Genomic DNA, 144,179 nt, shown 5'->3' with positions numbered 1-144,179 from the left:
GCTCAGGTCATGATCTCACAGTAGGAGTTCAAGCCCCACATCAGGCTCTGCACTGATGGCATGGAGCCTACTTGGGATTCTATCTCTCCTTCTCTCTCTCCCTCTCCCTCTCCCTCTCTCTCTCTCTCTCTCAGTCTCTCTCTCAAAAAATAAATAAGTTAAAAAAAAAAAAGAAGTGTATTTCTCTCTCATAAAACATCCTAACTAAATAGGGGATAATAAAGGTAGCTTCTTAATGTTAAAGCCTGAAGTTCCTTCTGTCTCTGCCATTTAGGATGGTGTTGTTCTCTCCCCATGGTTGAAGATGAACTGCTAATACATATCCTTAGTCAGCATCTGAGCAAAGAGAAAGAGGGCAAGATTCAGCAGAAAGACATGCTTTTTGCTTCTAAAGGTACGACCCAGAGGCTGCAAACATCACTTCTGTTCATATCGCATTGACTACAAGGAAGTTTGAGGAATATCTTTTGTAGCTGGGAGTTCTAGTAAAGCAAAGAGAGTGGATACCAAGGAACTATTAGCAACCATGCAACATAATAGAAATAATCACCTAATCTATCAATGAGTTATAAGGGAGAACCTGTAAGCATTCTTTAGTCAAGTTGTATCATAGGAAACCAAGGTCCAGAGAGGTTGAGTGATTTGCCTAAGGTCACATAGCAAATTATAGAGGGAGCCAGGACACAAATTAGTATCAGTCAACTTTGAATGGTAGACTGTTAATATCATCTTGTGCTGTCTTTCAAAGTGCTTTTTTACATAAAGTTGTGAAGAGGAAAGTAATAGTATAGACATCAATGAGAGTATTTGTAAGAAATGTCAAAAGGCAAAATACTGATTTTTTTTTCATTGCACAGTTGATAGAGCTTATATACATTTTAAAGTGTTTAGTTGTGTTATTTAATGCAAACTAATATGCTGTCGTAAAAATTTAAATACTATACAAGTTGTTAAAAGTGAAAATCTTCCCCTTCCCAGGAGTAACCACTGTTAACAACTAGTACAGCTCTGCTTATAGAGATTTTCAAAGGTTCTTTTGTCTATTCCTAAAGTGAGAGTGTTCCCAACAATTTTTTTTTTTTTTTTTTTTTTTTGTAGAACCAGGAAAACGGAATGGCAAGTAGATCAGCAGAACCATTCTCAGTCACTGAAATTGAGGTGGTTCTTTGGCTGGGAAACTTTGGGGGTCCCTGAGGCCAGGCAGCAGAGAATAAGTTCCAGCACTGGCTATGAGGTGGGGCACATCTATACTTGTCATCTTGCCGACACCAGGACTGGCTACTTAGCACCAATTCTTTCCTCCATCTCCATAACCTAGCTCTCCCTACCCAAGCTGGTATATTCCTAATGACACTACTTTATTTCCCCCAAGAAGACTGACTTCCACAGTCAAGTATACTGGGTGGAAAATATTAAGGTGGCAGTGTGGGGACAGGAAGAGCATGAGTTTTCTGTGTTATTTCCTAACGATTCAGAAGTGACAGCCCCAGGAGTTTCTCTGTATCCCCAGTTTACTCTGTCTCTCTACGAGATAGCATGTGCTAAAAGGCAGGCAATCTTGCACCACCATTTACTATATGTGTGCCTTATAGCAAGTCATTTAGTTCTGAGCCTAAATTTCTTTTTTTTTATTTTTTAATGTTTATTTATTTCTAGGAGAGAGAGAGACAGACAGACAGAGAGAGCATGAGGGAGGAAGGAATAGAGAGAGAGGGAGACACAGAATCCAAAGCAGGCTCCAGGCTCTGATCTATCAGCACAGAGCCTGATGCAGGGCCTGAATCCACAAACCACAAGATCACAACCTGAGCTGGAAGTTGGACACTTAACCAACTGAGATACCCAGGTGCCCCATGAGCCTAAATTTCTTTATGGTGACTAGAGACAATCTCACAGGGTTAAGAAAATTAGTGACATGTTGTGTATGAACAGTACTGCCTTATAAGCCTTTGTGGAAACGAAGCTTCAAGACTCTGCTGTCAATGGGCTAGACTACCTTTCTTTTGATTCAAGTAATTCCTAGTATCAAAAAGAGTAAACAAACTCATATACCATTGACATTAGTGTCAACAGACACATAATTGTGATTTATAAAAAGATTTTGAGAAATGAGGACACAACAACAAAAATTATTAGACCAAAACCTAACATTCTCAATTCTTTAGGGACTTCAGCAGGTGTCAGATTATAGACTTGAATTGCCCTGGGTATTTTTAGCATTAATAATAGGAGTCTTTTTAATGAATAGACAATAATTCTATAATATTATTCCTGATCTCAGAGAGCCTAGTCCTTTTTGTTGTTGTTTTTATTATGACTTCTACTTCTATTATTTTTACTTTTAGTTCTGAAGTTTTATGAAGATTTTCTGGACAAAAAGAGAAATGAGATCGAGGAAGCCTATAGGACTAACAGTCAGCAGGTACCATTAGTTCAGCCTAAAGGTGGTGGTTGAAGGCTGGCCTCTTTTCTGATTAATCAGCACCTATACCAGTGCTAATAGTGAGTTTTGTATTAAAAAAGCAAATGTCAGGGGCGCCTGGGTGGCTCAGTCGGTTAAGCGCCGACTTCGACTCAGGTCATGATCTCGCGGTCAGTGAGTTCAAGCCCCGCGTTGGGCTCTGGGCTGACAGCTCAGAGCCTGGGGCCTGTTTCAGATTCTGTGTCTCCCTCTCTCTGACCCTCCCCTGTTCATGCTCTGTCTCTCTCTGTCTCAAAAATAAATAAACGTTAAAAAAAAATGTTTTATAAAAAAAAAAGCAAATGTCAGTTTGAAAGCCAATTCATTCTGGAGGAGAGTAGTTTAAGTAAACTTAAAACATCTTCATTTTATTTTGGTACAGAGTTTTAAATCAAATGCAGATATGTTTTTCAACTCCCCAAACAAATGTCATTTACAAGCTAACTAAACTGCATAGAATTGTCCTTGAGTCTTGGTGCTCTGTTGTTAATAGTTTGGGGTCGCTTATAAAAGAAACAAATGAATCACCCTCCTCCACTGCTCCTCTCCCTACAAAGAAACCCAACAAACAAAACCAGTGGGTGTCATTAATGTACTAACCCTTGTTCCTTACAGACACAGGGGACATATTTGTCTTCCAAAGAATACAAACATTTAATCCTTTTCATTCCCTGAGAGATATTCCTCAATCTACATTTTCTGTTTAAATTTGAAAAGCTCTAAACAGAGATATGTATATATTGATTGATAAGTATTTGAAAAGAGTGATTTGTGAATCATTATTAGGTTTATTGTTATTGTTGTTTTTGAAACATTTTAAGCCAGTGACTAATAAAACTAAGATTTCTCAGCTTTTTGAGAGAGAGAGAGAGAGATACATGGAGCATGAGCAGGGAAGGGACAGAGATAGAGAGGGAGACACAGAATCCGTAGCAGGCTCCAGGCTCCAAGCTGTCAGCCCAGAGCCTGACACAGGGCTAGAACCCATGAACCGTGAGGTCATGACCTAGGCCGAAGTCAGATGTTTAACCAACTGAGCCACCCAAGCACCCCAGATTTCCCAGCTTTTTCAAGCAAACATTAGAAATTCTTCCCATTTCTTAGCCTCCAATAATTTATCCTCTATTCATAGGACACTAAGAAAAGACAGCATGAGGAATCAGTTAATTTAGAAACTCCTTCTCTGTCATTTATACATATAGAAACCAGATATATAGACATGTAGAAACCAAATTATGAGGAAAACAAGATCAGAGAATTCCATCATATTTCTATAATGACTAATGCAAACAATAAATTATTTAAGTCACTAAATCTTCCAAGTCTAAGCATAGCTTACATAAATGAAGAATAAAGGTCAAGCTTATTTGATTCTATTTTTAAAGTTTATTTTTACTTATTTTGAGAGAGAGAGAGCAAGCATGCATGGGGGAGGGGCAGCCAAGTGGAGAGACAGAATCCCAAACTCTGTCAGTGGAGAATCCCTTGCTGTCAGTGGAGAGCCCAACTTGGGGCTCGATCTCACAAACCATGAGGTTATGACCTAAGCCAAAATCAAGAATTGGACGCCCAACCTTGGCACCCCAAGGTCAAGCTTATTTTGAACTATGAGTTATTCTCCTATTGATACTTTTCTACAATACACTGAAATCTTCACTTGTTATGTTTAGATGTGAGATTGTGAATGATCAATTGCTTTGTTTTTACTTCAAACATTTTTTTGACTAATGTATACTACTAAAATTGGAATTTTTAAATTAGAAAAATAAATAAAATATTATAAAGTCACTTCTATCATTGCAATGCCGATGTGTGTACTAAAATGTTGATCCCACTGCTTTGCCAAGCTCCAAAAAAATCTGAAATGTAAGAATGGATGTGTTCATTTTGCCATTGTCCTCTACTGTTCAATTCAATTAATCTTAGAATTTTTTGATGAAATCTATCTGGGTTGGCAAGATATCATAATTCTGAAGTCAGCCTACTTTCACAAAATTGAATATTCCTCTTATGCAGTAAGTCTCAGGAAGGTAACAAGAGCCAAATTATTCAACCTAGAAAGAGTCTGAATCAACTCTAGTGGAAGCTAAAATTCATAATTTGATTTAATTTTGTGTTATACTCATTTTATGAACTTTATTTTATTTTTATTTTAGAGAGAGAGAGAGTGAGAGAGCAGGGGAGGGGCAGAGGGAGAGAGAGAGAGAGAAGGAGGGAGAGAGAGAGGATCTCAAGCAGGCTCTGTGCTCAGTGCAGAGCTCGACATGGGGCTTGATCCCAGGACCCTGGGATCATGACCTGAGACGAAATCAAGCCAGACATTCAACCGACTGAGCTACCCAGACACCCCATCATTTTATGAAGTTTTAGTTAAAGAATTGGGCACCTGATTCTGACCAGGAAATGAAGCAAGGACTTAGGCACATTTTCTTTAAACAAGGAAGGTTCATATTTCTGATAGTGATATAACCATTAAGGCAATTTGTTACTTTTGATATTTAACAACCAGATAATTTCTAAAAAAGATTGACTAATGACTAACATCAGTCAGAGGAACTCTACTAGTTAATTAAAATCCCCAAAAGGAAATATCACAGCAATCTTCTTCAGTATAATTTATGAAATCAGTCAATGAGACTGAAATCAAAATTTGCCCTCATGGTAGAGATGACTGGTTTATTGTGAACTCTGAATATCAGCAGTTAAGTACAGCAAAATTAGACAAGAAATAGTTAAAACATGATAGCTTTCAGGGATTTAATTAATTTCCACCATTAAAATGATTATTTCAAACTTATATTTCAATGCTTATGTTTCAACCTGTTAAGGGAAAAGCCTCTATTGACTGTCTCAACAAATGCAAAATGTTTATGACTTTTTCCCTAAGAATTGAGGCTAGAAGTTATTAGAAACTTATTAGCAGGAGAAATAACAGGGGTAACTGCAATAAAAATCATTTTTTGTGTGTGTTTTGTATATTTTACTGGATACTAATACCACCTATGTAAAGCAGAATAGCCTAATGTTGAAGAATATAGATCTGTGTCAGAATCCTGGAATCAAATCTTGGCTCTGCCAATTATTAGTGATAAAACCTTTAACAAGTTAATATAACCCATCTGAGACTCCGTTTCTTCATCTGTAAAATGGGAATATCTCATTGCATGTTACAATGATTATATAAAATGCAAAACTACAGTTTCTTATTCAAAACCCTAAGGCCAAGTGTGTTTCAAAATTTAGCGAGCATGTTTACAAAAGGAAATATAGTTTATATACTGTATATTATGCGATACCTCCAACAGAGGTTGGGATAGCAGTCCAAAATCAAATACATTGTGTTAGTCAGCTATTGCCTCAGTATTTCCACATTAACAAAACACTCCCAAACTCAAAGGCTTACAAAAGCAATTGTATGTTTTTCTTACTTATAGATCTGTGGGTCAGAAGGGATGACTGCTTCAGGCTGCTGGTCATCTGGGCTCAGCCAGGATTGGCTGTGTCTTTTCCAGATTGCAGTTTGGAGAGGCTATCCTCTCACTACTCTCACTCTTCTCACTCTTCTTGGATCAGCAATTTCCTAGGGCAGGCTTCCTCATGTCAAATCATAGGAACAAGAGACACAGGGACAAGCCAAACTCAAATCCCACAAGTGACTTAGAGCCCTTGCCCTGCTCTCATCACCTCCAGTCATGTTCCCAAAGCAAGTCATATGGCTAAGTCCGAAGTTAGGGTAATATTTTTTAGGAGGAAGCAAGTGAATTATTTCTGTAAAGTACTCAAATCTATTATACATGCTGCCTTGTCTTCAGTAAAACATATAAATATATTCACATTAAGTGGGATAAACACATATTATAAATAACCTCATGATAGTTTGGTTTTCAGAACATTTTGGATTTCACATTCACAGTTAAGACATTGTGGATCAGTAATGTACTTAGTATAGGGCCTGATATTGGTCTTTTTCTGGGCTTTGTGATACCTGGAAACTTAACTATTGGAAGCTTTTCCCCATGTTATGCCAAACAGAATGTATCTGTATTCCCTCTTGAGTATATGAATGAAATTGCATTGCAACTGGTTAAATGACCGCATCTAGATTCTACTGATGCCTAAACATTTCTTAATTTTATTAATGTTTATTTATTTTGAGAGAGAGAGTGAGAGAGATCACAATGGGGGAGCAGCAGAAAGAGAGGGAGAGAGAGAATACCAAGCAAGCTCTTGGCTGTCACTGCAGAACCTGACGTAGGCCTGGATCTCACTAACCTTGAGATCATGACCTGAGATAAAATCAAGAATCCGATGCTTAACCAACTGAGCCACTCTGGTGCCCCTTTTAAACATTTTTAAACTAATATTTATTTATTTATTTTGAGACAGAGAGAGAGAAAGAAAGGGAGAACTTGGTGTTTTGTTTTCTTTTTTTAAAGTTTAGTTATTTTGAGAGAGAGAGAGAGAGAGAGACAGTAAAAGAGAGAGCATGCAAGCACAAGAGAGGCAGAGAGAGACAAAGAGAGAATCTGCACTGTCAGTGCAGAGTCTGATGCGGGCTCAAACTCAAACTGTGAGATCATGACCTGAGCTGAAATCAAGGGTCGGATACTTAACTCAGTGAGTCGCCCAGGTGCCCCTCTTTTGCTTTATTTTTTTTTGAGTTTTATTTATTTAAGTGATCTCTACACCCAACATGGGGCTCAAACTCACGACCCTGAGATCAAGAGTCAGATGCTCTACTGACTGACCTAACCAGGCACCCTAATTGTAATTAATTCACTTTACAGTTTGCTTTTTGAATGTGAAAGCCAATAATATTTCTTTAATTCTGAAATACACAACTGTAAGTATAACATAGTGCTTAAACTTCACATTTATAGCTAATTTAATCCTCTTAATGACTCTGTGAGTTAGGCACTTTTATGATCCTCAGTTTGCTATCCTCAGATAAAGAAACAAGCATAGACACTCTAAAACTTTAATCAAATTCACATACCTAGGAAGGTGCAGAATTGAGGCTCAAATCCAGATGGCTCTCACTCTCTTCTCCTTTCTATTAACCTTGGGCTAAACATTTTTGTAAACACAGAGAAGCTCAGTTTCTCAACAACCTGCTCTGGATTTAAAAAGTCCCTGTTTGCACGTGAATATAGGACTTCTCTAGCTATCTTTAAAAATTTGGAAAACCTAGTCACTACTTTACTATCTGTCAATTCCATTTATCTGTGAGCTCCAGAAAATCTGGAAAACCATGTGATGTATCATTTTCCAAGTATCTGGCATAATGCCTGGTATATAATAGGCACCAAGTATTTGTTGAACAAAAGGAATGAGTACGTTACACATAAGTAACTAATGTTTCCTAAACACGAGCCTTCAAGTTAGTGGTTTTTAAAATTTCAAACCAGTCATGTAGTGTTTCCTCTCTTGTCCATTTACTTTGCGATTTCTACTCCTGAGGCTAGGTGCTGCAGTAAGGATGGCCTCCTTGGTGCTCACGGCAGGCCACAGCTACTGCTAGCACCTGATCCCTAATGTTCTCCACAGCGCCTGGCTGTTTCAGATTTCATATACTTCTTTTGCGGCCCCCACAGGACCTAACAGAAGCTCCAGACCCATAGGAGGCACATAAGAAAAACACTTGTTCATTTGGATTATAACATCCCTGAAGCCGGTTTACCTATGCAAGCCAATTGTGAAAAGGCTTAAGGAGTTAAGCCCCAGGGACATTCCTGCCATTCAGTTAGTACATTTCATCCACTCCTACTCTGTTATCTCTCTGCTTCAAGAACATCTGAACAATTTCAGGTTTGTTAATTAAACTTCAAATTCTCTGTTTATTAACTAATTCATCCTATCATGTTTTTAACCAGAGTGAGACAGTTACTTAGACTTCAATAATATGCTCCCCAAATAAAGAAAAAACAATGTTAGCCTCAAGTTATACTAAGGCCAAATAATAATTAGCGACTATACTATTTTTTGTATTTCCTTAAGTTACCTGAGAAACACGTTTCTAAGGAGATATGAAGTAGAGGCGTGGACTTATGTTTAAAGTAGAATATTGCCCAATAATAGTGCTGTCTACTATATACTTATCCCTAACCCTTCTTGCCTAGATTGTAATTAAAAGAGAGGGTTATTATAACTTCATGGTTATTACTTGTTTCATGTTACAGTAGGTTGGTTGATGTCCTCTTGAAAAAAAAAAACTCAACTTTAAGCTGAGGCATTTTTCTAAATACCCCAATGCAATTCTTATGTGCCAAGATTATGATTTCTCAAGTTTTGGAAGAAGATTAAATAAATCCAGAGATGTATGAAAGAAAAACAATAGAAAACAATACTGCTGAATTACTTGCAATTGAACCAGACAAGATTCAAAGTGAATTGCATTTATTTTTCAAGCTAGATCATGAAGAAATAGTAAGTCAAAAATAAGTAAAACGAGAGAAACTTTTTATGTTCTCAAAGATTTCTTGGCGATTTTCTGGGACTTTAAAAACTGACGCACACACACAATTAACACAAACTTCCCATGGCTTTTAAAAATTGGCTATTTTATTACAATAATAGTACAGGTTCGATATTTTAAAAATTAACAGAATGGAAAGGTACAAGGTCAAGCAAAATTTCCCTGCCTAGTACTTTGTAATCCTACTTTCTGGAGAAAACCACTGGTAACATTTTCTTCCTTTTATAGCCATTGAAAATATTTCACTTTTACTATTTGTATTTGTTTTGCTAGGGCCACCATAACACAATACCACAGACCGGGTGGCTTTAACAACAGAAATTTATTTTCCCACAGTGCTGGGGTCAGAAGCCTGAGACCAAGTGTTCACAGGGTCATGTTCTTCTAAGGCAGCTCTCCTTGGGTTGTGGGTGGCTGTTCTCTCCCTTGGTCTTCATGTGCTCTTTCCTCTCTGTTCTAATCTCTTCTTATTCGCACATCAGTCAGATTGGATTAAGGCCACTTTAAGTGCCTCATCTCAATTTAGCCACTTCTTTAAACATCCTATTTCCAAATACAATCACATTCTGGGGTTCAGGGCTTCAACACATGAATTTGGGGGAGACAGTTTGGCCCATAACACTATTAAAAGCAATACTACAACAAAATTGTAAAATTCCTGTACATACATCTGAAAACTTTTGCAGGTATATGAGAAGGATAAATGTCAAAATGGACATCAAAGGATATGCTCATTAGTAACTTGGAAAGATATTTATAAATTCTCTATAAAAGGTTTGTAATAACTTATACAATTGACAATACATAGAAATACCTATTTCCCTTCAGCCTTGAGCCTACCTAATCTCTTAATTTTTAATTGTACAGAAAATATGACAGTTTATTCTTGTTTTAATTTGTACACTTTAAAACATTAATATGGTTGGGTATCTCTTCTCACATTAATTGTCTAAAATATTTTTTCCATGAACCCCATACCAATTTTTTTCTATTGAGTTACTTATCTTTTGTTTACTTACTTGTGAGAATGTTTTCTTTTTTTTTCAACTTTTTTTTTTTTTTTTTAATTTTGGGACAGAGAGAGACAGAGCATGAACGGGGGAGGGGCAGAGAGAGAGGGAGACACAGAATCAAAGCAGGTTCCAGGCTCTGAGCTGTCAGCACAGAGCCCAATGTGGGACTTGAACCCACGAATTGTGAAATCATGACCTGAGCTGAAGTCAGACACCCAACCGACTCAGCCACCCAGGTGCCCCTTGATGTCTTTGAAAATACTCAGAAAGGTCTTTCCCATGCGAAAATTATTTGTGAACTAATATTATCCTATGTTTTCTTCTATATATTTTATGTTGTTGTTGTTGTTTTCATATTTTAGTATGGAAGGAAAAGAAGAGAATTCAGCTTTATGTTCTTTAAGCATTTGGCCAGTCTTACCAACATTGTTTATTCAACAATTCATATTGCCTCATTTACTAAAGTGCAACTTTTATCATTTATTAAATTCTGATAATGAGGATGATTTATAGATTTTCTCATTTGTCTCATTGATCTGTTTGTCTAGTCCAAGATCAAGGAAACACAGTTTTAAATATTTTATCTATTATTTCCCTCATGAGTCTTCTCTTTTAGAATTTTTTCTGATGTGTATTTTTTTAACGTTTATTTCTGAGAGAGAGAGAGCATGTGCAGGAGGGGTGGAGAGTATCCCAAGCAGGCTCCAAGCTGACAGCAGTGAACCTAACAATGTAGGGCTCAAATTCATGAACCATGAGACCATGACCCAAGCCAAAGTCAGATGCTCAACCAATTGAGCCACCCAGGCACCCCTCTTACATGTATTTTTTTATATGTATTTTAGTATCATTTAGTTTAAGTTTAAAAAAAAGTCCTGGGGTGTCTGGGTGGCTCAGTCAGTTAAACATCCAACTTTGACCCAGATCATGATCTCACAGTTTGTGGGTTCAAGCCCCATGTCGAACTCTCTGCTCACAGCTCAGAGACTGGAGCCCACTTCAAATTCTGTGTCTCCCTCTCTCTTTACTTGTGCTCTCTCTCTCTCTCTCAAAAATAAATAAACATTAAAAAAATTTTTAATAAGAAAAAATCAAAAAGCCTTGTTCATATCTTCGATTGATTCAAAGATAACTGATGTCATTCTAAATATTGAATCCTCTATCCAAATTAAGGATGTCTTTACATTTATTAAATTTATATATATATATACATCAGAGGACTTTTACATTTCTATGCTTTATTATCACATTCATTCCTGGAATTTCACCTCTTCATAGTGATTGTGAATGAAACATTTCTTTCCATTCTATTTTCTGAGAGACAATCATTATTTGAAAGTAAAGTAATTGACTTGGCTTTTATATTAAATTTGTGATTAGCATTTTAATGAATTCTTTTATATCTTGAAATAATTTTTGAGTTGTTTGTATTTTTTTATTTTAATTTTAATGAATTTATTTATTTATTCTGAGCAAGAGAGAGCACACCAGTGGGGGAGAAGGGCAGAGGAAGAGAGAGAAAGAATCTCAAGCAGGCTTCATGCTGAGCGTGGAGTATTTGTATTTTTAAGGTTTACAATTACATCAATTACGAATAATTATAAGTTTGTTTCCTTCTTGCCTTATTTTTATTTTCTTATTCAATTGCATTGGCTAGTATTTCCAAAACAAATACCAAATAATAGGTGGTGACTTTTCAATTCAGCATTGCACTGGAATTAGCCATTATAATAAGACAAGAAAACAAAATAAAAGCTATAAAGTTTGGAGAGCAAGAAGTAAAATTATCATTATATATGACGATTGCTCATGTAAAAAATGAAAAAAATCTACAAATAAATTATAATAAATTAATTTTACAAGGTCACTGGAAAGAAGATCAATATAGAAAAACAAATATATATATATACACACACACACAAACTATACAATCTATATACAATAGATTATATATATATGTGTGTGTGTATAATTATATATGTGTGTGTGTGTGTGTGTGTGTAAATATATAAAACACTACCAAACAAGAACATAAAAATTTTAAATTATCATTACTTATGTGTGACTTACTCATTTGGTCATTCATTTTGTTCAACAAATATTTACTTGGTGCCTATTATATGCCAGGCATTATGCCAGATACTTGGAATATGATATATCACATGGTCTTCCTGATTTTCAGGAGCTCACAGCAAATATTTAGAAATAAATCTAACAAAAGATGTGCAAGACCTGTTCCCTAAAAATTACAAAATATGACTGAAAGAATCTGAAGAAAATTCAAATCAATAGAAGAAATCCTATGCTTATTGATGGGAAAGTTTAATATATGAAGACATCATTTCCTACACGATTGACTCATGCACTCCTGTATTTGTAGATAAAGTCTTAAAAGAGTTGATTAAGTTAAAAGAGACCATTAGGAAGGCACTCTAATCCAATATGACGGATGACCTTACATGAAGACAAGGAGACACCAGGGGTGTAAGCACACAAAGTGAAGACCATGTCAAGAGGAACTGAGAGTGGCTATCTGAAGGCCAGGAGAGAGGCCTCAGAGGAATGCTATCCTGCCAGCACCTTGATGTTGTACTTCCAGCCTCCAGAACTGTGAGAAAATAAATTTCTGTTGCTTACGCCACCCAGTCTGTTCTGTGGTATTTTATTATGGCTTCTGTAGCAAACAAGTATAATATTCATTTATAGGAATTAATCAATGTGTACATGTGTGATTTATATAGTTTACTGTATGTAAGTTACATGTATACCGGTCTAAACAAACAAACAAACAAATAAATAAAGTTTCCTTCTGGCAATCAACCCAACTTATCTCCAGCACAACCTACTTGTCATCAAAACCTGTCTCACAGTTCATCCACCATCTTCTACATGGCTCATCACAATTTCTGATTGTTTTTGAACTCCACCCTAGGCTTTTCAAGCTACAGCACTTTGCTCTACGCTTCCATGACAAGGAGAGAAATGGTTGTGTGTGTGTGAAATTAGTATGATCTTGTTATTTTGGACACTTTGGTGAGCAACAAATTATTGGATCTAGAAATGCACCAATAACTTTCTGAGTAGCCCTTGATTTCTGCTTTCCTCTCCTTGTACTTCTGCTTTCCCATATGAAAAACAGTGATAATTATAATTGGACAGACCTCCAAGGTTGTGAAGATTACTGAGATATTATCTTAAAATTGTACAGAATTGGTGCTACACAAACAGGAGAAGGTGTTATTATTCTCTGTCTAGTAATAAACATGGTTTCAAATGATAGCTTTTAAAGATCTATAGTCATAATAAGAACATCACTTATCCACCCTTGTTATGTTCCTACCTCCCATAGCCATAGGTATCCAAAGCAAAATGCTGAAGACATTCTGACATACCACATCTTCAGCTGGATGTATCAGTTTTAGAAGTTACTGTCCCTTGATTTTAACCTTGCCCACCTATATTTTTCTTTTTTGTCTACCTGGAGAATACCTACTTACCTTCTAAAACTTATCTGAAGTTATGTTTTTCTCTAAAGACTTATCAGAACTCCTTTTTCTCCAATATAAAAAATCAGTCTCTCTTTTTCCAGCTCTCTGTTGCCAACGTACCCTTATGTGTCAATCCCATGACAATGACAACTGCTGCTATTCACTATAGCTGCCCTTCGTGTTACCATGTTCTAGGCACTGATCAGAGTTCTTTATTTACATTAAAACTTAAAGTCTTGGCATCAATCATATGATATAGGTACTATGAAAAAAAATAAAGCACAAATAGTTTAAATAAATTTCCTAAAGTCACGTGGCAAAACTAGGCTTTGAACAAAGTCTGTCTGGGTCTTGAATTTGTTCTTTTAACCTCTGTGCAATCCTACATGTCACACTTCATTTTATTTGTTAGCTTTAATGTCCTTTCTATTTTCTAGATTTTTATTTTCTTGAGAGAAGAAACATTTTTTGAAGTATTTAATGTCTTGCATACAGTAGGTGTTCAATAAATGTTTGCTGAATGGGTGGAAGGTGGAATGAATAAAGAGATCCTCACTTTCATACTGCAAAGTTACCTGTTGTAAGTACCATTTGAAGTACATATTTTTTATTATTGTATTTTAGTTATGTGTTATATTCTATGTATCTCTGCATCTACGTATCAATGTATCCATGTATCTACATATGTATGTATCTATCCATCCATCCATCTCATTTGGAACAGTGCCTGTTACACTATAAATATAAGTGTTTGGTATTATTATGATGATGTATTATTTATGAGGCTGGGCAGATGGTATTCTCAGCATCTGTTGATCATGGTTATAAAAGAGAAGTCTAGGATGATTTCTAGGTTTCCACTTGGGTCTCAGGATAGCCAGCACTTTGGAATAGGTTACATAGGGGAGGAATACCACAGAATCATAGCTTGGTGAAACTACCTTAGGTCAACTGGCCTATTCCAGTGATTATGTTATAAGGAGAAATACATGAGCTAGACTGTGAATTATATACAATAATGTACAGACAAATGTCTTGGTAAGTCCAAGAATAAGAAATAATCTAAAGTAGCAAGATCTTAGAGTATTCAGTTAGATTTTATTATATGTGGACTTTATCCATAGGCTTTATTTGTAGGCAATAGGAAGATATTGCAGAGTTATATTCAGAAAGTGAAGAAAACAGATCTGTATTTTATAATGATCACACTTTGGAGACTGTATGCCGACTGGATTACCTATAGTAAGAAACCAGAGATTGGAGTTGATAGGGAAGGTCTTCAATAAGTCCAAGTTGGAAAGATGATGAGGGTCTGGACTTGCAGAGAGGTGGGAGGGTGGAGAGGAGAGGCTAGCTCATGTATAAAAGAGGTAGAATCTGGTCTGGATAACTGATTGGATATGTGGGTAATGAATCAAGGATGGCCTTGAGGTATGCAATTTGGGTGGTTGGAGAGTTGGGCAGTTAACTGAGATAGGGAAGGCATCTGCTTGATTTGGATGTGAATGTAGTTTGTCTAGGAAGAGATGTCTAGGAAGCATAGGCTCTTTGAGTCTAAAGTTGAGGCAAGAGGTCAGAGCTGAAGATACAGATTTGCTCATAGACCGTCTGGGAAGGGATGAGGTAAAGGAGAGAATGGTGAGGAAAATTAACTTTCAGAGAGTGGGCAGAAGAAATGCAACCAATGAGAGAGAGCAAAGGGGATGTTAGAGAAGTAGGGGAACTGAAAGAGCAGATTTTTTGAAGCTGAGGAGGTGAGATTGTTTCCCAAAGGATGAGTGTTAAATTTCAGAGGCATCAAATAGGATGAACACCAAAGAGGTCACTGGTGATCTTTGTCAGAGCAGAGCCAATGGAATGTTGGGTCTGGAATCTAGATTGTCTGCAGGGGGTCAGGAAGGGAATGGGAGGTGAGTTTATAGAGCCAGCAAATGTGAAGTGTTATTTTCAGAAATTCGATTTACAATTAAAGGAAAGAAGTTTGTGAAGATTATGAATTAAGGAGAATGCAGAGCTGAGAAGGATATTTTTTAGGTTGGAGAAGATTTGAAAGTAAGATTGAGGAAAGATATGAAAGGATGTCATTAAAGAAGCAAGTTATAGAAGCTGATAGAAGATCATTAATAATAATAGCTAACATTTACTGAGTGTGTACCATGTGCTAAGTGCTTTATCTGGTAAGTACTTTTCATGTGCTAACTCATACAATCCCCATTCTTACCCTGGCAGGGGCTAAACAGGACATACGCCCTTAGCTATTAGGCTATGCTGGGCAGCTCTCTAAAATAGCTCTAAGAGCATAAGGACAGGTGGATGTGCTTAAGTAAAGGTATATACTTTGCCCAAGAGGTCGTTCATTGTTTCCTTGGAGATCAGGCATAGGAAAATATTAATCAGGTTGGAGTGTTTATATCTGATGGCTCGTTCTCCTGACCTACCCAGTAAAATAGAACATCTGTTTTGAGAAGAAGGTGAAGAGGCAAAAATCTGGAAGTAGAAAGCTCTAAGAGAATTGCTGCAAAGCCAAGGATTCCACGAGAATTAAATAAAAACACTTCTGAGTACAACAGCCTTTTTATCTTAAAAATTTTGTGACCTACTGGAATAGATAAGACAAATCCCCAAATGACTGAAGTATTGGGGTAGCATGTGTAAAGGGACACAACAGACCTAGCTATATGAGGGTTTACCCAAGGTAGATACTGTATCTGCTTAGGACGAAAAAAGGATCAAAAAAGTATCTCAAAGTATGTGTGATACTTGAAAGAGTTTCAACAGGCAGTCCTGAGGCTTGCCATCCCATTCTTTCTAAGTAACAGCAGGGTTGTTCAAGGAGAGAGAGCTGTCAACAGGATTACAGGAAAGTGGGGTTGAGGACAATACACCATCATGGGAGAAAGAGCCCCTAAACAGAGCAGAACAGGAAAACAAGGACTGAAGGCCTTGAACCTCAGTTTTCTGACTAAATAATGGCAGCCACCGGTAAGATTACCCTCTGCCTCCTCCTCTAGTTCCTCATTATTGAGGGCTTATCAAATTCCTGGCACCTTGATAAGCACTTTATGCAGTGAATGTATTCAATCCTCACCACAGCTTCTGTGAAGATGCCATCATCTCCACATTTACAGGTGGCTTAGCTGAGGCTCAAAGAGGTCAAGCTATGTGACCAAGGTCCCACAGTTCCACCAGGTCTGTTTGATCCTTATCCTTGCTTCTCACACTGCCTCCAATAATCACGCAGCAACACCTAGCACACAGGAGAGGCTCAATAAATTACTAATGAATAATAATAGTAATAATTACTCATATGTAGATAAATTTGGGGGATTTATCAAGATGTGTAATGTGAACAAAACCCACAGTGCCCTTGTGGGAGTGGCAGGAGAGGGGAAAATATATATTTTTAAGTAGGCTTCACATGCAGCGTGGAACCCAATGCGGGGCTTGAACTCATGACCCTGAGATCAAGACCTGAGCTGAGATCAAGGGTTGGATGCTCAACTGAGGCACCCAGGCCCCTCAAGACACTATTTTAAATACTTAACACAAATTATCCCATTTAATATTTATAACAATCACATATGGGGAAAGTATTTTTTTAATTTGTTAATGTTTATTTTTAAAATCTTTTTTAAATGTTTTATTTATTAATTTTGAGACAGAGAGAGAGACAGAGAGAGAGAGAGAGAGCATGAGCAGGGAGGAGGCAGAGAGAGAGGGAGACACAGAATCCAAAACTGGCTCTAGGCTCTGAGCTGTTCAGTGCAGAGCCTGATGTGGGGCTCGAACCCATGAACCATGAGATCATGACCTGAGCTGAAGTCAGATGCTTAAATGACTGAACTGCCCAGGGGCCCCAAATGTTTATATATTTATTTTGAGAGAAAGATACAAGCAGGGGAGGGGCAGAGAGAGAGGGAGAAAGAGAGAATCCCAAGCAGGCTTCACACTGTCAGCACAGAGCCCCATGTGGGGATTGAACTCAAAAACTGTGAGATCACACCCAAGCCAAAATCAAGAGTCAAGCACTCAGGTGCACCTGGGTGGCTCAGTTGGTTGAGCATCCGACTTTGACTCAGGTCATGATCTCGCACTCCATGAGTTTGAGCCCCACATCAGGTTCTGTGCTGACAGCTCGGAACCTAGAGCCTGCTATGGATTGTGTCTCCCTCTCTCCACCCTTCACCTGCTCTCTCTCTCTCTCTCTCTCTCTCAAAAGTAAATAAATATAAAAAAGAAAGGGTCAGACACTCAACTGACTAAACCACCCAGGTGCCCTGGGGAGAGTATTTTTTATTTTTAAAAATTTATTATTATTATTTTTTAAGTAGCTCTATGCCCAACATGGGGCTTGAACTCACCACCCTGAGATCAAGAGTCACTTGCTCTACTGACTGAGCCAGCCAGGCCCCCCTGGGGAGAGTATTATTATTCCCATTTTACAGATGAGGGCACAGAGTGACCAAAAAAAAATTACTCTAGCTAGCCTAGACATACAACTAGTAAGTGGCAAAGTCAGGACTCAGACCACAGGTAGTCTGGCTCCAGAGCCCATGCTTCTCTCTGCCATACTGTGCTGACTCCAGAGTGTGGAGGACCTTGTGCACTAAGCTAAGGAGAGCACCTGCTGTCCTTTCTCTTTCTCCACCTGAGGTCTCCTCCTTGCCTCCTACATCAGGGATTCTTTAGGACCGACTCTCTTGGCTAATACAGCTGTTGCATCATGCACACACACCTGCCATGAGAAGTTTGGTGAGAGTGAGAGCCTATCTGTCTTTTTTGTATTTGTATCCCAGCACTTGCCAGATACCTGGCATATGGCAAACATGTAATAAATATTTATGAAAGAAATGAAAGAAAAATCATCAAGTCATTCAGGCTCCAGAGTTCTTAGAAAAGGAAGACACATATCAGAAATTGGGAATTTTTACCCTCGTATATTTTTACATTAAGATGAATAATATTGATCAAGCAACTTCAAATCCTTGGCCAAGAGGGTCTTTGTTAGGGACTTACATGATGACTACAAAATAAATAACCAAGCAAAAGTACTTTAGGAATCAATTCGCAGGTTAGCTACAGCCAAAACTAATTCTGTACACTGAGTCTTCTGATAACCTGAATGTCTTTTGCTAGCATGTGTTCTTGAAGAATGTCCTCAAAACACTGAAATCATGTTTAATTACTTTCATGAGTCATTTGACTTGAAAATTGATCTTCAGCTTGGAAAAGCCTTAATGGCAAATACTACCAAAGAATGGATTGCAAAGATTAAGGCTTAATTGAGGGAGTTTGATCTGAGTGGGAGTGAGGTGCTGAGGAAGAAAACAGAGCTGGATGTATGAACAAAGGAGCAGCAAAAAACGCTGCAACAGTGCCTGTCTCCAAACTGGCAGGAGAAGGGGCTTCTGAATGAATGTCTCCTGAGGGAAACATGAGGTGAGGCCCTTGTGCACACCAAGGATTCCATTTCTCCTCACTTCCACAAGTCTGTAGGTTTCTTTCCTTTGGTGAGTTCAAAGGGCATAACTGACATAAAAGGAAATAAGAACCAAGGCTCTGAAGTGGGCTTTCTAACATAGGCTGCATGAGCTCAAGGCCTCTGTTGGGCCCACTGCTCTTCCCCAGCCTCTAGATCTGTTTCTGGCACTCAAGGAGGTCAATACATATGTGGTGACTGAATGAATGAATGTTGTGTTGTAGCTACCTTAGAATCTCAGCTTCCCAGTGTAGTAGCCGTGTGGCCAAGGGAATATTCCATAACTTCTCTGAACCAGCTTTCCTCTCTTTAACATGATAAACGTAGTACCTACCTCACAGGATTGTGGTGTAGATTGATAGAGATAACACATGTAAAGCATTTAGCAAAGTGCTTGGGCTGAGATTAAGTCTCAGCCCTTCTTCCTGCCATTGGCCATCTGTGGAGGGCCTTCCTTTCTGAACCCATAGATAGCTGGGGACCATAACGTGTTCCTTCATCATTTACTCATTTAACAAAACTTATGTGCCAACTCTATGCTCTGGGGCTGAGTGTTATCTACACATCACTGGATCATTGTCCAAGGAGGTGTATCTTGGCCTGGCCAGACTCTCCTCCCACTGCCACTCTCCATGGGAAAAAGCAGATGGAGAGGTACTTGTGAGCAGGATGAAGTACGTGGTGAAATGGCGAGGGAGCACAGTCATGAGGGCAAGGTGGGCGGGACAGAAGCATTCAGCACAGACCCCATAAGGCCTACACTATGGAAACTGGCAAAGAGAGAAAGACTTTTCCCTACCTCTTCTCCAGGAACCAAGCATATGTGATCTTGGAGGTTTAAACACTGGCACATCCCAGCCCTCTGCAGCAGTCTCTTTCAAGCCTGGGAAACAACGGGGGCCTGGCTGACTACTTCAAGTTGTCAGCTGCCTCCCACCAGAGGCCTCTGGAAACCTATAAAGTTTTTTTTACTTTGCCCTTCCAAGTTGCCTGGGTTCAAAAAGCAATTTCATAAGAGACAATAATTAAGGGTTTTATAGTTCTTTTTTTTTTTTCTATTTGGGAACAGAAACCTTCTCCCTTATAACATGCAAAATATTCATTGAGTGCCCACTCTGTGTCAGGCTCTGACCTAGGCACTTTGTAACATATGTTTAATGCTTACCACAGCCTATGAAGTTAGTATTAGCATCTTCTTTTGTTTTAAGAAATAAGAAGAGTAAGCCTCAGAAAGGTAAGTAATTCTCTTATTTATTTACACAACCGTAAGATTTAAAGCTGTGATTGAATAAACCTAATGTCTGAAATGTATGCGGAATGTCAAAGAAAAGATGTAAAGCTGGGTGCTGATGTGTAAAAAGGGAGGCAGTGGTGGGGTATTTATTAAGCTATTTCATCAAAAAAGATCACCTTAATGTACTGGTCTTCTAAGCTCTGGGTTCTGAATAGTTCCTAACCAAGATTGGTGTGTGAAAGGAGGTGCTAGAAAAGCTCTTGTATTTACATACAAAATAAGACAATGGGGATCACAGAGAAAGAAGGGAAGGATGGTTGGGGGTGGGGGAAGAAAAGGATTTTAAAAGAAGCTGTGAATATATATATACATATATATATGTATATATGTATATATATATTCATGTATGTATACTGAGTGAAAAGTGACACTGAATAATAGAGTAAGAACCCAAAGTGCCTGCTCACATTCACAGGCACTAACTACAAGAAAATGCCAACAACAGAAGAGCCCCGGGGATGCCATTTATGGGTAAAAGCTATTTATGAGAATGAGAAGACTGGAGTGGGATTATTACTCTTGTTAGGTCCCTCTGGGAAGTAAATTAGGTGTTTGAGTAGATATATGCAATTCTTTTAGATCTCTGCATTACATTTATTTCAATGACAATAATGGAATGCTGCCCTTGGCTTCCAAAGTGGGCTTTCTTAGCTCCAGGAACTGAGTCCTCCTCTGTGCAAGGTGCAGTGCTGGAGCTGTAAGAGAGACAAAGGCTCTGGTCACGCTTTCCTTGTGTTTAAGCAGCTTGCAAACCAGGGTGACAATACAGCACATATATAGATATATGTGAAAACTACAGCCCAGGTTACATATGCCAGATAGGAATTTGTCAGTATATGCTATGTAGGAATTTGGGGGGTGGGGGCAGGGCTGGTGGCAGTTAATTTACCTTCACTTACTCATTTATTCATCCATTTATTCATTCATCCATTCAATAAATATGCCTTGAACATCAGTATATTCTTCCATAAGACAAACCCTTCAAATAAAATGATGGATAAATCAGGATCTCCAACTTAAAGTCTAGTGAAATAGAATTGGAATGATCCAATGTTGTTGGAAAAGTTGGATTGCACTCTTGGATTATCCAGTGTCTGGGACGATCTACCTCAGGACCCACAACAAGTGCTTTACTGGTGATCGAAAGTATTTTTTAGAATAGAATGTTTCTATGTTTCAATTTTACGTACTGTTGTTCAGAGTTCCATACTAGATGTTAACCTTTCTAAAGCCCTTCTCAAGTAGAGTTAATCTCTCACACTGTTCCTAAAATATGCCTCGAAAAATAATGATAATGTGGTAACATTTTAGAGCTGAGGAAGAACCAATTAATGATCAGTTTTACTAGTTTTTAATGCAAGGTTATCGGTTTCCCTTAAGGGTTCTTCAGTATAATCATCATCACCATGTCTTGCAAGAATACCATGAGGCAGATGTTGCCATTATCTGCATTTTATTTATTTACTTTTATTTATTTATTTATTTTTAACGTTTATTTACTTTTTGAGACAGAGAGAGACAGAGCATGAACGCGGGAGGGTCAGAGAGAGGGAGACACAGAATCTGAAACAGGCTCCAGGCTCTGAACTGTCAGCACAGAGCCCGACGCGGGTCTCGAACTCACAGACTGCGAGATCATGACCTGAGCCAAAGTCGGCCGCTTAACGACTGAGCTACCCTGGTGCCCCGATTATCTGCATTTTAGAGACAAAAAAGCTAAGCTTCGGAGTGCTAGGTAACTGTAGTGGCCCATAATCACACATAACAAGCAAGGGGCAGAGCTGGGGTCTAAGCTCCATTCCAAACCCAGACAACTCAAACACTCATGCTCTTTTCAACTTGTGTGTGTGTTATTCCCTTGGGAAATAAGGATCTGACAGTCATTTTAAATTTTTAAAAAGATATCATAGAAATTATAAATTTTTCTTGAAGCAGCTCATGGTGATAAATACTGAAAATGTCTGTTCCACACACAGTTTGGTAATATTGGTCATCTCATGAGAGTTAGAAGCATTGATTAGCAATTAGAAATATTAAAAAAAATTTTAATGTTTGTTTATTTTTGAGAGAGAGAGAGAGAGTGACAGAGTGCGAGCAGGGGAGGGGCAGAGAGAAAGAGAGAGCGAGACACAGAATCCAAAGCAGGCTCCAGGCTCTGAGCTGTCAGCACGGAGCCTGACATAGAGCTCAAACTCATGAGCCATGAGATCATGACCTGAGCTGAAGTCGGACGCTCAACTCACTGAGCCACCCAGGTGCCCCAGAAATATTTCTTTTTAATTAAAATGGTTATCTAATAAGTGCCATTTAAAAATAGGGGACCACCCTTGTGGGGAAACAGTATTTTATTCCAATAATCTCATTTTCAGATGGGAAAACTGGTACAAAAGAAGTGAGACCAGTTACTCTAAAGAGATGCACTTGTGAACCAAGGGAGTAGCTTGTGTTGTAGCAGTTAATAGAAAAATGACTTGAGGAGGGTCACCTGGGTGACTCAGTGGGTTAAGCAGCCGACATTGCCTCAGGTCATGATCTCATGGTTCGTGGGTTTGAGCCCCATGTCAGGCTCTGTGCAGACAGCTCAAAGCCTGGAGCCTGCTTCAGATTCTGTGTGTCTCTCTCTCTCTCTGCCCTCCCCCACTCATGTTCTGTCTCTCTCTCTCTCTCTCTCCCTGTCTCTCAAAAATAAACATTAAAATTTTTTTTAAAAAAAAAAGGAAAAATGACTGAAGGAGCTTGCTAATGTTAAACAAATATAGTACACTCCCTTATCTGTGGGATGTATGTTCCATGATCCCCAGTGGATGCCTGGAATCGCAGATAATACCAAACCCTGTATATACTGTGTCTTATCCTATGTGTATATACCTATGATAAAGTTGGGTACAGTAGGAGATTAACAACAATAACTAATAATAGAATAAAACAATTATAACATACTGTAATTAAAGCTATGTGAATGTAGTCTCTCAAAATACCTTATTGTACTGTACTCAGCCTTCTTGTGATGACATGAGATGATAAAATGCCTTTGTGTTGACAGGAAGTGAGGTGAATGACAAAGGCATTGTGTTGTAGCATTAGGCTACTTATTGACCTTCTGACAATAGGTCAGAAGGATCATCTGCTTTCAGACCATCAGACTGCAGTTGACTGCAGGTAACTGAAACCATAGAAAACTAAATCCTGGATAAGGGGGGATGACGATAAACCAATTCAACATTCTTGTGGCTCCACTTCATATTTGAAGTTCATAGAATACCATTTCTGTCTTCTTAAATAGAGAAACTTAATATCAAATGGAGAGTAAATCTTGATAGTGAATCCTTTCAACCTTAATTAAAAAAAATTCCTTGGTATTAAAAAGAAATTCGAACCCAAAGGCATCATTATTATCCAAATGTGTGGAAGTTGGTAGCTTGCTGAGATAAGAACACAGAATGTGGAGTTAACTAGCAGCAGAGGTGAGAAAGGCATTCCTACTTCTTTTTATGATGTCCTGGGACCTACTCCAGTCAAGGGGAAGAAAAGTGATGTAAGCTCTGAAAAGGTAAAGAAGGAAGGCAAATATCCCACACTGGTCTATCTGTGTTTGGTACCAAACACTTCTGACCACTACTGTTGACAGCAATTCTGTGTGCTGCTTCCCATCTGATCTGGTGTTCTCCAAAGTAAAGGTCATTAATCACTATTCAGTGAATAACAGCTGGATGTGGGCTCCTCCAGGACAGGAGTGTCTTCATATCTTGGTATCCTCAAGGGCTTAAAACACAAAGCCTGGAACAGGTTAAGGGCTCAATATGTGAGCCCTACTGGTTAAAAGGTTGAAGGAATGAATGGATAAATAGCAACTATATCCCCAGAACTCTTAAGAACTGTTAGGCTCAAGGAGATGGGTTTTCAATGCATAAAGTATGGTACCCGTCCTTGAGGAGTGTCTAGTCTAGCTGGAGACTAGAAATGAATACTTCTATTAAGTGTAATCTGCATGGTATCTTCCATAAGGGCAATGCAAGTTCAAAAATAGAGCAGAGAAGAGAGGATTTGGGGTATTCCCTTGGCATAAAGAGGCTGTGGATAGAGGGAAGGGACAAGAAGCCAGGTGTCTAAGGAACGGTGGGTGGTAGAAACCTTGTTTGTGTAGGAGTGGGGGATGACCAAACCAAGGGTCTGTTGGGCAAATGAGTTGTGCTGATCAAGTGACCTATTTATGGAACATGGAAAAACCAGGTCCAGGAATTTAGGCTTGATAGAACAGGAAATCTCTGAAGAGTCTCAGCTTCCTTCTCCTCGAGAAGTTAAGTGTAAATATAAATATATCCTCACAAAGAGACAACAAACATTGCAACTAAATAAGTGTACCATCTAAATCAAATAAGGTCTCTTTCAGGCTTTTGAAATGCAAGCCGTGGGCTTGCTTTCACATTCATTTATTCATTCCACAAAAGTTTATGGAGGACCTACAAGACCTAGAATTTTGTTAGGCACCACGGGGGGTGGGGGTGGGGTTCAAAGATGAATAAAACTCGGTCCCTATCCCCCAGGAGTTTACAGCTCTGTGGAGACAAACATGTACACACAGGTCCTCACAATAGGAGCTAAAAATGTAAACACGAGTTGTAGGGGTTTAGTTCACGGAAATACTACACGGAGGTGATTTGGAAACTTAGGTGACGAGCTGGTTTTTAAATGAGGTTTAAAACTCCGACGGAGTAGAATATATATATTTAAGGGCCAGGGTCAAGGCTCTGGAAACTCTTGGAATGGGGGATAATGAACAGTGGTCTGACTTGGCTGGAGCACAGGATTCCTCCAGGGGTGCAGCGGAGGAAATTTAGCTGTGTATGCGCCCAATAACTAAGGCTGGGACCAGGTCGAAGGAAGCCGAAGACTATTCTGCATCTCTGTGCTTTGACTTAAGCATCTTTGGGTCCCTTTAAAAAATTCTTCTCTTTCCCAAAGAGAGTTCTAGCAGTTGCGGGTGGGGCCCGTTTCCTAAAGTCAACGCGTAAGTTAAAGGTCTGCAAAGCTGTCCATGGGTGATTTAAATCTCGCACCAGAAAAGGAAACGTGAGAGGCGGGGTAGGGGGAACCCACTTAACAACAACATCAACCCCCAAACGACACCAGCCCCAGGCGGGACAAGCTGCCAGACAGACCGGGGTCGGGACGCCAGCACCCTCCGGAGCTCGGAGCCCCGCACAGGCGGGCAACGGGGAGAGGAAGAGAGAGAGGGAGGGAGGGAGGGAGGAAGCGCGAGAGGGAGGGAGGAAGAAAGGGAGGGAGGCAGGCAGCGTCATGTGATCCGCTTCCCTGCTCCTTTAAGCGTCCACAGGCGGCGGAGCGGCCACAATCACAGCTCCGGGCATTGGGGGAGCCCGAGCCGGCTGCGCCGGGGGAATCCGTGCGGGCGCCGTGCGTCCCGGTCCCATCCTCGCCGCGCTCCCGCACCCCTGAAGTTTTGCAGCGCCCAGAGAGGAGGCGAGGGAGGAGGGAGCCTGAGAGGAGAGGGGGCAAATAGCACACCCTAAAACATTTATTTCAAGGAGGAAAGAAAAAGGGGGGCGCAAAAATGGCTGGGGCAATTATAGAAAACATGAGCACCAAGAAGCTGTGCATTGTTGGTGGGATTCTGCTCGTGTTCCAAATCATCGCCTTTCTGGTGGGAGGCTTGATTGGTAAGTGCGAGAGCTGCAAACTTTTCCCCCTTTCTCTCTTTTCGGGCCCCTTCCCTCTTTGCCTCTCGGGCTACTTGTTACAGTATCACTGCCTTGCTTCTATGATCTAATTAGTCCGGCTATTGTGCTTAAGAAAGCAGAGCTCCATGGGGCTCCGTGGGGCACAATCCAGTCTAGTGGCTAAGAGAAAAGGAGGGGAAAAAGTTTTGGCCTAGTTTCAGTATCCACTTGAAAGGAAGGAGGGGGGTGGCGGGGGTGGGAATCTTAAGCATGGCGACGGATCGCGCGAGGAAGCGCTGGGTTACAAAGTTGATTGCTGCTCCCCCCGCTTTTTCCCGCGTTCCCCCCTTTTCCTCTCCGTTCCCTCCCAATCAGCTCCCGGAGGGCAACGTAATCGACTTTATTGGGAACAACAGAAGAGTCAGGGAACTGCGCCCGGCGCTAACCCGGAGTCCTGCTACGGGGCTGTGATCGTTGCCTGTGTAAACCCATTTGGTCGTCTCAGCTAGGGGGTGAGAGTTTGCGTTTTGGGGTCCCAGCCTTCGCGCCCGCTGCTTCCTCACCGCACCCCACCCCCACCCCCCGCCGCGGCCGCGGACGGGTCTGCGAGGTGGGCCCGGAGGCGAGATGCCGTGGGGTGCGGTGGGAGAAAGTCCTTGGCTGGCGCTGCGGGAAGTTGGGGAGGTCGGAAGGGAAAAGCGTATCCGTAAGGTGTTGCTCTTGGCCTCCTGCCCTCTCGCGAATCTCCCCTCCCCCACTTCTCAGAGCCCGCAGAGCTGGGGATTCTGAAGCCCCCAGTCCTCCCAGGGCGCCTAGCAGAGCGCCTCCCGCCTCCCGCCCCCGCCGCGGCTCCCCGCAGGTGACAGCTCTCCGGCCCCCGGCGACGGCGCCTCCCCTGGCGAGCGCGGCCCGGACCTCTGGGAGCCAAACAGGCTTCCGAGTGAAGAAGATGGTCTCACGGATCTTCCACTCGGAAAAACTCCCTCTTGGCTGTCTCTCCGTCTTCATCCATCCTCCAGCCTCGCCGCACACTCGCGTCCCCTTCCCCCTTGGGATTTAGGACATCCCGGTACAAACTTCAGTGCCAACTTTGCAACGGGCGCGGATGGGGTGGTTTTGCTTTCTTCGCGGACCTGCGAAACTTTGCGGAGTGGAGAGTCCGCGGAGGGGCTTTCTCCGCCCGTCCCTTTGCGAGAGTCAGCGCCGCGCGGGCGCCGTCGTCGGCATGGTGGTGAGAGCCGCACAGGCTTGGGCACCTCGAGCCCTGTGTGTGCCGTTTTGTCTCCAGACTTGGGTTTGATGCGAACAAATTAAAGGGAGTCTGGTTCTGTAAATCACTGTAACATCCAAGCTAATTGTTTTAAACAAAGGAGAGTGGGTGAAGCTTCACCGAGGCAGAAATTTCTGGAGGAGATCGTGCCTTTCTCTCTGCGTATGTATCCACAAAGCAGAAAGGGGTTCGGAGTTTTACAAGCCCGTATTCTCCATTTGGGCCAAACAGCTTAATCTTTTTGTTCCTGGAACCCTCACCTCTCAAATACATACACGCGCGCGCACACACACAACGGGGTTTGGCTTTCCTGTTAAGAGCTCCTGTTTGGCTACGTACAATCTCCATGTTTCCCTGTATTGGATTTTTCGAGGCTCTTAATACATTCTCTGCTGGGAGCTGAAGGCAGCCTTCCCTGTGCCCTCACAGTGATTATGCAGCGGTTACAATTACACCTCTTGTCTCCCTTGATGAGCAGTTGCAGTTAGATGCCATTGGATCTTGTGTGATTTCAGTGGCAGACCATAATTAAAATTTCTTGCACCTTGTGCTTTCAGAATTAAATTGGCCTATTATCCCTGTCTGACCTTCATCCTCTTTGAGGTTTTTGCACAAGCAGCGAACCATTACACATAGTTCCCTGGTGTTTGTTGGTGTGGGTTTCTTTTTCTTTTCCTAAGAAGCTGATCTCCTAGCCTCGAAGAGCCCATTATCCACTGTTGTGGGTTTCTTAGGGCTCTTCCGGAACTAGTATAATTTCTGGGATCTTAGTACTGTGGAGCAAAGGTGCAAAGACACTGGTGAGTGGCTGCTGGACATTAACGTTGCTGTAGGATCAGAACAGTTTTATATTCAAAGGGGTTTGCCTAGAGTAAGTGGTGCCAGGAGTTGTTTTGCCCAGAGAATTTGGTTGGTGACCATACTTGATAACCATCGCAAAAAGTTAGTGATAGGTCGTAACTCCAACTAGATTCTTCTCAATAGATAAACTGTTGCAGTTCCAATTTCCTTGGAAAAGAAAAAACATCTATAACACTTCTTGGGGGAGGGAGTTGTGTAAGTTTACTCCTTAGCTCCCCTCCTTCCTCAGTTGCCAAGACATGTCCTCAGCTCTGGCCATAGTAGACTGCAAAGATCAGATTCAGTTCACCTTAAACACTAAATAGTGACTTAGCCTTTGTCTCAACTGTTTAGACAGTGTTTGTTTGTTTGTTTTTGCTGTTAAATCAAGGAACTTGGGTACACTACAAGACCCCCAAATGGGAAATAAATATCAACAAAAGGTAAGTGCAGTGTTTTCCCACCAGACTTCCCTAAAATGAAAAGCAGGTGAAACCGAGCAAAGCCTGGAATTTCAACAAAGTGGCAAGTGGAATCAGTAGTTGAAGCAGTTTGTAGGCTGGAAAGTTGAAGTAAAGTTCAGAAACCTCTTCCTCCACTCTTCTCAGTGAGAAGAGAACTCCACTGATAAGTAGGAAGTCAGGGGTGTGTGTGTGTGTGATGGGGGGGATGACTTCACTTCTTTTTAATGCGTCTGCAGAGGCTAATTGAGAAAGTGATATAAACATAATTTACATTTCTTTTTGATCATTGTTGGTTCCCATGAAAGGAAACATGGCAACCTAGAAAGGGGAGGCTCTGAATGGCAAAGTTCCTGAGTATAAAAGTACTCCATACACGTATATACAAAACAAAAACAACCATCCATCCCCCCCCCAAACAGTCATGACAAACCATGCACCCCAAAGTGACCAGGGAAATCAGTTAACCAACAAGTTTCATTTTCTTCATTGGTAGATCAATGAGTTCAAAGTCTCTAGTTACAAAATGGTATGAATGTTTCAATACTTAGAGAATTTTATATGCTGTTTTTACACTGGCATTTGGTTGCAGCCTTCTAGAATTGGTGGGGGAAATTTAGACATCAGCTAAAAAGCAGATAGGAGGGATTGGGTTTTGGTTTAGCCAGCTTACACACTTCCTACACCAATGGCCTTTCGAGAACCAAGTTTTTGTTTTGTTTGCTGCTTGTTTTGTTTGTTAGTTTTTCTTGTGCCAGTGTCTATATACTGCAAACCTTTAATGGTATTTTGTAAAAAGTCTCTAGAACACAATATCTTATAAGGTGGAATTTGGGGTATTTAAAATTTCGCTGAATTATGCCATGCTTTTATAAAAACTTTGAACCAGTATAAAATGATGCATCTTATTGTTTTCTTATGTGTTGAGAAGGTTTCTTAAGTAGCTAGCTTCTTTAGAATTTAGAATGTCTTTAAAAACTTAAGAACCCCTAAAGGAAAAGAAAATATTTTTAAAGATGTAGCCTAATCTTTATCCTCCTTGAAAATAAGCCTGCAGAAAATGCAAAAAATAATTTCCCTTTGATTTCATGTTTGGTGAATTTAGTTCATGGAGAGGCAGCTGCAGGGGTGGTGGAAGGGGGGAAGGGAAGGAGAACCATGTGCCCTGAAACAAGAGTGCAGCCTACTAAAAATTGTGAACTTGAATCCCTGGCCCATTATGTGCAATTTGCTCAGCTTCAAATTAGTCATGTCTGGGGGATATAATGGTTGAAAAAAGCAGGTCACTGTTCCCACCTGTTCTAAAACTGTTAAGAGTATGAAGATCAGAACTGAATGAATAAAAAATGATTGCATTGTTTTAAGCATAGCATAAATGAGAATATTCCAAACTTAAACTCCAGAGAAGTATCAACAAATTGCCAATATTGTATCTTCAGGGAGAATTGCTTTCTTTCAAAAGCTTACCATACCAGTAGTCTTTTTTGTTTTGTTTTTTAATGCTGAGAATGTTATGTGTATATATAAGCATATATAATCACTTAATTTTTACATGGACTTCTCTACTGCTTTTCAGTGATATAACCTATATTATTGTGCTATTACTATTTAAATGGGAACTATTGATAATCTTGTTTGTGGTCCATTCTTGTGAATTTTTGTTTCTGCTATTCTTATTTGGAAGTTCAAGGATTTTAAAAAATAAAATTACGCAGAATTAATGTGAAGGCTAGGCGGAGCATGTAAAGGTTTGCTTCCCAGTACATTAGGTTTTAAGCTCGTGGTATTTATTATATTTTAGCATATTTTAATAATGTGATGCCAGTAATCCTGCAGTGTTTGGGTGTCTGGTGAAAATCTCAAAAAGAACTAATCACTTGGCTTTTGGTTGATGTTAGCCCACATTACTTTCTGTATTTGATTCTCCTTTTTTATTTTGTAAAATTTCGTATCTGACTGAACCATGTCATTTTTTTTTTCTTTGTTAAACTACCCGAGTGTCTAATGTGGTTTGTAGGAGTACTGTGCAATCTCAAAAATTCGTCTTGTAAAAGGTGGGAAATTTTTTATAGCTGATATTACATTACTTTACTTTTAAACTTAACTACCTACTTGGTTATTACAACAAAATCATGCTTGTTCTAACAATCTCAAACCAAGCTTTCATCTAATCCTTCCATAGAGCCTGTCTGGCCTTCTTTTGGTACTTTCCCTTTTTCTTATTCAAAGTGAGAAACATTTCCTTGAGATAATCATGCAGAGTATGGCTCTGTAAGGTTTTCAAATCTCCTGCCTGGAACTCAGATCTAGACTCAAAGCCTTTCCTAGCTAGTTGACATTTTGCAATAATTTGGCATTAAAAAAAATTTTTTTTAAATCCATATAGACTGAGGAAAGAATCTTACCTTATCTTCCTCATAAAGGTGTTTCTATGGAGATTTGGAATTTGAGATTGTATGAAAGTTCTTAGGTAGGGTTCATACCTAACATGTAAAATATTGATTTGAGCCTGCTCTGTGCCCAGGATAGGGCTGCAATGCTGATTGGGGGTTAGGAAAGAGGGAACTTGAAGTCTGAGTAACCTAGGAGAGCTAGAGGTAGAAGAGAGCCCTTCTTAATCCAAGTCCACCAGCAAAGGATTTCCTGTGATGACGTTTGTAGCATCAAGATAATTCTCACTTACTGGGAATCTGAGAACACATGAAATGAGAAACACTGTTAATTATACTATCAAATAATTTTATTAATATTTCATCTTGAAATAAATTTATTACTAAAATAATTTAACAGATGTTCAACATTAGTTAAGGTCTGGCACACAGTGCACATTTATCTAATTTAATCCATGCAAAGCCTTGCCAGATTGGTGGTGGTGTACCTATTTTACATGTAAGTAATTTGGGATTACCTAGCTAGTCAGGGTCAAAGTTCTGAATGGGCTCCAGTGGATCTGACATCAGAGCCACAGTCCTCCACCATCAGGTTATCCTGCCCCCACCTCTCAAAGCCTTGACTTTTAAGATTGAATAAATGTGGTTTAAAGCCAGAAAGATGATGAGTAACATTACAAATGCAACTGCTTTCTCATTTTAATCATTAGGTAACATAGCAAATGGAAAAAAAATCAAATATGATGAATGAAATGGAGTTCAGCTTTACGTAACTGCCTGGCCAAGGCTATGGGAGGACACCTTTGGAGAAGTCTGCCTATACCCATCTGACCAATTTCTTACAGGTTCTAACTAGTTCCTATAATTGTGTGAATCATCCATTTGGCTGAGCAGCCAAGTTCATTATCCATAAAAGCGTTTGAGTTCTGCCACTTTAAGGAAGATTAGTCGATTTTATTTTCTCAGGTTAGTGGTTTTAACATAGTTATGTAGTTATATATGTCTGGACTTTTCCAAAGGAAGCAGCGAGAAGGAAATCAGCTGTGGTTGGAGAGGATTTTCGAGGGTGTGGATTGGCAGTGATGGTCAAGCAGTTGAAAGAAGAGCCTTTTACTCAGAGTTGAAAATTCTGTTCCCCAAAGGATAATTTCTGTTTGTGTACACACCCATGCATAATAATGAGAGCATTTCAAACTAGAGGTTTCCATGCTGACACCATGAATAGGTACATTTTGTTCTTTGGGAAAACTGCTGATAGACTTTGTCTATTCAAAGATTTACTGCTCTCAATTTTGATAGAGGCTGTAACAGATGATAAGAGACGGGGAACATCAAGACGTGAAATGATCATGTCTGTTTCATTTATGTCTTGTGTCTTCTCTGGGGTGTTGTGATGGTAGCCTAATAGAACACATGGATGTGCCACAGGTGGACATTTCTGAGAGAACGTGTCTGGATAGGGAGGGGGATGGGAGTGGAGAGGAACTTGAGGTGTTGGCATTTTCAAACTGATGATGAAATGTTTTGCAATTACCATTCTCATAATAGGGCTAATCTAAAAGGATTGCTAAATAGCAGAAAAGAGCAACTCATGTTTTAGAACACAAAAATTTTTAGGCTCACCTTTTCACCTTTTACTGCTACCTCTTTTCCCCGCTTCCCCCATGTTCTGCCTCTAATTAAATTTTATATGGGAGCAAAAGTAATAATCAGATTGTCATCAGACCAGTAGTGAGGGATTTGGTTTATTATGATTTGTTGCTTTTTGAGGATTTATTGGGTGGCAGTGGAAAAAGTATTTTACTTGTATTGATTCCTTTAATGATCATAGCAACCTAGAGAAGCAGATGCTTTCTCCGGTTTTCAGATAGATTAGATGCTCATTTAAGGAACTTTTCAGAGGTGACAGAGGTAGTAAAGAAGAGGGCAGGCACTCAAGTGCATGATCTTTGACTGAATTCTAAAAGATACTGTAAGTCTAATGCCACTCTCCTATTGTACCTTTAATTCCTATAGGAAACAAGGTGCGAAGTGTGATAAAATTGACTCTACACAGGTTTGATAGAGGATGGAAGCTTAGTTTCCCCTTTTTCTGTTTCTACCTCTTTCCAAAACCACATACTCCCGTCACTGCACGGGTACTAATAATCATTGTCTTGGTTACTTCCTAAACAGATGATCCTGACTTTGAATACAGCAGCCACTGTAAATGTTGACCAGTGCTTGCAGGCCATGCTGGGGGCGGGGGTGAGGGTGCAGGCCTGAGAAAATAATACCTCAGCTCCCTCCAAAGAGAAACTATTACACATAGCAAAGAGGAACTGAAAATTGTTATTGAAAATGTGTCACAATAACCAACCTCCTGAATGCCCGGAAGGCTGCCTGGACTTAGCCTACAGAAGAGATCCTGAATATAGCTATTGACTACAGGTGAGGGGAAGGAAGATGGGGGTAGAATATGAACTCAGGAAAGAAAACCTAAGGCCTTTATAGACATACAAGGCCATCTCTTTGGGACACAGCTTGTATTTGGATTTCCAAAACCTTTTTCCGATACCACCCACTTCCCGCATACTGAGCTAGTGTTTCTGTCTCCTCTGATTTTTAAAGTCCTGGGCCTCCAAGGGCAATTTTCTGCTCCCTCTTTTTCCTTCCTACTCCATTCTATTAACATTTCCAGGTAAAGAGGTGTTCTTTCTTCACTAGCCCCTAGGAATTATAGGACCTTCTTAAACTTCTGGTTAATTCCCTGGGTTAACTCAGTGGCTTTATCCACAAATACACATTTCCAAGAAAGCAGAGGTAATTGAAAGAAGATGCCAAGTTATTACATTTGTTTTGGCAAAGTGTTATGATTTTTCATTAGAAAGAAGGTAATGGATCTGTAAATGCCTGGCTCAGTTTCTTTGCAAACCCCGGATTAATACGGCTAAGCTCTTGAGAACTGGTTGGGTGGGGGGGCAGTAAACTGCTGCTTTAGCCCTGGCTGAGCCCCTCCCAAAGAGAGAGCTCCTGATCTTAAGGCAGTATCACACGGTGGAGAGAAACCTGACTGGAACTGCAGAACCCACCTGTGGTCTCAATGATCTCAAGTCACAAAAGCCCCTTGGCATCTCCCTCCTCAACCGTGATGTGGGACAGAGCCCTCCTACATCATGGATGATGGCTTGAGGAGCCACCCTGTCCAGGACATGGCACCCCTTGGGGTGTCTCACTGAACCAGGCCCACCAAAAATGTGATTCCCAGAGGACTTTTCATTGAAGCCATCTGCTTAACCCCCATATCCATCTCTCCTACTTTTCTTTGGTTCCTCTCTGTTCCTAGATCTGGGGCAGCTTAACTACAACATTGTTTATATTCTACTCTTTTTCTAGCACCCCCAGATTCAGTAACCCAAAACATACCTGGTTTGGATATGAGAGTGCACAGAGAGGTCATCCTGCTTTCTCACATTAATTCTCCTGTTATCACGGAATGTCTCATAATGAGCCTTCCCCAAAAGGTAGATATTAATAAGTTGTAGATGACTAGTAAATAAGAATGCAAGTCTAAATCATTGTCCTAAAGCACGCACATTTTATTCCAGGAGAACTCCTCATGCTTTGACTCTAGGTCTGTTCATTACTTTTACTTTACTTTATACACAGTTTAAAAAAATATTTAAGTAATCTGTACTCCCAATGTGGAAATGTAGGTCTCATACAAACAACCCCAACACCAAGAGTTGCATGGTCCACCCACTGAGCCAGCCAGCTGTCCCTGCCTTTTTTTTTTCTTTAAGTTTATTTGTTTTGAGAGAGAAAGAGAGAGAGCACTAGAGGGTCAGAAAGAGAGGGAGTGAGAGAGAATCCCAAGCAGGCTCTGCATCACCAGCGCAGAACCTGACGCAGGGCCTGAACTCACAAACCATGTCATAACCTGAGCCAAAATCAGGAGTCAGATGCTTAACCAACTGAGCCATCCAGGTGCCCCTGGTTTATACACAATTTTAGTAGAGATTTAGTAAGCCATTTTCTAAGTGCACAACAGTTGGCACGATTTGTTACCAAAATTCACTGGTAGCAGAGAGATGCAGGAGTGTAGTAGGTAACATCAGGACAAAGGAAGAATGCCCAGGATTCTTGGACTCTGGGATACAGGCGAGGCATTCCATACCTCAGTAGCCCCCCTTGGTGGCATCGTTACTTTATAAGCTGATATGATAATTGGTTCTGCTCTAAAGTTGTGTGCTCTTATTACTTGCCATGAGTGCCACTTGTTGGGTCCACTTTATCTGTATATATTGATGGTATTTGGCCTGAATGGAAGCTGTGGGGCTTTTGCTATTAAATTTTAAAAAGGGTCTTGGAGACCATCTTGTCCTACCTCCTTGGAAGAGGAATCAGAGTCCCAGGAAAAGGAAGGGACTCGGTTTATACAGTTGAAGCTGAGCCATGGCTTGGATTCAGATTCAAATGCTAATCAGCACTGTGCTCCTGAGTTTCAGCGTGAAGATCATGGGAAGGCCATAGAGCTAATGAGCAGAAAATTCCCACCTTGTGGTTCTTACAGTTCTATTGACTTTTCTGTTACTCGAAAGTAAAACAGCAATAACTTTAATGTCTTCTCCCTCTTACTTAATATCTGTATACTTAGTATTCTTAGCAATAGAATTACATGTAGCGTTATGCTGTTCTTTTGTTTTTTAATTTTTTTTAACGTTTATTTTCTTTATTTTCAGAGAGAGAGTTATAGGGTGCGAGTAGGAGAGGCAGGGAGAGAGGGAGAGAGAATCCCAAGCAGGCTCCATGACAACACAGAACCCAACATGGGGCTCTAAGTCAGATCATGACTGGAGCCAAAACCAAGAGTCAGATGCTTCACTGACTGCTACTCGGGCGCCCCAGTGTTACGTTGTTGTGTGTGAATTTTTAAGAACACCACAGAATTTAAAACAACTAAATTCCTTCCTTGCTTGCTGAGTATGCTACATGCCCTAACTCTTACTTGAAAAATGTTGTACATTTGAAACATAAAAACAAAACAAAACAGGGGTGCCTTGGTGGCTCAGTGGGTTAAGCCTCTGGCTCTTGATCAGGTCAAGATCTCATGGTTCGTGAGTTCCAGCCCGGTCTGGCTCTGTGCTGACAGCAAGAAGATTGCTTGTGATTCTCTCTCTCCCTGTTTCTCTGCCCCTCCCCTGCTCCCCACCCCCCCTCTTTCTCTCAAAATAAAGTAAATAAACTTTAAAAAAAAAAAAACAACAATAAAACAAAAGACAACAACAACCCAAGACTATGGCCCTTACTAATCCAATCAAAGTACTGTCCTTGTGTTTAGTTTTAAGACTTAATCAATCTGAGGCTCCCTTGTCTAAATTCTGTGACTAACTTTTGTGCTTTCAGGGAATGTTTGTGGCAGGCATAATTCTGAAGTTGTAGTGAGTTTGGGGGAAGTGGCATGCCCTATTTTTTTGGTCTTTTTGCATACAAAAGAGAACAAAATTGTTCATTCTTCATCTCTGCCACCTCTTGACTCTGAAGGTAATTGCAAGCAGAAAATTCAAATTGGGAAAATACGGTTGAGAGCTCCATGATGTTATAATTGCCATCCATATTTTCGTGATTCTAGGGGTACAAGGGTTATATTGTAAATTCTTACTCCTGCCTTTTTGTTGAAAGTAAGCAGAATCACAAAGCACTGTGTTTTTTCTGCATCCTCTGCGTTAGTGGGAATGAATATGGACTTTTTAATTGAGGTGTATTTAACCCACATCATATTAGTTTCAGGTGTAACATAATGGTTCAATATTTGTATGCCCTGTGAAATAACCACAATAAGTCTGGTTACCACACAAAGTTACAAAATAGTTTTTTCTTGTGATGAGAACTTTAAAAAAAAATTTTTCTTTTTTGAGAGAGAGAGCATTAGTGTGAATAGAAGGAGGGGCAGAGAGAGGGGGAGAGAAAGTATCCCAAGCAGGCTCCATATCATCAGCACACAGCCTGATGTGGGGCTCAAACCCATGAACCATGAGATCATGACCAGAGCCAAAATCAAGAGTTGGACGCTTAACCGGCTGAGCCACCCAGGTGCCCCAGTGATGAGAACTTTTAAAATTTACTCTTTTAGCAACTTTCAAATATGCAATACAATATTATTGACTGTAGTCACCATGCTGCACACTAATTACATCCCCATGCTTCATTTTAGAACTGGGAGTTTGTACCACTTGACCTTTTTCATCAGTTTTGCCTAGCCCCTGTCGCCTTCCCCTCTGGTAACTACCAATCTATTCTCTGTGTCTATTAGTTCTGTTTTGTTTGTTCATTGGTTTTGGAATTTAGATGCCATGTGTATGTATAAATGAAATCATATGGTATTTGTCTTTGACGTATTTTACTTAGCATAATACATTCAAGATCCGCCTGTGTTATTGCAAATGGCAAGACCTCACTCTTTTTTATGGCTCAGCAGTATTCCATCGTGTATATACACCACACCTTCTTTATCCATTCATCTATCAGTGGACACTTAGAATGTTTCCATATCTTGACTATTGTAAATAATGCTGCAATGATTATGGGGGTGAATATATTTTTTTGAATTAGTGTTTTCATTTTCTTTGGATAAATACTCAGAAGTGGAATTACTGGATCATATGGTCATTTAATTTTTAATAGTTTGAGGAACGTTCATAGGTTTTCCACTGTTTTACAGAGTGGCTGCCCTAACTTACATTGTAACAGTGTGCAAGGGTTCTCTTTATTCCACATCTTTGCCAGCACTTGTTATTTCTTGTCTTTTTGATACTAGCCATTCTAACAGGTGTGCAGTGATATCTCACTGTGGTTTTGATTTGCACTTCTGTGATGATTAGTTATGTTGAACATCTTTTCATGTGTCTGTTAGCCATCTGTATGTCTTCTTTAGAAAAGTGCCTATTCAAATGGTTCTCTTCTCATTTTAAAATCAGATTGTTTGTTTTGTGTGTGTATCTGTGTGTGTGTGTGTGTGTGTGTGTGTGTGTGTGTGTGTGTGGTTGCTGATGTTGTTGAGTTGTATGAGTTCTGGGGTTATTTTAAGATTTTTTTTTTAAGTAGGCGCCATTCCCTGCATGGAACCGAATGTGGGGCTCGAACTGACAACTCTGAGATCAAGAGTCATATGCTCTACTGACTAAGTTAGGTGCCCTGAGTTCTTCATGTATTTTGGATATTAACCTCTTTTTGGATATATGTTTTGCAAATAATTCAGTAGATTTCCTTTTCATTTTGTTGATGGTTTCCTTTGCTGCACAGAAGCTTTTTAGTTTGATGTAGCCCCACTTGTTTATTTTTGCTTTTGTTGCCCTTGCCTTTGAAGTCAGATCCAAAAAATCATTGCCAAGATCAATGTCAAGGAGCTTACCAACTATATTTTCTTCTAAGAGTTTTATGGTTTCAGGTCGTACATTCAAGTCTTTAATCCATCTTGAGTTTATTTTTGTGCATGGTGTAGGATAGTAATCTAATTTCATTCTTTTGCACGTGGCTGTCCAGTTTTCCCATTTACTGAAGAGACCGTCCTTCCCCATTGTATATCCTTACTTCAAATCATAACTTTTATGTCTCTGTTTAACATGCTTGCCTTTAGGTGATCACAACCAAAAAGTTGGATTCCACATTTTATTAAATCCAGCCCTTTCTCAAGGCAAATCATGCCTTTTTGAGGCCCTGTTCTTTTTCACTCTGGGTTCTTATAGATTTTATCTGCTCTCATTTAGGTTGTAACTCGCCCGAGAACGGAATGCCTTAAATGTGGAAAAGACACGTCCCCACATTCCTTTCTTTTCTCTGTTCTGTTGAGCTAGTTCTGGCTTGTGTAAAATGGGCTCCAACTTTAGCCCCAGCTTGCCTGGGCCCAGGGAAGTTGTAGATAAGAAGTTTACTGAGGGTTTGAAAAGACTGTGCCATGGGCCTTGCTGTCATTTATAGAACACACCTCTATAAGCTTGGAAGGAATCAGCTTCTTCAGAAGTGGGGGTGGTGTGGGGCGTGGCTGTGACTGGCAACCCTGGGACCTTAGACATCCTTTGAGTCACTCTTCCTCTTCATTTTACAAAGTTTGCAGAGAGCTGGTGTTAAATCCCTGGCACCATTCTTTCAACATGCCCAAACAGAAGAGAGTTTTGTGCTCTGAGAACATGATATTTCTGGATAATAGTTGATGAAAGAGAAAGAAACAGGATAATTTGTAGACACAAGATTTTTAAACTAAAGGGACACTTAAGGTCACCTTTCAGTTGGCATGTTTCTTTTTTTCTAGGTATCAGAAGAATCCCTCCCTTCCCCCTCCTCCCTACCTCACCCACCTGTTAAAAAAGGGAAAGAAAGAAAATATAGTTTGGGAGAAGGATCAGCAGTATGTGTGGGATTTGAACAAAATCCTCATGAGTATATATTTGAGACAATACTTTTTCCTGGGGGACTTGGGTTAGGTACAGATACCAGCTCCATCCAGGGAAGTCCTCTGTCTCATTGTAGAGTAGTCTCCTGGCTAAGCAGAAATGCTGCAATAATTTTGAAAATTTCCTTTGAGGACTTGGGCTTCTTATCGCATTTCTAGGAAACACTATAAACAGCATGGTGTTGGTTCCAGGTTTTCCTGTTTCTGTTTTTGATAAATGTACTGATCCTTCCATTCAAAGTGATCAGATTTCTAACTGATGGCCTGTAGTTTTATGTTTAATCAATGGGTGTGATCTGGTTTATTATCAAACTTGCTTTGTAACTTGGACAAGCCATTTATATGATGTGAGCCTCAATTTCCTCATCTCAAGGACACCTGGCTAGCTCAATCAGTAGAGTGTGTAACTCTTGATCTCAGGATAGTGTGTGTAAGTCCCACACTGGGTGTAGAGCTTACTTAAATAAATAAAACTTTCTCCTTCATAGAAAGGTTGTAGGGTTTAATGAGAGAACATAAGTTACCTATATATATGTGTTAGATCAATCCATATATATTAACTATTTCCCTTATTTACAAGTTGTCACTAATTAACTTCTCAAGATTCTCTTTCTTTCTTTTTCTCTTTTCTTTCTTTCTTTCTTTCTTTCTTTCTTTCTTTCTTTCTTTCTTTCTTTCTTTCTTTCTTTCTTGTCATCCTCTGGTTAGGATCATAGCAGGTCATTTCTGCTTCTTAGTGGATTATATAAAATTAAAACCCAGCAACCCTGCTTGATAGCCTTCTATTAGACACAATGCCTGCTGCCCAACAATTTAAGAAGCATGTCATTTACCCATTTGGTGAATTAGAGCAATTAACTTTTGATCCAGTTAGTGATAGTTTTCACCAAGGTTTAATTTGAATCTTAAATTTTGCTTTTAAAATGCTGGATGAGTTTTCACGACTCTTTACAGCATGGATAAGCCCAGGTAGCAAGACTTTTAAATGGATATTACTCAATACATGGAAGAGATCTGGATTCCATCCATGCTTGCTGCAAAGTGAATCCCAGTTGTTCTGTTTTAAATTATAAAATTGAAGTCGTTATCCGTTGGGAATTTTTTTTGCTTCTAGATATAACGTAAATGACAAAGACCTTTGAAAGTCAAGCTTCAAGGAAAAGTGTTTCTTTTTCTTATAAAATATTAACTACTTCTGACACATTAGCTAGAATTATAATGCTATTTCGTAAGAAATTATGAACAAAAAGTAAAGATAAAAATAGAACCTCTGTAAGACTGTAAGCTGCATGAGAGCAAGGAATATCTAATTTGCTTGCCTTCATCTTTTTTTTCAAAGTTTATTTATTTTGAGAAGAGAAAGAGAGCATGCAGGGGAGGGGCAGAGAAAGAAGGGGAGAGAGAAGCTTAAGCAGGCTCTGCACTGTCAGCCCAGATTCCGAAATGGGGCTTGATCTCATGAACTGTGAGGTCATGACCTGAGCTGATATCAAGAGTCGGACGCTTACCTGACTAAGCCACCCAAGTGCCCCTGCTTACTTTTCTCTTGACTGGTTACAACAGGGTAGTGCAATATAGGTGACCAGAAAAACTTCTAGGAGAAAGAAAGAAATGCCTTGCCTTTGGACTTACTGCAGAAGTAGCTAAAATGCTCCAACTTTAAGGTCTGCCCTAAGACTTTAACATTATAGTCCAAACTACTCTCTTATAATTTAAATGAGAGAAAGGTTTCTTATTATTCACTTGAACTTAAAAGATGGTGCCACCTTCATGGTTTGTATGCTTCCATTTATAAAAGTGTATAATTTTTGGAGTTCTGGAAAGGGACCTTCACCTATTATATTGTGGAAACTAAGGCCTAGAGAAGTCACAGTGACACAATAAGATTTGAATGAAATGTCCTGACCACTAGTGGAGTGTTTCATTGCCCTAGCCTGTGGTTACACTGATTACTATTATGTCTAATCTATGTATTTGGTCTTTACTTGGCCATAAGGGTAGAAAATTGACTGTGACTGCTTGCCCTTACTGGTTGATAAAGTTTGCTGGGAGGAAGGGAACACACACTACTATCTGTATTTCCAGACTTTGAATATTCAAATGAGAATACTGAATGATAGTGGCAGTTTTGCATTTTATTGTCTTTAAGAAGTAAATGTGTTTCTTCTGCTCCATGAGGGCTGGTTTTTAGGGGCTTCTTTCAGAAGACCATGTAGTTTGTTTTATTTTCTATAAATTTTTAGACAGGAAATTCATCTTTCAGAGCTTTCCTCCTAAGAATTTTGTAGAAGTAGGGGCGCCTGGGTGGCTCAGTCGGTTAAGCGTCGGAATTCAGCTCAGGTCATGATCTCAAAGTCCTTGAGTTCGAGCCCTGCGTCAGGCTCTGTGCTGACAGCTCCTGGAGCCTGCTTCGGATTCTGTGTGTCTCTCTCTCCCTGCCCCTCCCTTGCTCATGCTCTGTCTCTGTCTCAAAAATAAATAAAAACATTAAAAAAAATTTTTGCAGGTGTTACTTGCGCCTCTTCGTAGAGATCAGTAATATATTTATTATGTCGGCTTTTCTAACTGACTGCCCTTGACAAGAAAGCCTAATACATTCCAGTAACCACCTCTGCGGGCCATTGTGTTCGGCTGGCTGACTGGTGTGTGGGAATGAATTCCTCCACGAGGTCCTCCAGGCTCCTGAAGGGTACTGAGCGGCCCTGAGCTGAATGTGTGCCTGCAGGCAAAGAGGAACTGAGCCTGTTGACTGGCTAGTGGAGCAGGTGAAGATGGGAAGAGAGATTTAGGGAGCAGATGTAAACTGAGAGGGAAGGAAGCAAAAGCCAAGGAGAAAGCCACGCGGAAATCGGACTTGGACTTCTCTTAGAGGAGGGAGTATTGCGGGGGGGGGGGGGGGGGAGGCTGCTCAGAGCAGCATCGAGTAAGGGGGGGAGGGAGGCGGTGGCTTTGGGAGAATGTTAGGGGCTTGAAAGAAAGGCGGCCAGGAGTGCCTCCTCAGCCTCTTCATGATGTCATCCTGTACTCCCTCTAAAATAATGATAACTTTTTTTTTTCTATGGCCCCATCCGGGACTGTAAAGACTGGGTAAAACCCCACTGGCAACCGGAGTTTATTATTCTAAACATAAGAAAGAACTGTGGGGTTGGGAGCACTGGATGCATATCTCAGCTCTTCCACATGCTGCCTCTGTGGCCCTGAGGAAATTACTGCCTTGTCTCTCAAATTGGTAAAATGGGAGCAGTAATGCTCACCTCTTGACGTTTCTGAGAGTTAAATGACACAGTAAGTGAAAAGATGAAATGAGATAAGAAAGTGAAAAGTGCCCGGCACATGGTAGACACTTACCACGTGCTAGGTACTGTTTATGCTAGGTACTGTTTTACTATCGATGTTATTCTTTTAACCCAGGAGGGAGTTCCTGTTGTTGAATCACCCATGGTCCTTTGGGAGGCTCGCATAGAAGGTTTTCTGCCTGCTCCGAACTTGGCCATCCTGGTTCAGAGAGATGTAGATGCTTCTAGAGTCAGGTTTATGTTGCGTGTGTACATTTAAAATGTACATGTGCTTTTGTTATCTCCCAGTTTATTTATTTTTTTTGAACAAGAATACAATGATGTGAAAGGTATTAAAAACAAAGAAAAAAAACCTCCTGACATCCATCATTTTAATACAGTTCCATGCTAATTTTTTATTCTTTCACTTCCTGTGACTGAACATCGCCAATTTTATATAAAAAAGTATAAAAGCCTACTTAGCAGAGGCTGAAAAGTTTATTGTTTACACCTCCACCAATTGTATGTTTACTTTGGAAATGCAGCAGTCAGCTCCTCCTCTCCTCCTTCTAAACTTTCCTCTGATACTTAACTCAAGATTGCTTGTTGAACCATTGAACCATGGGAAATTCATTTTCAAAATCTGCTTAATTGCTGTGAGACTTTTAATTTGTTCTGGATGATGGTGCTAATGTCTGGGAACTGGGACTGAAGCCCTCCGAAGTTGTTAATTCAATCAGCCGCTGCGCCCTTGCCATGCCTAATGAAGGAGGGGGGGCATCCAGATCCTTCTCACAAAGAGGTTGGGTCCCTCCTGACCACCTTGTCAAAGATGAATAAGAGAGGCCCCACAGTTAGGTCGAACACTTGGGGCAAATTACCAGGGTGTCAGTCCACATTATCCAAAGTCCTGGGTTGTACTTCCCCAAATAATTATTAAGTAGGTTTTATGTAGGACCCCAGAGTTTTAAGGCATGGATGGGTTCCATGTGCCTGTTGCTCACACCTGCTAATCTTCAAAATTCTTTAATGACTGCAATTCTGTTTTGGCTCTGTCTATAATCTGTAAGATCATAAACATCTCCCCCAGACTATTGATATTCCCGTTAACCACTGAAGTTTTCCGTGGCGAGACTGGTGAAAGCTTGCTCTGTCCTCATGATAAATTAGCTTGTTTATTCCTCTTCTGCTTATTTCTATCCTGCTGTTGATTAGTGTAATGAAGCAGAAGTCCATTGTGTATGTTCATTGGGTAGCGATCCTCTGGCACCAAAGGGGGTAATTGAGTAGAAAGGCAGAATGCTGTTGGTGCATGGGAGAAGTTAACACCACATGAGGTCACCAGGCTTCAAGCTTTAATCAATGTGGACACAATGCAATTGAGATTTTGAAAAGGGTTTGTTTATAGTGTGAGAGTAAGGGTCAGTAGTTAATTTGAAATGCTGTAGGTGTGTTTTCCTTGAACCAAGAAGGTACAGAGCATGTGTCATAGAGGATTGTAAATATCCTCAAGGGAGGGATGTAATTGCGGTAGAGGTTTAAAAAGAAGGGCATTTAAGAACTTCAGTGCACTTATTATTGATCCATCCATGCTTTATTTAAAACTTTTACCGTTCTTCAAAATGGGAAAGAGACTGTAGAAGAAACACTATATACGTCTCTAGCACAGAGGCACAGCGCTACCAAGAAACAAGGTTTTTTTTTGTTTTTGTTTTTTTTTTTAAAGCAGTGATTTCCTTTGGGACGATATTTGGAGCGCTATAACATATTGCTAGTATTAGTAGTGTGTGCTAATTCTAAAAGAATTCTCACTCTCAGAAGTTTACATCTTCTGGGATTTTTAATTGCTGTGGCTTGAATGAGATAGTATGAAAACCATTAACCCCTGTACTTGTTCATGTTGCTGCCCTTTTCCATTGCAGGCTCCCATCTATACCAGGCATGCCTGTCTCCTTCTTGGATTATCTTTGGCATTTCTCTCCATTATTTCGTTACCTCAGTTTCAACAGTTAGAAACACTATAGTTTTGTGATCACTCTGGGCGATCTGAAAGTAGAGAAGGCCCTGTCCTTCTGTTGCAGGGAGACTTTGCAGGCCAACATCTGTTTTTCACAGATGACTATGGGAAAAGAACATAAAGTCGGTGGTAGAGCCAGAGGCTTGACATGGACTCTCAGGTGTTTTGCTGAATATATGTCAAATGTAGGTGATGAATTTATACTCTTACAATCTCACATTTGGATGGTGCTTTTATCCATCTTCAAAGCACTTGCATAGACATCATCTCACTTGACCTTACCAGTGGTACTCCAAGATAGGCCGCTGGTTCACCAGGGATATTCACATTTTAAAGTTATGGAAACTTAGAGGGAGAATAGCTGTGTTTGTGGTGAGTTTTGTTTGAGAAAGTTTGACTTGGTGAGATTTGTTTGCAGTGGAATTACTCTGGGGATTTGAAGTTTAATTGCTATATGATGATACGAGGAAGATAGGGGGAAAAGCTTAATTTTTTTTTCAATATATGACGTTTATTGTCAAATTTAATTTTTTTTTACACAGAGAATTATTTGTCATAGAAGTCACTGTATATTAGCCAAGCATTGCTTTTTGAGGTGTCGCCAAGAAAAATCAACGCCATCAGTGGTCCATCTTCTTCACCTTACCTGGTGCAACACTCAGTGGCTCCCATAAACAACTATTAAACAAATATAGAAGGAATCTCTCTTTGAAGGAACAACAAATTTCAGCCTACTCCGAGTATTCAGATGTTTTGATCTTTTTCCTTGGCATAATCAGGGTCGACCCTGTGGTAAATCTTAAGAAGGAGGTACGGAGTGCCTAGATGAGAGTGAAACTAATTTACGAGGTTTAACTAGTGAATGGTGCTATGGTGTGGTCATTCACTGCATTAACACTTCTGTCTGCTTTCCTCCCTTATTTATGTCCTGCTAGTAAATATGCAGCAAAAGGCCATTTTTGATGTTGCTTTGATATCTGTTGGAATGGATGTACCATAATTAAGTTACCCAATTTCCTATTGGTGGACACAGATGGTATTTCCAGTGTGGGGACTGTATATTAGCAATACTGGGGAAGACTTCCTTGTAGTTAAATTCTTATTCATACCCTTAATTATTTCCTTAGAAACTTCACTTCTGTGAATTTATCTTAGGTCAAAAGGCATGGTCATTTTTTAAAATGTTTATTTGTTTATTTTTGAGAGAGAGTGCGCGAGAGAGACCGCACAAGCAGGGGAGGGGCAGAGAGAGAGAGAGAGACAGACAGACAGACAGAGAATCCAAATCAGGCTCCAGGCTCTGAGCTGTCAGCACAGAGCCCAATGCGGGGCTCAAAACCATGAACTGTGAGATCATGACCTGAGCCAAAGTGAGACATTTAACTTACTGAGCCATCCAGGCACCCCAGAAGGCATGCTTATTTTTAAAGATTTTGATTGAGACTGCCAACTTGCCTTTCACAGATCAGTGATAATCACCATATCACCCATTAGTCAAATCTGGAAGTGTCCATCTCCCTGCATCTTAGCCGGTACTGGGCATTGTTTTTATTTAGAAAAAAATTCTAATGTGCCAAGAATGTCTTTTAATTTATGTGTCTTTGAGTATTGGTAAGGATGAATCTCTTTTCATATGCTTTCTGGCTATTCTTTTGTGACCTTCCTTCATGGTTACTTCCTTCATTTATTTCTATCCCTGTAATATAACTTCTTAGAGATTAGAGGAAGGAAGACTTATTGGGGAGGATGGTTCAGCCTAATTCTGTTGATGGAAGGACCCTGAGTTTCCTTGTTGCACTCATTCCTCTCCACTCTGCATCTGTGGTTGAAAAGAATCTTCACCTTATAAACTTCACAGGTGAAGTTTCACTCTCATCTAGGCACTCCGTACCTCCTTCTTAAGATTTAGCACAGGGTTGACCCTGATTATGCCAAGGAAAAAGATCAGTTAACCAAGCCATAATGAACACGTGGCTCAAGTTAGTCTACTCACAGTGAATTCTGAAGCTTGTTGGATGCCACAGAGAGATGTCTTCTCTTTTTCCTTCTGAACTTCAATCCAGATAATATGAGCCTAGAACTGTTGGGAGTCCTTCTAATGAAGCCTGAGAATGAAGCTAATAAAATATAAGGTAGAATTCAGTGACTGTAGAGAAGCGAGATCTGTTCACATAATTTGATTTCTCAAAACAACCACTATCTAAAGACTATTCTATCTCTGGACATTTTCAGCTTCAGCTTGCTAATTGATTGATTAATTTTTGCTAAAGCAACTTTGAGCAAGATTTCCATTTCTCTTACAGCCAAAAGACTCCAGACTGATGTACTTTCTGTGTCTTGGTTTAAAGATAGGTTGATGGAGACTATTACTATATTGCATAAGGTGTATCTTGAGAGTTTGCTCATGTTTCATGGAATAAGTCTTCTGTAACAATAAAAAATAAAATCAGGTATGGAACCAACCTTTGTGAGGCATAGCTCGTCCAACCAGAGTGGTAGAGGAAATGGTGTGTGTGTGTGTGTGTGTGTGTGTGTGTGTGTGTATTGTACCACTGTTGGAGCATCAAGTGGCTGGTGAAGATCATTAGTGACACTTCCTGGAACTTGGCCAGGCTGTTGGCTTTGAAGTGAAGCTCATTGCAACACATGCTCCTGCTGAGCTGGATGTCTGTGTGAAATGTATGGCAACAGGATGTCCCAGCAGATAAAATGAGGTTCTTGAAGGCATAGGAAAAGCTTTAATGACTGCCCAAGCAGAGCAGTATTTCTGGGGATGGTTGGGAAACTTGAGTAGATGTTACAATGGCTTGAGGTTTCTTTAGGACATCCAAGAGTCTGTGAGGCAGAACAAAGAATGAGCCAGCATGTTACTGTAGTCCCTGAACTGGTTTAGTGATGGGCTAACAGAAGGAAGTGCACACGTGGCTCTTGCCTTCGAGCAACATAAATTTGATTGGAGAGACAGGATCAATAACATTAGACAGTTTGTCGTTAAGGTCAAAGTTGGGTGAAATAGAGTGTGTTCTAAGCATTTTTTAAATCAGATAAAAAGGTTTTTTGTTTTGTTTTGTTTTTTGTTTTGTTGTTTTTTTTTTTTTGAAGAACTAGAGAGTTTGACCTGGGCCTTTGAAGTCTGGGTGGTCATTTGAAACACAACTTGATGTGCATAATCCACAACAAGACTCACCTCGTTTAAGGCACTAAATTAAAAATGAGCTTAATAGAAAAAGGTATGAACAGAGTATCAAGAGATCTGACTCTGGCTTCTTTTGCCTTATCACTCAATCCCCATGCTTCTTCTTACCTTTATTATTTGCTAATTGGACATGGTAATGCTTTCCCTTGGCAAATAGAAACATGTCTTTATAAAGCCAAATATGTTGGCCTTTCCACCCATTTCTTTCCTTTTTATTAGAAAATCCTCAGTAAATCCTCAGAATCTTTAGGCTACCTACAGATTAGAAATTTGTTTAGATGGTGATTAAGGTCTATTTTAGTACTTTGCTGAATTCTGAGGAATGTAAGGAGGCACAAAACATGATAATCTGTTCATCTGTGGTGTTATGGAAAGAAATCACTGGATGTGAAATGAACGAGTCTGGGAATTGACCACTCGCCAGCTGTGAGACAAGGTTTGCTTTTAGGATCCCATCTGTAACCGACCATAGATCTGTGGGATCCATGACAGTGATGTAGAAGAAGATGAAGATGGTGCTTATCTTTTGCAATGCACCAAAAACAAAGTGGCAGTGTTTTAGTTGATTTAAGTATGCAGGACATATATATAAGAATATTGTTAATAAAACAGAACAGCATATTACAAGAAGAAATACTAATTGAACATTTACTGTATGCCCGGAATATGCAAAGTGTTTTATACACGTGATCTCAACTACTGAGGTGGTTGAGTTGGAACAAGAACCTTTGTCTCACTTTTGTTTTTATGTTTAAAGATCTTAGAGACCGGAGGATCCTTAAAGCAGTGTTTTGGACTTCCTTAACTTGTTAATTGTATTAAAAAGAACCCAAAACCTTTATTCTAAAAGCAATGGAGTTTGGGGGATAAAACCTGGAGGTGGTTGTAAATTGACCAGAAGGTTTACAAATACCCATAAGGACAGGCATTATGTTAGACATTGTGGGCAGGTCCATTCACCAGGACCTTCCGTCGGTATTTTCCTTTGTGAACTCTTTTGCTGAATGTCCCATCATCCTTTGTTGAGATGAGGTCCTGTTCATCCTGTCTGCTTTCACGACATGAATGTTTTAGGAACTCTCCACAGACTGGCTGGATTGTCTCTCTGGGCTATGAACAGATTGTGTGGGTGATGAGACAAGTAGGTAAAGACTCAGCAGTCAACAAAGCGAGTGGAAAGCTCTTTCTCTGGCTTTCAGAATGGAGCTTGGACACAAAGGAAACTTCGTTAATCATGCCTCCTTTGTAATCAGAATGGTGGAGGCATTTTTTTCAGCCCACTATTATTTTGTCTTCTGTCTCGTCTGAGTTAAACCAATTGTTATAGCTAATTGAGGGGTTAAAAATTTCCCAGACACAGCCAGGCAGAATCAACTTCACTTGATAAAGGAGTGGGGTCAGTTCTGATTGGAAAACCAATTCAGGTGTGGGCCAAGTTTCCTGCAGTCATGGCACTGGTCTGGTAGGATACCCTTGTCCAAAATCTACATGGTGGCAGCTTTGTGCTTAGATGATGAAAATTTCATGTGTGTGTGAGAAATGTGGAAGAGATGGGTAAGACTTGGCGGTTTTGATGAGTTTACAAGATCCAATCACTTTTTAGTACTAAGTCCCTAAAATAAGCACTGAATGGAAAACTTCAAGCATCTCAATTTACCAAGGAACCTTGGACAACTTACTTGTTTAATCTTTCTATAGTTGCTTTCTTTTTTTTTTTTATTTTAAAAAAAAAATTTTTTTTTTTCAACGTTTATTTATTTTTGGGACAGAGAGAGACAGAGCATGAATGGGGGAGGGGCAGAGAGATAGAGGGAGACACAGAATCGGAAACAGGCTCCAGGCTCTGAGCCATCAGCCCAGAGCCTGACGCGGGGCTCGAACTCCCAGACCGAGAGATCGTGACCTGGCTGAAGTCGGACACTTAACCGACTGCGCCACCCAGGCGCCCCTATAGTTGCTTTCTTAGAAATCAAAGAAGGATAGTAATCTTTGGTATCCACTCAACCAGCATTGTGTAAAATAATGAGACTGTAAATGCTTTGAGTGCCCTGGAGATGAAGAGATAGGGAACATTCTCTTAAGTATTATTCATATTTAATATGGAAAGATGAATCAGAATAATTTTTTTAAACCTGTTATGCTTTCAGCACCTTTCTTTTATAAGGGAAGTTGTGTGCCTTAACAGAGGTTGACTTTGTAACAATTTAATTTTCCAAGACAGGTCCTGCAAATTTACAATGTGGTTGATTTTCCAAGAGGAAAGTTTGAGGTTAGCCCTGTCCTCTCTCCATTCCCTGACTCTAGTGGTTAGATGTTTTATAATGAATTGTTGGTTGAGGGTGAATCAAGGGGAGTGAAACCAAAGACAATATTAGTGTTTTACGAGACAGCTGATCAACGATAACTCTAGCTATCCCCTAACTGTGTGTTTGCCTATTTTCTTTTTTTTTTTAAGTTTATTTATTTATTTTTGAGAGAGAGAGAGAGAGAGAGAGAGAGAGAAACAAAGACAGAGACAGAGTATTCAAGCAGGCTCTGCACTGCCAGTGAAGAAACCGAAAGGGGGCTTGATCTCGTGAACTGTGAGATCATGACCTGAGCCCAAATCAAGGGTTGGATGCTTAGCCGACTGAGCCACCCAGGCACCCCTTGCCTATTTTCTTTAAATGGAAATTTGAAACCAAAATAGTGAGAAGTGGCTGTAATTTCCAAGAAAGAGGCACCACAATGTTTTAGGGTTGGAAGAAGAAAAAGAGCTGCCTGATTCTTGGTCTATTTTTCTTTTTTACCCCCAATACCCTATCCCTTGGTTATCTGTTTAGAGCAGAAGGAGAAAAATCCCCCACAAAGTCTGATCTGATCTCACCTAAATATTTTCTTCCCAGGCATGATTGGAGTTTACCTCTCCTATTATGGTGATAAGCTACTACTGATGCTTTCTGCCCAGTGGAGACTCCACCACCCCTATGTGCTGTTTGTGTGTTTTCAACAGGAATTGACTATTTCACGGTTCTTCATAGAAACAGATTCTTGTTTTGTAAGGGGCCTGGGAATTTGTCTAGTCCAGCCTCACCCATACTGGGGTCTCCCAACAGGGATGGCCTCCCTCCATCACCCTCCCATTGCAGTGATGAGTTAGCTGTTCTTTAGACAGCATGTTTAATTTTTTGATCCAGTTGAAACACTATGATGGTTCAATGTTCTTTCTTATCATTTAGTGGAAAGCTGGCTTCCATTACCACGTCGTAATTTCCACTCACAAATCCTGGGTTTTCCTTTTGAAATAATCTAGAACATGTGCTTCCCTTCTGTTAGACAGTGGTCTTTGAAATCACTGAAAATGATTACCATTTCTGTCTGTTGACTTTCCGTTTTCTAGGTGAAAAACCTCTGGTGTAGACTCCTTACCATACTTGCTGTCCCTCTTTGGTGATTGTATTCCCAGTCAAGATTATCTCAGCTACTATGGCAACCAGCTACTGCTTGTTGTTTCTACTTAAGAGGAAACCACCATTTTCCTGTTTTCAGTAAAAATCTGTAATTTAGAAGTCAACATGCTAATGTCCTTAGAACAAAAGAATTTGTATTTCTGGTGGTCAGCTTATTGCACACAAGCTTGAGTTTTGCAATTCTCTGTGCACTGGCCTCACCATATTAACTCCTATGCCTTATACCAAATGCATTTCCCAAATATCTCTCTGCATTGGTTTTTCTCACTAAGAGACATAGTGTGGCATGAGGCAAAGAAAGACTGTAGGCTCAGATGAGTTTAGGTTCAAACCCCAGTTCAGTTGCTTACTGGCTGTGACCTTGGATGAGTTATTTACATTTCAGAGCCTCATTTTACTTATCTCTAAGTAGAGATTATATCTACCACTTCTGTATAAGAATGAAAATCAATCAAGTTAAATCCCCTAGCCCAATACGAGGTACATAAGAAATTTCCAACAAATAGTAGCTGTTGTAATAATTTATATTTTGTAGATGACAGCCTGATGCAGACAGTCCAGCAGGTAGGCAACTGCCATGGTTGAGAACTTGATATCCCTGTAGTTGCAAATTCTGAAAAGGGAGTGTCACAGAATGGCTTGTGAGGTATAAATATTTCTTCTAAGCCTGGGTGATTGGGGTAAAACAGGGGTTCTCAACTAAGAGCAATTTTGTCCACAAGGGGATATTTGGCAATGTCTGGAGACAGTTTTGATTTTCATGACTTGCTGGGGGAGGAGGGAAAATGCTACTAGCAACTGGTGGTACGAACAGCTAGCATCCTACAATGCACAGCAGCCTGCAGTGTACCAGATGGCTCCCAAACAGTTATCCAACCCCAAATGTCAGTAGTGCCTAGGTTGAGAAACCCTGAGATAGAAGGACAGGAGCAAGACATCCAGGAATACTAAGAAGGAATTGGCAGGTGTAACTGTCTGATGACGAGGAGCCCCGGCTTCAGACAAAATATTGAAATAAGATGATGACTAGAGTAGCTATGGCTCTAACCTCATTTAGTCTAGCCTCACCATCCTAATGTGCCTTTCTAAGATGTCAATCCTTTCCAGCTTCCCAATGTCATGTGCTAGTTAAATAAATCCTGCCAAAGGTTTATATGAGGTTTTTGTGCCTGTTATCTTATTTTCTTATGCTGACCCTACTAAAGACATGAATGACCTGATTGGTCTAGTCTTGATGTGGTCATTCTGTCACAGAAACAGACAACCAACAGAAATAAGTTTAATATGATGTAATAACTTCAGTTCTTTATTTCTACTGCCAAAACATGGTGAAATTCCCCTTTCCTTTCCCATCCACTTTGATGCTTCTAGCCTCTCTTCTAAAATCTCTAAAAGACTGATTCACCTCTGATAAAACTGCTTCCCCAACCTAAGCCTATTTCTTCTAATGGCCCCTTTCTCTTGATTGTGTATCATGAAAACCCAGAGAGTCCATCTAGTGACAGCTGAACTCTCATGGGGGCAGGGGAAGGTGAGGGTGTGCAACAGAACAGGCAGAAAGTATTCTCTGTATCTGTAGGGAAGATAGGGAAGAGGGGAAGGAGTAGAGAAGACGTGTTAACATTTCTGGCTATAATTGTTTTACAAGAATAACTGTTTATAAAAATAAAACAGTTTGTAAAAATAACTGTGGAGAAAAGGTGTTATAGTCCCATTTCACTGTGTAGAAAACTAAGGGCTAATTTCGTGCTCCCTCAAACAACAATACTCCTGGTATTTCTCAGGGAATGACATCTGAAACATGCAAGTTAAAGTTCTTTATGGAATCATCTCTGAGTTGGGGCCAGTCACTGAGTGACAAGGAGAACCTCTGTTTTTAATGACCCAAGATCCAGACCTTCTAGTTCTCTAAATGTTGGTTAATACATCCCTCAGGGGAAGATGACAGGCTAGAGAACGGGCAGTATGTTGCCATCTCCCACCAGATTATTCTTCTCCATCTGTCGACAGCATTGTTATTCCCACGTTAACATTTAAGTCCTTACTATGTGCAAGGTGCTGAAATAGGCTCTTCCTATTAATTATTTTATCTTCACAAGAAATCTATGGGGTGGGAACTCCTAGTAAAATTTTACAAAAAGGAAACTGGCATTCTGTAAAGCTCTGTAGGTTCCCCAACTGATGCTAGTAAGTAATAGAACTGGGATTTGAATCCAAGTTTTGCTTGTTTTGTTTGTTTGTTTGGTTGGTTGGTTTGAGGTTTTTTGTTTTTGTTTTTGCATTGACAGCTTTTGCTTTTAACTTCTCTTATTCTGATCTTGTAGAATATTTCATGTTTCTTCAGCAACATAAAGAACCTTCCTGTAAAAGCAGTTCCCTTGCTGCATTGTGATCATTGTTTTTCTCCTGTGGAGTAGTTTTGTGTAAAGAGTAATCTGGGTAAATTTTGAAATATGTTAAGAATCCAACAGTTTAAATGGAAAATTCGAATGAATGTTAGGAGTTGATGTCTCATTAGCAAATTTGGTCAATGATCTTTTGGCTTAGGGCAGTGTGTGCCACAACTTCCATTTCTTCTGAATAATAGACCCAGCTCTGGTGAGCTTATTTCTATCATCCTGAAAAATAGAGGTTGGACATGCTCCAGATTATTTCATTGTATTGGAATGTCTTTGTGTTGTAGTATACTGTGAGTGTACGGGCCACTGGCTGGAAGCTGGAATGGAGTTTTGCTTTTTCATCCACTAAACAATTTCATTATGATTGGATTGGACCCACCTTCCCATGGTTTATATTATGGAGATACATTTCATCATGCTGAATACATCAATATGAAGTTTTACAGTTGACTCTTGTTTGTCCTTGCTTTCTAGCTCAGTTCAGTGGTCTCACCAGTAGTTGGAAGATAGGAAACACCCAGAGACCCTTCTGACCCCTAACAGCAAAAGAACAGAGTAGGATGACTAAGGTCTCTTCCTCTAACAGATGTGAATATCCAAAGGAAATGAGGGGACAAGGGGCCTAGATGGACAAGGCTTGGCAGCCTCTACTCTTGGCATATAAATTGACCCTAATTTAAAAGGATATGTTTTAACCTTAAAAGAATGACTTTTGCCATAACATAGAGTATAGAAATTCCCTTAAGACTCATGGAATTTCTAAGTCAGAAGTGACTAACAGTTAAAATACCACCTTTCACAGTTGAGAGAACTGGGACCCAGTGTTGATCAAATAATTTGCCTGGTTAGTCATATATCCAGCGCTAGAACTCAGCAATCCTGCTTCGTGGGATAATTCATTCTGCCAAGTTTCTTCTCAAATCTGCAGTAGTTCAGGAATAGCAGACCAGTTTGTGGCCCCGAACTGGAACGGTAAATGTGTGAAGGGGTGTCATGGAATGTTAATGCTGAAGAAAGCCCTACAGGCTGTTTTTTTCGTCCCCATCTAGTGCTCTAATGTCCTCTGCACGCTTTGCACTCACCAAGTGTTACCGGCAGGAACACCTGTATGCACACAGGTGTGGGCTGTTCATTGTCTTCAACTGGTGACCTTAGGATCCTCAGATTTTACTGATCTCAGATTTCCTTCCTTAGAACCTGCAACTTTGGGACTACTAGAATAAATCTAATTTCTCTTTCAAATCTCAATCATTCACGTATTTGACCTTTTATCTGTAACCCGTTCCCTCTGGCCCCCTCTAAACTGAGCTGTTTTCTGTAACAAGATGTCAGCTTCTACATATTCTACCTGTGACAGGATTTATTTTCCTTTGATTCCTTTCCTAGCAAATAACATTACCATCCATCTGCTACCCATGCAAGAAACGTGGGAACATCCTTGACTTCTCTTTCTCACTCACATCCCACACGGATCAATAGGGTCTATAAATTCTTCCTCCTAAATAGTGCTTCCTTCCTACTCATGATTGCATCTACCTGTCACCATTCAGAATTCCTATGTGTCGTCTCAAAAAGTCTGGTACCCATCCCATGCTCCACAGTTCCTTCACACCGGGTCTTCCATTGCTTTTCTTTGCTAGTTCTTTGGGAACTTCCATATATGATTCATTAGACCAGTGAGAAAAATGCCTTTAGAGCTGCTGGGTAAATAAACCGTTCATATAGCTGAGCTTTGCCCAAATTTCTGTCTGGGCCTATTTTGTAGATTTGACCTCAAAAGTAGGATTTGATGCCTTTAGAAGGGATGTTTGCTTTTCTCTCTAATAAGACTTGTTTGGAGGATATTAATGAAATGGCCAGAATTTTCCCTCTGTGTGTTCTTAAGAATATAGATTTTGCCATTAAATCTTCAAATATGCAGCCATGAATTCTATACATTTAAGGCAAAGGTGTGAACATTTTATCTCATTTTGTCTCCAGTTTTCTTTCTAGCATGCAGGCATTGATCTCCATAGGGCAGTACTCAAATAGGATAAATCACTCAAATAAATTAGTCCTACTTTTGAGAACCTCAGTTTTCAGAAAAGATGCTTGAGAGTAGTTGCCTAAACATGCTCCCACAATTTTAATGTTGGCTACAATCCCTTTGGGAGAAATTTTTCAGAAATTACCATGTTTTTCAGGGCTCCTGGGTGGCTCAGTCGGTTAAGTGTCCAACTCTCAGTTTGTCTCGGTAAGTGTCCCAACTCTCAGGTCATGATCTCACAGTTTCATGAGTTCGAGTCCCACATCAGGCTCCGCACTGGCAGTGTGGAGCCTACTTGGGATTCTCTCTCTCTCTCTGTCTCTCTCTCTGTCTCTCTTTCTCTCTGTGTCTCCCTCTCTCTCTGCCCTGCCCCCACTCATGCTGTCTCTCTCTCAAAAAATAAACTTAAAAAAAAATTTTTACAAAGAAATTACCATGTTTTTGCTTGCCTGTTGTCTGTCTCATACACATTCTTTTGATGTGTAAATTTACTTTCTTTCCTGTGGACTGGGATGATAGTATTTCAGTTTAGGAAAAGTTCATTTTGTTGTTGTTGTTGTTGTTGTTGTTGTTATTTGTTTGGGTTTTTTTAAGTTAATTTCTTTTTAGTAATCTCTATACCCCATGTGGGGCTCGAACTTACAACCCTGAGATCAAGGGTCATGTGCTCTGTCTACTGAGCCAGCCAGGTGCCCCTAAATCAGCATAATTTAATGTTAATATGTTTATTATGACAAAAAGACCCTTTAATTCAGGTTTGGAGGATGCACATGTTCAAATCTCTATGCTTGGTGTCACAAGGAGCAATAAAAATGTGGTCCCTCCTCTCAGGAGCTTGTAATTCTGTAGGGTTCAGAAGATATGTTTGCAAATAAAGTGGAATGCTATAATAAGGACATAGACCACATGATCTTGGCATCAGAGGAAGTAAGGATCATTTGTTACTGAAGGGATATTGGTGAAGGCCTCAGGTGCTGCAAGTTATAGGCATTTAACAAATTGAATGAAGGAGGTGGCACTTGAGATAGAACCTAGAACTAATGAAAATATTAAAATATTTAACAGTCGTGTGGTGATTTTACTTAATTTTGTTATTTCAGGGTTTTAAAAAAAACCAACATTTCCTAAGAGTATGACTGTTAAATTCGCAGTTTAGCTTTAAAATTTACCTCTCTGCCTTCAATTCTAGGGAATTCAGAAGTTCTAAGGTCTTACCTTTTCTTTGAATAATCAGGGATTGATTATTCCTGGCATTTGTGAAATTCCAGATAAAGCCATTAATAAGCCTTGTTGACCTTAGCTTGTACTATCCAGCACTGAAGTTCTGACCCTTCAGAATGCCAATGCCCCCTTTTGTTTTTTTAATTGCTTTGCGTTGTTCTGAACAACAGAATAGAAAAATAAATCAGTAAATTGCATGAAGCTTTCTATTGGGCCGTACAGCCTCCATTCCCTAGTATTTCACATGTGTGAATGGGAGACTTTATCATTTTGGTGTCACTGAGAAAACCTTCGTTAGTTCAGGCTTTTATCTATTTGGTGACTTCCTGAATGTTTCCATGGATGGAGAACTTGCCCTTTCCTGAGTCAAGTTGTGCCATTGTTTGCTTACCCAAATTGTCTAGCCTACCTCTAACTTGTATCCTTGGCCCTTATTCTGCCTACAAGATCTGTCATAGAGTCATCCATGGCAGCTCTGTCATGTGTTCCTGAGTTGGATTTTCTCTAGGCTGAAATTCTAGCCTAGAATCTGAACCCCAGTAAGTTATGGGAGAGTAGCCATTAGTTTCTGTCTGTGCTTTTTGGGAGCTTCTTTCCACCACGCCTTTATGGTACTCTCTGGAGGTACTTTGTCACCGACTGAGTCTCCCAAATGAGCTATCCTGATGGTTCCCTTAATGTGGTGCCCAGTCCAACGCTGGGTAGTGTCTTGTTGGTGGAGCTTCAGCAAGTTCCCGATGGCCCCAGTCAGTCTTTCTCATCCATCTCTTTGCTCTACACATTACCTCTCAGGTAATTTGAGAGAGCTAATTAATAGTGTGAGCTAATAATCAAGCAATGGAGAGGCAATGTGATGTAGTGGAAGGAGCGTTGGTGGTTTTAGTCTGAGCTCTGCCACTTGCTGGTGGGACACAACCCATCAGTCTTCTGTGCGGTAGGGGTCATTGTAATGATTTATCTGTTTACTGTGAGGATTTGATGACCCAAGCATGTGAAAGTGCTTTGTACGATGTAATGTGCAGTCCACATATTAGTTACTGTTTGTGTTAGTGTTTGTGACAATATTGACAAAAGGAGAATATTTGTGATTTATGAATAATCAATTAGAAGTAACAACTGTGTGAAATTTATAGAGTGTGACAGGTACTCCAGAACAAAGCAGCTGTTTCTCCTACCATGTTTAATTTGGGGCTTTCCTAACCCTAAAATTTTAATGCCAAAATGTGCCGGTGGCGAGCTTGCTCATGAAGTGGGGCCGGTTGACCACCTTTTTGTCACCCCTATGGCTGCAGCTCTGCCAGAGCAGCTTTGGGGGCCCCTCCCAGGGCTCAGAGATTTCCCACACAAGAGCTGGTTCATCCTCCATGCTGGGTTTATGAGATCATAGCCAAGGTAGTAAATTATAAGATGCTATAATTCACTTTCCATAGGTGGTCTTGGCTACATTCCACAGCCTTTTGGCTAAAAGGTGGCTGATTTTGAAGCACTGGCACAAACTCAAAAATTCAGCCCAGATGACTGGTTAGCCGAGCAGTGAGCAATAACATCAACAGATGAGCCATTTGGTTTTTCTGTGGAGGTCTTTTGTGTTTACTTCATGTGCATTTAATTTTTACTGTTTTGAGTATTTCTGGAGTGATGGAGAAATAGTAATTGCAGGCATTTTTCACAGACAGAGGTTAGAAAAAGTAATTTGATGTACTTACATTGAAGTGATTTAGTTTTTCTTTGCTGCTAGATGTTAAAGGTGGGGGTCAGGTTTTTAATCTGAATTCAGGGTTTGGGATTTCTCTCCCAATTAGCACGTCTAATGGTCAACAGATTTTATGTACCCTTTGGTGCCAGGCTGTTTATGTGCATTTTATTTTTTTCATAAAGATTTTTAACCGCCCCCCCCCCCCACTTCAAGCCAAAACTACACCAGTCTTGAGCCTAAAGTAATCTCATGTTTACCACAGCATTTCAGATAACTATGTAAGAGTTTGGCTCTGTGTCCCAAAGCACTCTAATTTTTTTCCTCTTGGTTCCAACGTTCCTCATTTCCACGGGATCCAAGCCAGGCAAATAATGGAAGCCAAGTGGTGCTGCTTGCTTGCCGCGTAGGTTCTGACAAATATAGAGTAATTCTTCTATTCTTCAAAGCTGTTACATCTTTGGCTCCAGAACAATGGAGTTTGCAGGCCAAGCATTTAAAATCCTCATCAGCCTGAGATGTAAAACATATAATATTTTTCAATATTTTTTTATCAGAATGAATTACACGAGCATGTGCTGTAATTTCTGAAACTTTGCCGTCAAAATGGCTGTGTCATTTATGCGTGAGTTTACGTGGTAGGGACCTATTAGTAAGTGCTTGACTTTTGTGCGTGCGGTACAAATTACTTTGCATGCAGCTTGGCTGTGTGGTGTGTGTGTATGTGTGTTTGTGTGTTTTGGTGGTAGTAGTTTAGAGGAATGTTCTGCTGTGTTTAAAAATTTAGCTTTCCTAGAACAGATGTTAGCATAATTAACTACTTACTGAAAATTGCTGGCAAGAACGAATTACATTTCACTTAGCATACCCCATTACATGCACTAGGGCATAGCTAGGATAATTCAGAAAATCACCTCTCCAGGTCTTGGCCCTCTAGACTCACTTTCAGCTGCCCAGTAATTGAGCTTGAATTGTGAAATAATATTTCACTTAGTAATCTAGTGAGATTTAATTGGTATGGTTGAAATATAGGAGAATTTCATTTTCAAAGTCAGTGGCAGCAGTGGAGTGAATGTCCTGACCATTATAACTTCAGAGCAATTTCAGTAGAGGAATTAACAGACTGAGTCAGTTAATTCCGAGGCACTAAGTCAGTTTAACACAAGTATTTACACTTTCTTTAGCTAAAACTTTTGAAACTGTCATTATAATGGGACATTCTACAACTTGGATACCTGCTGTAGCAGATACTAAGAAATCTTTTTAGGAACTGACCTGGAGGGAACGGTAAGCAGAATTGGCTCAAAGAATTGCTAGTCGTCTAAAAACCTCCCAACTCAACCAGATAATATGATCTGGCTACTTCGTTTGTACAGTATACCCCACATGTTTCCTTTTAACTAGAAATAAAGCAGGAGGTTTTTGAGCTTGAGAAAGGGAGACAGAATCTCTGAGGGAACTCAATTTAACACATTTAAAAGCTAATTTCTAAATTTAGCTGAAGTTTCTTTTAGGTTAAATAAGTGCTTTCGGGGGCCTTTGAATAAAAACTGTACTTGTACAAATAACAGAAATTTATCTGGTCTCCTTGGTTTCTGCCACCTATGTTCCTTTTCCTTTCTTTTCTGCTCCTCTCCTTGAGGCACATCAAAAAATCCTCAACACTCCCTGGAGTTATCCAAGGGCCCAAATACCCAATACATTTCATATAAGTTCTCATTAAGGCAAACATAGATATTCAGATAGGCAAAGTATAGAAGCAATTTGAGTGTCTGATATTTAATGAATTATAAATCCATTTCATTGTGAAACAGTAGGAATTCCTCTACATTACAAAGGGAAAAGTAGTTTTTAGCTACCTTTAGCTTTGTAGCTCAGGTGAATGTTGTGGAGGCTTACATTATCCAGCTACTGCTTTTGTTCTCTACTTTTCTAGATATGGACTGCAGCCAAGTAATTCTTAGTGTGCCCCCAACATTAATCCTCTCCTTTTAAATCAGCCTCAATTCTTCTTTTAAAATAAAGTCTAGGGGTGCCTGGGTGGCTCAGTTAAGCATTTGACTCTTGATTTCAGCTCAGGTCATGATCTCACGGTTAAACATTAAAAAAAAATAAAGTCTTGGGGCACTTGGGTGGCTCAATTGGTTAAACGTCCCACTTCGGCTTAGGTCATGCTCTCACAGTTCATGGGTTTGAGCCCTGCTTCAGGCTCTGTGCTGACAGCTTGGAGCCTGGAGCCTGCTATGGATTCTGTGTTTCTCTCGCCTGCGCGTGCTCTCTCTCTCTCTCTCTCTCTCTCTCTCTCTGCCCTTCCCCTGCTCACACTCTGTCTCTCTCACTCCCTCAAAAATAAATAAACATTGGGGTGCCTGGGTGGCTCAGGCCATTAAGCATCCAACTTTGGCTCAGATCATGATCTCACGGTTCATGAGTTCGAGCCCCACATCGGGCTCTGTGCTGACCGCTCAGAACCTGGAGCCTGCTTCAGATTCTGCGTCTCCCTCTCTCTCTCTCTGCCCCTCCCCCACTCACACGCTGTCTGTCTGTCTGTCTCTCTTTCTCAAAAATAAACATTAAAAAAATTTTTTTAAAGAAACATTTAAAGGGGCGCCTGGGTGGCGCAGTCGGTTAAGCGTCCGACTTCAGCCAGGTCACGATCTCGCGGTCCGGGAGTTCGAGCCCCGCGTCAGGCTCTGGGCTGATGGCTCAGAGCCTGGAGCCTGTTTCCAATTCTGTGTCTCCCTCTCTCTCTGCCCCTCCCCCGTTCATGCTGTCTCTCTGTCCCAAAAATAAATAAACGTTGAAAAAAAAATTAAAAAAAAAGAAACATTTAAAAATTTTTTTAAATGAAGTCTAATATCTACTTTCTATTTTCTAATATCCAAAATCTTTTAGGAATGAGGTAGAAAATAAATAAATGACATAAAACACAGATAAATAAACCAAGCATTTGTATTTTTATGGGTGTGAAGATCATGACAGCAGATTTTTAACTGTCACTAGATTTCAAGAGTTAGAGCAACCTCCTTGAGTCAGTAGAAGAAAGTATCTGTTAGCAATTATGTATACATTGTTTAAATCAGGGTGTATAGTTCTGTTTTCATTTCTGTCAGCTAATTGCTATGGTGAAAGTAAAATTCTCTGAAATATTTCTTAAATACATTTGGCCATTTTTACCTAAAATCATTACTTTTTCAAACTGAGGAGTTCTGATTATTAATGTTCATAAAGATAACTTACCTTGTTTTTACATGCAGTTTTCTTTCTTTCTTTCTTTTTTTTAAGTTTATTTACTTATTTTGAGAGAGAGCCTGAGAGAGAACAAGTGGGGAAGGGGCACAGAGAAGGAGAGACAGAATCCCAAGAAGGCTCTGCACCATCAGCCCAGAGCCCAATGCAAGGCTCAAACTCATGAACTGTGAGAGCATGACCTGAATTGAGATCAACAGTCAGATGCTTAACCGACTGTGCCACCCAGGTGCCCCATGACTTACCCTTTTAACTGGTCTGTTCTGCACATTGCTTCCCCTTATAGCCCAAAGCAGATTAATCTTTAAATATCACCTTTGTTGCAGGAATATATTCTTCCTCTGGTTTAGGTGATCTAGACTTCAAAGGGGCTCCTGGAAGGCCCAGTTGCCAGGATAGAAGGCAGACCTTCTCCATTCCCTCCCCACCACCCTCCTCCTTTTCTTTCCAGGAGAGTTCGTGGCTAGCCTCGTGGCTACCTACAGGACAGAGATGGTGTCTCAGAAAGAAAGAGCCCCCTAAATGCAAACTCTCTGTTATTTGTGGATCTTTCTTTATTCTTCCTTACATCGCTCTGTAGAGTGGAGCAGAGCTGGTAGGGAGCAGAAGCCGAAGCACCCTAGTAGAAGGATGCCGCTAATTAGAGGAAGCACACAAAGTTAGGCTGATGCTACATTTTCAACTATCAAATGATCTTTTTATAAATTTTAATACTCAAACTCAGACACCTGCAGAACTTACTATGATATGCTAGATATCCTGTGATCTGGCACAAGCTCTTCTTCAGTGTCTTCCCCACTCGGCTGTCCCCCTTTTCCCTCTGGCCAACTGACACGTGCTCTCTTTCAAGGCTAAGTCCAGGCCTCCTGAAGTAGTACCGCCAACCCCACCCCTCTTTACTGCTGGTGCATCCTGCGCAAACCTCTGTCCGAGCAAGTTTCAATCAGGATGTACTTCTCTGCCAACTTCTCAGCCTCCCACACTCAACTGTGAGCAACTCGGGGTCTGGGACTGTCATTTGACTCTATCTTTAGGTAGCACAATGCCCGCATAATAATGATATTCCTAGATAATTGCTAAAGGAACCTTCTTTACTTGTAATAAAGCAAAGAAAGAAATAGTCTGTGCTGGCTTAAACGGAGACCATGTGTCATGTTAGCATGTTGTTTTAATTTTATTTTAACTTTTCTAGGAGCCAACTAAGTCTTGTATCTCTGTCCAACTCTTTAATGACAGGTTCTGGAGGGAGTAGGGGCTAATGATTTGATGTTGACTCAACTTTGAGCATGATAGCGGTAGTGGTTGGCTAGATGGTAATTTGTAAACTGGACAGCCATTTGAGATGCTATAACAGGAAGCTGGCTGGAGTCAATGAATATTGTTCCAAAAGGAGTACAGGTTTAGTCATTGTTCACTTACATTTTTACTCAAGGTTATGTTGTAATGATGACTGGAATTTTTACCTCATTCTAGCGAATTCATTTCTCTTACCTCCCAAGTATCTTTCTGTTGCCCTTTCTCAGGTAATGTCAGGATAAATGTAGCATCTGAAATTATAATTACTTTTCACTGTGAATTATTTATTGCCCATTAACCCCATCATTTGTACATTTCACATGGCTAGAAAGCTGATGTCTATTGGGTTCACTGTAGCATCGAAGAGTACCTAGTGCAAAGTAGGTACTTAAGACATATTTGGTGAATGTAGTATGAACCTTTGTAATTTATGTTTAATTGAAGAACCACTGAATTTTCAAAGAAGCTTCAAGATGAGTTTGTGCAGTTTTTCACCACCTCGAGTTAGAAGTCTTATTGATTTCATATCCCTTTAAAATTAAATGTCATATAGTATCACATTTCACAACTCCTGTACTGTAGCAGAGAGGTGGAGGAGGCCAAAAATACTGGCAGTTGAAGTCCAGATAAGGAAAGAAAAAATGGCCCATGTTTGACATAGTAAACGGAGCTGAACTCAAAACAGGTCAGAGTTTTCAATGAATAACTTGTGGTTTTATGACTTCTTTGCATGATCTAAATGCGGTCTTAAGCTACCACGAGTTAACCAATCCACAGTGCCTGGGCAAATTCACTTTTGGCCAGATTGCTCTGACTACTAAATTGCCCTGATGTTAAAGTAGCTTTTGGCCCATTTTTTTTCTCCCCAAGTAAATGCTATGGATGGGTAGAGGGGACATTTATAATGTGTGCTGAGGCAGCTGGGTGATATTGCATTACTATCCTAGGAATACTGAGGAGTGGTTATTTTTAGCTTTCACCTGAGCAAACATGACTCAGTTTGTTGACCTGAATCCATCCAGCCCCTTCTTAAATATACAAACTCTATTAATCCTTAAACCATGCTAGTGACTAAGTAGGGCCTTCATTACATATACCTGTTAGTTGATTGTGGCTTCTTCAAAGGTTGCAGATAATTTCAACATCTTCCATTTTATTCTTTTCTCTTACAGTAATATCCTTCATACTTCTTTTTATTTTATTTAAAGACAGAAAGTAAACTTTTTTAAAATTTTAGACACTGTTTTATGATGCATGTAGTCACAATTTTGTCTGTAGCTAGTGAAAACACTTTCTATTAGGTATTATCTTTGTTTTTAGTTCTCTGATAGGCTTTCTACCTAAAGAAACACCTGGGAATTCACTTTTAACTGTTGTAGGAGATTGTCCTAAGTTTTAAATATATTATTGCGAGAACATGAACTGTCCATGTTTGAATATCAGAATGTCTTTTTTACTTTCTCAAACAATACAAATATTTTGTGTTTTGAGCACTACTGGAAAAATTGAAGATGTTGAATTATCTTTAGGTATTTAAGGTATGTAAAAGGTTTTTGAGACTAGAGATTAGTCTCAAAATTTATTTATTTATTCATGTGTAGAAAAATATTTGTGATTCCCATAGTATAACTTGAGATGCACTTGAGGCTTCTCCAAGTTCATTGCCATGAGATATATGAAAATATTAGTATTCCTGGGATTTTTTTTCTCTATGCAAGATACACTAGACTAATGAAAGAATGAAAATAATTCAGGCTGCTACAAAGGCAGGCGTTCACTCTGTCCATTAAAAATGCAGCCTTTGTGCCCGTAAAGTGTTCAGCTTCTCTGTTATTAAGTTTGGAATGTGGTTTTGGAGCTTAGCTGAGGAACTCAGCTAGTTATTTTTCATTTTGGTCTAAGGAGGGAGAGACTTGTTTTTCAAAGTGGGGGGGGGGAGGGAAGAAATTAAAAAAGGTTAGGTTCATTTTAGAAGAATCGAAGTTTTAAAATGTAGTAACTATTTTCTGCAGCAAATAGTCAGTTTGAGTATGTTAGCCAAAAATAGAATTCATGACTTTTGTCTCCCTGTCTATTTCTCCAGCCACATTAAAAAGCATTCAGTTAAATGTGCCATTTAGTTTTTCTAATGTCAGAGGGCTATTTGGCTGAGTCAGCATAACCAAAGTTTGATTGATTCATATTTCTAATAAGCTAGAAGTCTGACTTTATGTGGATTACATGTAAAATGTCTTCGTGATACAGCTTTGGGTTTTATTTTTTATTTTATTTTTTAACGTTTTTATTTTTTGAGACAGAGAGAGACAGAGCATGAACGGGGGAGGGGCAGAGAGAGAGGGAGACACAGAATCGGAAGCAGGCTCCAGGCTCTGAGCCATCAGCCCAGAGACCAACTTGGGGCTCGAACTCACGGACCGCGAGATCGTGACCTGAGCTGAAGTCGGACGCTTAACCGACTGAGCCACCCAGGCGCCCCACAGCTTTGGGTTTCAAAGAAAACCTTCCCTTGCATGGATTTGTGGTGCTTCTGTGGTGTACTGAAAGACTTTCAGCTAGAGTTCAGTTGTGCTGTGTTTCTGGGTAAGTTTTAGTAGACATTGCCCCAACTCTCTGCAAACATAACATTTTACTACTCAAAATTTACCATTAGGACAGATATTTAGGGATAGAAAAATGTGTATTTGAGCATTAGAAGCAGGGCAAATATTAATAATGTACCTTTTGCCTCCTAAGTGACTTTCCTCTTGCTTTACATATTTCTCTAGGTGTTATCTGATCTCTATTACAAAAGAAATGATTTCTGCTCCTAAAAGGTCTGAAAGTACAGTATGCCAATTATAATATGCACAGAATTAGATGTTTAAACTTGCATAATTTATAATGTTTTCCTTTCCCTGCTCATTTCCAGAGATAAGTTTTATAAATACATTTTAAAAATATATTGTAATACCAGGACCCACATGATGAAAACTGTGAAAATTTTCAAAGAAATATAAACATGAACTCTAGTTAATGGAGAAGCAATCGTTGTTCTTGGATAGGAAAACTAAATGTTGAGAAAGGATGCCAGTTCTGTCCACATTCATTTGTAGATTTAATGCAATTTTAGTCAAATCCCAGCGAAAGTATAAAAAGGATAAACTTGAATGGATTTGTGGAGGGGACTTACCCTACCAGATACTAATACAAACCATCATTTTATTGGATTCAAAACAATGTTGTATTGAGCCATGATGTGACAGTCCAATACATGAAATAGAGCAGATTTCCCAAAAACATCTATTTGGTTTACATGAGATAAAGGCAGTATCCTAAATCAACAAGAAAGGAGAGTCTGTTCAGTAAAGAATAATTTAAATATTTAGAAAAAATAAAACTTAGAACCTCACTTCATCTTTTACATCAAAACAAATTTCATATGGACCAACTATTTAAATATTTAAGAAAAAAAGAAATTGTAAAAAAAAAAACTAGAAATTAATAAAGGTGGCTGTTCATTGAATTTGGATATAAAGAAAGTCTAAGCACAAAATCATGAGAAAAAGCAAAACAGACATTCTACATAAAATCTGGAACTTCTCTAGATTTAAGTATGCCATAAACAAATTTAGACAGCAGATGGGAAAGTTAAGGTAAGTTACTAGCAAAAAATATTAGGCAAATAATTATTTATAGACAACCTTTATAAGCGAGGGGGATTTTGAGAAATTAAATTTGGTGTTATCATGTGACTGATTATTTTGCAAACACTGGTTGAAAATTTTTAATCATATAAAAATGTAATAGCTAATTTTTGTACTTTTCATGTGCTCAAACACTGTTCACAGTACATATAACTCCTTTAATGTATACAGTGACTCACAGAAGCACATATTATTGCTTTTAAAAACATTTTTTTAATGTTTATTTATTTTTGACAGAGAGAGAGAGAGAGAGAGAGAGAGAGACAGACAGACAGAGCATGAGCAGGGAAGGGGCAGAGAGAGAGGGAGACACAGACTCCAAAACAGGCTCCGGGCTCTGAGCTGTCAACACAGAGCCTGACGCAGGGCTTGAACTCACAGACTGCAAGATGGTGACCTGAGCTGAAGTCGGACACCCAACCGACTGAGCCACCCAAGTGCCCCAGAAGTACATACTATTGTTATTGCCATTTAAGAGATGAAAAAATACACATAGAGAGCTTTAGTAATTCACCCAAAAATTTCTTAGTGTGAATGAGTGGTGACACAGGTAGGAATTAGGGAATCAGGATGGGGCACCAGGCAGGTTGGCCTGGAGCTGGTGGTACTCACCACTGAACTACTCTGCTTCTTTAAGTGAATGAAAATAAAAAGCTACAAACCTATGTATGTTTTGATCCTGTTTTATAGAAATATATGTTAATATGTATGTATTTTAAAGTCATATAATTCGTTTGTAATTTTTTATCTAATTACACACTCATAGAAAAGACAGTGTTTTGATATTTTTCCAACAGTGTTACTTCCCTCTAGTGGGATTTTGGGTGAATGTTGTTTTGAACTTTAAGGTTTCTGTATTTTACAGATTTTCTTTTATAATCACCTAACTGTTTTACAATCACAAAACAGTGTTTTTTTTTTTTTTAATGTTACGTAGTTCAGGTGTGATGATGTCTATTGAAATGCACAGATCAAAAGCATAGCTTTTATATATCTCTGAAGTAGCAGTCAGTGTTTCAGTTTCTACCTCTGATAGGTACCATACTAAGTGAGGGCCTGAGGTCAACATAGTTCTCTCTCTCGATCAAAAGCAGGGTTAGAACTAAGGAGAATCTTAGAAACCTACTGTCTTGGTCAATCTTAGAAACTAACCATCTTGTTTCTCAGATGAGTGTCCTGAAACCACTAGATTTAACCAATTTACCCAAGATGAACTGACAGTAAGTTGTTCAACCAGGCTTCAGACGCAGGACTTCTGACTTCAGACACTGTGCTCTGTGAAGTCCCAGAACCCTCCAAGCCCTGAGGCCTGTGGGAACTGAAGCACAGTTGATTTTTGTGACATTTGTTTGGAGTAAGGAAGTAACGGAACCAAAGTGGTTACAAATACATTCTTTCAATAAAAGTGATGGTGATTGAAGACATAATGGGAAGGCTCTTAGAGATACTTTATGACACCTGTGGAGGTCACTGAAGGATCCTCACCTGGATTTGGGGGATCCCTAGATATTACTGATCCCAATTATAGAAGGCGATATAAAAATTGGGGACAAATGTTAGCCAAAAAATTAGCACTTCAGTGGATGATTTTTTTAAAGCAGAAAACATTTTCTTTTCAGCTCCAGGGCCCACGACGGCAGTGTCCTACATGTCGGTGAAATGTGTGGATGTCCGTAAAAACCATCACAAGACAAAATGGTTAATGCCTTGGGGACCCAACCAATGCGACAAGATCCGAGACATCGAGGAAGCAATTCCAAGGGAAATTGAAGCCAATGACATTGTGTTTTCTGTCCACATTCCCCTTCCCTCCATGGAGATGAGTCCTTGGTTCCAATTCATGCTGTTTATCCTGCAGCTGGACATTGCATTCAAGCTGAACAACCAAATCAGTAAGTGTTCTCTCTTATCCCTTTACTACTTTGGACATTTTTCCCTTCAGGTTCTTTCGGAGCCAGTTCTAATAACAGAAAATGAAAATATTAATAGCAGAAAATTACTGACTACTTGCTAGGCACTCTTCTGAATATCCTACTTTTACTAATCCGTTTCATATTCCTAGCAATTTTGTGAGATAAGTCTTATTTCATTTTGCAGATAGAAACCTTGGGCATCAGTGAGGTTGCTTAAGGTCAGGTGAAAGAGTGGAAGGGCTAGGATTCAAACCCATGCAGCTTGGCTTCAAAGTCTTGCCCTAAACGCCAAGCTTTCTCACCTTTCTAGTGTTAAGAAGGAACTCATCCCAGCAGAGACATTTGAGGATTTCTTAAAGGTCCCATGTTGAGTAAAGCCATCATGTTAGTCAAGATCCCTGTCAAAATGGGAATGTCAACCCATGAGCACCCATTTTCCCATAAAACTAGGGTTTTGTTTGTTTGGTTTTTTGTTTGTTGTGTGCGTGTGTATGTGTGTTTAGCTTACTCAGTTGTGGTTCAAGATTCTGAGCACATGAGACATATACACATTGCATGAGTAGGAGATTACTGGATGATTTCTGGAAGACAGATCTATGTGTGGCATCTGAGAACAATGTAGGGAAACTTAGGTTGAGAAGGAAGAAAACACTTTTTTTTAATGTTTTATTTATTTTTGAGAGAGAGAGAGAGAGCGTGCAAGTGAGGGAGATGCAGAGAGGGAGGGGACAGAGGATCCGATGCTGGGGCTTAAACTCACAAACCTTGAGATCATGACCTGAGCCGAAGTCGGGTGCTCAAGCAACTGAGCCACCCAGGTGCCCCTAGGAAGAAAACATTTTTTACTGACACAGGATCCAGGGTGAGATGGAAAGAGGAAAAGGTGTGTTGGAGTCCTCTCTGCCTGAGGCATGTCCATGGATTAAAGCATCACTGTTTCCAATTCTTATTTTCCTGTATAGGCAATAATCTCAATATTTAATCATTAATTTCATTTTCTACAGGAGTTACCAATACATGTGCTTGATTGGCCTCTTATTGGGAACAAAAAGATATGCTAAGATGACTTTCCAGAATGGAGAGCCTCTTCCATTCATTCAGTCTCTTACCCATTATTTCAAACTGTTGTGGAGTGCCTACTACCACTAGGCATTGTGCTGATGGCTAGACATATGGATACGGATACAGATGAAGACACTGTCCTTTAAGGGGTTTATAGTCAAGTGGCAATGATGAGCAAATAAACAATCATTCTAGTATGATGTGCTAGGGGCTGCAACCACGGTGTGCACAGGAGGCTGTGGAAATACAAAGAAAAGTCTTTAGAACGTGGAAAGGGAAGACTGCCTTGGCACACACGTACATGTGTGTATGTACGTGCGTGTGTGTGTGTAGAAGTGAGCAAATAGATATTTAAAGTGAGTGTCAAAGAGTGAAAACCTAGATGAGGAGTTGGGGGTGAGGGTGGGGACAAATAAAAGAACATTCAAGCTAGAAGGAATGGCTGATATGAAGGTCCAGATTTGCACAGCCTGAAGCATTCCGTGGTGTATTTTGTATTTCACATGTTCACATTCTCTTACCTATTTGCCTTCTTCATTGTTTGTGTAACACATGTACTCATTCACTCATTCAAACTTCATTATGTCCCAACCGTTATGTTAAACACTAAGTACTAACGATACAAGACTGAACAAGAACATGTTCTTTTAAGGAGTTGGGAAAGACAGTGTTTGGGAAACATTTGACTTACCAAAAAGAAAGATATGTGCTACAATGAGAGGAATATGCAATGTTGTGACACTGTGATTTGTAAGAAATGTGTATTTGGTCATTCAGATCACCAAAATATACTTCTCATATATATTTGGTCTTTATCCAGTTCCTGGCTTACAGTTCCCACAACCCTTGGAATTTCCTGAGTGATAAGAACAATGGGAGCATCTTTTGTTATAATATTAGGCGCATCAATCCATAAAGGTGAAATGGGTGTCTTGTTCATAACAAGCCCCTTTCCACCACAACTGGGCTTATATACTGTGGTGACTTTTGGAAAGCACTAAGGGTGGGGGCTGGTTGCCAGGGGAACCAAGCATGAAAACTCTTGATTTTCAGGGAGGGGAGAGGAGCTGGAGGTCGACTCAATCACAAATAGCCAAAGATTTAATGAGTCATGCCTATGTAATGAGACCTCCATAAAAACCCCAAAGAAAGGGATTTCAGAGAGCTCCCAGGTTGGGAAACCAGAACACCTCCTATGCTACCCTGCTGGGCCCCAAGCTTTATGAGGAAACAAGGAATTCCTTCCTTCCTTCCTTCCTTCCTTCCTTCCTTCCTTCCTTCCTTCCTTTTTAATGTTTGTTTATTTTCGAGAGCGATTGGGAGGAGCAGACAGAGACAGAGAATCTGAAGCGAGCTCTGCACCGGGACTTGAACTCATGAACCATGAGATCATGACCTGAACCAAAGTAGGACACTCAACCCACTGAGACACCCAGGCGCCCCCAAGAAGGAATTTCACTAGGGACCTTGCCCCATGTAACTCTGATCGGCTGTTGATTCATATCCTTTGTAATAAATTGGTAATCTAGTGAGTTAATGGGTTTTCTGAATTCTTTGAACTGCTCTAGCAGATTAAACCCAAGTAGGGTTTTGTGGGAACCTCTAATTTTATAGCCAGTTGGTCAGAAGTACAGGTAGCACCCTGGGCCTGAGATTGGCATGTAAAGTGGAAGGTGCCCTGTGGAACTGAGCCCTTACCCTTTGGGATTAGGTGCCATCTCCAGTTAGATAGTGTCAGAATTGAGTTGTGTTGTAGGACACTCTGCTGGTGTCAGAGAATTGTTGGATATGGGAGTACCCACTCCCAATACCCACACACACGCGCGTACACACACACACACACACACACACACACACACACCCTATTTGGTGTTCAGAACCTATTATATATATGTTAACAACTTCACAAATGAATTACTTCCCAGCAAATATTAATCCTAAATATTAAAAATGCCTTCAGTGGTGAGGCTTTAACTTAAACATTTCTATATGTAAATGAATTTCAACGTCTTCTGTTTTTTTTCTCTCTCAAGTATGTATTCTGCCTCCAAAACATATTTTATCTTCATCTAGAAAAAAGATTGTACTAAAGATTCTTATCTTAAAAAAATTGTTAAATTTCTTGTTACATGAGGGCCCATACCTGATGGGGGCAGACTAAAAAATTAAGATCAGCAACTAACAGCTCCTTCAATGAATGTATGAAGTAACTGACACTGTAGAGCCATCAAGAAAACCAGGTCAATAAAATACTTTTTTGGGGCAGTAGCTATAGGTGAGAGCTGTTAACTTTAATACGAGAAGGTTACATGTTAGGTTTGTGGGAATATTTTTTCCCTACATTTATTCTCTATACCTTTGTTTACAGACACTGAGGAAGGCATCAATTAAATAGTGATTACTTGTCTGCTTATAGAGAGATTTTTAATTTTAATAATATTTATAAGACGCTGGAGGTCTATGTTTTCCTCTGATCCTATGTTAACACATGAGACTGCTGTCTACTTTTTATATTTTATCATTAGTTTGGATGCCTTTCTGGCAGAAGCAGTAGGACAAGAAAGAAGGGATCAGGGGTGTGGTAAATAGGATCCTATTATATGTGAATGGCTTCCTGCTTATCAGAGATTCAGCTGTAACAATATTACCTCAAATGTAAGGAGAAGTCAGGACCAATTCTGTTTTTTTCTTTAAACTTTCTTAGGCAGTCGATGAAATGAGTTCCAGATTTCAAATAAGAGATTTTACCTATTTGATATGTAAAATTTTTCTCTAATAAACATACCTTTGAAGAGTCTTTGAGCAGATAAAATAATCTAAGAATTATGTATTGTATTTTAATTTGAAAGGGAGAACACCACTGGGGAAGAGGGAGTGTGGGGGGGGGGTGCGGGGAGAGAAAGAGAGAATATGAATATCTTAAGCAGGTTCCACACTCAGCATGGAGCCCGATGAGGGGTTCTATCCCATGACCGTGGTATCATGACCTGAGCTGAAATCAAGAGTCAGACATTCAACCAACTAAGCCACCCAGATGCCCTAAGAATTATATATTTTAAATGACTTTTAGTCATTTGATACTAAATGTATATTCTTTTCAGACTTTTCCATTTAAGGTGATACTGGTTTTAGCTAGAATTTGAGATCTTGACAAACCCTCAGAAACTGGAAAATATTGACTTACTCTTTTTTTTTTTTTTAATTTTTTTTTTTCAACGTTTATTTATTTTTGGGACAGAGAGAGAGCATGAACGGGGGAGGGGCAGAGAGAGAAGGAGACACAGAATCGGAAACAGGCTCCAGGCTCTGAGCCATCAGCCCAGAGCCCGACGCGGGGCTCGAACTCACGGACCGCGAGATCGTGACCTGGCTGAAGTCGGACGCTTAACCGACTGCGCCACCCAGGCGCCCCTTGACTTACTCTTTAAAAGCTTGTCATTACGTAATCAGTTCTAAGATTCATCAGATTGATGCCTTCGGGGTGGGGGAGTGATGACATTCTAGGGAAATTTATAGTGACAAAAGTGGTTAGAGAATGTATATTATATTTGATTATTGACAAAGAAGATAGTCTATGTACCTTACGTAAAAAAGGTAATCCATGTTTGAAAAAGCAACTTTAAACAGAACCCCTATTTTTCACCTTTTAAACATAAACATTTTACAACCTACAATTGTCCTTCAGTGATAAGTATGGAAAGCAGAAGGCGGTTCAGCTTTGAAGTGGTGATAGTTTTAAAACAACAGGCTGGGGGCGCCTGGGTGGCTCAGTGGGACTTTGGCTCAGGTCCTGATCTCATGGTTTGTGAGTTCAAGCTCCGCATCAGGCTCTATGCTGTCAGCTCGGAACCTGGAGCCTGCTTTGGATTCTGTGTCTCCCTCTCTCTCTGTCCTCCCCCGCTCTCACTCTGTCTCCCTCTGTCTCAAAAATAAAGATTAAAGAAAAAAAATCAAAAAGAAAACCCAATACGCTGTAAGAGCTGGGGAGGGGAGTCCCATTCAAGGGAATCTAGAGACCTATAGATGCTTGGAAACAGGAATAATTGACCTTTCAGTGAAATACCAATGACAAATTCCTAGCAGACCTATCTGTCAAAAATCTGTGATTGAGTTGTTGCTAACTTTTTTCTGAACCTTTCAAAGCCTTGGAATTAACCTGTTTGTCAGGGCACAAACATGGTGCTTCTGTAGAGTTGTAAGGGACACAGGACTTCAGTTTTTACCACATAGAGGAAATGGAGAGAGTATGAGTATACAAAAGGGTGTCCGAGAAAAGTCAGGTGAAACATCTGGTATCTGGATATATGGTTAATCACTGCAAAAAATGAATGCTTATCTGTGTGATGGGCTTAGATTTTCTGTGACACCAAATTCTGTTATTTGAAAACATCCTCTAAAGTGGGTGTATCTCATTCTTTTTAAAGTGTATTATCAGTCACTCGATTTATGTATGCATTTGTGAAAGACAGGTTTGGATTGGCTAAAATGGTGCCCACTTGTTAAAAGGAATTTCACTCTACTGATTACAACTGCAAGTCACATACTTAGCATAACCTCAGACTCTCCGTGGGGCTTCTTTTGAGGAACCTGGGTGCAGAGATCAAAGAAACTTTTTTTTTTGACATGCATCTACCACGCTTTCAAATCTACAGGCTGTTGAAGTAGAAGCACCGAGATTCATTGGCAGAGAGCCTTAAGATAGATTGATCTGTGTCGAGTACTAAATCTAGAATTTTAAGGGGTTTGAAAATTCCTTACACTGAAGAAATAATGGTAAATGCTGTGTGTTAAGAAAAGCCAGCACATCTCTTCTGTTCTTAGGTAATGAAGTCATTGTCTTGCCTTGAGCCACTGCGATCGAGTGTTAAGTTTTATTTGCTTGTTTCATTACTGTAAATGACTGCATGAAATGATGGAATTATTTCTGTAACTGACAAGTGATTTTTCTTCTCTCAAACTGAAAACATTTCTATAAAAACATATTTCTAGTCAAAAAAATAATTAGAATGATAATATTACCCAGTTTTCAAGTTCAATAGCTGAGAGTTCTGCTTCACTTTTTACAAAGTGACTGTGCACTTCCATTTGTACACCTGTTATGGAATGTTAGATAGACACCACACACAAAGACAATTAGAATAAAAGAACAATCTGTTGACTGTAAAAAACAGTCATGTTATCCAGAATGATTAGGGGTGAATTTATAGGAGGAAGAAAGTCTGTGAACTCATTCTTAGCCATTAGCAAGGATCTTGGTTCTTAAGTCTAGGTTTCCAGATGCCTTTCGGGAAGATTCCACAAAGAGAGCTTAATGGGGGAGAGGATTCCATATGCCATAGAACTACAACTGCTAATGATGGATGGAACCAGGCCATTGGTAAAATGGTATTCATGCGGCTGGAGTTCCGTGCTTTATCAGATAGTCTTTTTTAACAAAATATGTTGAAGCAACTACTGAGAAGAAATGTAATTCTACCCTCCCATTACTTTCAAAAAGAGACCGTATTTGAGTCATGACCATGTGACAGTCTCTGTTTTTAAGAAACATTTCTGATTGGATAATTTTTATTATAGGCTGGTGTCATCAATATTTTTTCAGTTACTTTTTATATTTCTTTACCTACCTTACTCAGAGTCAGTGTGAACAAAAGTGACTTCAGATTTTCCCTCTGCCCTCTCCTCCCCAAAAAAGATAAACTGAAAAAGCTCAAAATACATCAAAAAGATCCAGGAGACTTAAATGTGGTGGGGCTTGAGGAGGTGGGTAAAAGATAGGGAGGTTGTCAATATTTGAGATGAGCTTATGTGACCAGTTGGCTTTCTTCATGTGGAGTTCTGTGCCCCCTTAAAACCAAGGCAAGAACCTAGAATTATCTAGTATGAATCAGCCTTACCTACTGACTTAGGATAGAAAGAAACTAAAATCACGGGAGAAGAATATATTTTGTTGATTAACCAGAACAGTAGAGATTAGGAACATCGTGTTTGTTTGCTTTCATTTATGGATTATCTTTCCCTTTGAGGGACTCTCTTCAGCCACAACTTTGGAATTAACCATTGTGAACAGGTTTATATTGGCAGGAACATGGGAACCTGTGACTTTGTTTTATTCGGGTGTGATTATTGGTAAGCTCATTACTTGGATAGCATCACTATAAACTCTCTGGATCTCCATTATCTGGCTCAAAGGTTTTGTGTTATGTATATCCAAGAGAAGAAATACAGCCTAGAAACAGAATTGGGCTCCTCTAAAACCTTCCCATGATTTTTAAATTAATGTTTATAGTTTGGTATATCCAGTCCCTCCTATTTCCTTCCGGTTATCCATTGGCTTGCGGGTCAATTTAACATTGGAAAGTAGATTGTATCAGGTTAGTTTCTAGTCATAACAAAACATACTCATCTATGGTTTCAATAATTTATAGTAATTGTTATTAAACCTCAGCTGTGTGATTGCAGACTTTGAGCACTGCAAGGAATATAAAATGCTGCTAGTCTAGTAATCTTCAACAAAGAAGCCTTATGGGTGGACTTCAAGGGCCAGGGAAGCCCCCTGGTATTCTGTGTAAAATTCCAGTCATATTTATTGTATCTATTTTTAGACTAAGAGGGTTTGTGGCTTTTGTCAAGTTTTCAAGTTGGGTACTTGTCCCAGAAATGTTAAAGGACTAATCTTTTAATTTACTGGACGAAGAAACCTTACACCCTGAGATACTTGCCCACTGTAGCATAGCTGGCTGAATACAAAGCAGGATCTCCTAGTTGTACATCAACCATGTAGGTAGGTGGATGGTACACAGCAACAAGTACACAACTTATACAGGTCAGTGAGCCTTCTACCAAACAGCACCCAAATATTCTTGGACAGAAGTTGCACTGGTCTTTCTAAGATGGTGCATTTTCTATTTTTCTCTCTTAGATCTCCCAATCTGTAGTTCAGCGAATGTAGTGCAGTCTAGAATCTGTTTATAGTACCACAGCTGCAGATCACCCACGTGTCTGATTTCCTGCTCTGAGTTTAGAATATAAACGAGGAGATTCTCTTTGCATCCATAACAAGTATATCCTGGTTACTAAAATAAATCCTGGTGACATCAGTGAAGAATGTGAATAGCAAAGCAGCTAGCAGCAACAGATTCCTTGATGGCACCCCCACTATGTATAAGGTGTTTGGGTTTTTTTTCTTTTTTTTTTTTAACCTCTCTTCTGACTTTGGGTATTCTTGTCAGTATTTAAATGCCAGTCAGTCATCACATAGCTAATGTGAGGTTGTTTTCCCCAGAATCATACTTCAATTTTGGTTAACTTAAGAAAATATAAAGAAAAACGATTTTCTGGATTTGGTTTTCAAAACAAAAATAAGTTAGATGGGGGAAGGAAAATCCTCTGTTCAACAAAGCAGAATTCTACTTGCAAAAGTGCCAGGGACTCTACATTTGAAAAAAAAAAATTCCCATAATATCTACCTGTTGTCTCCACACTGAGGCTAGATATGGTTCCAGTTCCTCTTTTGCTTTAGTAAATTAGTACTAATAGTGTTAGTTGGAGAGGTAGTAGTAATTCTTTAGAGCAAGAAGAGGTTCTGGTTTTTAAATTTTTCTGGTCGAGGTTATTTCCTAAAATAATTGTTCAAGGAGTCTGTCTTTCCTGCCTTACCTGTTATTCATATTATGGCCATAAGGGAAGTTCAGACGTAACCTAACAAAGAAGGTTATATCTTCTTTACAGGTAAGGTTTGGGGGAAGATTGAAAATATTGAAATTTTTATTTATTTTAATTTAAATATTTAAATTTAAATGTGTAAATATTCAAAATATTCAAATCCAGCATCTTAAAAAAAAAGTTGCTGCCACACAGTTGAAGTTGTCTCTTGAAGTATGGAGCAGCTTAACACTGGTAGTAATCAAGCAAAAGCTTGTTGGAGTGGAGAGAATCGTAATGGTGACCACAGTGATACTTTGCACTGGGTGGTGCTGATGGTTGTCTTTGTGGCCAGCCATTCGCTTTGGCTTCATACCATTTTCTTGCAGAACTAGCATATTTCCTGTCCCTCAGAGTGCGGGCTTCCACCACACCAGCTAAGTGTGGTGTCAAAACGTGTGGTGCCACACGACCAGCCCCCCAGCCGCAGCTGATTGGGTTAGGATGGGCCCTCGACCTAAGGAGAGCGATCAGATTCTCTCTTGTGCAACATTGGGATTCAGTGTTTCTAGGCCGACCTTTACTGGCATCTAAATGAGAAGCCCTGAGGGCTCCCTGGGCAACCATCATTCACCACATGTATGGAGAAGCCACAGAGTGGGAAAACCAGGTGTAAAGAGACAAGTGGAGGTGAAGGTCTATGGGGTGTAATTACAATTGACTACAAAAGATGACTTTATTCCTGGTTCTAGTCCCTCAGGTTTGGTAGTACTTTCTGCCCTCAAATTTCTTGAGATACCCTTGTCTCCATCCAGCTGATTTCTTTTCTTTTTTTAAATTTTTTAATGTTTATTTATTTTTGAGAGAGAGATAGAGAGAGAGAGAGAGCTGGGGAGGGGCAGAGAGAGAGGGAAACACAGAATCCAAAGCAGGCTCCACACTCTGAGCTGTCAGCACTGAGCCCGATGCGGTGCTCGAACCCACAAACTGTGAGATCATGACCTGAGCCAAAGTCGGATGCTTAACTGACTGAGCCACCCAGGCTCCTTCCAGCTGATTTCTTTCTACCTAGTGCGGGTGAAATCCTGCTACCTGCAACCGAATCCTCTCTGATCAAGACAACTTTACTTTTATTTCATCTGATCATATCAACAGGTCCCTCTGGCAGAGTGAGGAAATTGACATATTCAGAGTCTTACAGCTGAGAAATAGAGGGGTTATAAGCAAAAATGATCTCTGGAGTACAGTGCCTTGACCCCACCCCCAGTCTGTCTGTAGTGCTATGGAGCATCTCCCTGTTCTGAACAGGAAATTATACCAGATGACTCCTGAGGTCCTATCACTCCAGCTCTCTTTTGCTGCTAGTCCATGACTCACTTAAGATTCTTTTGCTTTATAAAAATCTTATGAGTATCCCTTCAGCATTATAAATAGGTGACTTCACAGACCCTCAAGTATGAACCATTTTTGAAGATGCCCCTCTGCTAGTGGGTGAGCTTAGTGTTGACATGAGTGAGTTTTCTAGTATTTTATTTTGTTATGTGTTTACCTTGCGTTCATTTCTAGTCCTTGGGTAGGCAGACAGGGTTGGTGTACTGGAAGTGTATTTTTAGTCTGACATTAAAAAATGTATCATAGACACCAACACAGGAAGCAGTTTTTAGGTGAGTCAGTGTATAAATAACCTCAAAGAGTTTTCATAAAAGGAAGGTCGATCTTTTAATTCAACAGTCCGGCTTCTGAGTCCCTCTTCCCAACTTCCTTCATTCATTGAGTGGTCATTTATTGGGCTTCTACTACGTGCTGGCATTTTTTGGACTTAGGATTTAAGATACAAAGATAAGTCCTTATCCTTTATACTACAGTTTCAAAAAACCTCATGGCCCTTCTTTGTTACTTCTCTCTATCCTGCAAGACTGAATTTTGAAGGCAGGGACTGTATCTTGTTCATCTTTTTGTCTCCATACTTAGCATAGCCCCAGGCTGTGTAAATACTCAAGATGTACTCAAAATAACTAATTAGGAGCTCAGTCTAGTGCAGAGAGAAAGAAATTAAAAATTACACCAATGTGTTCAGTGCTAAGTGCCTAGAGTATTCCATAAACAAAGAAGGGGAAATGATTAACTTAACTGAGAAGGTAATTTTTTAACCAAGTCCTGAAGGGTGGAATCTTCAAGGAGATGTTGAAATTTGTGACTAATATATGATGGCAAAGAAACAGTCCAAGAGTAGCTGAATTTTGTTCTAGGAAACCAGAGTGTTTGGGCTAAATTCTTGACCTGACACTTATAAGTTTTGTGACACCTTTGATAAGTTAATGAACTTCCTTGTACTTCATTTTCTTCATCTATAAAATAGAGGTGTGTAATTGTAGTGCCACCCTTATAAGATTGTTTTAAGGATGAAACTAGCATAATACTTACGCAGCTTTTACATAGTAAGTGCTTGGTACATGGTCAATGCTCAGTAAAGTTGAGTTCTTATTATTCTTGGACTCAAGCAGAAAGGCATGTGAGTTCTGGAGAGAACGTAGAAGCCCAGAAAGGAAGATAGCAGGGCTGAGTGTGCAATACAAGGACCTGCGTGGTTGCTGGCAGTAGGCCTTTCATTACTTCAGGACAGTGGTTCTTAACTTTGGATCAAGGACCTTGACCTTCAGAGAAAAATGTGCATAAGTCCTATTGAGACATCTTGTATTCATGTTTCAACTGAACCCCCAGAGGTTATCCATGAATCTTTAGGTAAGAGCTCCAACTTCATGATATTGGTGGACCCCATGAGTTTCAAGTTACATGTTGATCAGTACTTAAGCAATTGGAGAACACCCTAAAATAGAAGATGTGGGAAATTTTCAGCATCCTTAGGAGAATATGCCCACAAGGCATGGTTTAATTACATTTGACTGTAAACATGTGTTAACATATAAATTAAAATGTTTTGGAATAGGATAATAATTTAAGATGAGAGTAGAAGTGTGTGGGACACAACCTCTCAAAGCTCTGCAGACTTAAACTATGGCAGTGACTTCTCCAGGGTCACCTCGTTAATAGGTGAGGAAGTCAGGGCCAAGATCCCTATTTTCCCACCATGAAATGCTGTGAAAGAACATGTATGTGAAGGACAGAGAGCCCATTTGTTAGCCTGGAGAAGAATTCATATTGGAGAGAAAAGATAAGCTCCTAAAAGACTGAGGGGGCAGTTAGTGAGTTGCATTGATGGCCAGGCAAAGAAATTTGGAGTTTGATCCTTAAGAAAAGGAATTTAAAATCACGTATCCAGTGCTGAAATAAAATGTGGAATTCAGGATTTGAGATTTGTAGCTTGTTCTTTGTATTATGCAGCAGCTGGAAATCGCATTTCTTTTTTTTTTTTTCCATTTGGACTTCTCACACGGTGGTATTCCCGACGGGAGGGCATCTGTGAACTTTTTAATGGGAGAAGTCGTAAAGCTGGGTTAGGGCTGCTCGCTCGAGGCTGGCTGCCTTCGGAGGCAGGTAAAATCTGACTCCCCTTTTGCTTTTCAGCTACAGACACAGCCATCGCTGCCACCACCAGCTGAGTGACTCGGAATCTAGGGGTTGCCAGTAATTGTGGGTTTAAGTCACAGAGGAAAAAGATAAGAGAAGAGCAAGGCTGGTTTTTCCACAATTAAATGTTGCCTCTCGGGCTTCTCTGACGGCAGGAATCCAAGAGGTCAGGAACCACCAGCCATATTATTTTTCTCCCTGGCTGCCTGCCTTCATTTGTATCCCCTCCTCATTCATGGGAACGAAGAAAAGGTGGGTTGGAAATAAAAAGCTTGTTCTAGCCTACTTTTTCCTTTACGAAACTTGTCAGAAACAAAGCTTTCCCGTGAAACAGACGGAATCCCTTCTGCTAGCTGGCTAGTCCTGCTGGCAGCAAAAAGATATTTTGGGGTGAGGGGAGACAAACACTGTTGAAATGTACTATTGTCCTTTTATAGTTATGATGGTTGTTTCTCGAGTACTGCCGTGTACTCTGGGATTTTTGTATTTGCTACTGTTTAACTCTTACATTCGTCAGACTGGAGTTTTTATCCCTTGTCACTCTAACGCCTTTACAAGTGGCCTGAGGGCAGGGATTGTTTTATTGTTCTTTGTTTTTGCCACAATGCCGCAAGTGCAGAATGCAGCTCAGCAGCTGGTGGTGTGTTAGATTTCTACATTCGTGAAATGTTAGAACTAGATGGACCTTAGTTTGATCCAACTTCGGTAATTAATGAAAGAATACGATGCATAAAATACTCAAATGGTGCAGCTATTAAGTGGCTTTACCTAGACCAAGAAACAGGGCTCCTAACTCAACTGATCTGTGACATAATGGCAAACAACTTGAGCTGTGGAGTCAGGCACACTTGAGTTCATAGTTTGCCTCTCTCCCGCTCTAGCAGTATGATCACAGGCCTCATTTTCCTCGTGTTGAGACAGCAGATAATCAATCATCTGTGTCAGGCTGGCATGTATGTGTCTGAAAATGTTTACACATCTGAATATGTCTGCATGGAGTAGTCACTCAAAAGTTGGAGCTTTTAAAAATCGTTGTTTTATTTCTTTTGAAAATACGATACCTTCTTGGGGCACCTGGGTGGCTCAGTCAGTTAAGCCTCTGACTTCAGCTGAGGTCATGATCTTGCACTCTGTGAGTTCGGGCCCCATGTCGGGCTCTGTGCTGACAGCTCAGAGCCTGGAGCTTGCTTCAGATTCTGTGTCTCCTTCTCTCTCTGCCCCTCTGCCTCTCATGCTCTGTCTCTGTCTGTCCCTCTCTCTCTCAAAAATAAATAAACATTAAAAAATTAAAAATACAATACCTTCTTTATACAAAAACTCCCATTTCTATGGTCTCTTCAATATCAGAAAATATAGCCTAGTTCCTCTTGATGAGAACTTAGGAGAGAGAGCAGGTTAATATAGGGCTCTTAGGTACATCCTGGAATGGACTAGAAATGAAAATTGTCGCCCCCCCCCCCACAGGAAATAAGGGTCACCCCTCTGTGCAAAGGACTTTGGTGGTTTGTTCAGCAGTTAGTAAAGGAGTGCCTGCCTGCTGAGCAAAGAACCTAGAGGTTGGGGTAGTGAGGGAACAAGTCAGCAGGCCCGGCTTGCCTCAAGAGGTGATAGGAACATAAATGAGTATAAGTGATGTGATGAGAGGCAGGGAGGCCATGGGCTGCCCAGACTTTGTGTTGTAGAGGCAAAGGGGGTGCCAACAACACCTGAAGGGCAAGAGAAGTTATTTCAAAGGAGAGACTGAGGGAGATATCAGGAGGGAAAGAGAAGAAAAAGGCGCATGTTCCTGCAGGTGTCTTATATTGAGGGAGGGGCAGTGGAGGTCTTCTGGGGCTCAACCAAGGGTGGTTTTGATTTTGCTTCCTTCTTTCTCTTTCTCTCTCCCTGTCACGGACACATCACCTTCTCTCCCCCCCTCCCCCACTTTGTGCTGTAAGGAGTCTGTCCATCTTCTGGAAGGCTGGGTGGCAGGCAGCCCAATATCGTCTCATTGCTGTTTGGAGCCTGAGTCTGGGGAAGGCCCTTGCTGATTGATCAAGGGTAGGCCCTCATCTGCAAATAGAGCCCCAAATCCTGAATTCCCCACACAAATCCTCTGTGTGAAGAACACTGGCCTGAATCCAGCAATAACACAGCTGTTGAAACAGCTTAGTCACCAGGGCAATGGAGGCAGTGCGGCAGGGGAATGCTGGGGTACAGTGCTCCGACATTTAGCTGGCTGGGAGCCCCCCTGAGAGCCGGTGCTGCAGAGAATCTGCTTCCCGCCCACAGGCATTCCCTTGTTTCTTTGAAGCGAAACCATAATCCCCTCCCTGGGGAGGCCAGAATGAGGAGAGAAACTAAAACATTTTAGGACCCAGAAGAGGAAAAGAAAGGGTCACTCCTTTTAGACACCTGGTTTTTCCCTCTTAACGATCCTTGTGAATTTCTTGGATAACTTTTTTTTTCTCTGCCCCAGGCTAGGCAGTATGATTTAGATGTGGTGGTAGGAGTGGGGAATGTGTTCATTTATCTTATCCAGAAAATGTAGTGACTTACTCAGCTTGTGGGTGTCCAGGTGATGCATGGAGAAGTTAAGAGGGCAAGTCTTGGCCCTTCTGCCTGATCTTGCTTGGATTCCTGTAGCAGCTTTGTCTGCCAGAGCTCTTGTCTGAAGGACTCTAGGCAGATCTGGGCAAAATACTTAGCTGATTTCATCAGGATTTGGGGAGGACTAATAAACTGCCACCAAGTGACCCCATTCCTCTTCCAGCTCTTTGAAGAGCTGACCTTTGTGTTTTCTCTTTATCCTGGACTACTTCTGCCCTGTTTGTTTTGGAAGTTGTTAAGTTAAATTAGCTATCCCTTTCCTTTCCTGGTTACTGTATGAGAATGCAGCTGTCAGTCTGTGAACTCTGCCATCTATTTTTAGATTCAGTGTGAATGAAGCTCTCTTCTCTAATTGCTTTCGGAGAGAAGGGGTGGGGGCAGAGAGAAGGGGTGGGGGCGAGAGGAAGAGGCAGGTAGATTTCTGTAACCATCAAATCAGCTATTCTAAATGCTGTGTACGTTGACAGTGTCCTGGGGAGAAAGCAAAGAAGCCCACTGTGTGTTTTGCTCCCTTGGCTGTCAAGTTTGTTTTCTCTCCGCATTTATGTTGATTATGGTCAAATGGGAAAGAGCTATTGCCATGTTTGCTTTCCAGTGTTTTAACACTTGCCAGCTTGAATGGTTCTGATTTCTCAAGCATTCTTAGGCAAAGATCGGTTCATTGTTGAATTCAGATTACTTGGAAAACAGGGATGGTTCTTCTGGTGATAGTTTCTACGAGATTAGGTAATCTTAAGTATGCTGAGAGCTGTGTCAGTGCAGTGGGCCTGAGTTTTCTCTAGATCTCTCTATGCTAATGTCCCCACCCTCTCACACAGCTGCGGGGCCTCTTTGCGTAAACGTCTTTCTAAACAAAATGCTACAGCATTCAGAGCAAGCTTCTTCCCTTTGTCATCAGACCCTTCCTGCTTGCCCGCCTTGCCCATTCTCTCCACTCCCATTCTCTGCCATATTGAATTAGTTGATTTCTCAATTTCTCTGACTTCATGATACTGTTTGTGCTTCCATGGCTTTTTATTCATGCAGTTCCCTCTGCCTGTAAATCTTTCTCTTCATTACCTAATGAACTCTTACTCATCCTGTAAGTTACAGTTAAACATCACCTCTTATGGATGAGGTGATCCAGAAGATTATGTATTCTGTGCTATATTCTTTGACCCCCTAGCCAGCACTCTTGACATCTTTGTACTGACGGTATACTTTATATTCTAATGTAGTACTAACCACATGTGATTATACTTATTTGTGTTTATGCCTGGCTTCCCTACGCTACTGTAAACAATTAAGAGCAAACTTCACATTTTATGTCCTTTTTTTTTTAAATTTTTTTTTCAACGTTTATTTATTTTTGGGACAGAGAGAGACAGAGCATGAACGGGGGAGGGGCAGAGAGAGAGGGAGACACAGAATCGGAAACAGGCTCCAGGCTCTGAGCCATCAGCCCAGAGCCCGACGCAGGGCTCGAACTCATGGACCGCAAGATCGTGACCTGGCTGAAGTCGGACGCTTAACCGACTGCGCCACCCAGGCGCCCCTGTCCTTTTTTTTTTTTTTTTATCCCCCACTATTGTGCATGGAAACTAGCAGGTGCTTAAAAATATTTGGTGGAAGGAAAAAATGAATTGGATGGAATGGTCTACCTAGCATTAGGGGTTTCAGAGGTCTATTGATTCCCTCTTGGCAGCACCAGGTATTATGGGTTCTCAGTTCCTCATGAACTTCCTTTCCAACTTGGCAAAGGAGGCTTGAGTAGATTACCAAAGACATGACATGTCTTTGGTCGAGTGTCGTATCTCAGTGAGTGCTGTACAGGTTTTCTTCTCTGGAATCTCTTGCAAGTAATCCCACCTATTCCCTTATCCCTACACACTTGGGATATAGACCTCAAAGGCCAACCCTTTTATTGCTTTGCTAATCGTTAAACTCAGAGAAATTCTTTGGTTTCTAGCCCCTGACGTTACATCTTGTTTCCTCCTTTGCCCCCACTAGCCCTTTCAGGCAGAATATTTATGCAGCTCCATATTATAATTTAGACAGACATGGGGAGGAGACACTACCTCCCTCAGGATGACTTTCCTTAAAAGCTCTCCTTTCACCCTGGGGAACAGGTACATTGTTCTTCAGTAGGACCATTGGGCCAACTTTCAGGAATCTTTCTGAGGGGTGTGTGTGTGTGTGTGTATGTGTACATGTATGCATATGTGTGGGAGTAGGAAAAGGGCAGCGGGCCCTGGGGAAAGAATGAATGCCACCCAAACAGAGCGAACTATAGACCACACATGTGGGGTATAGAAATGGTGGAGTAACAGAAGAAATTTTGGGTCATAGAAGTATTTGGAGAAAGAAGGGTGGTGTTAATTTGGCAGATACTTAATGAATGTCTATTCTGTAAAGACCTGGGTGATAAGAGTGGTGAAAGAGACTGAGGCAGTCCCTGGCTTTCGGGAACTTCTCCGTCTTCATGGGAGGTGGGTAGGGAGAGAAATGGTCAGGTAGTCGGACTGTAGGAGGCTAAGTGTTACAGTGACGGATGCACAGGGTGCGAGGGCCACTTCATCAAGTTTTAGTGAGTGAGGGAAGGCAGGATTAAGTCTATCAAATTTTAGAAGACGAACAGGAGTCTGGCATGAGTGGGGATGCAGAGTGCTATCCTCAGCTCAGAATAAAAGGAAATTTTTCTAATTCATCCGCTCAGAGGCGACACCTTTTTAAAATTTGGGGTGCTGGCAGGGACCTTGAGTACAGCCAGTGTAGTTAACCTTGAATAGCAGCTAGCATTTACTGAGTGTTCGCTGTATGCCAGGGCCATGCTCAGCAATTCATGCGCATTATCTCATTTAATCGTCCCAACTGTAAGAGATGGGCATTACCGCTGTCCTCATCTGTAGATAGAAGAGTTGGGTGACTTGCCCACCATTGCACAGGCACAAGTGGTCTAGGTGGGCTACAATTCCAGGCTGTCACCCATATTCCAAGGCTGGAGGCGGAGTGGCAGGCTACACTCAAGGTGACCTGCCACCTGGGTGACAGGAGTAGGGAAGAACTCCTACAATATGAACCTAGAATACCAACCAGGGGCCAGAAATTAGCCTTTTATGCCATTCAGGGAGTTCCAGATCTTATTTTATTTATTTTATTTTTAGTTTTAAATGTTTATTTATTTGAGAGAGAGAGGACTCACAAGCAGGGGAGGGACGGAGAAAGGGAGACAGGGGATCCAAAGCAGGCTGTGCACTGTCAGCAGAGAGCCTGATGTGGGACTCGAACTCACAAACCATGAAATCATGACCTGAACTGAAGTCAGACACTTAACTGACTGAGCCACCAGGGTGCCCCAAGGAGTTTCAACTTGTAAACATTTTAAGGAGGACCATGTAAAGGCATTGAAAGTATTTCAGAAGTCATCTCCCTGGCTGTAGTGTGGAGAACAGACAGGAATGGGGCATGTGGTTGAGTTATTTAGGCCCGAGAGCGTGGTGGCCTTGAGCAAGAGGAGTGACTGTGAGGAGAGAGAGGGGAATAAATCTGCAAGACTTGATGAGCAGATTGTGTACCAGCTTTGGTTGTTTGGCTTTCTGAACCGTGGAAGTAGAGACCTCCAGTGGGAAGTGAGCCTGCAGGTTTGAAACTCCGGAGGGAAATCTGAACTTGAGAGGGGCTGGTGACACACCTCTCAGGGCAAGTGAAGTGAGTGAGAAGAGAGCCCCTCTACAACCTGGCGAACACCGATGGATGTAGTTTTACTATATCCCGTGGTACTTCAGACTCATTCGTTTATGAAACAGTTATATCCCCAGCTCCTTTTCCAAATGTATAGCCTTTAAGCAGTACAGTAGGGATAAGTGGATGTTTTCTGAGTTGTCACTTTGCAAAAGGCCCAATGGGAGGAACGTTTCCCCCATTGCATATTTCAGACTGCTTACTTCAACTAGGAGACGGTGCTTCACATTACAGCAAGGGATCATTTTGACAATGCTTAGCAAAATGTCTTCTTACACGCGGAAAATATTTCTCCAGAATGCAAATGCTTGACGTGATGGAGAAAAACGACAGAGGTAATGTGAACTAAACTGTTAGGCTGGTTTGCGAAATAATTGTACTCATTCATTTTTATAACTGTGCACACCCAGGCCTGTAGGGCATCTTAACAAAACAGCCAGGGCCAAATTTATAATTAGCTGAGTCCATTTTTGCCTGGCTTAACCATGGATGTAGGACAGGGTTGGTTTTGTTATTTCCTTAATTGAAAGCGTCAAGAAAATACAAGCCAGGTCAGAGAGTTTTTGATTGGGGAAGGAACGCTGGCATAAATAACCCCAGATTATATGTCTGCTGGAGGCTGGGAGGAGGCTGGTCTGTGCGGCCTCCTTCTGAGGTTACCCAAACAAGCCCTGGTGACTGGCGGCTCTCCTATGGAATGTGGGAGTGCATGTGAGCATTTTGAAATTTCTTTAATTTCTTCCCAGGGCAAAGGCCCAGGAAAACCAAGGTTTCTCAGGGAACCGAAAAGCTTCTGACAACCATAACATAATTCTTTATTTCCTCTTAATGTAACTTGCCCTCCCCTTTCTCCCCTTTATTTCCCGGTAACTGGTCAACCCAACCATCCTAAACCAGGGTGGAAGGGGAACTAGTATTTTTAAGTACTTGTGTACCAAATGGTCCTGTCAACAGCCTAGGGAAGTGGGTCCCATGATTTCTATTTTGCATGTGCAAACTGAGACTCATTCAAGGTCACTCATCCAGAAAGACGTAAAGATAGAATTCCGAAACAGATCTCTTTGGCCTACAGGCTCTACTATCTTGACTGGAAAATGCCCATTTCAAGAAGTCTAAATGAGAAGCATCCTGATCACTTCCTCAATGAATCTTCATCTTTTATTGCTTCACCCCACCGGGATCCATTCTTAACGTTAAACAGCTGCCCTAGATATTCTGCGGTGCTCAGATTCTTCCTGTTTGTCTCCCCAACCATTTCTTGCTTTATGCAAAGGACTTGCTCTCCTCTCTGGCTTTCTTCTTGTCTTTGGAAAACTGATTGGCAAATGCTTTTCTCATGAAGGGCAGGGCAGGGCAGTTAAACTGAGAAGGTAACATGATTCCTAAGGATATGATTGGTCAATGCTTCCCAATATGGAAAGGCATAGATCTTTCCACCTGCAGTAATACTCTACAGTCTGAGTCTGCACCTACAGAACCATGGAGTGCAGATTTCCTCATGTCAGAGCACCACCCCCGTAACAGGATGAAAATAGTAAATGTGAAGAACCACAGTGCCTTTCCACACCTCCTTTCCCAGTATTCCAAATGAATTTTCCACCCAACTAAAATGTGTCTCCAAAGCCATTTGAGAAATGTGAAGCTTGGACAGCCCACAGAATAGCAAAGCTGCTGGTTTGGTATAGGTGTGGAAAACCATGGGTTTCAAATCTACAAATGCCCTATATTGATACCTTACCACTTTTCCCCATGGAACAGGTATAACCAGTGTCCTCGTTTTATAGGGATCGTTCTCCAGGTGCCAGGGGTAGCCTTGGCCTTCCTGCCATTCTCCCAGGGAGTTCAAATTGGATTCTTCACTTTCATTATCTCTGGGGGTGTTGGGGGAAGGGGGGCAGTATTGCCCACGCAGTATCCCGGGAGTCATGAAACCGGTGTTTTATTACATGCAACATAGTCATTAAAGCTGAACTTTATTTCTGAGTCCATTGGAGGCAGAAGAGAAAATGATTCAGGGGGCTGACTTCACAGCTTTGCTGGGTTTCTCTGGCCAGTGCTTTCCTGTTTCTGAGTTCTGTGTTCCAGGTTTGGACAGGGGTTCATAGTGGGAAGTTCGATGTTCCTGAGACCTGGTAATGATGTTGAATTAAAGGTAGGTATTAGATTTTCAGTTCCCTAATAAAATGATAAAAACAGTAACTAATCCTTCATGCTTTCTGCAGTGTTCTAAGTATTTTTTTTCCCACGTGGTAACTAACTTAATGGTCACAAAATCCTAAGAGACAAGTCCTGTTCCAGCAGGGTTAAAAGCCTGAGCATATGTGCCAGGGGGTGATATCACAAAGTCCAGTAAGGGAAGGTCAGAGGGTCACTTGAACCTGCCATTCTCCCCGTGGTTTCTGTTTTGTAAGTACACTATGAAAGACAGCCAAAAGGTATAGGACTGCAGTTCATGAAACTCTAGAAGCTTGATTCTGATGTTTCTAGAAGTGGGGCTTTTGGAGTCTTGACTTCTGTAGCTCAGGAATGATGACACCTGTCTCAGACAGCACAGGAAGTAAGTGATTGTGAGGATGAGGTGAAACACGTGATACAGTTTGTGAATAGTAATAGAAAGTTTTAGAAAGAACTTCACTTGATGGTGGAACAGAAAGAAAAGAATGGTGGTGTGAAGGCAGTATGAAAAGTGTCACCTCCACAGTATCACCCAGATCACCTGTTATTTCATTAGCTGAACTGCACAGAGAGTTTCATTTTGTTGTAGCTTAGTTTTTGTTTTTAGTGAATTAATTACAGACATTTAAAAATGGAGAGATGTTTCATAACAATTTGCATTTCTGCTTTGTCTTGAAAAAAGCAGAAGTTCTGGTGAGACCGACCTGTACTGCTTCATGATGGCTGTGGTCTGGAGCTACAAGCGGCCGCCTCCAACAGATGGGCTTAGTGCCACATCCAGACCCACCCTGTCCCTGATCTCCCATGTGGTTAGGGGCAGAGTACAACATGAACTTAGCTGGCCCCAGGCTTCCAGCTCCATCATGTCACGTCACATCACGTTCTTAGGGCATGTCACACTTCCCCAGTCAGGTTTCTGAAATGGTGCTGTGTAGCTCAAATGAGAGAATTCCAGACACACTGCAAGCCATGCTCATGGCCTCCAAAGCACTACATATTTCTCTCCCGTAGAAAGCTGCAAAGGCTTTGGTTAGTGTTGAGTAGCCCGTGTTACCGCAGTGTGCTTGATTCAGGTGTCAAGTTTCATTTTGTTTGTTTTTAAAGTAAGCTCTACACTCAACTTGGGGCTTGAACTCTGGACCCTGAGATCAAGAGTTACACCGTCTGCCAACTGAGCCAGCCGTGTGCCCCCTGTTAGGTTTCTTTTGAAGTCTGCTGTTTTCTACCAACAAAGGTAGTTGAGGGTAGTGGGGTTTCGGGGTGACCCAGACCCAGGTTTAAGTCCCAACTCTGTCATTTACTAGCCATGTATTCTTGGGAAATTTCTAACCTCTTACGCACAGGATGGATGGCAGGCGTCAAGGAGAGGGTGTCTGCTTAGAGCCTGTGTTTTTGCTGAAGACTTACTTATTCATCTTTTGTGACTAGTTTGATGGGCTACTTTTAATACCAAGTAGTCTTCTCTAAGCAATGTAAAAAAAAGATAATTGTGTTTTAAGGCAATTTGAAAATGGTTGTCTCCCTCCCATTACCAACAACAGTATGATTTCAGGCAAATTACTTAATACCTGAGGACCTCAGCTAATTCACTAATCAAAAGGAAATATCTGTGCCCCACTTCATAGAGTTTGTTGGGAACATTAAATGATATCATTTAAATGAAAGCGCGGAAGTCATATGGGCTTAAATACAGAGTAATCAGACATGAAAGCAGTGTTTAAAATTTGTTTGCTTTCAACAGCGTACTTTAAAACAGTTTTTCCTTTAGGGATTCCCAACAGATGGGAATAACTCTTAAAGCTGAGAGAAGGCCAGGAGGTGAGTCTGTCTGGCCTTCCCTCTCCCTGAGGCACCTGTTCTGATGAAGCTCACCCCTAACATTTGGGCCCAAGGCAAGAGTGCCTCAGAAAGCATAGCTGTCATATGTCTAAATACCTAAAAGTGATAAATCAGGCCAACAAATTGTTAAGTCAAGTTAAGTTCTACTATCTGATTATAACATTTGCCTTCATAATGCACTGGAAAGCCAGGTTTGAATTTCGTATTCTTCCACTTCTTGGAATTCTGTGCCAAAATGGGACTGACCAAGGAGTTGTGGGCCCCTAAATGCCTTTTCTTTCCACCCCTGGCTCCATCCCCTACAGAAAAGGAGCTTTGAGTGTTATGTGTGTGGACGCCCCAACCTCCTTGCTCCATCTCTGACTGTATCCTACAAAGAGTAGCTTCTGACCACTCTTGAGCCCAGGGGGTGCGCAAGTGGTTGTATAGTTCCCCTTAGGAGGCCAGATCTGGGGAAGACCCCCCCACCAAGGCCATGGAGATAGGCTCAGAGCTATCAGGGTAGGGTATGCTGGGGTCCTGAGTTCTTGGAGCATATTCTAATTTTTTTTAACTTTTTAAATTTATTATTGAGAGACAGAGACAGAGCATGAGTATGAGAGGGGCAGAGAGAGGGAGAGACATAGAATCTGAAGCAGGCTCCAGGCTCTGAGCCATCAGCACAAAGCCCAATGCGGGGCTCGAACCCATGGAGCATGAGATCATGACCTGAGCTGAAGTCGGCTGTTTAACCGACTGAGCCACCCAGGAGCCCCAAGCATATTCTAAAAGTAGGGGTAAGGGGTTTAGGCCCTCAGTGGGCATGTCCCTTTCACTTGAGGGTTTCTCTTCCTGTGAGAAAGGGAATAGTTAGAAGAGGGCCAGACAGTAGGGCCCTTTAAAATTTGGATCTCAAATTAAGGGCCCTTCCTGTCAATATCTAAGGCCAGTGCTACTCTGAACCCTGGGGCTCCAAGAAGCCCAGTGTGTGGACTGATATCTTCTTTTACAGCTTTTCACACTTATACTCTTGAGTCCTGTGGTTCTGGAAGTGTTCTTTCAACACAACATAGCTGAAAGTCCCAATTGCTAATGCCAGTTTTAGAAATGAAAAGGATGTAGGGGCGCCTGGGTGGCCCAGTTGGCTAAGCGTCCAACTCTTGATTTCAGCTCAGGTCATGATCTCACAGTTCGTGGGTTCAAGCCCTGCATCAGGCTCTGCATTGTCAGTGTAGAGCCTACTTAGGATTCTGTCTCCCTCCCTCTCTGCCCCTCCTCCACTTGCTCGTGCTCTTTTTCAAAGTAAATAAATAAACTTTAGGAAAAAAAAAAAAGAAATGAAAAGGATGAAAAAGCTTCGTGTCTAATATGAGAGCTCTGGCCAGTTCATTCTGTTGACCACTGAGGCTGTCAAGCAAGGAGCAGCTGTGGCCAGCTTGAGCCCCAACCAAGAGGACATACAAACTCTGTAAGCATTTTTTCTGTCAAGCTGGGTATCGCACAGTTTCTTATGTAGAGACTTGTACTTCCCTGTTTTCAGCCCTGAGTCTCTGCACTGCCTGGTGTCTCCAAGTCCAGAGTTTCTCCTCAAACTGTGCAGAGACAGGCAGATATAGAAGACCTGGAGATCCAATGATTTTGTGTACAAACTTTGAGCCGGTTACCCTGTTGTCGGCACCATGCCTCACCTGTCTTCTGCAACACTGGTGTTTTCAAATTTTGAGTTCCTTGGGGGTCTACTGGACATGATGGCTCACTTTCCCACAGTAGCCCTTCTGTTGCAGTTTAGGCTGTGCCCCTCTCTCTGGCTGTCAGGAAGCCCTATTTCATGTATCTTTCATTTTTTTTAAAGTTGCTGCAATCCCTGATCTGCTCGTGTCATTACCACTTTTTCCCCTTGTGATTTAATATCCTTTGAATTCCTTTACTGTTTGTTCTGTGGCATTTCAGGAGGGAGAGGAGGAAAATAGGAATGGCCAATTCACCATGTTTGAGGATTTAAATAGTACTAAGAAAGTAGCAGGGCACTGGTGTTCATTGAGGGTTTCATCTACATCCAGATGGCCTCAGATCCCTCCTTTCTTGCATTCTTTCTTTCTCTTTCTGGATTTCAGAGAACTTGGGGTTCACATTGTCAGATTGGCTTCAGGTCACACTGGGCCAGTGGATGGAAAGCCCTAATTTTCCAAACAGCAGTTATCATCTGTTTCTAGAGCCTAGAATTGAACCCCATCTCATAAAGCCAGTGAAAGCTGGTTCTCCAATCATTTTGGAAATGTGATCTGTGTGGTTTGTTTTTTTTTCCCAATTAAGACTCTCCTGTTCTTGAACTTGTTCGGCACAGTTTAAGACAGACATAACGGATAGATGCAATTTTTATTCATCTCGTCTCCTTAGTGAGTTCTGTGGTGAGTTAAACCCATTTATGGTTCTTACTGATATGGAAGTACATGTGAATATTCATTTGCACAATGATGTGCTTATTATTATATTCTTATCTGTGCATATATAAGTCTTTAATTTTGGAAAAATCCTTCATCTTTTACGTTAACTTTCCTCTCCATTTGCAGAAGGGGTTTTGAGTTTTTAAGAAATAAAAGATCCCATTTTTGAGAACTTCTTTGGGAGTAATTTTAAGAAAGACGCCTTGAGACTAGAGTGTGTTACAAAGGCAGCACAGAGCGTACTTAAATCATGTCTCTGAGCGGTGGTTATTTTTATCAGATAGGAGAGAAAACACAGGCAGATGAAGTATGGGTTTCAGGTACCTAAGGCACTTCTGTGGAAGAAGGACCTCACGTTCCATGTAACTCCTCTGGGCAGGCCTAGGACCTGTGTTGCAAGTCTCAGGAAGATAAGTGCTGATCATGAGTCACAATCTGACCACTTGAGCTGCTTCGGAGAGAGTTAGACCCCTGTCTCTGGAGGAGTTTACATGAAAGCTGTTTGACTCTTTGGCAGAGAGGTTAAGGAAGGGACCGAGCATCCAACTTCAACATTCACCCTATGACTTTTAAGTTTCAGATTTGGAGACTTGGATCTGGAGTTTGAGAGAAATGAATGTATATTGTTTTGTCTTCATTTCCATGGCAGAGCCTATGAGAATTTTTGAACTGTTTCCAAAATACCTTCCCAGATGCCATTTCTGAATTGTGCATCCTTTCTCTTGCAGGAGAAAATGCAGAAGTTTCCATGGATGTTTCCCTGGCTTACCGTGATGATATGTTTGCTGAATGGACTGAAATGGCCCATGAGAGAGTGCCCCGGAAACTCAAATGTACCTTCACATCCCCCAAGGTAGGATGCCTTGGTGTCTTAAGTTGATAGGGTTTTTATTTGGGTTCCAGGTATGTGGGAAGATTTACTTTACAGCTCACAGGTATGTTCCTTAGTATGAATGACCCACAAAGGTTAGTCGTCATCCTTTGTCTTAGTAGAGAAAAGGGCAATGCGGTGATTGTATGTCCCTGTTCAGGAAGAAGGAACAGAAGAAAGAATGTCTGTTTGAAGTGATGTGGTTGTTTCTCTGAAATTGCTCCATACAAATAAACCCTTGGTTCTTAAGCACTGAGAGTGTCTGAAGAATGTTGCTAAGTTATTTTGAGGTGTGAGAATCTGTTCATATTGGATCAATGCTTGTGTCTGCTTCTCTGATTCTTAGGCATTCCTTTGTTGCCAGAGTTAATGTGCAGGTACAAAGACTAAAAATCCCAGTGAATACCACATACAAAAAGAGGCCCTGAGGGAGGAAACCTAATTTCATTTGAGACCTGGGTCCTCTAACCCATTTTTAAGGCTCTCCCTTCTCTGGTTCATCCAGGAGGACTCTTCCAACCGCCCATAGGAGGGAGGTTACTCACCTGCATTGAAAATAAGGAGACATTTTGTTTTGGGCAAAGCCCTTTAATTTTATGATTCCTCATAAATGAAAATGCAAAGATTGACTCAGTGACCCTCAAAGGATAGTAGGATTTGATGGTATAAGGACCAGGTCACAGTTAGCCAGGGGCCCTTTTCATTGCCAAGTGCTGTCCTCACACACACCTTCCCAGGTTCTGACTCCCCTGCCCGTACTGACTAAAGTTTCTGTGAAGATGAAATGGAGCCATGGTTATTGTCACTCATGGTTACATTCCTTAAGGGTATTGACATGGAACACCATCAGCTAGGTGACCTCTGATGTCCCTTCAGGTACAGAAATTGTCTCATTTTTTCTGTGTGAAGTGCATGAGAGACCCAACAGCACTGAAACACATTCTTGATTATGTCATCTGGCATCTTCAGATCAGTTGCTTTTAAAGGACTTGGGCAGCTTTGTAATACCTGCTTCATCGATCAGTTTAGTACTTCTTCTCTCCTAGCATTGGCCTTTCCTGGCCTCACTTTTGGCTATCGCTGCAAAGATGGGGTGTCCTGTGGAATGAATGGTAGGAATGGTAAGTTGAAGCTTCTGGGTATCATGCCCCAGCTGTCCACCCTACACTGAAGAGGAGTAAGATGGGGAAGGGCAGGTTCATAGTATTACCATTTAGTTAAAAGTGTGGATTTGGAACAAAACACACTTGGCTTCAGTTCCAGGCTGTATCACTTACTGACTGCATGGCCTTAGGCAAACGTACTTAATCTGTCCAAGCTTAATTTTCTCATCTGCAAAGTGGGATAATAATAGCTGCTTTGGGTTTCTTTATAAGGATTAAATGAGATGGTGGACACAAGCAGGGTGACCTTATTATTTCATATCCTCTCTGGGATATGTTTGGGAATGAAAGAGGAGGTTTCACCAGGTGGGCCACCAGGACTGTTGTGGGCAACCCACACACCCTATATATAGGGGAACCTGGTATTTATGAACTCTCCCTTCCCCAGGTTCCCTAGACCAGAACTACAGAAAGTGTGGTCTGAGGACCAGCAACACCAGTATGACCTCGGAGCTTGTAGGAAATGCAGATTCCCAGGCCTGGTTCACACCCAAAACCTAGTAAGTCAAAATCTCAGGGTATAGGACCAAGGAATCTGTGTTTTAACAGGATTTCACCTCCTGCAGTTTCATGAAGTTTAAATGTCACTGCCCTAGACCCTTTGCTGTCTGCCAAATGTAGTACCATCCCCTAAAAAAATCATCTGGAATTGTTTGGGGGTAGGTACTTGGGGGTAATCTGTAGGTGAAAATGAATGGTAGGGAGAAACCTGAGGTAGCAGGAGAAAGGAATATCTGACCTTTTCAAATCTTTATATGCAGTGGGAAAAATTAATTAAAACCTTTCTGTCACTGCAAGTTGATTGCATCTTTCAGAGGTGAGACTGGTTGGATATCTATGCTCAAGTATATGAAGCTTTGGGGTATGGAATTTCATCCTCAGAAAAGGGAAAAGTCATTTCTTGCCTCACTTACACACTTGGAGGGCGCTGAGAAGCAGAGTGAGGGGGAGGTCATTAAGAAGCCTGGAACTGCTTCTTAATGATGGCTGCTTAATTATCTTTAGGATGTGTTGATCCCTTTCAAGAAAGATATTAAACCTTGAAAAGTGTGAAGGAAATGAATCATCAAATCTCTGCTTTTTGATTGCAGTGAAATTTAGTCTTGAGTCTGAAGATTAAATGAGAAATTGCTTTAAAGCTTTTTAGTCCCTGGTGGATTGTGAGTTGGGAAAAAAAAAAAAAGTCAAGTTGCCACCTGCTGTAATTTGTCCTAATTAGCCAGTCTCATGCTGGAGTTGGGGGAGGACTAAGGGGGATGGGGAAAGGAAGGGGTGGGGGGAGTGCCTTTCTTCCTAAATGCCCTAAATACTGGCAGAGGCAGAACCTTGGTGCATAAGGATAAGTTCCCAACAGGAGACAGTGAATTTGTCTCGGAGACAGGTAGGCCAGGCCAAGATCCCAGAATCTGGTGTGCCTAATTTGTTGAAGGTAAATTTGTCTCATGAAGTGGTAGTGTTACCCTCTCTATAAGGACGAGGAAGTGGAGGACACTGAGAGAACCGTGAATGGGGAATTAGAAGGAACCCTGGAGATCTTTTTTACTTAGGAGGAAAGTGAGGCTGAATGAGGCAGATGACCTTCTCAAGGAATCCAGCAGGGGGCCAGATCAGGGCTAGAACAGAAGTCTCCTGACGTGACGTTCAGTGCCTTCCCTACCGCAGACACATGCCTCAGTACATGTCTGGGGCAACATCACTGTTTTCTCCCTGCTGTACTTGAGGGTCCTCTTCCCCATCAGAGTTAGAGGCTGGTCCTCTTCCCCATCAGAGTTAGAGGCTGGATTTGGAAGACCTATGTCCCCCAACCCAGTACTGCTACTACTTTGGGACCTTGGGCGAGAAATACAATCAAGTCAGTGGCAATAGACTAAGTAAGTTTTGTTCCCTTCCCTCTCAAAACCTCAATTTCTTTTAAAATTTTTTTTTTCAACGTTTATTTATTTTTGGGACAGAGAGAGACAGAGCATGAACGGGGGAGGGGCAGAGAGAGAGGGAGACACAGAATCGGAAACAGGCTCCAGGCTCTGAGCCATCAGCCCAGAGCCCGACGCGGGGCTCGAACTCCCGGACCGCGAGATCGTGACCTGGCTGAAGTCGGACGCTTAACCGACTGCGCCACCCAGGCGCCCCTCAAAACCTCAATTTCTAGAAATAAAACAAGACCCTGAAGGAAAGCACATAAGAAAATTCTTTCTTGCTGTTAACATAGAGGATAATTAACTTCTTCAGTGTGGATTAATCTGAGGCCAAGTTTGAGCAGGGTAGTTCCTGCAGAGCCCCAATACTTGCCCTGATTTATAAGTGTAAAGGAAAGGAGTAGAGAGGAGAGAAGGAATCTACATAAGAAGAATCATCCAGTCTGCAACTGAAGTTTGGAAAAGAAGCAAAAAGCTTTCGACAGAAGAATTGTTTTAAATCTCATAAGCCAAGTCAACGAATAGTTCTGAAAGAATCCTTCAAACCTTAGTGGATGAAAAACTATTATGATTGATTTGTAATGTCTGCTATGAGTGAGGAAGGGAAGAGTGGAAGCATAAAAGCCAGATATTAGCCTGCTGTACCTCTACTTTTGTCTCTGTCTCTATACAAAATTCTGTTTATTGCACTCTAAGCTCTGTCCAATAAAGAATTCTCCAAGATCGCCAAAGGGTGAGAGACTTCATACACCCGTCAGATTGTGGATTACTTGTTATCTTCCTTCTGGTTTCTCCATTGGACTTTTTACTCTAAAGATATACAAAAAAATTATGTTGGTCCTGAGAATATAGGCTTAGGAACAGCGAATTAGGTCTTCCCTATCACTTGGTTAAGAGGTGTACACCAGGAAAATACTGAAGCTGGCATATAAACCCTACATCGATGGCAGACACTCATCTCTTTTATCAGGGAAAAGTCCCTAGCTACTAAAGCCGATGCCTCTACATGCACATATTTACTCCTCTACGCTGACCCCTCAGCAGGGCCACATAGCCAGGAGTCCTGGTGAGGTAGAGCAGAATTTAGTTTTCAAAAGCAACCTGCACCCCTACTCTTTAATGTCTCACAACCATGCTTTCTGAGCAGTAGCTCTTCAATCATTGGCAGGAAGTCCAAGAGGCTTTTCTAGAAATTGGGCTAAATTTGGCTTAATTAAAATTTCTGCTCCCTTCTGCCATCTAACCTCTTGGTTAGAGAGCTTCAGAAGTTAGGAAGCTTCAGAGGCAGAAAATTCCAAGTTGGCACCTCTGACAACCTAATTCCATTATTACCTTTTATCCCTTCTATCTTCCCCAAATTCTAAGTGTTCCTTGACTTGCTTCTTTTTCTATCAAATCAATAAAAGGAAGATATTTTCACCTTCTTGTGGCTTCAGGCAAAAGCCGTGAAAATAATTACTCTTGGCATCCAAGAGTGTGATGAACATTTCAGAAGTTGACTGTTCCATGCAGCCAACAGTCACGGAATAGTAGTGGTCTCCCATGATGTGCTGCAAATAAAAAGCCCTTATAGGCCTCGTAGACCAGGTTATTCTGATGTGAAGCTTAATGCGGATTGAAGAACTGAGAAAGTGTTTGCTAAGAGAGGAGATTTCTGTTTTTTATCTATAATTTTCTGGTCCCACTTCAAATGTGGCTGGGTCTTTTTTTTGGGGGGGGGTGGGTGGAGGGAGCAGCCATTGGATACCATGCCTCCAGTGTGCCCTATTATCTGTAGCTCTGAGGTATACCTTTAAGCATTAGCTTTTCAGCATTGGTGATATGAGGCGAAGGTAAGGCAATTTACACATAGTCTGTTGGAAATAGTGATTATGTCTCAAACTCTCTGCTCTTCTTCCAGACCCCAGAGTATGAGGGTCGTTACTATGAATGTGATGTCCTTCCTTTTATGGAAATCGGGTCTGTAGCTCATAAGTACTACCTTCTGAACATCCGGCTGCCTGTGAATGAGAAGAAGAAAATCAATGTTGGAATTGGGGAAATAAAGGATATTCAGTTGGTGGTAAGTGAATCTACTGGGTCCAGGCAGCATGTGACATTAGAACACCGGCTCAGAACGGTGGTTTGTGAGCATGTGTGTTGGAAAGTAACTCTATCTCACCCTTGGAATCTCCGTGTGCCCACTGCGTCACCTGAGAAATAGAAATGATGGCTGAGATTTAAATTGACATGAGAGATTACAGAAATGGAAAGTAATGCAGTTATTGTACCCATTTAAGATTTTATTATAATGGTCATGATTGTGTAATAATACCAAGATAAAAGTAATTTTTCTTTATATGTCTCACCTTGCAAGGACAAATGTTTCTTTTTTTTTTTTAAGTTTATTTATTTGTTTTGAGAGGGAGAGCAGTGGAGGGGCAGAGAGGGAGAAAGAGAATCCCAAACAGGCTCCACGCTGTCAGCACAGCACCCTATGTGGGGCTCAAACTCGCAAACTGTGAGATCATGACCTGAGCCAAAACCAAAAGTTAGATGCTTAACCAACTGAGCCACCCAGGCACCCCCCTTCTCTTTCTTTTCTTTTTTCTTTTTTTTTCTTTTTTAAGTTTATTTCAAGCACAAATGTTAAAGGTAGCAATGGTGTTTTTTAGGTTCTTTCCATTTTATTTTTTTAACAGGCAAAAAAAAAAAAAAAAAGAACATGGACCAAGAGTCTTTTTTATCTAAAAAAGTCACATAAGAAATGCACATTTATTGTAGAAAATTAGGAAGCAAAAGTAAACACAAAAAATAACATAAAAATTGCCCATAATATCTAGAGAAATAATCACTGTTGAGGTTTTGATATATATCCCTACAGACTTTTTCTATACAGATAGAAAGATACATGCATATAGTTTTTCCAAACAAAAAGAAGTCATACTCAACTGACTTCTTTGTTCCTTGCTTTTTTTTTTGTTTAATAGTATATTGTGAATATAATATAAATATACTTTGCAATACTGTGTAGCATTCCACTGTATAGATTTACCTTAACACATTTTACTGTCCCAACATTTTGGGAGCTATCTTAAAATAGCTCCAATTTTTCAATAAAAAAGTCTCACAGAAAAATCTTTAATCATGCTCTTAGTGATTCCCTTTGTATAGAGTGGGTCCATTTTTTTTGCCTTTTATTTAGATTTCTTACAGTGCCTGAGGAGGGGGCAGGGGAAGGGTGAAGAGGGTACATGCTATGAATATTAAAGCTCTTGATCTTGAAAGTTCAGCAGAAAAGATCTGTTTTCACTTCTCCCCAGAATGTGTTTTCTGGTAGAAAATAACACTAAGATATAGTCACCTTCAAAATTATGATTGGTCTTTGTCTAGGGAATCCATCAAAATGGAGGCTTCACCAAGGTGTGGTTTGCAATGAAGACCTTCCTTACGCCCAGCATCTTCATCATTATGGTGTGGTATTGGAGGAGGATCACTATGATGTCCCGACCCCCAGTGCTTCTAGAAAAGTAAGAACTGATTTCAGAGCACTCTTAAAGAACACTGGCATTCTAGATCTGGCTGCCATGGTCCTGGTTTTGCTGGGGTTTAGTTCAAGTGGTCATTGTGGTACTTAGGCAGGTGATTAGACCAGGAATCATCCTGGACTCTTTTTACTCCTTCAGCTTTCACACGCAACTTATTATTAAATCCTAAGGATTAAACCTCTCTCACATTTCTGTTTCTCTATTCTGTCTTTGCTCTTCATTCCTGTGGTCTGAGTCAGATACTTCTCTCTGTCACTGTGGACAAACTGCCTTGCTCCTAAGCCCAACCCTCTCACCTCCATAAAGATGATATGCTCATAGATATATCCCCTTTCTGTCCCACATTACTGACTTTTCCTTTCTGCTAGATTATTCCCACTAACATGCAAACACACTATACCATTTCACATTCTTAGACAAAACTCTTGATTTTCCTATTTCCCCCTGAAGCCACCACACCGTCTCTCTACTCCTCTTCATATCAAAACTCCTCAAAAATTTTGTCTGTATATCTCCTCCACCTGTTCTTTCTTGGGCCCATTCCACCCCTCAGTAAAACTGCTCTTGACAGGATCTCCAGTGACCTTCACATTCTAAATCCAATGGTCATTTCTCAGTTCTCACTTGACTCATCACCAGTATTCGATGTAATTGGTCATTTCCTTTTTCTTCACAGAGCCTTCTTCACCCTTCTTATGGTTATTCTCCTCCTTTCCTGATCATCACTGACTCCAGTGGTGTTTCCAACCATCTTTTCAACGTCTTAAACTTGGGAGCCAGTGCTCAGTCTTTGGGCCTCTTCTCTTTATTAGCTATGCCTGTTCCCAGAGTGATGTCGTCTAGTCTTGTGGTCTTAAAAATCACCTACACTCTGATGACTCTTCATTTGTATCCTCAACTTCAGCCTCTCTCAGCCCTCAACCCAAATATTCCAGCTGTTTATTTAACATCTTCACTTGCACAAAAATGTAACACATGCAAAGAACAACATTTTATTTCCTCTGCTTCAAACTTGCCCCTCTCTTAGGCATCCCCACTGAAGGAAATGGCAGCTCCATCCTTTCAGCTGCTCAGGTTAGAGAAGTAGGAGTCATCCTTTACTTCTTTTTTTTCACACCCCTCATCCAACCCAGCTGGAAATCTCACTGTATCCATTGCTACCACCATAGTCTAACTCACTTTCACTTCTCATTTCTCACCTGGATGACTAGAAATAGCCTCTCAATTGCTCTTCTTGCTTCCACTCTTGTCCTTCCTATAGTCTATTCTCATAGCAGCCAGTGTTCACTTTCAAGTATAAATCAGATCTTGTCACTCCTCTGCTCAAAGCTCTCTGTTGGCTTTTCATTTCAAATCCTCTGATTTCATCTCCGATCCTCTCTGCCATTTACCATCCCCCTTGATGATGCTTAGACATGCCTGGTATGCTCCCACCCCATGGCCTTTGCACTGCTGTTCTCTTCGTCTGAAATGCTCTTTCCTAGATATCTCTGTAGCCCAATTCCTCATTTTCTTCAGGCCCTGTCATAATGTCTCTTATCTTAGAGACTTTTTCCTCTCCACCTTATGTAAAGTAGTATTCCTTCTTTCTTCATTTTCTTACCTTGATTTATTTTTCTTCATTATATTTTATATTTATTTGTTATCTTTCCTCCCAGACCCATCCTCTTACCCCTGCTGAATGCAAGCATCGTTAGAGCAGGATCTTTGCCTACGTTGTTTACTACTATATCCCCAGCATCTAGAATAGTGACTGGCACATAGTAGGAACTCAATAAATATGAATGTGTTGAATGAATGAATGAATGATATCATTCCACTGTTTAACCTTCTTATTGGATCCTCAATCCTTTTAAGATAAATTTCAAGTTCTCTGATGGGGTAGGCAAGTTTCTTCATGAACTCAGCTTTTTTTTTTTTTTTTTTTTTTTTTTTTTTTTTTTTTTTTACTTATTTAGTGTCATGTCCTGTCATTTCCTGGTATGTGCTACATGCAGATCTCCAAATGCTTCAGGCTGTTCCAGGCTTCTGTGCCTCCATCCAGGCTTTTCCCTTTGCTTGAAATGTCCTTCCACCTCCCCAATCTTGACTCCCAGCTCTTCTCGGTTTCTGTCTCTGCCAAAGTTAGAAGTCCGTGTGGCAGCCTGTGCACACTTCTGTCATATATCACTTGTCACACTTTATTTGGCTCAGCCACTACATATATCTCCTTGAGTAGAAGAGGGCTACTCTCTTAGGTATCTCTAGTCCTAACAAAATGCCTGGTGTGTCATCTGTGCTTAATTAACCCTTGTATTTCATAGGTATGAATGGAAGTATGAATAAATCAGTGACAAAACGCATGATCTTGATAGAGCAGTGGCAATTAATAGTACAATAGGGAAAAAACAAAATAAAAACTAAACTCACAGCTAAAAGAAGTATTTCATGTTGTTTGGAGTGATTTATTATTGAAACAATCATGCTTGTTCCTAGTTGCTGAGGATATCATAATAATGATGATAATGAGTGTTCTTAATGATCAGGTTAATGATTACCTGAATAGGTAAGCGGGGATAATTATGTTCAAAGAGGTCTGCTTAAGAAGGCAAAGGCGGGGGGAAAACATTGTAGGAAGCTCTTAATCTGATTTGGTACCAAAATAAAGTTCAGGGCATTAAGGAGGTTAGGTTCAATTACATAGAAAATGTTAATGTAACACTCCTTCGTTCTGCAGTGGTGCTAACAAAATAAGACATTTTGCATCTCTGTAGAAATGAGAGCTAAGAAACTGATCATATGCTTCAGTCCTAATATGAAACATCTCATTTCCCAAAACTGGTTTTTTTTTTTTAAAAAATCTGCCTCCCAGATGAATAAAGTGGTTTTCCTGATATTCTCTCACGATCAGAGTTATCTTTGCCCTTGGGATTTCCATGACTTTTATCAACATCCCGGTGGAGTGGTTTTCCATTGGATTTGACTGGACCTGGATGCTGCTGTTTGGTGACATCCGACAGGGCATCTTCTATGCGATGCTTCTCTCCTTCTGGATCATCTTCTGTGGCGAGCACATGATGGTAAGAGCCTCCTGACGAAGGAAGGGACTAGAAGGAAGGGTCTGGAGTCAGACCGTTGGTTCAGATTCCTACTCTACCACTTACCAACTAGCCAGGTGGCCTTAGGCAAGTGATTTAATCACTCAGAATTTCAGGTTTCTTGTCTGTAAGATGGAGTTTAAAGGCCTAAAGCATAGAGTTTTGTGAGATTTAAATGAGATGATGTATTTTTTACAGAAAGTAAACACACAAATGTCAACAATTACCACCATTTCCTCTGCTTTGGCTTCAGCTCTTCTTGTCCCCAGGACCAAGGTAACCCCCAGTGAATGTGGGCCTGGCTCTTTCCCACTGGCAACTTATCCAGGTGGCCTAGTAACCCCTATTACCTCCCTGGTCTCAGTTTGCACAGACATCAAATCATATTTCAGGCAGGACTGAAGGTACCATGGATAAAAATAAGAATGGTGCAGTCATCACGTTGTGGCTAAGGTGATGTGCCAGCTGGAGCTTGGTCCTCCTGTCAGGCACAATCAGCTTCGTAGTAGTGGACTGTTTTTAAATCCCATAATGGTTTGGTCACTGCTTCTGAAGACTTGCAGCCCTTGTAGGAGCAGTGAGAGGAGAGAGAGGTGTTAGCTTACAGCTGGGGTAGCCATAAGGGCCCCTCCAGCAGTGATGCACTGAGAATGAGCCCTCACAGCAGGGACAGGATACAGGAGACTCAGGTAGAGCAGCGCAGCCTGCCATGGTGGAGTGCCCAGAGTGAGTTGTGTGCAGTGTCCCCACCTGGGCTCCAGCCTGGCTGCTACAATTTGTCTTCTGCCTTTCCCTGTTTTCTCACTTTATATTCCTTCATTCTCTGTCTCTTGGTATCTTTCCGTATCTCTCAAGAGGAACCACTCTTGATTTTAATGAAGACAGGGAGAATATATGTCTATTATCCTAACCATGAGAGATACTGATATATCTCTTGACATATTTTAATGCCTTAGAGTCTTTATTTTGTCCTCTGGGCACCACCCAACTGATCAAACACAAGTGTTTAGTCACATAGGAATTCAACTCTGAATGAGTCCTTTTACAGACCATAGATCTTCCACTGCTGAGGGTACAAGACCTTTCTTTGGGTTCCCATAGCATCCTCTTCCTATTGCTATGAGGGCCCCTATGGGTGGGCTGATAACGATGAGCTCCTTTGGAACAAAGATTTTGGTCTTACTCATTCTCCTCTGCCTAGAGCCTAGCGTGATGCTTGATATACAACAGGTGTTTGAATGACTGACTTAACTATAGAAGTGCTTTGCTTTCCCCTGTCTCATTTCTCAATTTGGTTTTCCTCAGGATCAGCATGAGCGGAATCACATAGCAGGGTATTGGAAGCAAGTTGGACCAATTGCTGTTGGCTCTTTCTGCCTCTTCATATTTGATATGTGTGAGAGGTGAGCAGGTGCCTGTGGGGTCCTGGGCTAACATGTGCATCCCTATGTCCACTCCAGCTCCTTTAGAGGTATTCAAAAAGGGGAAGGGTGGCCGGGAGCCTATGGGGTGAAAGCACTGGACATGGTCACATCCTCAGATAAAGATTGGGATTAAATCAGAGACAAAGCCCTTTATAGATGGAAGATATTTGTGCTGGCCCTATCCTTCAGACTCTGTTTCTCTTTAAGTCTGCCAGCCTTTCTTAGTCTAAATACAGCTCCCACCCCTCTGGCTGTGAGAAACTAAGAATGTGTAAAAAGAAAGTTCCCCTCTGCCTCTGTATTAATTGTGTCTTTCCATATCGTTTTTCTTTGTAGAGGGGTACAACTCACGAATCCCTTCTACAGTATCTGGACTACAGATGTTGGAACAGAACTGGCTGTATCCTTCCTTGCTGGGTTCAGGGTTTCATTTCTTGTCATAGCCACCTGGTCCCTCAAGATGATTTTCTAAGTCCTGCTAATGTTCTCCATGTGTGCTCGGCCAGAGCTTTGATCCTCAGACCAATGATAACGGTGCAATTAAGGCAAATAAGAAGAATGAATGCTTGCTTTTAAGCCCTGTGAGAGGAGGCAAAATGAAGAAGTTGCAGTGCGTCCTCACAGCAGATGGATCAGAGTTGCTAGTCTTACCACAGCCTGTCTAAATGATCTATACGCTTGTTTACTGCAGACTCCGGCATGGCTAGCTTTTCCCTGCAGCCACAGAGGCTCATATCTGGGCCCCTGTGGGAGAGCCCGTTTCCAAAGTCATCTGTGTGCGCGACTTCTCACAGTGACCTTGGTGTGCCAGCGTACGTGCTGCTGCCATTCCTTTCTGAGACCGCATGGAGATAAGGCTAAGGTGATTAGTTCCAGGGGAGTTGCCGACGCTTCTGGTTGGTTGGTGTAAACTCTGTCTGAGTCATCTTCATGAAGCAGAAGCGACGGTCTTAGCTTATCCCCTTTAGGATGCTGAATTTAAATATTTTATCTTCCTGAATAATATGTCAAGAGCTTTGGGAGAAAAAGACTCTCCTCTGGAGTGGGGAGAAAGGCTGGAGTTGTATTATTTCCTGATGGATAATATCTTGTCACGTGCTGGTAAATAATGCTTTGTTCGGCCATGATGTTTATCTGGGCTTCTTAGTGTCACAAGAACTTTGTGAGCAAACTGATTCAGTAGTATCATTACCTTGAAGATGAGAGAGTTGATCTCACCATGACTCCCATCCTTCCTCTCCAAAATGTGAGCTGCACAACACGGGAAGTACTCATAATGTTAAGTCTACTTCAACCTTTTCATTGTACAGATATGATGGAGGTCCAGGGAGGCAAATAAAATGTCAGGTTTCCTCATTCCAGGGTACTGTTGGCTTTATGGAAGAAGGAGAAACTGCACTAAATGTATTACTTAATGAAATATACATGCTGAGTTCACACTTGTTAAAATTTTTTAAAATATGCAACTTGGGGTAGAGTTGGAGCAGAAAGGACTTGCCCTGCCTCCCAAGCCAGCTCAGTGTACCCCAAGCCTTGGTGGTTCTCAAGTTGAGCTTTAAAGATAGGCCTCAGGGTTGCCCTGATCAGTTTCAACGTATATACTGCCCCCACCCTCATCTCCCAATTTGGCCATCTGTCCTTCTGCCCCCTGTCCCATTTGACAAGATTTTTCTTGTGGTAACAGAAGATTGCAAACAGAATTTCCTCCCTGGTTTTACTTCAAGGACGTAGGTCCCATGCCCAGCATCCCTTCTAGCTGCTGTGGCTGCTCCCATCCCCCACTCCATCACTTCCTGATTCCAGGGTGTCTCAGTCCTCTTATAAAAATCCAAGGACTAACTAGCCCAGTGGTTCTTAAACTTGATCCCTGCTCATGGTTTCCCTGCTCTTGAAAAATCTGATTTCATATATCTTCAGTGAAACCTGGGCTGCATTTTAACACTTCAGGTGATTTTAATGCAGCATTCTACCTGATCAGTAATTTGCAACTGATATCCAGTATTTTAGTGCTTTTCAAATTTATTGTACATACATATCTCCTGGGGATCTTAAGAGGCAGATTCTGATTTAGTAGGTCTAAGGTGGGCCCTGGGATCTGCATTTCTCACAAGCAAGACTCCATTCCTCTTCTTCCTTGCCTCAGAGAGCAATTTGGTTCATTCCATTCCGTTGTACTTCTGTGTCAGAAAATCTCTATCACTGGCATTAGAATACCAGTTTTAATATTTTATCCTCCTGAAAATTGCCCAACTATTTGGAGACAGAGGGTGTTGTTGCCAACAGAGCTGAGACATGCTTGTGTCCCCAGCTAGCCTGCCATTTCCTTTACTGGAAACCATCAGATGGCCTTCATCATTGTGGCTGGCATCTGCCTCTGCCTCTACTTCCTGTTTCTGTGCTTCATGGTGTTTCAGGTGTTTCGGAACATCAGTGGGAAGCAGTCCAGCCTGCCAGCCATGAGCAAAGTCCGGCGGCTGCACTATGAGGTGAGCAAATCTCTTGGCTCATGCAGGATCTGGTTACTCGGTGTCTCCTGCTTGATATGTAAACACATACCACACACCTATACCTGGAGATTAGAAGCCTTTATTTCAAATACACATCCAGAGGTTCTCATGTAATGTAGGAGCTCTGGGCAAAATAAGAGGCTAAATCCGACCTTAAAAACACCTAGCTGGCCTGCGTGGATCTTGGAGTTTTCTGTGGTATATATGTCTTTCTGTCCTCAGTAGGGGTGAACTTGTTCAGCAGGTTCTTCAGCTTTGGGGTGGAATGTGGGTGATACTAGATGGGAGATTTGACTAGGGCAGAATCAGCCTTGAGACTGGGCTTCAGCCCAGGTGATCTGATTTTTAGGCTCCCAAGAGGCTACATTTCCCCTAAAATATCCAGCAGGTGATCAGATAGAATTCGGTAATTTCTGTTTATATATTATGCATCTCATTCAAGGGAAAACACTCAACATCCTCTAATCTCTAATACAAGCAACACATTCTTAATTTTTCAAGGATCCCTTGGACTCATGCCTAAGTGGCTGTCCTTGGAGAGACATGGGCCTAATTCCTCCATGAAAAGAAACAGAAACTGCAGAACCCCAGGGTTTTTATATGCAGTGGATCTGCAACTAAGCACCCCTGAATAAGAGGTGTCTCTCCCTGAAACACAGGTTCCCTTAAATCCTGCTCTCAGGAAACCCTGGGCACTTGCTGAAGCTTTGCCTGTCTCTAGAGCTGGAGTGACACATGAGAAAATTCAACCAAATCCACTTCATGTTGATTAATATGCACATTTCTTTTTGTTCACTGGAGCAGAATTTTATTACAACCGCAGAAAACTTGGATTTGGTGACTTTGAACCCTTGCAGAGAAGCATAACCAGCTTAGCAGGGAAATTAGCAGCCTCACCACGTGCTGTGAATATAATTTTCCCAGGCTCTGGTATCACTGTTTCATGAGAGATAAGAACATAAGAAATATTTGGCCCAATAAATTTTTCAGCCACATTCACCTCTGCAGGAGAAATGTTACTGTGTGAAATTATTTTACTAGTCACTCTTAGGGATTTGGTTTTATAGATTTCTTTAAAATTAGTTTTTTATAGATTTATATATTGAGAAAAGGATTGGTACCAGCTGGGAGTGTGTTAAGCTACTCTTTTTCTCCTTCCTAACAGGGGCTGATTTTCAGGTTCAAGTTCCTCATGCTGATAACCTTGGCCTGTGCTGCTATGACTGTCATTTTCTTCATCGTTAGTCAGGTAAGTGGATCCTGAACAGTCAGGGTGAGAATGTGCTGGAGAGGTGCCTCTATTCTGCATAGAAAATTCTAGAGAGCCGCTGAGGAAGGAGCAGGGAGGCTATAATGCTGGGCAGCTCTTCAGACCATGTTTTTTAAGGGACATTCCACCTGGCCAGAGGTGGACGGAATTTTCCCTTTCAGTACAGCCTCACGGGAAGAAGAAGTTGCTGAATAAATTAAAAGCCTGCAGCCAGATGGAAGGGCACTTATTTCATTTAGTTGAGAATACACTTTTCAAGCCCTATAGCAGAACAGCAATAAGCAAGTATCAGTTTGATTTGATCCTTATCTAGCATTAACATAGATCCTTTTACAGTCCATCAGCCATTCTTTGCAGTAATTATATTGCCACTTAAACATGAAATACAATTCACAAGTCCCCTTGATAGAATCTTACCTTTCTGCTGGTTATTTCCAAAACTCAAACTTTTGCTCTCTTGATGACCTCAATAATGGTAATAATGTTTAAATATTGGTAACTGGTTTTGGAAAGTGGAAAGTACTGTTTAAATCTGACATGCTACCTTTCTGTCATTCATTGGAGCTTTGCAAAGATCCTGTGGGGAAGTAGGGTAAGTTTTGCTATCCCAGTTGCTAAGATATGAAATCGAATGGCCTTAGAGACATTTCCCATTTGTGCTGTTTTCCAGCCGGGTAGGATTATGGATGGGTTATTTCACAGTTCTAAGGTTGAATTTTCTTATATGTAGAACGGATGTTCTGCAAAAGGTGGCTGTTAGGATCACAGGCAGCAACGCTTGCAAAGTAATTTGCAGAGTGCCTGGCACATCGTGGGCAGGAATAGCTGTGCTCTTGTGAATAAAAAAAAAAAAAAAGGGTAAATATTGGGCCAAAGGACATTCAGTAAGTTAGGGACCAGAACCCAGTCCTTTTGACTTTTTCTTTTCTTTTTTTGCCAACTGTTCTGTCCTCTCTGTATTTGGCCCAAACTGAGAATGTAAGTAGTGCAGATAGAGCCTTGGGATGCAGATTTGTCTTGTTCTGCTAGCTTATTTCCTCAGAGGGGCTCCTGTGCTTTTTTGTGCCATAGACCAACCCCCTTGGGCAACCTGGTGGAGGCTGTGGGCTTCTTCTTGGAATGTTTTTAAATGAGTAAAATAAAAACTTTGGACTTCAAAGGGAATCAGATATATAGGTATTTGCAATTATATATGTTACAGATATTACAGATCTATATCTATAATTGTGATTGATATGAAATTATGATTTCTATTGGTGGCAGAATTATCAGTGGTGCTAATATTAACAGGAACTTGTTTTCTACATTCATAAATGAAAGAAATGGTAACTTCCAGTTAGAAACGGGTGAAAATAAAGATATAATTGTTCTCATTCCGGTTCATGGACCGCTTGAACTTTATGGAAGGACACCCAAGGGCGCCTCTGACCCAAGTTAGGAGCCCCTCGAGCCATGTGGGCTCTGCCCACTGGGCAGTGTTAGTGTTGCTGTTGAAGGCTGACGTGAATGTGGAAAAAAAAAATAAAACAAATATGCATATCTGTCTTCGTAAGTTCAGCTTACCACGTCTGCTGTGACCTACACCAGTGCTGTGTTTGTATCAGACTGTTTGTTTATAAAGCCTTGGAAATTTCACTCGCCACTCCAAATGCAGTAAAAATATTTCAAATTCTGAATGAGTTTTTTATTCAACCAGCTGAGACTCAAACAAGGGTGTCTGAGGCCTGACTTATCCTTTGGCCAGTTCCCTCGTGTGACCAAAGTGTCCAGCCCCAGTGCCGCAGTAACGCGCTGTGGTACTTAATATGGCCAGTTGGGGGAGTCCGAGAGAGCAGGGTGTGCTTGGAGAAAAAGAACCTCAAGTTAAACTGGACTGAAGAATGAAAGGCAATCCCAAGATATGTTCCCAGGGAGGCAGAAAGAAAGGGCACTTTTGGTCCTAACAACATGTGTCTGCCACCTTGGAAAGCTGAAGCCACACCACCACAGTCCCCATGCCACTTACCCTCCTGCCTCTGCAGAGGGTCCCTTCCACCTGAAGTCAAGAAGGGACAACTGGCCGATCTTTGAGGTACCTATGTGTTTCCCGAATTTAGCCTTGTATATGTTAGATAGCGCACCTTTTTACAGCAAGGTAGGCCAATTCTTCTAAGGAGCAGAGTTTGTGGCTTTTCTTTGGAGAAAAAGATTAATATTCCATTGCCCCAGTATTTTCTAACATAGCTCCAGCCTGTGGCTGGCTTTTTATATCTGCCGCGACAGTCAGCCCGGAGTGGATTTCTACTCCAAGGGGGTAGCAGCGAGTTCTTTTGGATTCCATTAGCTCCTCACATTCCTCCTGCTGGGTTATTTTTTTAAGGTTTATTTATAGATATCTAAGACGTTTTCAGGCATAACTCTCAATGTCCCAGGTACTGTACTAATATAGTCATCAGAGGATTTATTTTTTAATGTCATTTTGGAATGTCTCAGCAATGAGCTCACCTGAAAGAAAACCTATTGGGTAACTTTTTGAAATAGATCCCAGCCTTAGGTAAAAGGAATGTATTAAAACTCCCATTATACTCTCGGGCTTGCTGAGAGAGCTTGCATTTAAGCCCCATGAAATATAATGCGAGGGGATCTCGCCAGGATATTGAAGCTCTGAGGCCAGGAATGAAGGGCTAACAGGAAGCTGTGGAATGCAGTGACCTTGAGGCTTTGTAGCTGGGTCCTGAGGGGCAGTCTTTTAATGCCTGCCATTTTAATGGCCTCAGTCATAGCAACCGAGAGATGGTACATCACAGTCTGGTATTTTAGCCCCTTCCCTCTGGAAAAGAAAGAGGCGTTCCGTTTAGAGGTAGCGGACAGTAGGGAACAGAAGTGCAATGCAGGGAAGAAGGTCACCAACCTTCACTAAGGGGACCCCCAGGTGCCTGACATTCAGGTCAAGCCACATGCAGCAAACTCCCAGAGAGCCTGTCCCCGGCTCTTTTGTGTGTGTGTGTGATCACTTCATTCTGTCACTTACGGAGGAAATGTTTCCAGTAAGAGAGCCTGTGTCTGGGATTTGGAAATCTTGTTGTTAAGTGGAATGTTGGTTGTCAAGACTACTGGGTGTAAAGGGATTTGACCTTCACTTGGCTCCAGGGGTATAATTGGGTGGTTTCACACAAAAGTAAATTGTTCAAATGTTAAATCAGGAAAAACAGGGACTTTTAGAAACAAGACTTATGCAGGGGGAAGATGATTTTCTTTCCTTTTTTTTTTCACTGGGGGCTATCTGATTTTTTTCTCCAGAAGCTAAAAGAGGGTGAGTGTCACCTCTCTGCCTTGGCGTTAATAAGATTTTGGATTTACAGGGCCTGCCTGCTCTGTTGAGGCTGCTTACTGTGGTTCACGTTGGTGGGAATGTGCTCAGAGCTCAGGAGGTCTCAGGCAGGAATAATTGAGGGAGGAGAAGGGCAGGCACACACAGTCGAGTGACACTGTGTATACAGCTCACTTATGCAAATTCAACTCTTTGCCCTCAGCAGGAAATAATACATTTAGAGATGACAAATTATGGGTACGGGTAATTCTGCAACTCCATGCTAAACAAGGTGCATGTGTCTCACAGCAGACATGAGACAGGGGCACGAATCTGCTGTGGCTCCTCAGGCCACCTGCCCTCATGGTATGAGCATTCTCATTTCAGTGGTTCTACTGTAAAGTTGTATTTTGCATATATATCCAGTTTATTATACCATACATTACTATGTCTAGGATATATAGTGCGTATATATTGCTATACGGATTTGAATATATGAACCTGTGTATAATAATGTGCATTATGGTTAATTAAGTGAGTTTTCGAAGGAAGTTTGGTCTTCCGCAATAGTGGCTTCATATGCCAACTTAACACACTCACCCCTGTTTACAATAATATTCCTACTGTTGAGAATACCTTCTTTTGGAGTCAGAGCCATGACTTTCTGGCTGAGGAATCTTGGGCGAGATAACGTACCTCCCTATGGCATAGTTTACCATATGTTGAGTGGAAATATTACCTGCCTACCTCATAAAGCTGTTATTAAGACTGATCTCTTCCATGTAAAATTCTTACTGTAGTGCCTGACATATTGGCTTTGAATAAATGTCAACTATCATTATCTTTGTTATTATTTTAAAATGTCTTAGCTTTGCTAATATCTGTGTTAGAGAGCAATATTTAAGTGAAATAACACTACCCATTGACGTCTTACGTTTAAGTAAAAGTATCATTATTTACTATGGAATGCAATATTTTCTCTTTACTTTGCAATCTGATATTTTCTTAGAGTGACTGTTTCTATCCTCCCTTTCTATTTCCATGGATTTGCACTTGCATTCCTGCACATGCCAGTACTTTTGTCCATATTCATTCAACAACCGTCTGTCTGTCGAGTACCATTGTGTACCAGGAATACAGGTGACTGTTTTCTTGAGATCAGTCATGCCAGTCCTGACGAGAATCCATTTCAGCAAAATTCAGTACTGAGTATTCCCAGCGTATGTCATTGGAAGTAGGGTCTCTTGAAGGCCCTTCCCTTATTGAGGGACCCGCCGCCTTAACAGAGTGGAAGAAAATCAGAACTGTCTTACGCCATATTACCGACAGTTCCCATCCCAGCCTCCCCTCCTCCATCACACAGAACAGTTCTCTTTGTTATGACAGCAGGTACATATTTCCAGGAACTATCTTAAGACTTCCTCTCCTCTTCCATTATATTCATTAAAAATCATCTTAAGTGTGCCCTAAGTACTGTAATTTTTATAAAGTTAAGATATTCTTCTTTAAAGTAAGAAGAGTGACATTTGGAGACATTGCTAAAAAGTCAGCCCTAAGTAGCTTGAAGGCTTGTACATTGTTCTAAAATCAATAATGGTTATGAAATTCTTCTTTGCCAAAAAATATTCCTGAGCACATCATATCAAGTGAATTATTTTTGAAAATAAGTAAGAGTTTGCAATGGTGGTTTATGCATCACAAAGATGAAAAATTATGTGTCACCAAGGCCAAACTAAAACTGGTAAGTCTACAGTTAACTTAATTAACTGACACTCCAGGTATTTCAAAAGGAAACACCTGTACTTACGGCTTTATTATGCCTGGGGCCCCTGGGGTCGCGGGCTATAAAGACGGTGTCAAATGAATACAGATACCATCTGTATCAGATACAAATGAATAGATTACCATCTTATACTTTATCTCCAAGAGGGTCTCCTAGAGATGGTTTACATAATGCAGTCTCATTAAGTTATCACAGGAACATTTGTCCAGTATTCTTTTACTCCCATTTAAGATTTCCTGTAGCAAGCAGAAGTGGTCAGAGTCGTTTCATTGATCTCAGAGCTGGCACAAATGTTTAGTCACTCGGGTCAACAGTTCTGTTGACAGTTCTTAGTGTAATCCATATGTCATCAGACAGCCCTCAAAACAATTATCAAGTCATTAACATAGACAAAACCAGCCTCAAAACATTCTTGTAGAATTATAAAGCATATGAGAGCTTCATAATTACCTTCATGAGTGACTTACATAGAGTGACAATGTAAGACCTAAGATTTATTGTGTTTACTGTGTGTCAGGACATTTCTAGGAATATGGTTACTTAATTCTCCTCAGTAACCCTGCAAGTTTTTATATTGCCCTTTTAAGGTCATTGGAGTTCAGAGTCTTCATCTTAACTTCACTTACATTAAGCAGAGAGTGCGTGGTAAAGTCTGCATTGAATCCCGTCTCTGACCCCAAGCCTGTGTCTCCCTGCTTCCCCACTCTGCCCCACTAAGGAAAGCGACTCACTCTCACTCATTTGCTTCTTTAATCAGCTTGTCTTCATTGAGCCACTGTGATGCGTCAGGCACCGAGGGTATGGCAGTAAACAAGTCAGAAATGGTTTCTGCCTACAGGGCGTTACATCTAGCTGGGAAGACAGACAGAAGAGGAGTTATAGTTATGGATAAGTGTGAGACTCAAACACAATTTCTTTTTTTTTTAATTTTTTTTAACGTTTACTTATTTTTGAGACAGAGAGAGACAGAGCATGAACAGGGGAGGAGCAGAGAGAGAGGGAGACACAGAATCTGAAACAGGCTCCGGGCTCTGAGCTGTCAGCACAGAGCCTGACGCGGGGCTCGAACTCACGGACCGTGAGATCATGACCTGAGCCGAAGTCAGACACTTAACTGACCAAGCCACCCAGGCGCCCCCAAACACAATTTCTTTAAATTAAGGCTAACTATGTACTGCTGTTCAAGGAAGAGATACTCTCCGGGTGATTCTGATATACAGCCAGTGTGAGAACTACTGACTTTGTATCTGACACACAGTAAGCCCTCAGTGAACCTAAATCCATACTGGTATGATTTAGATTTTAAAAGGAGTCTTACATGGCCCTTTAGTTTTCCTGGAGGTTAGAAGACATTTGGTTTTTGTGTTGGTTGGCTCCTGTCTTGGTGTTATGTTTCTTCTTGGTTCTAATTGCATGTCACTGTCCTTTTTCCATAGGTGACTGAAGGCCACTGGAAGTGGGGCGGCGTCACAGTCCAAGTGAACAGTGCCTTTTTCACAGGCATCTATGGAATGTGGAACCTGTATGTCTTTGCTCTGATGTTCCTATATGCACCATCCCATAAGAACTACGGGGAAGACCAGTCCAATGGTGAGTTTCAGTCTCTTTAGAACAGCTGTATTCAGGATATAGGCTTCAGTCTCTACAAGGCTCACATAGCAAAGGCTCTGGGTTCCCCAGGCAAACTTTCCCTCCAAATGTCAGTGAGTGCCCCTAGGGACTGCAGAGCCATAAGACAAAAAGCCAGCACAAGGCAGGTATTTCTTTAAGTCGTCTTCTTTTTTTGTTTTTAATGTTTTATTTATTTTTGAGAGAGCACAAGCAGGGGAGGGACAGAGAGAGAGGGACCAAGGCTCTGACGCAGGCTCTGCACTGACAGCAGAGAGCCCCATATGATGGGCTTGAACTCATGAACCACAAGATCATGACCTGAGCCGAAGTAGGATGCTCACCTGAGCCACCCAGGTGCCCATCTTCTACTTTCTTAATCTTTAAGTATTAAGGATACTGCATTCTAGCCTGAAACATGTGCCAGTTTTAGTATAAAACTTAAATTTGCTTTCCTTAATTTTTTGAGCAAAATTGACTATTGGAGATTATGCCATATTTATTCTTCTAGTTTGAGAGGCAAAATCTTAAGGTATCATGTAGAATGGAACTAGGTCCTGAGATTTGAAGATTGAGCTGGATTCATTTTTTTTTTCCTGCTCATTCTTCTGCAAGGCTGTTTGTTGACCTGCATCCAGACCAATAGCTATTTACCTACCTGTCTCCATGGCCTTCTTCTTAAGGGCAGTTGGTGCTACCAGGAGCCTTAGGGAACTTAGCCAGTCCGGTTATTTTTTAAGTGATGAAACTGAGGCCCAGAGAAAGGAAGGGCTTGCCTGGGGTTTCTCTGCCAGCCATAACAGAGGGAAATGACTGTCACTGCCTAGGCCATGCTCTTAACTTGGAATAGGTGCCCTGCTAAGTGACAGATCTGAGAGCTCCTTTTTCTTTTGAATACTTAGTCCTACACTGTTTGGCTGCACCCTTATTCTTCCTTCTCTTTTTCACACCTGCTTTACCTTAGCCATTTACTTGCTATTCCTCAAATATAAGGTGTTCTTTCTCAAATCAGAGCTAGTGCCCTTCACTGCCTTGGAGCAGAGATCAGGGCTTGAAGGTCTGCATGTGTGCTATGGCACCACAGGTGGGTCTTTCTCATAGGAAGTTCTTACCATGTGTGTGTTGAATGAATGGATTCATATCCTATGTCCATTTGGGCCTAATAAAACCCTACCCATCTTTTGGGCACATTCAAAATGGTTCCTTTTTCTTGAAACCTATTCCTCATCACTCCAGTTGCAGATCAGCAAACCGTGTTCAATAGAATATTGTTGCCATAGGATGTTGATAGGTTTTAGTAGTCAATTTGAGAATCATTGGGTTTTTAATCAGCATTAATGAGGTTTTTATTTAAAACATCTTAATGCCTTTAGTACATTAATTTTTACTGTAAGTCATTTTAAATGGGTAGGAGGAATAGTGTTTCCCCAGATTACTTTTTTATAAAGTTTATTTATTTTGATAGAGAGAGGGAATGAGCTGGGGAGGGGCAGAGAGAGAGGGAGAGAGAGGATCGCAAGCAGCCTTAACACGGTCAGCACAGAGCCCAATGCGGGGCTTGAATTCACGAACCATGAGATCATGACCTGAGCCCAAATCAAGAGTTGGACGTTTAACCGACTGAGCCACCCAGATGCCCCTCCAAATTGTTAAACCGTTTGGCACCGGACCCCTTTTTCCAGGCACTGTATTTGTTTGGAACTAGTGTTCTAAGGAACAGGCCTGGGGGAACATGATTACACATTTCATATGACACTGTATAAATGTAATGGATGAGTTTGCCTGTGCCTTCCCTTTCCTGCTGGAATATTAACTCCTTAAGAGCCAAGGACAGGTTCTTAAGGGTGGTTTGAAAGTGTTGATTGAATTAATGCTTCAGAAATAAGAGTTCTAGATTAGTTTTCATATTTCACAGATGGGCCAATGATCTTGAGAGCTGGGGTAAAAGGACGGGGTGATGACATGAGAGGAGATGATGTGGGAAGTGAAGGGCATCTGTGCTGAGGGTTGGGATAGTGACTAGTCTCAACCACCATCCACCTCCAGTACTATACCTGCCGCTTCTGTGCAAGAGCATCCTTCAGGCCGGTCTTCCTCCCTCCTCCTTGGCTGGTCACACTCAGTGTGGGAAATGGGGGCACATGGCCTCTCAAACAGTGGACCTTCATAACACCAGCAGGAAGGGACTCTGGGCTTGTGAACGAGAATCTTGATTTCATTTCATGGTCATCCTGTTGGACTTTGACAGAAATCATATGGACGTGCGTGTGACTTGAGAATATTAAGCAGGAACCCAGTAGGTGAAGTTCCTCCCTTCCAGGGAAATACCACATAAAGCAGTCGCTGGACTTCCTGGGAAGTTGGAATACTACTACTAATGGGTAGTAGTTATTGAATTCTGACTGTGTGCTAGGCTGCTCTATGTAAACTATTATGGTTGTTTTTTGCTATGTGACGAGTGGCAGACTGCTTAATATCTTTGTGTACCATTTCTCCCAACTGTAAGTGATCTCTTAAAGTCTTTTGGAACCATAAAATTCTGTGGTTCTCTTCCTTCCCGTTGGCAAAGAAGGAGAAGAAGAGCACCTCCTGTCCTAAGGTGGCAGCCCAGAGGGTGATTCTGTCATAGGTAAGGGGTTTCCAAACACTGGTGAGAATTTGCCCATCCCGGCACTTTTAGGTACCTGAGAGGCCAGAGCCATGGCCCAGCCTGCAGTGGAAGGATGACTGCCCGCCATGCTATTGGGCCAGAGGCTTGATGTGCAAGCCAGATGTCAGGCAGCTCCCATTAGGACTTCTTACTCTGCACAACAGCCACCCCCTGAGGCTTGAAACCTTGCAGTTGAGAATAGCACTTGATCTGTTCCCCATCAGAGTTTTTTGTTTGAAGGCAGCTTGACCTGTAATTTCACAAAAAGTTCAAAAGCTAGTTCTCAGCAGATGGTCATATCCCCCAAATCCCTTGCCAACTGGCGTTCATGGTTTTGTTTTGATTTTTTTTTTTGGATGTCACTACGACTGGGACATACCACTAGCATTTAGTGGCCAGATTCTAGGGATGCTAAATATCCTTCAATGAATAAACAGTCCCTTCTACTAGAGAATTACCCTGCCTAAAATGCCGATAGAACCCATGTTGAAAAACATTCTTCAAGCAGTTTCATGGGTAAACTTTTTTGGGACCCTGTTCTGATCATAAACACAAGTCACACAGTTGAGTAGTTCTGTGATGGTGACATGATCAGCTGTGACTTCACGGCAGCCCATGAGCACCTGGCAGTTTGTTGTGCCCTTCCCTTCCCATGGTCACATGGTACTGTGACCTTGTGCATTTGGAAGGGAGTCTTCCATGTTGGGTTCTCTGATCATTTTCCTTCTCTACCCTCTTTCACTTTTCATCTCTTCATCTGTTGCCAGACCACACAATGTCTCCTAGGAACTATGGAGCATTTGCCAAAATTTTGAAGCTCCTTGGAAAGAGCTAGTTTGGAATATCACATAGAAACCTAGAAAATGAACTTCTGTAATTTAAAATTCTCTGGGTCTCTGGATGACATCCCTTCTCCTCCCCCAGCCTTCCCCTGCTCCTCTTCCTTTCTCGTGGAAAGTTTTTATTTTTAAGTTGGCTTGGGCTCCCCCACACCCCCACCACCTTGCTTTTAAGGTCTGGAGCCAAGAATTCAGTTCTCTTGCTATGGAGAATGAATCCCAGGTTTGTGGTGCTTTTTGCCTTCGTGAGACGGATCCTGGAGAGACCTCTGGAAAAAGCTCCTTTCCAGGAAGTTGGCAGGCAGTTTCTGATGCAGCCAAAGGGGATAAGGAAAGAGAAAGAACATTGAGAGGGGTTGTTTTGTTTGGACGTGGAAAGAGATGCCAAGTGTCAGGAGGGAGTGGGTAGGGAGGAAATGAAAGCAGAGAGCATAGATTCTGTTTCTCCCTTTTGGTCAAGGAATAGACTGACAGAAACAAAGCAGATGGCAGGTTCTAGAAAGGGTCAGCTTCCAAAGAGCGTTTGTTTTTCTTATATATATATTTTTCTCTTTTATTGTGTGCATCAGGAAGCGACCCTTAGAAATGAACCACTCAGTGCTTCAGTATTTAGCACTGTGTCAGGTTTGATAAGATGGAGTGACATGAAGCCCAAAGGAGTGACTAAGACAGAGTCCCTGCTCTCATGGAGAGCTGGTAGCCTTGTCTGAGAGACCAGGCTTCCTTGACTGCCTCCTGAAACTCGGGATATGGCAGAACATCTCCAGGCCAGAATGCCCTCATGTTTTTAGCAGCTCACTGGTGCTGCAAGGATGTGAAGCTGTATGGGTTCCATCTTTTTGGTTGATTTACCATAGCTGCTGGTACCAACATGTTTACATGGATCAATTTTATATACATACATATATATATATATATGACTCTGTATCTATGTACATATGTTTATATATAAACATTTTATGTGTATGTGTACATATATGTATACACATATACAAACATATATGTAAATTTTTTTAATTTAGCAGAGATATTTTAGAACTCTCTTTCAAGGACCATTCACATTTTCTGCCCTGCTCCTGCTGCCTTTTCATTAAAGTTGTTCTTTTTTACCTGTTTCCAATAGCAATTTGTGAGTCATTCTGGATGTCTTCCCAGGCAGGAATGGATCTCAGCTAACCTTAGGTTGGAGTGAAGACAGCATCTCCCAGGGGTTCAGCATCGATGTCCTGCACACACGACGAACTGTCCAAATCCTTTCAGACATCAATTCTCGTGGGAAAGAAAGTTGGAGTTGCTTATAAAGTCGGACGATTCTTAATAATAGCTTTGATTTTTGTGTTCTTTCGTCTATAGAATTCTTGTCAGAAGGTTTTAGAAAAAAACTGAGGAACGGAATTCCTGACTGGATGACTATGACGAAGGGAACAGGAGACACTCTAATTGCCAGCCGGTTCCTTTCTATTTCTATTCGCACTAAATGTCTTCTGTCTGACACACTCATTCTGCTGGAAGCCACAGCAGCAGCCCCAGGTCCCATGTCATGGAGCTCACTACCACACTACGTCAATTTTACTGCCAGAGGCTTCTAAGGTCTCCTGCTGCTTGTTTCACAGAAAAGGTGGCTTTGGCTTTTGTTGCCTCAGTAAATGTTTGGTTTGAGTCATGAGGCTCTGACAGTGGCTGCCTTTTATTGAGGCCTTTCTCTTGGTTGCATGTTAGATGACCCACCCATGGCTAGCCTGGCTTCTCGATGTCTGTGAGCAGTGATGGAAATGGTCCTACCACCAGGGCTGGGCTCAGACTTGGAAGTGGGTCTCAGTAGCCTTTTCCCATTTTCTAATGAAGTTCAGAAGCAGGTCACAAGCCATCATTAGCCTAGCACCTCTTGCTCTGTTATTTGTAGCTGGGCACTTTCTGTCTCCTGCCTCTCCCAAGGTTGCTGTCCCTCCAGTGACCTGATCTCTCCTTTCCCAGGCAAAGTAGATCATTTTTTCCAGGTCTTGGAATTACCATCACTCCACTATAATAGGAGGTACCTCAGTCACTGCTTCCCTCAGTTACTTTTGGGGGAGTAACTTTCTGCTTCCTAAATGTATCAGTTTGGCAAGGCTGCTGTTACAAATACTGCAGACTAGGAGGCTTAAACAATAGAGATTCATTTATTTTCTCACAGTTCTGAAGGCTAGAAGTCCAAGTTCAAGGTATCCCCAGGATTGAATTCTTCTGCAGTTTCTTTCCTTGGCTTGTAGATGGCCATCTTCTCTCTACGTCTTAACGTAGCCTTTGCTCTGTGTGTATGTGTATCCTCATCTCCTTTTCGTATGAGGACATAGGTCATATTGGATTAGAGCCCACCCCAATGACCTCATTTTAACGTAATTACCTCTTTAAAGACCCCATGTCCAAATATATCACATTCTGAGGTAGTGGGTGGGAATTAGGACTTTAACACGTAAATTTGGGGAGGGTATAATTCAGCCGATAACATTAAGATTTCACTCACAGCTTCTAGGTTTTATCGTGTCCACCCTCTTGCAATTGCCCAGAACTTGGTATCTGGAGGCACTTTGGAGGTGGGTGGGGAATGGCTCATCCCAAGCTTGCTATAAACCACCTCATTGTTTTTCTCCTTCTGCCATGAACCAGCCTGGACTTTATTACAGAGAGTTATCTTTTGAGCTTAGCTTTGAAGAATAGGAGTTCAGTAGGTATGGGACTAGAGAAAATTCCACAAGAAAGAATGAAGTCAAGAGTGTTACAGAAAGAACATAAGGTTTGGAGGTAGACATAGGCTGTTTGGAATCCTGGCTCCAGTATGTACTGAGTATGACCTAAAGAGATATAAACTCATGGTATGGGAGCTTTCTGGCTTCTGGATCTGGGTAATGGGGTGTTCATTTGCCTTAGTGGTGGTTGTGAGGCTAGAATTAAGTAGCCCCTTTCATATTCTAAGACTGGTGGTCTCCCAGATTCTGTGAAATAATCTTGGAATTATCTTAGCAGTTTTCCTTCCTTTTATACTAACGTAGCCACAGATAGGCAAGGGATGGGCATTAAAATGCAGCCAGTCGTAGGGAGTTGTGGTTATTGTTGTCTCGTTATAGTGCAGTTTATATAGCTTTGTGTGTCCCCAGGATGCATTCCAGCCAGTTAGAATCCAGTAGCAAGCAGCTACATACCTGTGGGTGCAATATCACAAATATGGATCCGTTGATAGTCCTCAGTGATTAAATCCAATGCCAGAGACTGGTCTCATTTTGCAACAGCTAGACACAAACAAGCCTTCATCTCCTTGTTAATTATCTGAGAGGAGCTGACACCATAACCAGGGAAAGAGACTTACTGCAAACTGAAGAATTCTTTTCTTTACCTTTCTTAATGTATTTTTTTCCCTTTTATTCTTCCCCTCCCCACTAAGTAGGTAACATACTGCATTTTCGGAAAGGCTTTTTTTTTTTTTTTTGTCTTAGATGGAAAGAGACTCCGAGCATGTTTGTGCACTGAGTAGCAGGAGCCAAGAAAGAAGGAGAATAACAGATGGAGCAAGACCTTGGCAGAAGTAGGAGTTGATGGAATTTGGAGGGAATGGAGGGATCCCCACTCCTGCCATGTTACTGCCATATTCCCACATTTACTCCCTAAGGCGGAGGGGGGGCGGGGTTAGCCTTCAGGGTACAATAGAAGCACATGTGAATCATAGAGTTTGCTAGCCAGAGACCCATTGGCTGGGTCTTCATCCCAGCTCTACCAGGAGCAAACTGGGCCACATTAGAGAATAATTTCTCTAATTGCCTATTTGAGCCTCAGTGTCTTCCTGTCTTACAAAGAAATACAGGGCATGCTGAGCCCCTAATAGTGCATACGATAAATACTCATAAATAACAACTCTCCTTACTATCAGTACACTGATATTGTGTACTATAAATTCTTGTTTATCAAACGCAAAAGTAAAATTAATATGCTGAACAATTCATCCAGATTATTGCGTGTATATATTTATGACCATAACACGTTACATGTGGACTCATACTTTGCTGGCAGACTCATTGGCTGTTGGAAACTAGAATATTTACAAAAGAATCAACATAGCCTAAAGGTTGAGAGCCTGGATTCTGGAGCCTTATTGTTCTGGTTTGAATCCCACATAATTTACTAATCTGGCCCTTGGGCAAGTTACTTAACCTCTCTGTGCCTCAGTGTTTTCATCAGTAGAATGAGAATGATGACAGTATTTCTGTCAAAGGTCTGGTATGAGGATTAAATACATTAGTATTTAGAACAGTGTCAGGTACATGATAAACACTATAACATGGGTACTCATTAAAATAAAGAAGCCAGGGGCGCCTGGGTGGCTCCGTTGGTTAAACATGCGACTTTGGCTCAGGTCATGGTCTCAGGGTTCATGGGTTTGAGCCCTGCGTTGGGCTCTGTGCTAACAGCTCAGAGCCTGGAGCCTGCTTCAGATTCTGTGTGTGTGTGTGTCTCTCTCTCTGTTCTTCCCCCTCTCACACTCTGTGTCTCTCTCTCTCTCTCTCAGAAATAAACATTTAAAAAAAGTTAAAAAAAAATAAAGAAGCCAAAGTTATTTTGGCTCAAGTGATCTGTAGAATCATATACATTTTTTAGGACATGCTAATTAGAATCACATTCTAAGCTTAAAGAATTAGCATCTTGGGTTCAAAACCTCGGTAGAATTACATTCTAGTGTGTATTTTTAAGTCTTTGGTGAAAGGGATTCTTTAGGTAAACACCAGGAGATGCTAATGCATTTACTGGGGTGGGCGGGGCTCTCTTTGAAAGTTTGATGACACACACAGACATGCAGATCTGACAGTGGCTTTGAAGTTTTGATGGCTCACCCAGATATGCAAATCAAGAACTAGTTTTGACCAAGAAATTTGAGGCCTCTGCATTATGGTAGACTGAGAAGTGGGCTAGAAGTTGCAGTAGTGAGTATGCAAGCTAGTGACCTGGGGAAATTTACTTGTTGTACAAATCACGGTTCAGCATGACACCAGGGTGCCCTGTGTAAAGCCTCTGCGTCTGCAGCCTTTGCACCCAACTGGTCTGTGCCCTTGCCCGAAGGACGATGAAGCTGGATGTGCCGGAGGCTGGGCTGATACCCCCTTTATTACTTGCTCTGCCCCTAGTCCTGTGGATTGGACCCTTACCTCAGTAGCCCCAAATAACCATTAGCAGTCCTCTGCAACAGCTTAGGACTGCTGCTGAAAGTAGGGTCTCTTAGGTAGAGAGTCACAGACTAGCATTTAATAAGACCGATTGATCTGCACAGCTGCTGGGAAATGGGTCTACAGTGAAAAACTAATACATGTGGCACATGTGAAAGGTGCCATGCAGCCTGTGGGACCAGTGTGTGGGGTGACTCCTGGGATTCACTGATGCTCAGCAATTCTTAGACTAGTGATAAGACATTAGTTGTAAGTGTAGGGCCAAAGTCGCTTCTAAGTTTCAGTCCCAGTTGAAAGCAGCACTTATTTATTTAATTCTGTGGTTTGATTTAGGAAACATTTTAGTTCCCCAAAATATGAAATCGTGCGTACATGGTATAAATATAAAAATCACAGACATAACCAGCACCCCTTTATGTAAATACCCAAATCCACGTGTATGCCCCTCAGACAACAGTCCTTAAACAGTTAGGTCCTGATGTTTTCCATTTTCCCTTTGCCAATTATACATTCATTTAATTTGTGTCCTGGCAGGTAGGAGAACGCTTTAATTTACAGAAACTTATTTTTTCTTGCTGGTGGAGAAAAGACTACATTATTCCATTTTAGCAGAGGAACACCTCTGTCACTGATGATGAGTCCAAAACACTGGTGTTGTATACGGAATCCTGGGGGCAGCAGAAAATTCAGAACACATTTCTGGTACTTTTTTCCTGGAGAAGAAAACTCTTAAATGTTTCTAAATGTGTTACGTGTATTCCCTGCCCAATCTGTTGGTAAATATAGGCAGGTCTTGTTTCCCTTCACGTGGCGTAGCTGCTTTGTCAATTACTCACATGGAGTGGGTACGTGCCTCCCTCCCCATCACTGGGGAGGCGTGCGGTGCTGGCTTAGCCCACAGCAGAGACCTTAGAGTCAGACTTTCCTTCCCTGGCCTAGTTCCCGGCTCTGTCATGTGTCTGCCCCTTTACCTGGGGCAGTTACCTTACTTCCCTCCCTGTTTCCTCGTCTGTAAAGCTGCCATGATCAGAGTGCTCACCTGGGCTGGCTCTCGTGAGGATTAAATATGATTACATATAAAACATTGCGAATAGCGTCGGGTACAAAGTAAGTTCTCATTAAATGTTAATAATTACTACAAATGATAATAAGCATTATGCCGATTCATCCATCATTCATATCTCTTCTCTGGGAGAAGAATGAAACTACTGCAGAGTCTTGAGGAAAAAGGTTAGGAGTTAGCCCTACGCGTGGGGGCCCTGGTTGTCTCTATAAGCTCAGGATGTGAAAGAGGGCTGGGGTCAGGGCAGTTGTTACTGAGGTGCATCCTGTCTTTCTTCTTCCCTGAACACATCTAACACCAAAACCCTCTTTCAGGTGATCTGGGTGTCCACAGTGGGGAAGAACTCCAGCTCACCACCACCATCACCCATGTGGACGGACCCACCGAGATCTACAAGCTGACCCGCAAAGAGGCCCAGGAGTAAGAGGCTGCAGCACCTGGCTGGGACTGTCCCCCACATCCCAGCCCCTCTAAGTAGAGCGGGGAGTGTGCCAGAGAGAGCTCAGGTGCAAAGGAATGCTTGAGGCTCTTAGCTGGGGTTTCTTCTTGGATCCGCGGCATGGACGTTTGTCAGCTTGCCTTCTGACTGTAGCTCTCACAGGAGGATTCCTGCAGCCACTAATGCATTGTGTATAACAAAACCTCTGATATGACACATTTTCTGTGATCATTGTTAATTAGTGACATAGTAACATCTGTAGCAGGTGGTTAGTAAACCTCATGTGTTGGGGGTGTTTTCCTTGGGGGATGGTTTGGGCCAGATGGGGTCTATATGGAGTGGAATTATTTGACTCTTTTTCCTGTTTTAGATTCTAGGATAGATTTTAACATTTTTGCAGCCCAGGATAGGCTGATGTCATAGTCTTCTCAATCCTAGTCTGTGACCACTTGTGTTTTTTTTTTTTCTATTTATATCACCAAGTAGCCTATTGAGTTAATATTTAAGTTGTCGATAGATATGTGTCCCTATTTTTTATGGCACAATATAAAATAACTGAATCTCATGAGAAGGTCTGTTACGCCAGGGGCATTTCAGCTTTGAAACCAAATCTGTGTATCCAATACTAACCAGTCTGTTGGATGTGGGTTTTAAAAAAATGTTTGCTAAACTACCCAAGTAGGATTTACTGTATTAAATGGCCTTTGGGTCTGAAAAGCTTTTTTAACCTCTTGCTTAAAATGTGTTTTCTTTTGATAAGATGCTTCCAACAGCCTCCGAAAGTGTAGATCTGATCATTTAAATAAACCTGTACATGTACGCACATATGTATATGCACACGTCGCCCTCCTGCCCTACCAGCACACAGGCCCACAGGTTCTTTTCCCTGCTGAGTCTATGGGATGGGAAACGGGTGGGGAAATAGCTTTATGAAAAATTAAAATATTTTGCCACCAAATCAGAGTGCTTGGGGATGATATCTGTGTCTGGAAAGAGGGTAATATTTTCTGTGCTGGGTGGTTAACCACTGTCCCCACTCCCCCACCCCGGCGGGACAGTGAGTGGCCACAGGGGCGGGGAAGGAAAGTTCTAGGACATACAAGCAGACAGCTGCCCCCACCACCTTATTCTCACTTCCCCAGTAGCCTGTTTCATTGTATTGTACCTCTGCCTTCCGAGAGACAGCGTGGTACGGCAGAGAGAAAGGATACTGGATCTGATGTTAGAAGGCTCAGTTTCCTGTCAAAGGTCTCTCATTAACAATGTGACCTGGTTGAAGCCACCTGACCTCAGTGTTCCCTCACCTACAAGCTGGGATTCATAAACTTTAACTGCTTCATGGGCTTGCAGTGCCAATTAAATGAGTTAAAGTATATGGAAATGTCTCTTAAACTCTAATCCATATAAATGTGTTCTTCCTGGAATCCAAAAACAATTTTGTGAGTATTTTTCAGACACACACTCCTGCAGGTCTGAGGCACAGTCCATTTAATGTACCCTGATTTTGGCTAAAGTCATGCTGAGCCGCGATGGAAAGAAATATACTTTGGCTTTGGCTCTTCTCCCAGGCCTTTTCCTGTCCTGGTAAACAAGGGATAGTGTATGATCCAATGCCTTCAACATCCACTTTCTGATCGACCACTGTGGTGCCAGGAATTCAGTGTAACTTGTGCCTAGTGGTCTGGAAGGGAAGATGAACATAAAATGTGACTAGTGGTCTCCTCTCCAAAAGGATGGAGGAAGAGTTTCTTCTAAGGACATAGGCCTTCAAGGAGTAAGATTTCACCAAGGTGAAAGGGCAGAGGGAACAGCAGTACCAAAATCCTAGAGGATGTGAAGAACAGAGAAGTTTGAATGAGGCTGGTCCTCAGGCCTGGCTGGCCCACGGAAGGAGTAGAAATAGCAGATGAGCCCCATGCACCTTGAGCCACAATGGGAAGGGCTTTTAGTGCTGTGGTAAGAGCTGTAGCCCTACCCTAAGGTTTTAGGCAGAAAAGTGGTAAGATCAGAATGAACACCAGAGCATGGAGAAGCTAGATAAGCCCAGCAAAGAGATCATAAAGGCCAGAACCAGGGTGATAGTAGAGGACATGGAGAGGCAGGGAATTATTTGGAGATAAAACTGACATGGTTTGAGTGTTCTGAATGAGAGTCTCATAAAAGTCGAGAGCAGAGTCCAATCTCAAGCCCTTGCTGTGTGAGGGAATGGTAGGGCCCTTGATGGAATTGGAGATACCTAGAGATGTGTCTGTGGGTCTATTACTTAAAGGTCTATAAGTAGTAGAAGACAACTCTAGCAACCTTAGCCAAAAGAAGGACTTTACTAGCATTCCCTAGAGTATTTCATTGATCCACGAAAAAGTGGAATTAAACAGAAAGATGAGCAACTGGGACGACTCTAAGAGACCCAAGCACTAGGAATTCATGGACCTTTCCCCTAAAGCTGTACCATTTACAACTAGTCCAAGTTTCTGTCTCACTGCAAAACTAGGAGGGAGTATGCGAGTGGCTCTGCCTCAGGCAGGTGCCTGTCCTTTCGCCAATCAACTGTGTTCAGGAAGTCAAGTCAAATAGCTGCTAGTGGCTCACCCTGTGGATTGGGGTTAGTTTCCAGAAAATCCATTTTGAGCTGGACAAACAGAAAAGATCTGCCAAAATGAGGATGATAAGCTTGGATTTTCCTGGGCTGAGTTTTAAAAGCCATCTTCTGGAAGAATTGACAAGCCAACCATTGGAAATGAAAGGTGAAGCAGACCACTTGGGGTAGGAGGTTTCGCGGTCATTACCATCAGGAATAAGAAGTACAGCTGGGGCAGGGCATCAAAGCATTGGGGAAGATAACTGGCAAGAGTGGTGAACCAGGCACAGCTTCATTAATATAGGAAAGAAAGAAATGAGGTAGATCACCCAGAAAAATGCAAGTTGTCAAAGAAGCCAAAGAAAACCAGATTCACGGGGGAAGAAGTTAGAAATCCTGAGATTTGACAGCATTTAGGGAATGAAACCTGTTGGATTTGGTGGTTCGGATGTCTGTGACTTTCTCAAATGGTTAGAACACAGGTTAGAGGTGGAGCAGAATTAATAGGAGGTCATTTTGGGAAGGAAAGAGGTAGGATTGTTGTCACAAGAGGAACCAGAATAAAGGGAGGGCTTGCATGTTTTAGTCTGAGGAGAGAACTGGACTGAGTTTGTAAACCTGAGGCTTAAGAGCAAGCCATGAAGTCAAGATGACGATGAGGTAACATAAGCCCCAAGGAAGTTCAGAGATTTGGAATCAAGGACACAAGTTCGTGGGTTAGTTTCAAAAAAGTGAAAGGTTTCATCCTGAGACAGGAGAGAAATAGCAGATGGATGTTGGAGGAGAAAGTTGAAGTCCAAAGGAGAGAAAAATTTGCAGCCTGTCTCTCTGGGTGTTCTGTCTCCTCTGCAAACATGAAATGAGTGTTGGAGTTTTACTAAAGAAGGTCTCAGTTTCAAGAATGTAGGTTTGGGGGCACCTGGGTGGCTCAGTCAGTTAAGCATCTGACTTCGGCTCAGGTCATGATCTTAGGGTTCGTGGGTTCGAGCCCCACATCAGGCTCTGTGCTGAGAGCTCAGAGCCTGGAGCCTGCTTCAGATTCTGTGTCTCTCTCTCTGTCCTTCCTCTGCTTGCACTCTTTCTCTCTTTCTTTCTCTGTCTCTCAACAATAAATAAACATTTAAAAAATTTAAAAAAAGATTGCAGGTTGAACACAACCATTTTCCATCAGTGGAAAGTTCAAGAAACTCTTCAAGCAGTGAGAAGAAGCCTTTATTAAGGACTAGAAACCTAGAGAAAAAAAATTATTTACTGGCCATGTAGACCAGTTTTACAAGTTGATCTGAATTTTGCAGGTGGCTTTCAAGAGTATTATAGAAAAGAAGTATAAACTTCTCCAATTATCTGGTTTTAAACAGTAAGAAAATTCACCAACATTCAGCAAGCAAATAAAATACAGTTGCTGTTTAATAGAGAAAACAAAATCAGTTTTATCAGTTCAGTCCCACTGAGTATTCACTAGGTGTTCCTATATTTTTCCCTTCCAGGAAGAAAATGTCCATAATAATGAAATAAGTGCTTCCCTACATGACCTCCAGGTAGTTTTAACCTTTCTCGGAACTGAGGGAAATCACTGCAACAGTTCTGATGCCTGAGTCCCTCGGTGCATCTCTCAGATCTGTTGGGGCCCTTGAAGTCACACCCCTGGCAGGTACCTTTGAGAAGGTTGAAAGAAGTTCAGAGGCAATATTGGTCTTGGGTCTCATTCACACCTTGGCAGTTCTAGAAACTATGTTTTATCAACTGTTTCAAACTGATCAGGCTCTGAGAGACTGACCGGTCACGTTGGGGAATCTCAATAAACTACGATTCCCATGCAATCTTTTACAATGCAGCATACACACACCTTCTGTGGCTCCATCATCCCATTGTCTAGTAATCATAGCGGCTGAAAGAGGAAACAGAAGAAAGGGATAACATGTCAACCACAAGAAGCCTGAGGGATCATCCCTGAGCCTCCAAAGAAAATACAGCTCCCTCAAAAGTGCTTAGCATAATGTGGGAATTCGATCGGGGAGGGTTGGTGAACATACCTTGGCTAATCCTAATCTCAGTTTGCTGTGGAAACATGAATTCTTTAGGACCCCTATCCTTTTTTGATTCAAGCCACCTTTGCTCCTTTCAGGATATGTTGGTGCTCCTGATATGGCCAAACTTGCCGGTGCACACTGACTTTCATGGGACTGTACCACTGTCCCCTGTATTTCAAGGTCCTTTCGTCCTGCTGGGCTACAAGAACCATTCTGATTTCTGCAAGCTTGCTCTCACCCACCATGTTTTGATACATGACTGATTTGGTTGTATAGAGATAACTTGGTTTCCAAGACTACATCAGCAGTGCCTTTTCTCTGGACATCAGAAGGGTCTTCTAGGCACTCCTTGAACTGTCCAGTATACACAGCTGCCTGTCTGTAGCAATGCACTTAGCTTCGCTTGTTGAGAGAAGGCCCTTAAGTATCAAGACCAGCCTTTCCTTTGTGGCTTTGACCCTCTTACTGAATCCCTTCCCATAGTTCCTCTCCCACACTGGGCTGCGCTTCTCCAGGTTCATGTCTCAGTTCCAAAGCTCTTCCTGCAGACGTGGTTTCACGACCCTCCCCTTATGACCACTTGCCTGTTAACTGCACTCTAATTCCTCAGTGTTCCAAAATGTGATACTCAGACTGCAGTATTTGGCACAGATTAGTGTGACAATAATACTTCTACTGGGGTGTGACATCCTAAGAAAATGGCACTAGGTGTTTTAAAAATATCTACGTCTTACTTTTTTGCTTCTTGTGACCACGCAACCACTCAAACACTTGGTGTTTCAAAAACAAATATCACCAATACCTTCTTGTGTATTCAGCAGCATTTTTCAACTTAATTGTTGGACTTTACATGTATCCCTGTGATATTTCACTTTTCTTATACAGATTCAATAGGTAAGTCACATCTTTAAGTTTTAAAGTAAGCACAGTTCGAAATGTAAGTGCAAGTAGTCAAGTGCTTTCCAAGTGCAAAATGGGTTGGCTTCAACTGCCACAGAATTTAGAAATATATTCATCCACGACCAGAAAACCCTCGCAACAGCTTGGACAGCTCTCCTCTGTCCAGCTCTCACTCTGCTTCAGACACAACACATAAACACATATCCCATTGCTGTTGAACTCCCTTTCTTTTTGTGTGTTCTGTAGTAAGGAAATTTATAATTTACATATTTTCCCCCTAATATCGGTTCTTCATAGTCACATAGTAGATAATAAAAGAATGAGGCTCTGAGAGGTAAGTGATTAATTTGGAAGAAGAGATTTTCAGTCCCTGAACCTCACTGTCTTTTGAGTAGCATATTTGTAGCAGAAGCATCAAGAATTTTCTTTTGAGTTGGAATTCTCATTAGAGCAGAATGACCTTATTAGGGAGGTGTTATTCCAGCCTAAAAAAATATCTGCCTGCTCTCTACCTCCATCAATGGCAAGTGTCTGCCCTCCTCTGGCCAAAGGAAGGATGACAGCTACGACTGAGCAAATCCTCAGGACAAAAGTCAGACCTTGGAATCTGGGAAATATGTAACTGCTCCAGGATATTATTGCTTTTTAGTGAATTCTGGTCTTGGCTCGGCATACAACTTTGCTCTGGGATTCCCAGGGCAGCTGAGCACCACCCCCCTCTTTGACCTAGGTAATCTCTGAAGTCCTTACCAGCCCTGATTCTAAGAATCATAAAGGAGGCTGTGTGCAATGATGTCCTGTAGTAATATAGGGTGCCTGATCCAAATCCACTGGACGTCGCCATGTGGGGGGTGCTAATGTAAATAGACCCCAATCAGTTTTTGGCTCTGCAGCCCCCTAGACACCTGTCATTGCTCTTCTGAGCTCCCTCAGGTGGCTCCTGTATCCAGCAGCTCTTTCCATTGGGTGAGCCCAGGTGGGGATGGTCTTTACTCCCAGTTAAGCAGAATGTCTCCAGTTCAGGAACTCTTGAGAGACTAAGCAACAGACAGAAGTGGCCACCACATGAAATCTTCCCACCTGACGTTTGGCTGCCATTCCTCACGTGCTGACCCAATGGAAATGCTTCACTAGCTATGCAAGGTAATAGAGTGGGTTACCCCTGTTTTTTCTAGGTTTAATTTTTTCCTTTTTAGTTTTCTTTCTTTCGTCAACTCATCAATTCACGAAGAATTCGGTTTTCCGTAGGAGTCTCAATTCAATATTTTCTCCAAATAGGTATCGTGGCATAAGTTTTTTGATAATAATTGGGAAAGACAGGATCTTAAAATGGGGAGGCCATGGCCGTGGGCCACTGGAGCTGAGACTCTGGAGCTGCCGTGAGGCTGACGCAGGGGAACCATTCCCCTGCCGGCTGTTGCTGGAGGCTGCCAGTGGGGAGTGCATTCTGGCTTCTGCTATCCAAGGGGCTACCCAGAGGCTCCCAAGAAAAGCACCTTTGATTGTGGCGGTATGGGCCCTGTCAGTTCCGAGGAAACGCACCATCTGGGGAAGATGGACTTGCTCTGGGTCACAGAGGAAATGTGGGAGCTGTAGGCAGAGGCTGAGCAAGCTGAGTGGTGAGTAGGCAGTGATGGTCTCCTGCCCACCGTCCCTGGACCTCTGAGTGAGCTGCCCTGGAGAGCAATCTGCTCCTCTGTGCTGGTGTCCAGGGCAACAGCATCTGGGGCCAGAAGCTGACAGCTGCATTGATTAGAACAGTACCCAGGGACTACTTGAGCCTCCTCTGTGGGTAAAAAAAGCCAAGTGGTGACCTGGTGCGGTGGGCCCTGCCTGGCTAGCGCTCTCACTCTGCGACGAATTGTTGTGCGTCCTCAGCCAAGTTACAGTACCTCTCTGGGTCGAGTTTGATCAAATCGGATGTTCTTTTTTATTATGTCACATTTAGCGTCATTAGTTGCGAAGAATTACTGCATAAGGATATGCACCCTAGATTGCATGGTTTGGAGCACAGGCTGCAGTTATACTGATAAAAATTTGGGAGTGTGCACAGTATTCTACTTGATGCAGAGGAGTGTGTGTGTGAGAAACAGATCCTTAGAGGACAACGAAGGGAAAGAAGAGACGGAGGGTGGGGGAGGAAATTGAAAATAAGTTGGGCCTGTGAGAAAAAATTGCACCAAAATTTGTTGTGAGTTGAAATTTCTGCCAATCGTTCCAACCGACACAGTGCGAGTTAGAGGGGTAGGGACTATACAGGTCCTATAGGTGCAATAATGACCTATTAGCCTGCCAGCCAGCTCAGGAAGGACAGTCCCATTAACCTTCAAAGTTGACATTGAAAACCACCCTCGCCCAGAATCAGTGTCAGTCATAGCTATTTGCTGACCTCTGCTGGCCAAAATAAATAATGTCTGCATTACAAAAAACCGATATTTCTGATGGCAACAATATTCATTTACCCAACGAATATTTATGGAGCTCCTATTAAGTACTAGACACTGTTCTAACACAGACCAGGGGACACCTGGGTGGCTCAGTCGGTTAAGCGTCCTACTGTGGATTTCGGCTCAGGTTGTGAGTTCCAGCCCTAGCTGGGCTCCGTGCTGCTAGTGTGGAGCCTACTTGGGATCCTCTCTCTCTCTCTGACCTTCCCCTTCTCATGTGCACCTACACGTACACTTTCCATTTGTCTCAAAATAAATAAACATTAAAAAATAAATAAAACAGACCAGTGGTCAAAATAGACAAAGATTCCTACCTTCACAGTATTTAATTCAGTAACAACAGTTGTAACATCTAACGTTTAGAGTCCTGGCCATGTAGGTGCCAGGTATTTTAACTGCTTGGTTTATCAACTAATTTTAACCCTCAAATCAATCCCATGGGTTAGGTATGACTCTTTCCCATTTGCCAATGAGGAAATTGCTGCAGAGAGAGAGGTTGACTGATTCAGCCGGGGTCGCAGAGCTGGAAGTAATTGAGCCTCATTTAAATCCATCCATCTGGCTCCAGGACCTGTTCTAAACCACTCCATACATCCTCTTTACTGTTATGTCCTAGCAGATAGGCTTTCCTTCCTGCCCCAAATATTGTATAGACAACGGCGTTATTATATGGCAAACACCAGCTCTGCTTATCTGGTTCAGCCAGTCATCAATCTCTGCCACTGTGCAGCCTCAAGCCGGTCCCTTACCCCAGGTAGTTGTGAGAAGATTAACACATGGCAAGTGCGTGCTCCCAGCAGGGCTCTTTAGGTGTTTTCCCCATTCTCTTCCCTCCCAGATGCTGGCCCTCGGACAGGAAGGTCAAGGAAGCTACAGGAGGAGGTGAATTTCTGACCAGCTGCTCCTGTCTTGAGGTCTTTGTGATTCTTGCTTTTGCAGTTCAGCGTTAAGAGTAGGAGGCAATTTGGAAGTTAGTGGTGAAACCAGAAAGTCTTCTCTGCCTGGACTAGATCTCCAGGGCAAAGAGACAGCAAGAGGGTTTCAGGTCTGCTCCGGGGAAAGCTGGCATCTACTGACCTGCCTGCACGTGGGGGGTGGAGACCTGCCAGTCTCCAGAGAGGGCTGCTGTAAATGGTAAACCGCCAGCAGCTGCTGCCAGGAGGGAGCGGGTGGAAAGTGACAGAACACAGTTTATTTATATATTTTGAGAGAGAAAGACAGCACGGGCAGAGGAGGGGAAGAGAGAGAGAGAGGGAGAATCCCAAGCAGGCCTCAGGCTGTGAGCTTGAAGCCTGGTGCGGGGCTTGAACTCATGAACAATGAGATCATTACCTGAGCCAAAATCAAGAGCCAGACGCTTAACCGACTGAGTCACTGAGGTGCCCCTGGAGTCCTAGAATTTTTAGAAGCCCTTGATTTTTATGTGTTTATTTTTTAAATCTTGTGTGCTCAACCTCATACAAAATATTAATTTTATAGGGAGAGAAGAACATATTTTTTAATTTCATTAAAAATTTTGTTGACTTTTTAAGACAGTTTTTAAAAGTATTATGTTATGGTATACCCCAGAATCCTCTCTTGTCACCAGTGTCCAAATAACAGCAATAATGATAACTGCCATTTAAGAAGCACAGATTATGTGCCAGCATCTCACAGCAGCCCCATGACATAGATACTGTTATTTACAAAACTTAGAGATGAGTACACTGAAATTCAGAGAGGTTATGTCATTTGCCTGGGGTTACACAGCCAACACTCAAAGCTGTGCCTGGATGACCCCATTACCACCACTCTATACTATGTCCCAAAATAAGGGAAGCGATATAAACTGAGTGACCCGCCTCTAGGTCTTAGAGATCTTTAAGAATCATCCCAAGAAGCAGAGAGAATTTATCCCTGGGTTTTGTCTGACCCATTGGTGGGATTTGGAGGCAACAGATCTGTGTGTCCCTGAGAGAGGGGTGGGTAGGTCTGTTCTCACGTGATGCAGATCTGGCAGTGTGGAGCCACCACAAGCCCAAGAGAGCTCCGGAAGGGACCTCTTAGGAAGCAGTGAGTTGAAATATGAAGTGCCAAGGACTGACCCTACACTAGTGAGAGGCTCTCGGTAGCCTTATGTGGGGGTGGGGATGGAGAGTACCATTTATCCAAGCATTAAGGAGAAGGGACTGTGTCCCAGGGGAGGAAGCTTGCCAGAAGCCATGTAGCACTGGGGGCCAGAGCTGGGACTACAGCCCAGGCCTTACAAGTGCAACGTCAGTCCTACCTGCAATCCAGCACCCTGTCCTCTTCCAGAATAGCCCAGTGGCATGATAGAAATGCAGAATCTCAAACAAACCCGGCGTCTCCTCCCAGCCTTGGGCCCGCCACTGAGGCCACTCTAGTCTACACTTGCCCACTGAAATGGCACCCTTAAATTGGAACATGAGAGACTTTTTCTCAAAGGAGATTCAACTTTCTCAGTTTACACTATTCCAGAAGGAATGAGCTCCATAGCATGGTAACTGGCAGTTCGGCTGGGGCACAAATTTGAATCATGTTCACCTTGGGGTGGGTCTCTGGTCAAGGTTCTCAGCTCTTGGGGAGCTGGATGAGGGGGTGGGGAGACGAGGCATCACTTCATCATCTGGCAGGTTTGGTCTCCACCAGTCACTTGGCACTTAGATCTGAGAAGTCACAATTCAGCATAAAAGGAGTTAAAGTGAGGAACCAGCCCTGTTGCTCTGTTTCCTCATGTGTAAAATGAATACGGCGCTCCTCTCCTAGATTGCTATAAGGAAAACATGAGTTAGGACAATGCTTGGCATGTAAGGAACTATCAATAAATGTTAGCTATCATCATCATCATCACCGTCATTGTCGTCATCATCATGAATTCTTGACGCCTGTGGGCTACATATGGCTCTGGACCTTCTCAAATTCCCTCAGTGACAAACAAGAAATGCTATATTTGCTCCTGAGTTTCTCCAAATGGCATGTGCCTTCTAGAATGCGGTATTTCCCTTGTATATCTTCACAATAAGTTAACCAGCAAAATCAGAGTGAAGGCTTATCTCTCATGGGGTGGCCAGTATTCATGGATATTCTGTGTTGTTATTACCCCATGAGCATTGCCATAGATTCACTCAGTCATGGCAGAGACGAATCCAGCCACATGAAGGAGAGGACTCTGGGTCCCTTCCATCCCCTAGCCTGCCCCCCAGAACAGAGACCTTTGCCCGGTGGGCATGATTCAAGTTTGTGCCTTGGCAAAGCTGCCAGTTATCATGCTATAGACTCATTCCACCTGGTACTGTTTAAACCAAGTAAACGGAATCAATGAATGCCAGGGGGGCAATACAGTTTTTCCCAGGGTGCATTTCACAGGATACTAGTTCCATCAAATGCTTACATTTGCTGAGTCGTTGTTGGGCTGTCAAATAGGTTTGAGAAGCATTGGTGTTTTAAGCAAGTTTCTTTTCTGAGGACATCCTCATCCTTCACATGCCGGCTTTCTGAGTCTGCAAGGGAGGGCCAGGGTATGCTCCTTCTCAAACTTCTTTGGCCATCCGGCTCTCTTTTGTTTGTGGGACAGCTTGGGGGACTTGGCGTTCTATGGCAGTATTTCCAAACCTTCGCCTGCACATGGTTCACCTGGGAAGCTTACTGAAGCACAGTTTCTGAAAGGCGGTTTCTGCTTTAGAAGGTCTGGGAGGAGCCTGGGATTCTGCATGTCTATCATGCTCCCAGGTGGTGCTGATGCTGCCGGTCCACAGACCACAGCTTTGAACAGTGGCGTTTGAGAAAAATTTCTGAAAGCTCTGTCTGCTTGATTCCCTTCCCCAGGACTCCTGTGACATCCCTGTCACAATCCAAATGTCTGCTGTGCTTGGATCATGTGAAAAGTGAACTGGATACTGAGCTGGAGTGGATGCTTGGGAGGACAGGGAGTTCTGTCCCTTTTGTTCCCAGCGGCGTGTCCAGAGGCTAGAACTGTGCCTGGATCACAGAGATGGTCAGGAAACACCAGTGCAATGATTGCATCGCAAGGGAAATTAGCAAAGTTGCCCTTTTCCTAGCATTTTCTGAAACATTTGCTCTGCTGAGCTGTGGTGGATCTGAGTCCTTAAGGTCCAAGACTGCTGCAAACTCACCAAAGATTACGAAAACCACCCAAAACAAGTCTTTCTTAAACTTGCAAATCTGACTCGGCCAACTTCTATGTGAGGCCTCTGCCTGTGAAGACAGGGCTGCTTTTCTTGTTAGGGGAGCCTCAGACCTTGTGGTCTCCAAGTCTCATGGAAAGGGTGCTTCCTGGGTTGGCATTCAGGATGCCAGTAGCTCCAGAAAGAAGCACTTTCTTTAAGATGGCACCAAAGCATTCCAAGGCAAGTCCATGGACAACTTACTAGGTTCTCAGATTTGGCCTCATCCTTGTCCCGATGCCCTCATTGCCAGTCCAGACAGGGAGCCAATTTTCTTGCTCTTCAACAATTTGTCTGTCTGTTTGTTTTGATCAGAGAGAATAGGAAGAGAAGCTCTTTGTTGCCATGGTAACTGCTCATTGAGATTCTCTTTTGTTAAGTTTATTTATGTTTTTTTGATGGGGGGAAGAGCAGAGAGAGAGGGTGACAGAGGATCTGAAGTGGGCTCTGCACTGACAGCAGAGGGCCTAATGTTGGGGCTCGAACTCACGAGCCATGAGACCATGACCTGAGCCCAAGCTGGACGCTTAACCGACTGGGCCACCAGGTGCCCCTCTCATTGAGATTCTTAAGTAGGTGTGCATGGAGGCCAAGTCTCCCTCAAATCAGTTCTTTCCTTCCAGGAACTTATAATTTTCTTGGGGAGCAAGGCTACCAATGCATGAGCTATATAGCCAGTGACCAATGGGAGGTGCAGTGGGTGCTTTTCAGTGACTCCTATGCTGGGGCAATCTCAAAAGGCTTCCCAGAGAAGCAAAAATGAGCCAAGCTTTCAAATAGTTGGATAACAGGGGAACACAAGAATGGGTGTGAGAGACTGTGAAGGTGAAATTTCATAAGCATTATTTGGGAGGCAAGGACTAAATTACCCTGCTTAGAAGAAGGTCAGGGGTGTGCTGGGTGGAAAGGCAAATTGGACCCTGGAATGTCAGGTCATAGGGGCTGGACACCTGGGTCCATCTCTTTAGAACTAGAGTCTGGGAGGTATGTGCTGTTAGGTTCAGGCAGCCACAAGGCAGTCACAGAGAGACAGGCTCCTGAGTGAAGCCAGGGGTGGATCACCAGATTGAGAGGGAATGAGAGGGTCTGGCCACTAAATACAGTTGTATAGCTCATGCACTGCACAAAAGCACCTGGCCAAGGGAGCAAGAGAGCACTGAAATGCAGTTCTCACTCCTCTGTGTTTACTAAGGCACCTGCATCGGCTGGCAGTGGTCTGATGGGCTCTAGTCACAGCCACTTGGTGTTTTCTCTTCATGGCAAGACGTTTTCTCAAATAGCCGGTCATATGCCTTCCCAGTGTGTCCCAAGGAGGGCGCTGCTCAGCTTCACACAGGTGTTCTGAGATTGCAGTTAGAACTGGAGCAAACCAGTTTTCTTCTGCTGCCGACTGACCCAACAAGCCAGCATGGTCTGTAGTATCTGTATTTGTCCTCTTCGACTGAATTCAACTAAATCTTCTTCAAGAACAATTTAGCTCCTGGGCACCTGCGTGGCTCAGTCTGTTAAGCATCCAACTTCGGTTCAGGTCATGATCTCAGGGTTCATGGGTTCGAGCCCTGCATCGGGCTCTGTGCTAACAGCTCAAAGCCTAGGGCCTGCTTCAGATTCTGTGTCTTCCTCTCTCTTTGCCCTTCTCCCAGTCGTGTTCTGTCTCTCTCTCTCAAACAGAAAGAAAGAAAGAAAGAAAGAAAGAAAGAAAGAAAGAAAGAAAGAAAGAAAGGAAAGGAATGATTTAGCTCCCAAGTAGGAAATGAGAACAGAGCATCTGTAGCCCTCAGGGTCCTAAAGGTAGGACCAGCAACCAACTGTCCCAAGGGGTTGGGCAGAGATGGGCACACTTGCACGTGCCCCACAGTTTCCCTGCTGGCAGCAGTGAATATCACGGATGCAGATGACACAGAGAAATGCAGATGGCTTGAAGGGCTGTAAGAACCAGTGCTTCCCATTAAGGGTACCGCTGGCATTTTGGTGACAACCAAAAATTCCCCCTCCAGGTTTCAAAGGCCTCTCCCAAGGGTTGAATCACCCCCAAATGAGAACAACTGGTCCCCGCTCTTGACAGAAGAGAAAACAGGCGTAGTAAGGTGTCCAGCCTCTCACGGACAAGAAGATGCCAAAGCAGGGTTAGCATGCATGATGCCTGCTCTGCACCACTTTTCACCAGCTTTCCCCACTCACCACGATTATCTTTCTTTCCCCCCCCCCCAGTCTTATTCATTCTCTATCTAGATCTCTGAATTGAGACCACAGAACATAGTGGAGCCAACTGATCCAAGTTCACCCATGGTCCCCTTGGGCTCCCAACAGCTAAACAGAGAAAAGGTAAAGAGAACAGTTAGGTCCCTGGCTTTGGCCCGCAGCCATCTGTTTTGAGAGGTGGGTGCCCTTAAATATAGATGAGTGGGGCTGCAGGCTGGGCCTGACTTCCAAGGTCATACGTGGTCCTGCTGTGCCCTCTCTTTCCCCTGGGCCGGACCCACATCCCCCACACAACCTTCTCAGACTGGGTAGTAATTCACCACTTTTTTCACCCCGCTGATAAATACTAGGTGAACCTTTCCCTCTCCTTGCCCCGTGGCTGTCCTTACAGTGAGAAGGGGAAATTCATTCTCGCTTGTCAAGGAGGTGAGGAAGAGGGCAGGCAGTGCCAGTGCCCGGCCTGGAGCTTTTGACCACATGCCTCCTCCCCGGGCCTCTACCTGGACCCAGCATGTGACCTGGGGAGGCTACATGGCTCACAACCAGTCATGGGCTTCAAACTTATGCACTGTGATCTCTAGAAACAGAACTCAGAAAAGGCCCTTTGCAGATTCCTGTGCTCCTTGCATTAATAACTGATAATAAATTATAGCCAAAAAATGTTATTATTAGAACTTTCAATATTCCTCCTTAACATTTTTTAGTATGTAATACTTAATAATAAAAAATGTGTATGTAATGTTTATGTAAGCAATTAAATGAAATAAAAGCCCACCAACAACTTAAGAATTAGAGTATTACCGGGGAGCCTGGATGGCTCAGTTGGTTGAGCGTCTGACTTTGGTTCAGGTCATGTTCTCATGGTTAGAGAGTTCGAGCCCCCTGTCGGGCTTTGTGCAGACAATTCAAGAGCCTGGAGCCTGTTTTGGATTCTGTGTCTCCCTCTCTCTCTGTCCCTCCCCCATTTGCACTCTGTCTCTGTGTCAAAAATAAATAAACATTAAAAAAAAAAAAAAGAAAAAATTAAAAAAACAAAAAAGAATTAGAGTATTACCAGTGGTTTTGTATCTGTCTAGGTAGTGGTGCCCTACCCCACACTTTCCTGGCCCCTTCCAGGTCGTCACTTTCTGAATTTGGTTGTTTACTGTTCTTCTGTTTTATTTTTATATTTTATCACATACTTATGAATGTTTCATCTTGCTTGTTTTAAACATTAGAGAAAGATAATATGCTATATGAGGTACTTTTTTCTAGAATTCAAAACCATGTGAGATGCTTTTGACTTGGTCACATGGCTGTACTCTATGCGTTTCACACTCTTGGACGTGTCTCCAGGCACACATATGCAAGAGTGCCTCTAGGTACACATTTAGGAATGGAGTTATGGGTCATAGAAAAGGCAGGTTTTCAACTTTACGATATGGTATCACTTTACAAAGTGATTGTACAAATTTCGTTGCTACTAGCTGTGTGTAAACGTTCCCATTAGCCAACATCCTCATAAACACTTGCTATTGTATTAGTTTTTCCCAATAGTGTATAATCTAGTGCGTAAAATAGCATCCCAGTGGTCATAGTTTTCATTTTCCCAATTACTGAGGTTAATCATGTTTTTATATGTGTATTTGCTGTTTGTATTGTTTCTTCTGTAAAATGCCTATTTGTATTGTTTCCATATTTTACTGAGCTGTCCTAACTGATTGGTAGAATTTTAAGAAATACAATCTGGATGTTAAATCCTTGGCAGTTATATCTGTTATATCTGTTACAAATATCTTCCACCAAGATGTTTGATATTTTTCATTTTCTTTATGGCATCTTTTGGTGGTGTCAATGCAGTCAATTTATCAGTTTTGGGAGGGGTACTTCGTGTGTCTTTTGATAAACCCCACGATTTATTATAAAGATATTCAAATTTTCTTCTCAAAGTTTTAAGCTTCACTTTTCATATTTAAGATTTTAGTCTATCAGAAGTTAATTTTTGGATATCTGAATAAGGATCGACTTTTATTAATTTCCCTATTGGATGACCAGTGACCTTAGCACCATTTATTGAATGGTCCACCCATGATCTACACCATCACTTTCTTCATCTAGCAACTTATCATATATATGTAGTTCTGTTCTGTAGTCTGTTTCTTAGACCAATTTGACTGTCCTGGCTATCCCGCTTTAATTACTTTAACTGTTGAGGAAGTCATGCAGTCTGGAAAGTGATGCACGTTCCTTCATCCTGTTTGTCTTCAACATAACTTGGCTCTTTTTGGACATTAGCTTTTCCATTTGATGATATAATCATATGCCCGTAAAACCATCTGAACCTTCTCTTTGCAGAAAGATTTTGGGCTACTGCTTCAATTTATTTCACAATAATAAGGCTATTTATATTTTCTATTTCTTCCTTAGTTACTTTTATAAGCAATATTTTTCCAAGAATTTGTTTTTATTTCTTTGAAAGTATAGGTATAAAAACTTCAGAATATTTTATTACCACCTTTTTAAAACCTTTGTTTATCTGTGGACATGCCCTTTGTTCATATGTATTAATACCTTGTCTCTTCTCAATCTTACCAGAGATTAATTCATTTTTATAGTCTTCTAAAAGACTTTGGTAGTTTTTCTGTATTGTTTTGGTAGTTTTTCTGTATTGTGTTTTTGTCTCTTATTATACTAATTTCTCTATTATATCCTTGCTTCTACCTTCCTTTTGTTTGTTTTACCAGAAAATCAGGTTGATCCTGTACTTTCCTCACCACCAATTTAGGATTTGGCTTTCTTCGTTCTAATAAGTTTACTGTCCCTTGTTCATCTGCCTTCCATTTTCCAAAAGTCTGTTGCTATCATCTTTTCTCATGTTCTGCTCATCTTTGTGGGTTTATATCATTTTGAAAAATCATTTTGCTATAGTTTTAATGGGTTTAGGGAAAGGAATAAAATTAGATATATGTGTTCAATCTGCTGTTTTTATCTAGAACCTATGATCATTGCTTATTAATCTATCTTATTTATCATCTATTTCTCCCTTGGATGCATCCTGTTTAATTTCTTCAACTTATCTTTTATTTCACTATGTCTTTCTTCTTCTATTTAACCCACCCACTGGGTTTTATTTGAATAATAATAATTTTCCTTTATAAACTTTAATTATTTTTAAAATCTTCCATTTAATTTTTTATGGCACTGCATGCTTATGTCTAGGACTTCATATTCTATTTTTTAAGGATTCAATACATAGTTATTTTGCACTTATATATGATTATTCCACTATTTAAAGTCCTTCAAGATCTAACTATGGTGTTCTTTATTTCTTCTTCCTCTTCTCTCTCACAGTGGTTTGGCTACTCATGTGTTTGCTTATATTTTCCTGAAAGCTGATAGTTATATTTTTCATCTTAATCAGTGAAAATCCTAGAGAGTCAAAGAGAGGAAGCTTTCCTCTACCAAGGATTTGCATTTGCTTTTGCTCAGAGCCAGAGGGTGCTACCCACCTATTAAAAACTTCAGCCCCCTGCTAGAATCCCAGGCTTAATCTGTCCACCTTGTTAGCTTTTG

General features: G+C 41.5%; 1 protein-coding gene and 1 long non-coding RNA gene across 5 annotated transcripts; one reads left to right on the top strand and one right to left on the bottom strand.

Annotated features, from left to right (window-relative positions):
* Positions 1–25,471: 25,471 nt before the first annotated feature.
* Positions 25,472–127,109, top strand: WLS (Wnt ligand secretion mediator). Of its 4 annotated transcripts, XR_006296602.1 has the most exons (14): positions 25,534–25,888; positions 68,401–68,673; positions 94,400–94,524; positions 99,522–99,683; positions 100,994–101,130; positions 104,039–104,207; positions 104,424–104,501; positions 105,531–105,628; positions 105,986–106,049; positions 107,992–108,135; positions 109,322–109,405; positions 115,935–116,088; positions 123,066–123,154; positions 126,162–126,198. XR_006296602.1 is itself a non-coding variant. In XM_043575232.1 (13 exons), the coding sequence occupies exons 1-13, from the start codon at positions 25,783–25,785 to the stop codon at positions 126,269–126,271; spliced, it is 1,704 nt and encodes a 567-aa protein (XP_043431167.1). In that variant the 5' UTR covers positions 25,534–25,782; the 3' UTR covers positions 126,272–127,109. The 4 variants fall into 4 exon arrangements, 2 of the variants coding, with proteins under 2 accessions (XP_043431168.1, XP_043431167.1); XR_006296603.1 differs by lacking the exon at positions 104,424–104,501; XM_043575232.1 differs by lacking the exon at positions 123,066–123,154 and having other exon boundaries at positions 126,162–127,109.
* On the bottom strand, positions 89,189–99,526 carry LOC122480623. The gene is made up of 2 exons (XR_006296604.1): positions 97,843–99,526; positions 89,189–97,605 (listed from the first exon to the last, which is right to left on the bottom strand). It is a non-coding gene; the product is annotated as an uncharacterized LOC122480623 (long non-coding RNA).
* Positions 127,110–144,179: the final 17,070 nt, after the last annotated feature.

Source organism: Prionailurus bengalensis, chromosome C1, assembly GCF_016509475.1.
Source record: "Prionailurus bengalensis isolate Pbe53 chromosome C1, Fcat_Pben_1.1_paternal_pri, whole genome shotgun sequence".
Classification (NCBI taxonomy): Eukaryota; Metazoa; Chordata; class Mammalia; order Carnivora; family Felidae; genus Prionailurus; species Prionailurus bengalensis.
The sequence above is the reverse complement of the archived record's forward strand: the minus strand, read 5'-3'. Positions and strand labels throughout refer to the sequence as shown.

What these genes read in the sequence shown, in the direction of transcription:
- WLS (XM_043575232.1), top strand. Translation starts at nt 25,783, where the DNA reads ATGGCTGGGGCAATTATAGAAAACATGAGCACCAAGAAGCTGTGCATT. An exon ending in TAAAGGATATTCAGTTGGTG is followed by an intron (nt 99,684 to 100,993) that starts GTAAGTGAATCT and finishes GTCTTTGTCTAG; the next exon opens with GGAATCCATCAAAATGGAGG. An exon ending in ATGTTGGAACAGAACTGGCT is followed by an intron (nt 106,050 to 107,991) that starts GTATCCTTCCTT and finishes GGAAACCATCAG; the next exon opens with ATGGCCTTCATCATTGTGGC.